Raw genomic sequence first — 143,757 nt, 5'->3', positions numbered from 1 at the left:
ATTTTCCTTCCTGCCTTAGCAGTCCGCCTGCTGCGATCGAAACGTCATGATTTATTTTTTCTATCTACCGGACTTTACCGAAAGACCCAAAGAGTATCTATTCTTAGTAATCACGATGCTTCTGTGATTTCGTGCGGGCAATGGATCCCTTCATGGGCAGAGTTTTCGGGGGGGAGCGCACGGGGTGGCAACGCCCCCTTCCAAACTGGACACCTCTTAATTTATTTTAAGTAGTTTAGAGTTAAGATTAAAAAATAAATAAATTATATCTATCCGCGATTCTGAATGTAAGAGACAAAGCAAACCCCACCCCTCCCCCAGACATAGAAGTCGAACTCCGCCTGCGCTCCCGTGCGCGCTCACCGTGGATCGCGGGCAGCTCCAGGAGAGTCACGCGGATCTTGGTGAGCTGCTGCCCCTCAGAGGTCCCCTCCGCGTCTCCACCAATCACAGGGACGGCGCATCGCCCTGGGGGCTCGGGCTGCCCTCTCACCCGCTCGTCGTGACGGGCGAACCTTCGTGAACCTCCTCGCACACCACCACCATCATCATCATCTCTGCGTCCCTACCCAATGGCCGTGGAGGGTCGTTTCAATCCAAACCCCCATCCCGAGCACTTCCGTTGGACTGAGCTGAGAGCGTCAGTGAGTTGAAGTCCCTCCAGGATCATGGGGTTCCCACTTTGACGCGGTCTCGCCGCGCCCGTTGTATTGAGATAAAGGTTTGGTTTTATTCAAGATGATTTCTAATGGCGTTTTAACGTGGCCATCGGTGTAACATCACTGGAGTCGTTCACAAATTTGTAACGCGCCGCAACAGGTTCCGTTCACACTCATAGAGAGAGAGAGATAATGATGCAGAGAGAGAGAGGGAGAAAGATAATGATTCACAAGCACGGAAACCCACGGATAAAGAGACAGGTAGCCAGAACCGGTGCCACCACCAACAATTCCCCAAGCTCTGTAGTCCTATATTGGATGCTTAGTGTTGGGGCCGCTGGTCCCCGGAGTCCCTCCCTGCTCCGTGCCTATGGCAGGGGCTCCGCCGTGCGCCGACCTCTCGCTGCTCTGCGAGCAGCTGCTGCCGTCGCTGGGCTCATCGCCCGACGGCTCCCCTCCCTGGTCCGTCCCTCCGCGAGCTCGTGTGAGAGGCATAGCTCGCCGCACGCCCTCGTTCACCTGCAGACGCTGCGTTGTCTCTCCACGGATCACGCGCTATTAAACGGGGGTCGGGGGCGAACGACGCTGCCCTCACACTGCGCGAGTCCCGGCGGCGACAGACGGATCGGGGACCTGCGGACGCACCGACCCCTTCACCCACACTACGAGCGCACACACCTGCACACACGCGACACCCACTCGTGCGCCGCTCTACGCAGCGCTCACTCACGTGGTGAACCACAGTGTACACACGCGCACCCACACGCTCACACTGCACGACAATATCACGCGAGACCACGCTTCGCTATTAATGATTTATTATCTGATACCTGGTAATTTAATGTTAAATCAGTGAGTCGACGAGGCTGGCCTACGCTGATACCTTTATACCTATTCCCGATTTATCTGCTATGATTCTAATTCACCTACTTACTTCCTGCTGGATGCCCACGGCGGTTCGTTGATCCCGTGCTCGCAGCGCACCTCGATGCGTCTCACGGACGATCGGGTCGCTGGACTGGAGAGCGTCCTGTCGCCTGGCGCTGGAGAGAAGAGCGCTATTTTCCCTCTGCGCCCCTCTATTTATCCTCCCTACCTCAAAGGGGATGCTGCGCTAAACAATGGGCTCGCGATCCTCTGGCACGCGCACGGCGGTTCTGGGCGCTGTTGATATGCTAATCAGTGTGCTGCGTGCAAGGCGTAAATCCTACTTAATCCCTTACCCTCCCTAACAATGGGGCCTGCGCGCTCAAGCGCAATTATCCCAACCCTCCATGACTATGCGCAACAGCCCCTGTGACCCCGCTATTCATGCTGTCCCGTGCCTCCCCTGCTCGCCCCGTCGACCCGTGGGAGTGTGTGTGGGGGGAAATGCGCCTCAACCGCGGTGGCCGAATGCCCCACGCCGCGACCACACCATATTAAGGCCGGCCGCAGCGCCGCGGTGCCACGTAGCACGGGGGAGGTCATCCAATCCCCTGATCGCCGGAAACCGTGAGAATTAATCCCGATAAGGGTCTCTCGGATAAAAACCGGTCGGCCAGGAGACCTCCCCTCGGAGCTCTATGGGGGGGGGGGGGGGAAATGAGTGCGGGTGTGTTCATGTGAGGTGAAGTGAGGGGGACGCGGGGTCGGCTCCGTTGCTTGGTGGTGGCGAGGTCGGGGATTTGGTGCCTGCCGAACGGCTTCGTGGCGGCGGCATCACATAGCCCCCCGAGGTGCCAGTCCCCGTCCCGGGTTGACTGGAGCACCTCGCTTGGGCCGCGCCCACGAGGAAACGTTGCGGGGTCCGGGGGATCCGTCCGGACCTGGTGGCTGGCCTCGGGGCGGGTGGTTCCGTCCTCTGTAGCTCCTGCAGCGGTCTCCTCCTCCACTCCAGCGGCTCTCCCCGTCCCCCGGCACCTGTGGGCTGGGGCACAAACTCAGCAGCGGAAGGGTTTAGTGGCCGTCGTCCGCGCCGTCTCCGGACTGGATCGGGGCGTCTCGGGGACCAGGCGGGGCCCATGTAGTGTGCGAGGCCCCCCAACACGAGGGGTGCGGGTACTCCGGGATTTCGGGGCTTTCGGGTGACGGAGTCCTCTCTCGCCGGGGCCGCTTTCCATGGTTTTAAGCGGCGGACATTGACCACCGTCTCTCGACCCCTCTCCCCACCGTAAATTAGTACCGTCCAGGGGGATATCTGCCGCACCACGGTCCAGGGTCCCCGCCAGTAGGTCGTCAGTTTCCCCACCTGCCCGGCCCCGACGCGAGGGGTGTGTAGCCACACCTTAGCGCCTGTCAGGAATAAGGGGGGTTCCATGCGGGGTCGGGTGCCCTGTTCCTGCCGCCGATGCGCGGCTTCCCCTTGCGGGTATGCTCGGCCTCGGGCTTCTCGCAGGGTCTCCAACAGGTGTTCCACGGGGCGGCTTCTCTCCTCCGGCTGGGGGGAAGGGACGCCGAATAGCAGATCTGCGGGTAAACGAGACTCACAGCCGAACATCATTAAAAACGGGGTTTGTCCCGTCGACGTGTGTACGGTGGTGGCGTAGGCGAAAAGGGCGTAGGGGAGGTGTTCGTCCCAATCCCGTTGATTTGCGGCCGCCATACGTTTGAGTTTCCCCGCTAGGGTCTGATTCATGCGCTCTACCATACCGTTCGCTTGGGGGTGATACGCTGTGGTTCGGTCCTTCTGGATTCCGAATTCTCGGCACAGTGCCTGGAACAGCTCGGCCTCGAACTCGCTACCCTGGTCGGTGAGGACTCGTTCCTGGATCCCGTGCTTGAGTACGTAATGTTCTACGAATGCCCGGGCCACCACCAAGGCCGTTTTATCAGAGATGGCCACTGCCACGGGGTAGCGGGTGAAATACTCTACTGCGACTAGAATATACCGGTTGCCTCGATGGGATCGTGGGAATGGCCCCTGTAGATCGATCCCGACCAGCTGATTCGTGCGGCTGACGCGGAACGGCCTTAGGGGTACCTGGTATCGTGCCGGTTTCGGCCCGCACTGCTGACAGGCGCGGCAGCCCTGTACCCAGGCCGCCACGTCTTGTGCCAATTTGGGCCAGAGATACTGGCGACGCAGGGTCTCTCGAGTGCGTCGTTCCCCATCGTGGCCCCCGAGTGGGTGGTCATGCACCAGCCGTAGCAGCTGGGGTCGCACCTGGGCAGGAACACAGATGCACCCCGGCTGGCCGGCCTCGGTTAACTCCCGTACCACTCCGTTCTGCACACACAACCGGGCATACAAACTGCTCCAGGGTCCTGGTAGGGCGCTCTTTTCCTCCCGCAGTGCCGCCTCCACGGCCGCCAGATCCGGATCTCGCTGCTGGGTCTGTCTCAGCTGCTCGTCGTTCAGGCCCGGGAAGGCGCAGCCGACGTCCTCCTGGATCCGTCCGATCGGGTCCCGAGCCGCGGGTCCCGCGCTTGCCGGGCGGTCGACGGGATCCTCGGTGCCACCTGTGAGGGTCTCTGTGGCGCACACTGCACTCTCTCTCGCTGGGGGTGGGTCAGTGGCCGCGGCCTCTCGGGGGTCCGTTGCCTGCCGGCAGCGTCCCCCCGTGAAACAGGGGCAGGCCTCCTCCGCCCTTGTCTCGGCGTACACCGTGGGCCGCCTCGACAAGGCGTCCGCGTTTGCATGCGTCCGGCCAGCCCGATACTCGATTTGCAGGTTGTACTCCTGCAACTGCGCCAACCAACGGGCCATCTGCCCCCGCGGCTCCTTGAATGTAAGAAGGAACTGAAGAGCATAATGGTCAGTGCGTACGCGACATCTCCTGCCGTACAAATACGGCCGGAACTGCTTACATGCGAAAATCACGGCGTACAACTCTTGGCGGGTCACGCAATAGTTCAGCTCGGCCCCACTCAAGGTCCGGCTGGCGTACGCGATGACTCGTTCCGTCCCATCCTGTACCTGTGACAACACCGCGCCCAGCCCGCTGCTGCAGGCGTCGGTGTCCAAAATAAAATCGGTGGTAAAATCGGGGAAAGCGAGGGTGGGGGCGTGGGTGAGGTGGTCTTTGAGAGTGGTGAAGGCCGTCTGGCAGGCCCCCGTCCACTGATAGGGGTGCTTAGGGGAAGTGAGTTGGGTGAGGGGGCGTGTGATCTCGCTGAATCCCTTTACAAATCGACGATAATAGGTGGCGAGCCCCAAAAATGATCTGATCTCCGTCAGATTCCTTGGCCGTGGCCACTCCACTACGGCGCGTACCTTCTCCGGATCGGTACGCACGCCTGCCTCGCTGACGCGATGCCCGAGGTACCCCACCTCACGTTGTGCGATGTAACACTTACGTGGCTTGAGCTTGAGATGAGCCGCTCGCAGTCGCTGGAACACCTCTCGTAGCATGGACCAATGCTCAGACAAAGATCTACTGAACACGATCACATCGTCCAAGTAAATCAGGCACTGTTCCCATTGCAAACCCCGCATCACCAACTCCATCAGCCGCTGGAACGTCGCGGGTGCATTGGTGAGTCCGAACGGGAGTACTCGAAACTCGAATAGTCCCATCGGGGTGGTGAATGCGGTTTTCGGCCGATCCTCCTCCGCCATCTCCACCTGCCAGTACCCGGACGCGAGATCGAGGGTGGAAAAATATCGCGCTCCGGCGAGGCTGTCAAAAGTGTCGTCGATGCGGGGTATGGGGAAGGCGTCGCCGAGCGTGACTGCGTTCAGTTTACGATAATCGACGCAGAACCGGGTTGACCCATCCTTTTTCGTTACTAGTACCACCGGGGCTGACCAGGGGCTCGCCGAGGGCTGAATTATGTTATCGCGAAGCATGTCCCCAACCGCCTCTTTGATCTGGGTGCGTTCGGGTGCGCCCACTCGGTATGCAGGGAGTTTGATGGGTCGGGCTGCACCGGTGTCAATTTGGTGCTTAACAAGGTCGGTCCGACCCACGTCCGAGTCGTGTTCGCTGAACACGTCAGCATACTCCCGCAGTAACTCGCGCAGCCGATCGGCCTCTCCCTTAGGTAAATCCGCCCATGGTACATGTAACGCGTCGAGCAGGGGAACGACTTCGGCTCGGGGAGTCAGGCCGACTCGCCAGGCCAGGTCCTGGTCACCCTCAGGACGACCGGTGTCCTCAGCCCAGAGTGCGAACACCGAGTCGTTAGAGTGGCGTGCGTGCAGGGGGTGTACGGTGGCTATCGGGGTGCGCCGTCGCAGTATCGCTGGGGAACTGTGGGGGTTAAACATCCGCATAAACAATCGGTCCCCATCTGCGTTTACCAACGTGGCGGATCCCACTATCCCATACCGTTTTGCCAACTCCGGGTGAGGAGTTAGCATTACCTCCCCTGATGGTCGGAGCGCGGGGTCGGTGGGGGATGTTGCCACCGGCACCAGCATCTCGGTGAGCGGCCCGATGGTGACTGCCGTCGCCAGGATAGCGGCCACAGGTGTGAAGCGGGGGCGCGTCGGTTCTCGTCCCAGGAACGGTATCCGCTCGCCGTTGCTCTCCACGGTGGCGCATCGCTGGCGGGGTTGCACGTTGAGTCCCAGCCGTTCTAAGAGGTCGGTACCTGCGATACACTCGTGACACAACGCACTCGACACGTAGAACTCCTGGGTGCACCCCTGGCTGCCTATGCGGACCTCTAAGGTGGCTCTCCCCAGCAGCCCCATTCCCGCTCCGCTTGCTGTGTGCAGCGCGCGGTCCGGTGCCTGCAGGTGACGCACGTCGACCCCGATCGTGCTGCAGTGCGCTGCGCTCACGAGCAACGCCACCGCCCCCGTGTCCAGCAAGATTCGGGTACGCACTCCGTTTACCTCCCCTTCCACCAGCGACGTGGCCCCCGTGATCCCCGCCACCAGCTCCCGCAGCCAGTCGCCAGGAGTCACCGTTTCTGTGGGCGTTGTTGCTGGAACCTGTGTGGAGATCACTCGCTCGCCATTATTCTCATTATCGTCTATTTGTATCGGGACCGCGTCGATTGCACCCCTAGTTGGTCCGCTTTCTAGGGGGCGTTGGAGTTTTAACCCCCGCGTCTGCCTAGCTCGGGTGATTTCAGGACAGTCTCTCACTAGATGCCCTCGGCGGTCGCACATATAACATGCCCGGGGAGGGGGGGCGGCTCCGTAGCGGGTCCCCTGTCCGCTCCCTCTCCCTCCCCCAGTACGCAGTTGTCCCACATCGGACTCTAATTGGGCTACTCTCCCGGCCAGCCCCCCTACGGTCGAGCGTAGTTCCCCCATCTCAGACTGGAGGGTCTTCATATTTTTATTCGCTTCCTCGCGTACCTGGGTTACCCTCTCCCCTACTTGGGTTACCTTACCAGTCCATTCGGTCTACTCGGCCAGCAATATCTCCCATGCCGGTCTGTAACCCAGCTACCCAACCCGGGGTTGTCTCGCGGGGTTTCTGGGCCTCTCTTGCCCGTCTCCCCATGGGGCTGGCGGGCTCATCCTCATCCTCCTCCTCGTCAGGGATCAGGCTCGCCACGGTGTACTCCTGTCCCGACCCTCGGAGCTGCGCGCGTTCGCTGGAGAGCTCCTCACACTCCAGCGCTTGCTCGACTAGGGTATCGAAAGGGAGGCCTGCGCTACTCTTTTTGGGCTGCCACCACGCGGTGCGAGCTAGGTACCTGAGTAGCTTGTCTGCAGCTAGCGCGTCAATGACCTCCTTCGAGAACTCTGGACGGGCGATCCGGGTTAGTGATCGCACGTCCTCAGCGTAGTCTCGGAAGTCCTCGCCAGTTTGGCGTCGGCGCGCCTCTAAGGCGGTCTTCGCCCGTATCGCGTTGCGCGTGCCGAAACGCAGGTCTAATCTACGCATTAGTTCTTCTAGTTGGGTTTGCGCGCTTTCGGGTAGTGCCTCTACAAAGTCGGCTGCCCGCCCGTCTAAGTTTAACGTAAGATGTCGCAACGCCTGCGCGTCCGACCAGCCATTAAGCTCTTTAGCCCCTATGATATTACGGGAAAACGCTTTCCATGTAGGGGTCCCCTGGCCGGTGAACACATGCCTTACCTTTGCGTGGAGTAGCGCGCCACCTTCCCGTGAAGATGTGAGGGTTCGTCCCACTTCTGACACCAAGTTGTTGGGGCCGCTGGTCCCCGGAGTCCCTCCCTGCTCCGTACCTATGGCAGGGGCTCCGCCGTGCGCCGACCTCTCGCTGCTCTGCGAGCAGCTGCTGCCGTCGCTGGGCTCATCGCCCGACGGCTCCCCTCCCTGGTCCGTCCCTCCGCGAGCTCGTGTGAGAGGCATAGCTCGCCGCACGCCCTCGTTCACCTGCAGACGCTGCGTTGTCTCTCCACGGATCACGCGCTATTAAACGGGGGTCGGGGGCGAACGACGCTGCCCTCACACTGCGCGAGTCCCGGCGGCGACAGACGGATCGGGGACCTGCGGACGCACCGACCCCTTCACCCACACTACGAGCGCACACACCTGCACACACGCGACACCCACTCGTGCGCCGCTCTACGCAGCGCTCACTCACGTGGTGAACCACAGTGTACACACGCGCACCCACACGCTCACACTGCACGACAATATCACGCGAGACCACGCTTCGCTATTAATGATTTATTATCTGATACCTGGTAATTTAATGTTAAATCAGTGAGTCGACGAGGCTGGCCTACGCTGATACCTTTATACCTATTCCCGATTTATCTGCTATGATTCTAATTCACCTACTTACTTCCTGCTGGATGCCCACGGCGGTTCGTTGATCCCGTGCTCGCAGCGCACCTCGATGCGTCTCACGGACGATCGGGTCGCTGGACTGGAGAGCGTCCTGTCGCCTGGCGCTGGAGAGAAGAGCGCTATTTTCCCTCTGCGCCCCTCTATTTATCCTCCCTACCTCAAAGGGGATGCTGCGCTAAACAATGGGCTCGCGATCCTCTGGCACGCGCACGGCGGTTCTGGGCGCTGTTGATATGCTAATCAGTGTGCTGCGTGCAAGGCGTAAATCCTACTTAATCCCTTACCCTCCCTAACAATGGGGCCTGCGCGCTCAAGCGCAATTATCCCAACCCTCCATGACTATGCGCAACAGCCCCTGTGACCCCGCTATTCATGCTGTCCCGTGCCTCCCCTGCTCGCCCCGTCGACCCGTGGGAGTGTGTGTGGGGGGAAATGCGCCTCAACCGCGGTGGCCGAATGCCCCACGCCGCGACCACACCATATTAAGGCCGGCCGCAGCGCCGCGGTGCCACGTAGCACGGGGGAGGTCATCCAATCCCCTGATCGCCGGAAACCGTGAGAATTAATCCCGATAAGGGTCTCTCGGATAAAAACCGGTCGGCCAGGCGACCTCCCCTCGGAGCTCTATGGGGGGGGGGGGGGGAAATGAGTGCGGGTGTGTTCATGTGAGGTGAGGTGAGGGGGACGCGGGGTCGGCTCCGTTGCTTGGTGGTGGCGAGGTCGGGGATTTGGTGCCTGCCGAACGGCTTCGTGGCGGCGGCATCACATAGCCCCCCGAGGTGCCAGTCCCCGTCCCGGGTTGACTGGAGCACCTCGCTTGGGCCGCGCCCACGAGGAAACGTTGCGGGGTCCGGGGGATCCGTCCGGACCTGGTGGCTGGCCTCGGGGCGGGTGGTTCCGTCCTCTGTAGCTCCTGCAGCGGTCTCCTCCTCCACTCCAGCGGCTCTCCCCGTCCCCCGGCACCTGTGGGCTGGGGCACAAACTCAGCAGCGGAAGGGTTTAGTGGCCGTCGTCCGCGCCGTCTCCGGACTGGATCGGGGCGTCTCGGGGACCAGGCGGGGCCCATGTAGTGTGCGAGGCCCCCCAACACGAGGGGTGCGGGTACTCCGGGATTTCGGGGCTTTCGGGTGACGGAGTCCTCTCTCGCCGGGGCCGCTTTCCATGGTTTTAAGCGGCGGACATTGACCACCGTCTCTCGACCCCTCTCCCCACCGTAAATTAGTACCGTCCAGGGGGATATCTGCCGCACCACGGTCCAGGGTCCCCGCCAGTAGGTCGTCAGTTTCCCCACCTGCCCGGCCCCGACGCGAGGGGTGTGTAGCCACACCTTAGCGCCTGTCAGGAATAAGGGGGGTTCCATGCGGGGTCGGGTGCCCTGTTCCTGCCGCCGATGCGCGGCTTCCCCTTGCGGGTATGCTCGGCCTCGGGCTTCTCGCAGGGTCTCCAACAGGTGTTCCACGGGGCGGCTTCTCTCCTCCGGCTGGGGGGAAGGGACGCCGAATAGCAGATCTGCGGGTAAACGAGACTCACAGCCGAACATCATTAAAAACGGGGTTTGTCCCGTCGACGTGTGTACGGTGGTGGCGTAGGCGAAAAGGGCGTAGGGGAGGTGTTCGTCCCAATCCCGTTGATTTGCGGCCGCCATACGTTTGAGTTTCCCTGCTAGGGTCTGATTCATGCGCTCTACCATACCGTTCGCTTGGGGGTGATACGCTGTGGTTCGGTCCTTCTGGATTCCGAATTCTCGGCACAGTGCCTGGAACAGCTCGGCCTCGAACTCGCTACCCTGGTCGGTGAGGACTCGTTCCTGGATCCCGTGCTTGAGTACGTAATGTTCTACGAATGCCCGGGCCACCACCAAGGCCGTTTTATCAGAGATGGCCACTGCCACGGGGTAGCGGGTGAAATACTCTACTGCGACTAGAATATACCGGTTGCCTCGATGGGATCGTGGGAATGGCCCCTGTAGATCGATCCCGACCAGCTGATTCGTGCGGCTGACGCGGAACGGCCTTAGGGGTACCTGGTATCGTGCCGGTTTCGGCCCGCACTGCTGACAGGCGCGGCAGCCCTGTACCCAGGCCGCCACGTCTTGTGCCAATTTGGGCCAGAGATACTGGCGACGCAGGGTCTCTCGAGTGCGTCGTTCCCCATCGTGGCCCCCGAGTGGGTGCGTCTCACGGACGATCGGGTCGCTGGACTGGAGAGCGTCCTGTCGCCTGGCGCTGGAGAGAAGAGCGCTATTTTCCCTCTGCGCCCCTCTATTTATCCTCCCTACCTCAAAGGGGATGCTGCGCTAAACAATGGGCTCGCGATCCTCTGGCACGCGCACGGCGGTTCTGGGCGCTGTTGATATGCTAATCAGTGTGCTGCGTGCAAGGCGTAAATCCTACTTAATCCCTTACCCTCCCTAACAATGGGGCCTGCGCGCTCAAGCGCAATTATCCCAACCCTCCATGACTATGCGCAACAGCCCCTGTGACCCCGCTATTCATGCTGTCCCGTGCCTCCCCTGCTCGCCCCGTCGACCCGTGGGAGTGTGTGTGGGGGGAAATGCGCCTCAACCGCGGTGGCCGAATGCCCCACGCCGCGACCACACCATATTAAGGCCGGCCGCAGCGCCGCGGTGCCACGTAGCACGGGGGAGGTCATCCAATCCCCTGATCGCCGGAAACCGTGAGAATTAATCCCGATAAGGGTCTCTCGGATAAAAACCGGTCGGCCAGGCGACCTCCCCTCGGAGCTCTATGGGGGGGGGGGGGAAATGAGTGCGGGTGTGTTCATGTGAGGTGAGGTGAGGGGGACGCGGGGTCGGCTCCGTTGCTTGGTGGTGGCGAGGTCGGGGATTTGGTGCCTGCCGAACGGCTTCGTGGCGGCGGCATCACATTAGCCATCCCAATATACAATTGCCCACGAATATGGAGAGAGTTTCACATCTGTGCGTGCGTGGTCCACCAACCCCTCGCTGCTGCCTCTGCAGCGCTGAGATGCAAGTCATGAGTTTGGGACGGCTCGCTTCAATGTCCACTGAGCCCGTGTCGTGTGGGCGACACGGGTGAGTATGTACTGTGTATGTTGAACTTCTTTTGCACCGTAAGTCGCCAAACGTTGCTAATCGGAGATGCGGGGGAAGGATAACAAACTAAACACAAAAAGCAGCTCTCACGAAATGAGTTTTCAATCTAGATGATTTAAAAGTGCATAGCTCCAGTGGCTTCCTAATATCGGAAAGAAGAGCGTTCCAGACGGTCATAGAAGCGCATCTGAAAGCGCCGCACGATGCAGTGATCATCGTCTTTGTTCGACGGTTAGCCAAAAACCGCTGCTGCTGCGAGGATGAGCGGGGTCCGCGTGATGATGATGGTTTATGCTCCTTGACGAGATGAGCAGCGAGGTATTGTGTGGTGTATTTGTGGCAAGCGCTGTGTGTGCGTCCTGAGTGCCGAGTGATGCCCCTCCTCGGTTTAAGCTGACGTCCCGTGGGGGGCGATGGGTGGGTGGTGGTTGCACCGCATGAGGGGACCGCGAAGAACGCAGTGGGAAAGAAGTCTGTAGGAGTGGTGCTCAAGATGAATAACGAGCAGAGTTGGAGTCGCCCCCACGGCGGACTCGCTCCAAGCAAGTGGCGACGTCTGTCGGAGGCGACACGGCTGGAGAAGGCGGCGGAGTGCGAGAGAGCGAGCGAGCGAGCCTGGTACGACCACTGAAGGCGGACGGGCATCACGAAGATGAAAGAAAGAGGCGGGCGGGCGCAGGGGCTGGAACGGCACAAACAAAAGTGAAGCGAGTTGGCGTAAAGCGATGACAAGAGCCGTGAGCCTCGAGGAGCAGCAGGAGGAGGAGTTGAGTCGGAGCGCCACTGGGGGACAGCCTGCGCCGCGTGCATCGCAACCACGGACACGGAGTGTAAACCATGATCATCACGCCGACTGTGCTCGTCATCCTCACAGCAAAAGCGGTTTCTGGCTGGCCATCGAAAAAAAGACGATCACCGCAATCGCGCGCTTTAGGATGCCCTTCTGCGGCCGTCTGGAACGCTCTTCCTTCAAATAATAGAAAGCCACTGGAGCTACGCACTTTTAAATGAAACAAGATTTAAAAAAAACTCTTTTCTTTATAACTGTTACGTGTGTGTTAGTCTATTGTCCTTCCCCCGCACTTCCGATTAGCAACGTACGGTGCGAGGGAAGTTCAAGACTACATACGTACATACAACATCCTCCATACGGACATAGCGGCTGGAGCAGCGACCAAAGAGTGTGCACAGAAGAGGGCCGCGTGCACGAGTCGACAGACGCAAGTTGTACGCGTCACGAAGACCGTGAGCAGAATCAGCGAAGTGCATATGGGCTGAGAGCTGCTGCTGCTGCTGCTGCCGCGTTGCCGTCGTGCGAGTGACTCGGGAGCTGAATGAAGCCAATTATCTCGAGCGCCCGTGGCTGCTCCGCGCTGCTGTCGGGGCTGCCGCTGCGGCGCCGCCGCCACCGCTAAATCGGCGCGAAGCCAGCGGCGCACCGGCTGGCTGCCTCGCTACCGCCGGCGACGGGGTTATTGATCGAGAAAGGCTGACAGCAGAAATATTGAGGTCTCTTTTCAGTCAGGAACAAAAAAACATTCTCCCTTTTGTACATCCATTGCGTCGGTATTTTTAAACGTGTAATTCAATTACCCGTGGCTCATTTGATGCACACAAAATACGTCTCTCGTCAATTCCCTTCGCGACTGGCAGCCGCTGTCATTCGCCGTCGAACGTTCCCTTCGCAGTCGTCACGCACAACGCGAAGGAGCTACCCAGGCCGCCGCAGGACGCTTCCTCCTCCCACGCTTTGCGCCTCCAGTTGACTCCGAGTCTTTGGAATCACTCTCCGAGGCCGACGCATCACAGGCGTGGGTCCACTTTCTAGTTTTTCACTCGCCGAGTCTCTCCGGCGCATCGAATTAAAGGTAAAGGGTGTGAAACGTTGAACCCTGGTGCTGCTATGCGCCCCGGCGGTGGCGTGTTCGTCGCTTGTTGCAGAGAGGCTCGCGGTTAGAATCAGACAGGCCGCCCTGGTCGATACTGCGGTGCGTCTCATCCATAACAGTACGGTACAGTAACTCCGCGCCGTCTGCTTCACAGCGGACGTTAAAATTCCCAAGGCATCATTCGAAACGAGAAGGGCCACTGTGTGCCGCCGCCGTCAGGGTCGAAATGATCCAAGGTTGAAACAAATTCTCATCGCGGATATTCACTGGGGATGACTCGCACAGCAGCGACTGTCGTGGCGAACTCCGCTCATCCGTGGCGCGGATTACCGAGTGGGCGCCTTTGGTGCCGGGCACGCATCGGTGTGGCGGCTCTGGGAGGACGGACGAAATTGGAGAAGCCAAACAGATAATTTCGTCTCAGGAAATGAGGCTGACTCTGCCGATGAGACTCCGAATGATCGAACCCGGTGCCAGTGTTTGCTAAAGTCGATTAAGAAAGTCGTGCGCCTGATGGGATTTAAAAAAAAAATCATTTTATTTCGTTACATGGAGGGGCCGTTATAGGAGGCGTCTTGTCTGCATCATTATTTGGTCACGTATATTCCCCACAAAGACGCGAATGATAGATTATGTTTTTAAAACTATTTTTATTTTACCAGGTTAGGTTCCACTGAGCCACGTTGCTCTTTTTCAGAAGCGAACAGGTCACAAATGATAGCTTAACGAAGTGGCTTGTCACGTGGAAATTTATATCAGCCAAATACTCGAGTCGCATGTTTAGAGTATTTGGACCCGCAGAAAAATCCACGCGACCACAGGGAGAAACATTCAAACTCCAAATGTACAGGCATCAGGGTCGGGATCGAACCCACGGCCTCCTGTATACCAGGCGAGGTAGTTAACATCTCGCCACCGTGGCGCCCATGATACATATATATATACAGTATATACAGACTCCACTCTCCACGAACATCTATAGATCGCACGATGCAAACGGCACATGGACGGCATTGCACGCGCGCTGCTTCACGACGCACCTAACGCGGCGCTTCATAAACACGCGGCTACCCACGGCTACCGAGGCTACCCACGGGTACGCACGGTGCGCTTTGCTTTTTGCTCCGATCTATATTAGTTATTTTTGCTCTCAATTCGATTTCCTTCGTTGTTGGACTTTTTTCTCTCTCTGTTATTGCTTTTTGCCTTTTTGTGGCCCAAGTCAATCTTGCAAAGTGAGACTCATCTTGGTCTCTTTGAGTTCTCGCCTGGGCTGAACAAATTACACTTGACCTGTCTCGTGCTCTACCCCTTAAGACAGAACGAGGCCGGCTCACGAACAACGAGAGGAGCCAATAAGACGCCTGCAGCCATGAGAAATCGTACAATCAATGAGCGCGCAACAAAATATCTACAGCAGGCTACGGCGATGCTTCGGCGTTCCTACATTCGACAGCTTCGCTTGGTGGACACTCCCCGCGTCGTCTCAGCCACACGAAAGGCAGCTGCCGCGGCGCGATGGTTAGCAGCAGCACCACTGGACTCGCAATCCACAGAGGTCGCCAGTTCGACTCCCATCTCAAACAACAGCGAAGGTTTCTCACCAGCCTCTCTTCTATAGGGGCCGTCACTATTTGTGCACAAAGGTGGAGAGCGTGCGGCTGACGTTCTGGGTAAGTCCCAACAACAACAACGCACGTGAGCGAATCGCGCTCAGCGAACACCTAAACTCGAGGAAAACCCTAACCTTGAATGCCACCACCGGCAAACATCGTCATCGTCATGGTCGTCGTGAGAGTGATGATCTGGTAATGAGCCTGCTGCCAATCCTCGTCATGCGCTCTCATCCGTCGCGTTGGCTCGCGGGTTGAAGCGTCGCCCACCGCGCGCTGCGCTCCGTGCGTCTGCGCTGCGCCCCCCGCTCCTCGCACTGTAGCCGACTGAAGGCCAACTCACGGTGTAAATTAACCAAAGTTGAATATTTCCATCGCGGATTATTCACACGGGATGACTCGAACAGCAACAACTGTCGAGGCGGACATGGCGCGGATAACCGAGTCGCTGCCGTTGGTGCTGGGCACGCATCGGCGTGGCGGCTCTGGGAGGACGAACGAACTCCGAGAAGCCAAACTATTGAATAAGAAAGTCGTGCGGCTTGTGGGGGTTGCGTGTATCTACGCTTTATCACCACCACACATCACCAGCTAAATCTTCCGACTTGCGGTAAAGCCTTTAAACGCTGCTTTGTTGGAGTGGCGAGGGCCATTTCAGAGCCGCGCCCAGTGTGCTTCAACCCGCCGTGCCCTGCAGCTGGAGTCGAACCGGCGACACCTCCGCGTTGCAAAACACCGCAGCGCTCTGCTCGCCACCAGCAAAGCCGCTCTGCGCGCGTGCGATGGTAATTGGGCGAGGCGGGCTGCTCATTACCATTTTGACGGAGGGTTGTGGACGTCGGTAAACGCGGCGCGACAGAGAGGACGGGGGTCGTGTTCTCGGAATTCGCACCTGCCAATTGGAACGGGGAGAGGGGGGAGGGGGGCTTCGTCTCAAGGTCAGCGACGGACGCGCGGTGTCGCTGAATAAGAGCGCTTTGCTTTTGGTAGCGGCAGCAGCGGCAGAATCTCGCGCCGCTGCCCCCCAGATTGTCACGCGCCCTGCAACTCACGTCACGGCTGCACGCTCAGCGGTAGAAGCGAGCGGCTCGCAATGAAAAGTTCAAATACTGGTCGGTTCGGGGTTGGTTAAGCCCATCATCCCTCCAGGGGTCGATACAAATAAGTGCCAATTTGTAGGGAGGGAAGTCAACAGTCGTTTGTACTGTGGATAAATTCGCCCTCGTCATAGAAATGAGGAATTTCCACCACTGGCTCTGCGCGGGGGTTGTAAACGGGAGATGAGCACGGATGATTCACTGTGGCTCTTTTGCCATGACATCTGAAAAAAAATCCAGCGGGTGGTCAAAGTGAGAGCCCCCGGGTGATGTGTCCGCACTGCTGGGGAGCGCGAGCGCCGGCCGCCCAGAGAGAGATGGGCAATCGGAGTTGACGCAGCGAGGCTGAGAATGGGCACTCTGAGAGCTCGGCACTCCGGGTGTCCGGCACTCTGGGTACTCAGCACAAGGCACCACGACGGCGCAACGGCCAAACAACCATTTGCGCTGCCGAAGTTGTTGGCGATAAGAGCCGCCGCGTTTTCTTGAATTGAGCAGGCCTATTGTTGTAAGAGCCTGGTGGAGATGACACATTGATGATGATAACGGGAGAGGGAATTCAAAAGTGGAGTAATGCAAGCGAAGAAGCAGAAAGAGAAATTAGGTGGCCTGCAGTGTGGTGAGTCGGTGAGTGTGTTGATGTGACCGGAGTGTGGTCGGTGAGTGAGTGGGTGGGTGAGTGTGTTGTTGTTGCAGTGTGGTGCGTGAATGAGTCGGTGTGTCTGACCACGTTTTTCGAGAAGCTTTCCATGGCTGTAACAGAGGTATTTCCATCTGGTATGCATACAATGGGAGGCTGATTGATTCCCGAGTGCGGTCAGGGGATGGCTTCCTATTAATCAACCATGTTATGTATGTTGATGATCTGGTAATTGCTACTCACTCTGAGGAGTTGAAGACCCTGAGCTGAGCATGGCCTTGCCATCAGCCCCGCCACAACTATAGCACCTGCCTGGATGTTTGTGCCATCAAACACCCCACCCCTTCAACTTCCCACGAGCGATGTGGCAGTGGTGAAAAGAGTGGAGGAGTTCCCATACCTGGGCAGTGTGGTTAAAATAAAAAAACTCAGCAGTCATTGGAAAGATGTCATCAACCACTTATTCCACCATGGGAACCTCATTTGCCAAAAGGCGCCTTTTGGCGTCATCTGGTCCAACCCATGTGAGACTAGGCTCTAAGGAAAGCTGTCTCGGGTGTGGACCAATCAACTTCAAGGACAGTGCACATTATCAGAGTTATGTCTTTTGTTTGTATTATGACTGCAGGTATTGCGATCTATGCAAACATGACTCCTTGTAAAAAGGTGTCAGTTTTGTTGCCAGATAGAAGGGTAAAAAAACAATTATCAACCACTTATTATTAACTTTATTTTCTTTTTATTATTATTTTATTATTGTTATTGTTTTTTTCTATCTACGTGACTTTACCGAAAGAACCATAGAATATGAATATGGGCAGTGTGCTGATGACTAGTTCTAATTTGGCAGCAGAAGTCTCAACGCTGTGTGGAAGCTACCTGGCCAGTCGCTCCAAAATAAGCTCCAGGTCTTCTCGGCCACTGTTATACCCTTCTCCTGTGCTTGCAATACTGGGACCCTTTGAAGGAACATCTGCTCCTGTTGGAAACATTTAGTCTGGCCTGCCTAGGATTCATCCTGGGCTCAGCCAAGCTAGATTGTGCAAGCTCACATATCTTTAAAAGATCTGGACAACCCAATAGTGAGCTCCTCTGCCATGCCCAGCGACTGCATGCCCAAACAGCTTATGTTTGACCGGATAGAGGGGGCTAAAAGTGCACGGCACGAGCTAGTGAAGAGATGGATCGATATGGTACATGAGGATGTGGAGCTGAGGATACTTGCTGATAACTGATACCACGGGTGTCAAGATCGGAAAATGTGGAGGAGGCCCGTGCAGGATGCTACTGGGCAGTAGCATCCTGCAACGGAGGACAGAAGAATGACGCTCACAACAACGAGCACAGCGCCGGACGGTTAAAAGCAGCGATTTGGAACAGTTGGGTGCACCGGTGGTGCATCTATCAGTCAGTCAACCCATGGCACTCCCATCACCTTCCATCAGCGGGACTTCGATACTTCACGCAGCCTCAAAGTGCACCTAGCCTGGCACAGGCGCTGTGATGACAAGCGGTGGCTGTTGTTGTTGTGATCTGCAGGGTGGTGATCAAGCACTGCATGGAGGAGACGAGGCTGTCAGTGCCTGGCAGACCGAGTCCTCAACACGGGCGGAGGAATCAACGGTTGGCTACGTACGGTGCGAAATAAGTTCAACATCCATACGTACACACGGTTGTTCCGACATGCGAGTGATCGGGAGGCGACCGTCATCAATCGCCCTGCCTCCTCGACGTTGCACTTCTGTCCAGCGCCGTGCAGCGAGGCAGCGACCGGGGGTGCTGCGTCCCAGCAGGCACGACCACGGACGGCCTCCGGCCCTCTCCGCCCTGGTCACGCATTCGCTGGCAGCGCGGCTGGCTGCGGGCCGTGCGGCTCGAGCAGGGCGATGTCGGGGACGCCCAGCTGGAAGGCCACCCCCCTGCGCTCGCTGCCCCCCGCGAGGCTGCTCGTGCTGCGCACGGACGTGGCGCGCGTCAGCACGGACGCGAGCCTCGTGCTGCGCCGCCGCCGCCTGCGTCGCATCGCGGCTCCCGCGTCTCCCCCACCGCTGCCGCCGCCTCCGGCACCGCGGAAGAGGCGGCGGCACGGAGACAGCTCGGCGCGCAGGTGCGCGCGGAAGCCGTCGCTGAGCAGGTAGAGCGCCAGGGGGTTGACGCAGGAGCCGCAGAAGGAGAGGGCGCGCGCCGCCACGGTGAGCAGGAGGTGGGCGCGCGACGCGGCCGCCTGCCCCGGGGTGAAGGCGCGGTAGAGGTAGAGGAGGTGTGCGGGCAGCCAGCAGGCGGCGAAGAGCGCCGCCAGCACCAGCACGGTGCGCGCCAGCTTCCTGCGCGCCTGCACCTGCGGCAACACAAAGACCCCCCCACCCGTGGATAGTAACCTCGGCAGACGCGGTCAGAGCACGTGCTGTGCGCGAGCACCTATTAAGGGGTGGCACGGCACCTAGGGGGGGAGGGGCCGGCCAACTCCACGCCCAGCTGCTCCCTGTGCCCATGCTGACACACCGTGCCAGGTGTTAATGTAAGGCCGAGTCGATGAGGGAAGGCCGAGGACCGGTTGACATATTCGCCACTGTGTTTATGTAAGGGGTGTGTTCATTTAAGCGGTGGAGAGATGCTATCTGCCTCGCCTGGTTTACAGGAGGTCGTGGGTTCGATCTTGAGCCTGGCGCCTGCTGCCGTGTATTTAGAGTTTGCGTGTCTCTCTCTCCTCTCCCCGTGGATTTTTCTCCGGGTCCTCCGGTTTTCCCCCTCCACGTTTAGAATGGACATCACGCACTTAGAGTGTTTGGCTGCTGCTACACATTTTAAACACGATGACGATGAGCTATCATGTGTGACAGCCAGGTCGCACACTGGCAGGGGTCTCCCCGACGCCTTCAAACTAAACCGGCGGTATGACATCTGGCACCGCGACGTCGATGCCCCCCCCCCCTGCCAAAGCGAGGGGCCCGGGGCGGTCACGACCGATTGGCCGCACCCTTGGGACGGCTCTGGCCGAGGGAGAATGAAGAACGCCGAGCGTCAGCCACCCACCCGTGCACCCTCCCCACGTGTGCTGGACCACCTCCTGGCGCGCATTGGAAAAGATGGGGGGACAATCCTTTAAACCCTCCTCCAACACAACCACCACCACCTTCCTCTGCCCCCCTCAGCAGTGTAATGGATACGCCGCAGTTACTCGAGTCTAGTGGGGTAAAGTGTGGGTACTCCTACCCAGGGGGGGGGGAAGTATGTGGCAGCGTTCTGCGACGCGTCGGGGGCTCAGTCGCCCACGGGGGGGGAGCGAATCGACTGAAAAACAAATAATACAAGTGTTGAGAAAAAATATTAAAAAGAAAATATCCCACAATTAACCGTATATTCCAAACAATTTTTTTTGTTACAAATGAAAAAAAAATGTTTCCGAAAAATACACACAGCGTGAAATCTCGTCGTAGCGCTACTGATGGTGGTTGTTACTGAACAGCAGCAGGATCGTTTTATGACTGACATGCGCATGAAAGCAAGATGCACCATAACTGAATTGTAAGTATTGTTACCTTTACATCTTTTTTTATCACTATCACCCTGAGACTATCTTCCTCTAAACCCAACACGCGGTGCAACTGAAATAATAATATATAGCGTAATAGCCTAACATATTGTATACGGGGTGAAACACATTCGTTCGCTATTTCAGTAAAAAGTGAGTCGGGAGAAAGAAGGGGGCCACAGTCGGATCTCGGATAGCCCCCCCCCCCACCCCGTTGAAGGGAGCTGCGCCCTTGCTCCCACCTCTTCCCGCGCACCTCCGATTAGCACGCTTAGCTGCTGCATGTTCCTGTACGTGTGTTGAACTTCTTTCGCACCGTACGTGGCCAATTGTGTTAATCGGAGGCGCAGGACGAAAGAAGTTCAACACTAGCTCCACTACCCGGCTTCGCCCGGGACTTAGATTCACCATGCCCGGCCGCTTTTGTCTCCCCAGTGGCGATGTTCACACACCACACCAGTTACTCGTTTGAGGCTGAGTCGACCTACGGGAGGCCCAGGACCGGTTCAAATAATCGTCACTGGTGGTGGCCGTGAGCGGGAATCGACCTCGGGTCGCCAGGTTCGTAGCGCAGCGCGCTAACCACTGCGCATGCGCGGGTCACATGACAGAGATGTGACGTCACAGTTCACTTGCCGTGCATTATTGCGCCCCCCCCCCCCCCCCAAAAAAAAAACAAAAGTGTATTTTTATAATTTTTGCATGGTGCACAGTTTGGAAAGTACCCACATGGCAAATTTCAAGTTTGTTGCATGTCGGGAAGTACGCTAAACATTTTGAACAGACACACGTAATCACAAATTTCCCTTTTATATATATAGAAGAAGATGTAGTGACATGACACTACGGAGCATAGCGCTGGTTGCTGGCAGAGAAGGGGATCTGCGGTTGCAGCAGCAACCCTGTCTGACAGCAGGTCACGTGATAAGCCAGAGAGAGGGATGTAGGGGAAAGGTGATTGAAGGGGCACGTGAGGTAAGCCCGGGAAACCGCGAGTAGGTTCTGGAAGGGGGGCGTGGCCGGGCGGAGCGAGGCCACGCTGGGAGGATAAAAGGGGACCCCGAGCGAAGACTCGGGGCTGTTGCCTGGAGTGGGATCCCGTCGCGCTGCTGGAGTCTTCGTCTGCGTCGTCACCATCTCGGCGTCGTCAGTCAGGCAGTCTGCCAGCTGCCCTGACTGGGAGCTGTAGTTACCTTTGTAACCTGTTAAGGCTGTTAATAAATAGAGTGCCTCCTCCTCCTAGTGTCTGTGAGTGCATCACTACACACACACCATATATATAGACAATATATACATCTGGCGAACGTGGAATATGAGGTCCAAAACACCCCCTACAACAGTGGTTCTCAACTTGTTTGGCTACTGCTGTTACCCCCTTTGTTGAATTTTGTTTCAACCGCGTACCCCCTTCAACTGATCCAACATGGTTCTGAGGCAATAAATGCATGAATAATGAACGTAGATATTTTAACCAATTGTCGATTTTGTGAGATATCCTAACTAGTGAGTAACTGCAAGCGAATGAAACAAATCAACAGACGCTCTGCATGCATCACGCAATTTGTTCGCTGGCTACTCTTGGAAGCAACTTTGTTTACGATTAATGAGTTTAGAAAGGTATTTATATAGTTCTAGGTTACATATGGATTTACATTTTATCGTAGTTATTTTATATTGGCAGATTCATTCAACATTATTATTCAACATTAACTCACGCACCCCCAGGGATCCGCGTACCCCCGGTTGAGAACCTCTGCTCTCATAGCGCGGTCTCTGGAGCTCGAGTTTGAGTCCATTGGACTCCCTTCCACCACCAGAGGCGTGAGCAAGAATAATCATTCAAATGTCTCATGCGAATTCTATCCGAGGATCCCAAATGCGCAATGCATAAAAATCAGGAAACTAAAATAGAACCAGTGGCAACCGACCAAACTAAAGAGGGAAGGCCACTTTCAAGAGATGGGGCTTCAAAACAGACAAGTGTATCTACCAACTTCGATTGCCTGATTTAAAGTGCCAAGGCGTTCCATAGCGTTGGTGCCACGCTCACCGATCACCAAAAGAGCGCAACCTGACCTGGGAGTGCTGAGCAGATGGAGATCAGAAGATATTAAGGACCTTGATGGAATAGATAAAAGTGTTATGTAAGAAGTTGCAGGGCCGCGCATTGAGCTCATCCATACAGGACCACCACCCCAGACGCACGCTCAGGAGGGTCCTGCCACGTTTCCCGGGTTGGGGCAATGTTGCTTCGTGTAATCCGACTTTAGGCATTAGCAGGCAACTGATGTTTGGCCAATACCAAATACTTTAGATGTTTTAGCTATTGAAACTGAAGAACCATGGAGGAAACCCACGCGGAACAGAGGGAGAACATACAAACTCCACACAGTAAAGCACCCGAGTAGGGAATCGAACCCAGGGCCTATCTTGCGAGAGGAGGCGCCAGTGTCACCACTTCGCCATCACCACCACCACCGCCACTACACCCTGCCGCCCTGTGGCGGTGCAACAACCCTAACGGAGGAGTGAGAGCGCTGAGAGCGGGCACCTGTCTCCACGCGTGCTCTCCACCGCCGCCTCCGCGTTCCCCCGGCAGCTCGCGCGCGCTGGCTAGGAGCGCGCGCGCGATGTGGTAGTAGTAGCCGCAGATAGCGCACAGCGGCAGCGCGTAGTAGGCGAGGAAGAGGAGCGACGCATGGATGCGCAGCGGCTGCGCATCGCCGTCCAGCGGGAAAGGGCACGCAGACGAGCAGCGTGTGACCGTGGGGGGCCGTCGCCGCCCCCGCCGCGTCGCCGCCGTCGCCCGAGGCGAAGTCGCCCGTCCGCGGCTCCTCCTCAATGTCCACGACGGCGGTGTCGTCGTCGTCCAGGTGGAAGACGTGGACGTGCGAGAGGACGGCGTCGGGCAGCGCCAGGGCGAGCGCCAGTGCCCATATGAGGGCGGCGCGCGCCAGGGCGCGGCGCAGAGCGTGGCGCGGCGCGGCTCGCTGCAGCTTCATGGGCTTCACGATCGCCCTGTACCTGCGGGGGTGTGTACATTCCACATTTCCATGACTGGAGTTTATCCACAGGACAACCACCGTTGACTTCCCCCCACCAAGTGGTATTTATTTGGGTCGACCCTGGAGGGATGATGGGCTTAGCCAACCCGGCACCACGCACGGAGCAAAGTTGCGTCTGCCATCTGTGCGATGGCGTGGCGAACGGGATGGTGTTGGCGAGCGGGTGGCAGGATGGGTATCGAGATCTGGTAGCGGTATTGAGTTGAGCTTCAATGTGACAGTAAGACCGCGCAGTGTTGGTAGATGCTGCCTGAGAAATACGTCCCGGTTTTGGTTGATGGAAAAGGTGGCCACCCTCACCCACTCACTCGCTCCCTCACCCCCTCACCACGCACTTATTCATTCGTTCTCATTATAATTCGCCAAGTCACTCACTAACTCGGCGCCTTCGTGATGGCCTTGCGCTATCCGAGTGGTGTGAATAGCAATTGTACTCGTATTATTATTATTGACTTGACACTCAGCGGTACTTACTTTATCCACCTGGAGAGAGTGTTAGTTGTGCACGCTGAGCCACAATGCAAACACAATGCCCCCTCCCCCCAGACCATTCCGGCTCAGAGCAGGAGCCACGCTAGAGTCGACAATATGTGCTCATTTCCGCCGCCGTCTCTCGTGGGTTTGTTTTCGTGGTCTGGATTTTGTGTTTTACTGCGGCGTGCATTCGTCTTCCTTGACGTCGTAGATCTGGATAAAGAGCCACATCTCTCCATCGGCATTCTCGAGCTCCTGGGGAGGAATTCCACATTCCACCCTTTCCACACGACCCCTCCGAGACCCCCCCCCCACCCCCCTCTCTCTGCCGGGTCTCTGCAGAAGCGTGCGGATCGCTACTTATCTCACTTTCCTTCTCGATGCAATATTCAGAAATTGTATGTATTATTGAACACGTAGTAGGCTTTCGCGACCAACATTATCCATAATAGAGGTCTCTTGGGTGGTTGTACTGAGATTGAAAATGTTTGTGGGTTTATTCTCCAACACAAACGGTGTGCTGAACTAGTAACAAATTGGCACGTTTTGTTTACGTGACAAACCTTACTAAGTGGGCTGTGTCGGGTGGTGGTGGTTTAACGACACATTTATATATTTACGCGATCTAATCTAAATAGAAAATAATCTCTATTCGGGAAAATCTATTATAATAATATTATTGTTGTTGGTGGTGAGGCAATAGGCGGGCCCGTTACATGGCGTTGTGTCGCGTGCTCGAACTATCGGCGTGCAGCTAAACTGGGGCTGGGGGTAAAGAGAGCGGGGGGTATTCTGCAATTAAACTTCTTTTCCAGTTCCGCCACTTTTATTTGCCTCCATTTATACCCTCCCCACGTGTCCGTCGGTAACCGATCAGCTTTGATCGATCCCTCCCAGGGCATTGTGTGCAGTGTCGAGAAATCGCAAATTCCGGCCCGGTGGCTGCTACGAGCGGGAACGGCTAGCAAGCAAATCCTGGCACGGAGGGTTCACTCGCCTGTCATCATCATCCTCCTCCTCAGGGGGTCGGTAAAACAAATGAATGAGTACCACATTTGTGGGAATATAAACGGCGGTTGTCCTACGCTGAAACTATCACCAGGGTTCAGCAATGTCCACCAGCGGCTCTACAGGGCTGGTCAACAACAACAACCACAATAACTACAACAACAACCACAACAACAACCGCTGTTCACTACTAAGTGGAGGTGACGTCACCACAGCGCTTGTCCCATGCTGGGTGCGCTTTGAGGCCACGTAAAGTGTTGAAAGTTCGTTGACAGGAGGTCACAGAAGAGAACCCGGTGCCGTGGGTTGACTGACTGAGGAATGGCAGATGCACTAGCTGTGCCAACTCTCTGCGTTTTATCTGCCCGGCGATCTGCTCGTTGTTGTGAGTGTCGCTCCTCTGCCCCTCCGTTGTTGCCGGAGGGCGACTGCCCCCAACTGCCCGAGCAAGGGGGTCCTTCACGAGCTGTGGACAGTGGATGAGCACCAACGCCTCGGAGCCGACTCGCGCAGCAGGAACTCACTGTAGCTGTGAGGAATCGCTGTACGGACTCTCTTAGCCTTTCGCCCCTCACACTCCTCGCCCCTCGTGCCGCGTCTTCACCGCATTGGACGCAGCTGTGGATCGTTCGCCTCCAGAGGCCAACTCTGGAAGCATCACCAGCCACGTTGGCGAGATGTTAACTATCTCGCCTGGTAGAAAGGAGGTCGTATAAGTCTCTCTCACCCCGTGGTAGCGTGGATTTTTCTCGGGGCCCTTCGGTTTGTCCCTCCGCATTTAGAATCAGCATCACGCGTTTCGAGTATTCGGCTGCTATACATTTCCACATGATGATAAGCCACTTCGTTGAGCTATCATTTGTGGCCAGATCGCTACAATAGCTCAGTGGACCTTACCTGGTAAACTACAATACACATGTTGAGTTTAGCAACGCATTCACCAAAGGCAACTCTGGTAACTCGGTGGACAATAGGATATTGCTACGAAGCGCTTGCTAAACAATGATAGGTCGATATACTATACATTCAACATGCTGAAATGGTCCAGAGGCCCATCACACCATCTGTTCAAACCATTACTCCGTCACATCACTCCACACCATCACTCCGCAACATCACTCCACACCATCACTCCGCAACATCACTCCACACCATCACTCCGCCACATCACTCCACACCATCACTCCGCAACATCACTCCACACCATCACTCCGCAACATCACTCCACACCATCACTCCGCCACATCACTCTACACCATCACTCCGCAACATCACTCCACACCATCACTCTGCAACATCGCATTGCACTATCACTCCACCCCATCACTCGACAACATCGCATCATAAGCATTGAGGCATTCCTGCTCGTCTCCCGTTCACAGCCTTGCAGAGCCAGTGGTGCAAATTCCACATTCCTATGACAGGATGGAGGTAGCCCATCAATAAAACCGCTGTTGATCTTCCCCACACCAACTGGTACTCATTTATCGACCCCGGAGAAAGGAATGATGATAATGGGCTGAGTGGACCCCCACCCCAACGTACACACCACGCATCGTCGCACCTCGAGATAATCACAGAAACAGTGCAAGTTGGTGGGGTGGATTAACAGGCCGGACATTCTTAGTGCTCGCATTATTCTGCTCCGTGGGACTGCAAGGTTATAGCTTCAAGGGCCAATTAACCTCGTGGTGCGAGGGCATCTCCCAAACGCGCTGGGGATGAGGGGGGGGCATCATTGACCTTGAGGGGCCGTCATTAACACACATTGTGAGGTTTTTTGGTATTCCTCTCTTCCTGCTCGACAATGACCGTCCCCGTGTTGGCGGGACGGGAGGGTCGCAGCAGCTGCCCGATGGGGCTGAGGGCGGCTGTGCGCCCTGATGCGCGCCACCACCATCATCATCATCAGGAGCGATGCTCCCTCCCTCCCTCCGTACCTCCTCGCTGAGCGCAGCAGAATCTCCACCGCTCACGCGTGCACACCCAGAAACTGGCGACATCCTGATCGCCGATCGTGACCTCAAGGAACGCCACGCGCAATGTACTCTTCTATGGCTGCTACGACTGCTGCTGTTGCTGCCACGGTGACACCGACCGGTGTCACCGCGTGGAGGGTAGCCGCAAGGAGCGCGCTCGGCCACACGAGGCCGCGTCGCGCCCGACGAGTGGCGAGATGTTAACTACCTCGCCTGGTGCACAGAAGAACGAGGGTTCGATCCTGACCCTGGCGCCTGCTGCTGTATATTTGGAGTTTGCGGTGTCTCTGTCTCTCTCCCACGTGGTTGCGTAGATTTTTCTCCGGGTCCTCCGGGTTTTTCCTCCACATTTATCATCAACGTCACGCATTTACAGTATTTGGCTGCTAGACATTTCCACACGATAATCTACTTCGTTGAGCTATCATTTGTGGCCCGATCGCTTCATAAAATGAGCTGCATAGCTCAGTGGGCCTGACCTAGTAAAATACAAATAGAAGTCGACTCGGCTCTTCACAGAAACAGGTACCACGACCATCCTCAGAAAATTAGAAACGTAATGCACAATTGTATTCGAAGGTGTAACTGGTCAGGCGCCTCCTGGTCACTCCTCTATCGCTGCTACTGCCGCGGTCACTTTCCCGTGAACTTCGCTCGTGAATTCCTACGCCCATGTTGAGGACTCAGACGAACATCCACGCTTTGTTCAACCACCACCGCACTGCCGGTCACTACAACGCACTCATTCTCTTATCCACTCACAAAGACAAAAATCCCTGTATCGCATTGGCAGACTGCAGAAGCATGTGCCGTTGGCGAGAACCTATAAAGGCCGGTACGGCACACGAGGGGGTGGGTGGCCAGCAACACGCACGGTCGCCTTTGTTTCCCGAGTGGTGATGTTTACACACCGCACGAGGCACTCAATTGACCTAGGGGAGGCCCATGATCGGTTCAGATAATTGTCACTGGCGTTGGCCGTAAGCGGGAATCGAACGTGTAATCCCCCCCCCCACACACACACACATTGTGCAAGAGCGCAGAAGCGTGGTCACCACATCTACGCCTCTATATAAGGGACGAAACAGGTGGACTTCTCCACAAGACTGGCTGTCGCCTGATGAAGCTAGTTGTAATTACTGACGAAACGTCGTACTCAGATTGTAAATGTTGTGGCTTGGCTCCCCAACACACCGGTGTACTGTACTAGTACACTACGCTATACACTACACTATACACTACACTATATACTACACTATACACTACACTTAAACACTGCACTATACACTACACTATACACTAGTGCTGTACTAGTGACAAATTGGCACGTTCTGTTTACGTAACAACCCTTACTCGTTGGCTGTGTCGGGTGGTGGCGGGTTTTAACGACACATTTATATATTTACGCGATCTAACCCAACAACCCTCTATTACGTTTGATCAGCGCATCGAGTAGAGCTCGTCGAGAGGAACAGATCGTCGTGTCGTTCGCCTTCAACAGACACAGAATGACGTCGCAACGCAGTTTATGCGAGAGCCAGGCGCTTATGGGACCCCGGGGTCCCGCCATAAGGTTACATTCAAGCAACGCGTGAGCAACACTTGTAGTTGTTACATCTACGACACTGCTGTTTGTAGCTGGCCGTTTGACATTTTCCGCCTTTGCGTCTGTGCTCGTCAACTGTGTTGAAATCCCGTCAATATAAATACGTCGTTAACTCACCACCACCTGTCACAGCCAATCAGTGAGGTTTGTCACGTAAACAAAACTTGACAATTAGCCGCAAGTTCAGCAGAGCGGTGTGTTTGTGGGTTGACTCTCCAACACGCCGGTGATGCTGAAGTAGTCACGAATTGGCACGTTTTGTTTACGTGGCAGACCTTACTAATTGACTGTCGGGTGGTGGTGGTGGTGGTTGGTGGGTTAACGACATGTTTATATCTACGTAATCTAACAAACCATACTTTTATTATGGACATTATTGGTCGCGAGAGCCCTCCTACTGCTGCTGCTCTGTGTTAAACCAAATAACACTGCTGATAAGTGGCGGGGTCAGAGGTTAAGGCCGCGAGCCGCCACCGCGGAGTCCGCGACTCCAGCGGCCACTCTGCGCGGTAGCCAGAAGCTGCACGTCACGGGCAGCAAGCCACAGGTGGTGCGGTTTCACGTCGTCCGTCATCATCGTCATCATCCACCGTGCTCTATCCGCTGCTGGACGACAGCTTCCCCAAGTCGTCCCTATTGAGGAGTGAGTTCGAGCCGTCCCCTCGCCCGTCGCGGGGTGTGCGGGCGAGCAGCACGCAGGCGGAGGGTGAGGTGGCCGGGTGAGGTGGCCGTGCCCCCTCCTGCTCACCTGTCGGCGGAGAGCGCGGTGAGCGTGAACACGGACACCCCGACGCTCGTGAGCTGGATGTAGGGGATCAGCTTGCAGCCGAACTCTCCGAAGAGCCACTGCGGCGCGAAGTACTTGGCGGCGTCCACGGGCACGCAGGCGAGCAGCAGCACGGCGTCGCCCAGCGCCAGGCTGCACAGCTGCACGTTGGGGCCACTACGCAGCGAGCGCGCGCGGCACACGGCGCTCATCAGCGCCACGTTCCCCACCACTCCCACGGCCATGATCGCCGCGTACAGCGCCGCGATGGAGGCGCGCAGCGCAGGACCCGGCATCGCCGAGTCGCCCTCCGCGTCCTCGTCCCACACGGCGTCGTCCTCCTCCATCCATCCGGGCTGCACCCCCGAGGCGCCCGACCACAGCAGGGCGGGCGCCCGCGTCGCGTTGCGCGGGGCGCTCATTGACGAGCTGAGCGACGTTCGCGCTCCTCCTGCGCTCGCCCGTTCTCTCTCGGAACCCTGAGAGAGACGAGGCGAGAAGGACTCGGAGTTTGAGACTTCAGGTCGGATCGTGTCAGCACGCGTGGGGGAGGCTTGCGAGGGAGAGCAGCGTGCAAGTGAGTGCAGAGAGTGCGGAGAGTGAGAGAGTGAGGAGAGTGAGAGAGTGCGGAGAGTGAGAGAGTGCGGAGAGTGCAGAGAGTTAGAGAGTGAGAGAGTGAGAGAGTGAGTGAGTGCGGAGAGTGAGAGAGTGCAGAGAGTGAGTGAGTGCGGAGAGTGAGAGAGTGCAAAGAGTGAGAGAGTGCAGAGGAAAGAGTGGAGAGGGGAGATGGGACTGGAGGAGAGTGGCGATGAGTGGAGAGGAGAGAGTGGAGAATGGAAATTGTATTGGAGAGTGGATGAGTGTGGACAGGGCGGTAGAGGTTAGAGGAGATTCGAGAGATGAGGGGAGAGTATGTGGGAGAGTGTAGGGGAGAGTGTGGGGGAGAGTGTGGGGGAGAGTGTGTAGGAGAGTGTGGGGGAGAGTGTGGGGGGAGAGTGTGTGGGAGAGTGTGGGGGAGAGTGTGGGGGAGAGTGTGTGGGAGAGTGTGGGGGGAGAGTGTAGGGGAGAGTGTGGGGGAGAGTGTGTGGGAGAGTGTGGGGGAGAGTGTGGGGGAGAGTGTGGGGGGAGAGTGTAGGGGAGAGTGTGTGGGAGAGTGTGGGGGGAGAGTGTAGGGGAGAGTGTGTGGGAGAGTGTGGGGGAGAGTGTGGGGGAGAGTGTGGGGGGAGAGTGTAGGGGAGAGTGTGTGGGAGAGTGTGGGGGAGAGTGTGTGGGAGAGTGTGGGGGAGAGTGTAGGGGAGAGTGTGTGGGAGAGTGTGTGGGGAGAGTGTGGGGGGAGAGTGTGGGGGGAGAGTGTGGGGGAGAGTGTGGGGGAGAGTGTGGGGGAGAGTGTGTGGGAGAGTGTGGGGGAGAGTGTGGGAGAGAGTGTGGGGGGAGAGTGTAGGGGAGAGTGTGGGGGAGAGTGTAGGGGAGAGTGTGGGGGAGAGTGTGTGGGAGAGTGTGGAGGAGAGTGTGGGGGAGAGTGTAGGGGGGAGTGTGGGGGAGAGTGTGGGGGAGAGTGTGTGGTAGAGTGTGGGGGAGAGTGTGGGGGAGAGTGTAGGGGAGAGGGTGGGGAAGAGTGTTGGGGAGAGTGTGGGGGGAGAGTGTAGGGGAGAGTGTAGGGGAGAGTGTGTGGTAGAGTGTGGGGGAGAGTGTGGGGGAGAGTGTGTGGTAGAGTGTGGGGGAGAGTGTGGGGGAGAGTGTGGGAGAGAGTGTGGGGGGAGAGTGTAGGGGAGAGTGTAGGGGATAGTGTTGGGGAGAGTGTGGGGGGAGAGTGTGGGGGGAGAGTGTAGGGGAGAGTGTAGGGGAGAGTGTGTGGTAGAGTGTAGGGGAGAGTGTGGGGGAGAGTGTAGGGGAGAGTGTGGGGGAGAGTGTGGGGGAGAGTGTGGGGGAGAGTGTGGGGGGAGAGTGTAGGGGAGAGTGTGTGGTAGAGTGTAGAGGGAGAGTGCAGAATCCTCTGCTCGCCCTCAGCTCTGGCAGCACGTACTCTCTACCTCTTTCTCTCTCTGTGTCTCTCCTCTGCAGGAGTGGAGAGTGGCACAGGGAGAGACGCGCGCCTGGAGCTCTGAGCGCACGAGAGAGGTGGGGGGCGAGGCGGAGCCTGCGAGCCGGGAGGAGGAGGAGCGGGAGGACGCGAGGGGACACGAGGGGAGTCCTCCACAAGGGCCACGTGGCTCCACCTGGCGGCCGCGGCCCCAGGTCCACTCAGCGGCGTTCGGGGGGGGCGACCCCTCTCCGGTGCCCCCACCTCAGGGGACATGAACCACGACCTCACTCGCCTCGCTCGTATTTCGTCAAGGAGCGTAAAACCGCCATCGCGCGAACTCCGGGCATCCTCGCAGCGGCGACTTCTGGCGTAGCCATCGAACGAAGACAACGGCCTCCGCATCGACCGCGGCTCATCCAGCTCAGATGCCGTCACAACCAACGTGTGACCACGCAATGCCCCCCTCCCCGCCCCGTCCACCTGAATGTGACGTAATTGTCGCTCTGCGTCTACATCAGCAGCAGCGAGCAAGAACCATGGCTCACGCGGCACTTTCGGATGCGCTTCTGCGGCCGTCCGGAACGCTTTCCCTTCCGATACGAGGAAGCCACTGGAGCTATGCACTTTCAAATCACCAAAAAATATCATTCTTATCTGCTTAGTTTGTTGTCCTTCCCTCCACACCGTTCTCATGATCATCGCAACTCCACGAGGTGAGATCTTGCATGGAGCCCCAGGCCGAGGGAGATTGATAGTTTTTTTGTGTTTCTTCCATTTGCGAATAATCGCACCAACTGTTGTCACCTTCTCACCAAGCTGCTTGGCGATGGTCTTGTAGCCCATTCCAGCCTTGTGTAGGTCTACAATCTTGTCCCTGACATCCTTGGAGAGCTCTTTGGTCTTGGCCATGGTGGAGAGTTTGGAATCTGATTGATTGATTGCTTCTGTGAACAGGTGTCTTTTATACAGGTAACATGCTGGGATTAGGAGCACTCCCTTTAAGAGTGTGCTCCTAATCTCAGCTCGTTACCTGTATAAAAGAAACCTGGGAGCCAGAAATCTTTCTGATTGAGAGGGGGTCAAATACTTATTTCCCTCATTAAAATGCAAATCAATTTATAACATTTTGACATGCGTTTTTCTGGATTTTGTTGTTGTTATTCTGTCTCTCACTGTTCAAATAAACCTACAATTTTTTTGTCAGTGGGCAAACGTACAAAATCAGCAGGGGATCAAATACTTTTTTCCCTCACTGTACATACAGGGTGGAAGGGTGATGTTGGCATTGACAGGAGATGAAGACGGAACTTTCTAGTTTTCAATGTTGCGTAATTCATTCAACACCGACACAATAGACAATTCATGAACTGTCTAAATATTTGGCCCAACCTGATTGTACGTGACAGCAAAATTGAGCGCTGTCTAAACTACGTACGATGCATTGATATTCTTGAGATATTTTGATCTGGGTCATGAACTCGCGCACTGTGACGAACTCGCTGCCTCTTGCAGTAGCAGCAGCGGCAGCGTTCCCGATTCCAGCCCTCGATGGAAGCCGTCACGTGTGGCTTATTGCGGCGGTGCTCATGGGAATGTCGAATTTTCAGCACTGGCTCAGGACGGAGAGTGGAGACTGAGCGCACCACTCCGATTGCGCGTAGAGTGCAGCAGGGTGGCAGCCGCAGTGGTGACGGTCGGGCATCACGGAAGGAAGTTCCTGAGTTCGATTCCGGACTCGGGCGCTTTACTCTGAGGAGTTCGAGTTGTTTTTTCGGGATGGTTCTGTCGAGTTTCCGCAACACGATTGAGGGTTGGGGAGGAGCAATATAGCTGCTTTATGAGATCCCAATTGGTGAACTTTGCATGAATTGTTCAGGATTTGGGATGTTTTACCCAATACCAGTTTCTGTTGTACGTTATGTGAGTGGGCATAACTATGGGAGGGAACCGGAGAACCTGGAGGAAACCCATGTAGAACAGGGGGAGATCACACAAACTCCGCTCACTCACTCTGCAGAACAGGGGGAGATCACACAAACTCCACACTCACTCTCAGTCTGCAGAAGAGAGGGAGAACACACAGACTCCACACTCACACTCAGTCTGCAGAACAGGGGGAGAACACACAGACTCCACACTCACTCTCAGTCTGCAGAACAGGGGGAGAACACACAGACTCCACACTCACTCTCAGTCTGTAGAAGAGGGGGAGAACACACAGACTCCACACTCACTCTCAGTCTGCAGAACAGGTGGTCGCCACCCGTGATCCGTGGATCAAACAAATCACTCGAGACATCGATGAATGGCAGCGAGAGCGGTTGAAGCGAACGCTGTCGCAAGAGGTCCCACGTCTGGCGCAATGCTCCTTCGCTGACCGTTGATACATAGCTGTCAACCTATACGGTTTATTCCGTATTCTTGTACAGGGAAATTGAGTTTTCAGGTCCATACGGCGTACAGCCGTTTCAAAACGGGGAAAATATGTTTTTGTAGGCACTGATAAGGAATTGACAGGTATGCTAATATATTTGTTGTCTATTTGTTTGTGTTTCTCCCTTGTGACGTGACTTTGTAGGATGAACACTGAGATTTATAAGTAGTCCTTGTGCTAGGCCAGACATCGGTACCACCCAAGGTGGCAACACTTCAATGGTGCAATTTTATTTGTTATACCAACACGAGTAAAATAATACGTGATAACCTTTCCAAATGAGCAGCTGTTACATTTTTCTCGCAGTAAACCTGTTTTTGCACCGATCGCAATCACGACTATTAGCCCGGACGTTACAAATAAAACATTCCAACACCTCTGCTGTTAATTAAGACAATAAATAATTTACAACATGGATGTTTGTCCCCAAGGCATGTATTTCATACATATTCTTGCATTTATTCACGCTTGTTCTTCAATTTCAGCGACTTAGTTAAGTCTTGAATAGATTGGCGCTATCTGTTTTCATTCTGTTTCTCGCTGCTTGTTTGCTCATGATCATTTACTGGCAGGTGAGGCAAGTACTGGTGGTTCTGTATTGTCTGTTCAGTAGAGATATCTTAAGTGCTAAATTTGCCCAAAATGTACTCTTAATGTACCTGTTAAGATTATTAGTTAAGGCCAGGTACTGCAGGCAAAAATAATGATTTTGTTAAGTTTAATCTTAATTTTGGAGCTTTCGTGACTGCAGGAATTATTCTTTGTTTTTTTCGGTAAAGTCACGTATAAAAATAAAATAATAAATTAAATAATAGCATACGACGTTTCGATTGCAACACAAGCAATCATCATCAGGTATAATGAAATAGCGACATAGAATATAACCAGAAAACTATAGACAGACATATAAGCAGACAGATATCACCAAGATACATAGAGAGAGCAACCCAGGTACAGAGAGAGGTGATCGTCTCTGTGGGGTGGCCTTAAATAGACAGAGGGGGGCGGAGGCAGAGAGAAGGAGGGGGTAGGGAAAACATTTACATGTCAATGAGTACGAAGGGAGGGGAGTAAGGTAAGCAGGCTTAGAGGGAGACAGAACACACTAAATTAAATAACCTAGCAAAGTATCGAAATGTTATGTAAAACGACACAGAGAGTCGAGTTTGTTAAGTTTGTCAATTTTAATATATTTTTTATATTGCTTCTATAAATTGTAAACTTTCATAACATGCACACAATTAATACCAATAACCTTGTTATTGGTAATAATTGAAAATCATAAAAACTAACTATTTCTATTTTAAAATAGTTATTTTTTACGATTTTATACAAACTTCGCCAAGTAAACAAAGCGTTAAATTAGCGCTTTTTTGCATCTTTCATCGCAATTTGTCTCCGCATTTTAAGAAATAATCTAGTTGAATTGCATATCATTGAAAAGCTAATTCTCTGGAGCAGATGTCTCGCTTAGTCACTTATGGATATTTTCTTTGCTGTCATGGCAATAAGAGGGGGGACACAAGTAGAACTCTCAAAGATCATTGCTACTAAAATCACAATGCCAGAATTGGCATTGCGATTTTTTCAAAATGACATTTTGCATGCTGAGTTTGACAACTCATGTTTCAGAATAATGTAATGAGAGAGCGCCACCTGAGGGATTACAGGGGACATCTGCATGGCCACTGCTGGGTAACCGGTATCCAATCTGGAGTAGGGATTCGATCTAGGCCAAAGGTAACGGGCGGAGCTACGGGGATTATACAGGAACCATCCAGAGGGTGCCACAAAGGGCGTGGCTGTAGGCGGAGCTTAGCTCCGCCGGGAGGTATATAAGCGGAGGCAGGAGAGGACTCGGGGTTGGTGTGGGAAGCCACGGGTCCGGACTGCATCGCCGCTCTACCTCTCCTCGCCAAAGACCACGTGGCAAACCTCCAGCGAAGCAGCATCTCCTCCGGGCACGCCGCCAGTCAGCGATGTGAACGGAGAGAGGCGTGCCACAGCAGCGGACGGAGATGGATCATCGAGGCAGTGGGGGAAGCGAGAGAACTACCCAGAGAGTTAGAGAGAGCGCGGAACTGTGCAGACATTCTGTTGAATGAAAGACACCAGTCCAGAGTCGTCGTGGAAGTCGTTTATTACATTGGAGTCACAAGTGGTTCTTCTGGAAACGGAAACATACAACGGAAAGAGAAATGTCCAAGCATCTCAAGAAGAAGAACCCACCTGTTGTGTCTTCCGACGACGACGAGCCAGTGAGCCAGGACCTGCCGACCCCGGGATCCGTGGTCCTGATTACAGGAACCGCGGTTGAAGTCGCCGCGCCAGATGCGGGCGGCGCAGCTGCAGCTTCTTCGTCGTGGCAGGTGGAAGACTGCTGGAGGAGGATGGAGGAGCAGCTGGAGTCACTGCGGACGGTGCTTCTCCAGCTGGTATCACTCGTCGCCTCGTCCACATCGTCGGGGCGCCCGCAGGAGGTACTGCTGAGGGGTGACGTGCAGTGGCTCGAGACTGGAGCCTCAGAGGGTCCCCCTGAGAAAACGGCGGCCGCCGTCGCGGGCGCTCAGGAGGCATCTGACATTACGCGCTACGGAGACCACACGTCAGGACGCTGCCATCTTGGGCGGCGTGACTGAGACGCGGTCGAAGCCCGCCATTTCCAGTGAGCCACATGGTGCGCTGGCTGTAGGGGCCGCTGCTCCTGCTGGGCGACACAGGGCTGAGCGCACCCGACAGCTTCTGCATGTCAAGGAATTCGTCGCTGCCGGCGGCGATTGGAGTGCCTTCACATGGAGGTTTGAGGCAGCGTTCCGGTCAGTGCAATGGTCGGAGGAGGAGGCACTGGTCGCTTTGCCGACCATCCTGGACAATGACGCTTTTGCAGTCTTTAGATCGATCACCCCTGAAAAAAATAAGACGCTTCAAAGTGTTTATGCCGAGATGGCGGAGGTCTACAAAACCACCTTCGGACACCCGATGAAAGTTTATGCAATGGAGAAGGGGGAGCTCGGAGTCTCCACTTGCCTACCAAAATGCCCTGATGGTGTTGGCTGTGGCCGCCTACCCCGATGTTAAGCAGGAAGTCCTTGACTCGTTGGTCATGGACCGCATGTTGGCTTTGGCAAGAGACATGGGGGTGGTCTTGCCCACTTGCGGGAACGATGTGCAGACATCCCGGTGGGCTGCTAGGTGTCTTCACGCACACGAGAACCTGCAGAGATGGTCCCAGATGGCTGCGTGGATGGGCGACGCTGCTCGGGACGGTGAGCCCAAGGGGTGGTCGCCGACTAAAGTGGTGGACATCCCGCCAGAGCACGCGACTGCTGAGGGCGATCTGGCCACTGCGGTGCCTCGTTGGGGTCGGGGTCGGGATGACCCTTCGCGATGCCAGAAGTTTGGCAGTCCACGTCAGTGTGAGGACCTGGGTGCCCGATGGCCGGCTGTGACCTGCTTCTGGTGTGCGTGACTGACCCTGCCTGCTGCTTCAGCTCCTGCTGCTTCTTTGACGGATCACCATCATCCCTCACAGGTGAGTCGGTACACGGACACCCGGCCAAATTCGCCACCTCAGGCATCTCATACCACAGGGCACGGTTGATTGAATCGTGATTCGAGGGTTGACGGGTTGCGTTCGTGGCCGCGTTGGCCTGTTTCGGTGACCCAATGGAAAAAATTGGCACGTCGCGTGGTCGCAGCGGCTGCGTGATCCTCGGCGGTACCTGGTTCCATTCAGGGTGTGGATGTCCGCGTCTTAGTTGACACGGGGGCTTCTGCTACGATCATTTTGGACGTGATCTTTCAATTGTTATTGATTCCCGTCTCGCGTGTTCGTCCGGCCTCTTCTGCTTGTGTTGCTGCTAACGGGGGTAGCATGGGCGTCATCGGTCAGGTGGACGCTCATATCGCAATCGAGGAGATTGCTGCATCGGGGTTGGCTCTGATCTCCAGCTCCTTGGGCCGTGCCGTGCTTGTTGGGTACTGATTTCCTTGGGGAAATGCCTTTAAAGATCTTGGTAGACAAGGGCTGCTTGGAAATGCCCTCGGGTCGTGTAATGTGTTCTTTCTGCCCTCATCGCTGGGTTGCTAACCTTGCGGTGCCGACGTGCAGGCGCTGGTCGATGTCACGGTTGAGATCCTGCCGGGTTCCCAAATGTTGGTGCCGCTGCGCTATCGAAAAGGGGGTGGCTGTGATAATTCGGCGGCTGGGGTGCTCCTGACCCCATCTAATGCCGCGACTTGAGGTCTGACACTGGTTGGCACTTAGACGATCGTTCGCTCCGAACAGGCACCGTTTCTGCAGATTCTCAACGGGGATCCAGATGAGGTTGTCGTTCCTGCCTGCACTGTTTTGGCCCATGCCACCACTGCCTTTACGGAACGCGCCGAGGTGGAGCCGCTCCGATTGGTGGGGCCGACTCATGCTTCTCCTGTTTCGGACAATAGATAGATTTCGATTTAAAGCTTTCGTGACTAATTTAAAGTTGGGTTTGTCTATCGCAGTATATAGTACAGGGTAGATCCTTGTGATGTAAGGAAAAAGTTTAGCTGGAGGCATATTATATTTTTTGCAACATAGAATTGTAATGTATGACTTACTGTTAGTAGCTCAGCTTATTGGAGAGTATATTTAGTATATTGATGATATTGATGTAGTTTATATTTTAGTTTTTTACGTGGTGGTTTGGCTGCTGCTGCTCCTTACTAATACAATTCCTTCCCTTTATTACTTCTAACCCTACCTCCTCCCTTTGTTGCTGCTAATCCTACACAATGCACGGGCATAATATGACTTTGAGACCCCCCCCCCCCCCCACCTCCTACGCATTCCACAAATAGTGACTAATCCCATATCTGCATTTACCATAAATATGCTAATTCCTCTGTTGATATGCAAATTCATTTTTTCAAGGCGCCCTTCCTCCCCTAACCCAGCTTAAATGCACCTTGCCAAGCTTGGTGGTGTTCATTCAGACGCTGTCTTTCCGACAGACCTGTTCTTCACCTGAGGACGGCTGCTTGCGTTGTGGCCGAAACGTCGTGAGAATTGTATTTTATAATGTTTTATTTTTATTATTTTATTATTTCCCTTCTACATGACTTTACCAAAAGAACCAAGAAGATGAATAGATAGATTGCGGAGTTGTGTTGTGAGAATTCGACATAGTTGCCCGAACAACAGAATGGGTTGCGCAGCGCTTCTGCATTATTTTTATAACGTCTTTAGCAAGGCCGATTTCGACTTGTCTCACCACATTGACACGAGCGGGGCCAGCCCTATTTGCCAAAACTCGCACCGGTTGAGCCCAGGGGAGAAGGAGCGCGTACAAAGCGCTGTCAATGACATGCTGGCCGCAGATATCATTTCACCATCTAATAGTCCTTTGGGCACGCCAGTTGTGTTGGTATAGAAGGACGGGAGCCTCAGGTTTTGTGTGGATTATCGTTAATTAAATAAGGTTTCAGTGGCCGATGCGTATCCACTGCCGTGTATGGATGACTACCTTGATGCGCTGTCCGGGGCGCGGTACTTTTCCACTCTCGATTTGTCGTCCAGGTTTTGCCAATTGCCACTGAATGACTCGTTGAAGCCGAAAACCGCTTTCCGCCTCAGGGAATCTTTCAGTTGAACTGCCTTCCTATGGGCTTAAATTCGGCTCCGGCTACCTTCCAACGTTTGATGGAGCTCGTGTTGGCTGGCTTGCAGTGGGATACGTGCCTTATTTATTTAGACAATGTGATTGTGTTTAGTCGTACGTTCGATGAACACCTCTTACGCCTGCGCTCCGTTTTTGAGAGAATGCGCTGTGCCAACCTCAAGTTTAAACCTAAAAAATGTCATCTGCTACAGAATTCGGTGCATTATTTGGGTCACGTGGTGAGTTCGACGGTGTCGCCACCGATCTGACAAAAACTGCTTGTGCCCGTGACTGGCCTACCCCCACGTGTGTGGGTGATGTTCACAGTTTCGTCGGATTCGCGTCGTATTACCGTCGATTCGTGCCGAATTTCGCTACGGTCGCTAAGCCCTTGTGCCCGTGACTGGCCTACCTAAAAATCTGAGATTCAAATGGGGCTCTGAGGAGGAAGCGGCGTTCGTGGCACTTCGTGCTCGCTTGTCCGATGCACCGATGCTACAATATCCCGATTTTTCGTTGCCGTTTATCCTCGACGCCATTTTATCTCAGTCGAAAAATGGTGTGGAGAAGGTGGCCGCATACGGCAGCCATTGTTCTTTCCCCCATGGAAAGTCGCTATTGTGTCACCAGGAGGTAACTGTTGGCCATTGTCTATTTTGTGCGGCTGTATAGGCTTTACCTTTACGGCAGAAAGTTTATTGTACGCACTGATCATGCGGCTCTCCAATACTCGTTGGCTCGAGATATTACAGGAGTTCTCGTTCGATGTCATTTATCGTAAGGGTTCCCGGCATTGTAATGCCGATGCACTGTCTTGACTGCCGCCGGTGACTCGTTGCGCGTGTTCTTCCGGGACAAGTCATTGCTCGCCTGTCGCTTCGCTGCCGCGAACTGTCATGTCCGCGGTGAGCGAATCTCCCTTGCATGGGGCGGATGTGCCAGCCGATGATGTATTGCAGTTGCCGCGCTCCGTATGGATGTGCGAGCAGCTGTTGGATGACTCCTTAGGAGCTGTGCGGCGTCAGGCGGAACAGACGCATGAGGGTTCTGTGTCAGTGGAAGGTGGTCGATTGGCTTTTCAGGAGGGCCTTTTGATGTGGAGGGATGATATAGTGGACCGTTGGCACATTGTAGTTCCCGATGCTCTCCGTGACGGGTTGGTTCACATGTTGCACGCTGAAAAGTTGTTGTACCTTGGTGTTCAAAAATCCGAGATTATTATTGGCCTGGTATGACAGCCGACGTCTCTAAACTTATTCGCTCCTGTCATGAGTGCGCTTGGTGGAAGCCGCCACGCCTGAAGTACCATCCGCCGCTGCAATCTATTTATGTTACGCGCATCAATGAATTGGTGGTTCTTGATGTCCTGGGGCCCTTCGCGATCACTCCCAGGGGTAACAAATACCTTTTGGTGGGTGTGGAATATTTTTCCCGGTGGCCGATGGCTTGGCCCTTACCTGACCAATCCGCATCCTCCATCATTGATGCATATTTGAATGGCTATATCATGGACAAAGGCACCCTGGACCAGGCCGGAATTTCTATTCTAAGTTGCTACACGACATTTGCGATGGTTTGGACACCAAAAAGATGAGGACGTCGCCATATCACCCTCAGACTGATGGGATGGTCGAGCATCGAAATCTGACTTTGACAGTCATGCTCTGCCAGACTGTGGATGCCAAACAGGCCGGTTGGGATTTACACATGCCTAGCGTGCTCGCCGCTTATAGGATGGCTCCGCACACTTGCACGGGGTTTTCTCCATTTTTCCTCATGTACGGAAGGGAAAATATGCCGCCTATTGATGCTCAACTGAGATCGCCTATTGGGGGCACTAAACTGACCCTGTCTGACCATGTGCGGGACTCCCTGTGCCGGACTTCTGAGGCGCGGGAGGCGGCTCGGATTAACACCGCAAAAACGCAGGCGCGCAATGAGCACTGTGCGCGCAGGTACGGCCACGATTTGTCATGGTCCGTCGGTGACCGGGCCTGGCTGCGTTGCCCTCAGGTGCCTATTGGCACCTCTCCCAAACTTCACAAGCCGTGGCATGGGCCGGTTGAAGTGGTTCAGGTTAAGCGCCCACAGTGTGTACGTATTCGGGTGGGTCGGCGTCGTTCGTTCATTCGTCCATCCGTCGCGGTTGAAACCCTTCGTTCCTCCACGTGTTGCTTTGTCATCTCCACATATTGGGTTGCCGGGGTCCGATGAGCTGGAGGGGCTGCAGTTGCACGTAGTTTTGCCGTCCACAGCATCCGAACCCCTGACTGCCGTCGCGGACGATGGCCTTGCCCAGTCCGGCCCTGTTACATCGCTCTTTTGCCGACCGCTCGACTTCCTGCCGCGCCGCTCTACCCCGGCCACACCTTCATTCTCGAACCTTTGAGAAGGATCCGGGGATGATGTCATCCCCCAGCCTCCCCCCCTTCCTGGGGTCTGGGGTCCGCCCCTTTTACATACTGTTACATAGGGTAACCGTTGGGCCCTATGGCCCATAGACTCTCAGCATTGGGGCTCAGCCACTCTGTTGTTCCCTATTGGCCTGTGGCCGGTATTACCGGCAACTGCATGGGAATGGCGCATCTTGGCCTGATAACACCGTTACACATGTATATTGCGAATAGCAGCACTGATTAGGTGAACGAACGACGCTACCAGCTCTTCTGCACCAAAAGGGGGGAAGTCGAGTCCAGCCAGCTGCAACCATGTAGAGACTGTCTCTTCATGCATGTTCAACGAGCCAACTATCAGGCAGCAATCTGGAAGTGCTGTCTGCAGGCTAACCCTGTGGTGCCAAGCCCTACTGAGTATGGATGGACAGACGATGATGGCAAGTTGGCCATTTACTGGATGCGCTCCCCACCTGCACCAGATGTGGTCTTGGAACTGCTAGCATGCAAGTGTGTGCGTTCATGCAAAATGCCAAGCTGCACGTGCCTGTCAAATGGACTACCATGCACAGACATGTACAGGTTACAGATCTGCAGTAACCAAAAACTGCAGGATAATCCAGAACCTGACTTTGAACTCAGGTAGTCAGATGACGAAATAGACGAGCAGTTTGATGAGTGACACAGGGTGGTGAGTCTGATGGTATTACTGTGGTAGTAGTAGTATCCACTGATGCACAGTGTGGTGAATCTGGACCTGGTTACCCTTGTTAACACCATCTAGGTACACACAGAGCTTGATAACAATAATGTAACCTTATTCACATATGTAGTGACGTAACGCGCGCATGGTTTGCAAACAACAGTTGCATTCATGTACGGGGTTGCAATCAGGTCAGGTCAGAACGAGCAGGTGCAAGCGTGTGGCTTGGGAGACAGCAGACAGAGAGACGCCAGCAATTAGAGAAAGAGGCAGTGATTGGCTGGCTGCAAACACGGAGAAGGAGCCAAGAAGGCGAGAGATAGAGGCGATAAGGATGGGAGCACGTGAAAGAGACGCCGGAAGGATGCCGGCTTTACGAGGGCCACCTTAGGACACTTAATGAGGAGGAGGATATAAGGGGAATGTGTGAAGCAACGGGTTGGGTTGGTTGGAGATGAAGAAGTCAATACAAGAGAAGTCCGGGACCTCACCCTCCACACCTCAGAGGTGTTGGCTGAACCCCCGCTGGGGGCACGGGTGAGGTTGGAAGTGTGGTGTAGTAATAAGCTAGCGGAGGAGAGGCTAGCAAAATCCTTAAAGTGTGATAGGCTAGCGGAGAATAGGCGAGCAGGAGATTCAGTGAGAGGTTAGCGGGATGAGAAGCTAGCGGAGTATAGAGTAAGAGGCTAGTGGAGAACAGGCTAGCGGAACCAGAGAGAGAGAGGGGGAGCATTCGTGGAAGGCTAGCAGAACGTGGAGTAACAGGCTAGCGGAGCATGAGGGAGAGTTCGCGAGAGTACGTGGTGTGGAACGTGCGGAGCATCCGTGTGGGATGCTTCGAATAAAGTGACAAAGAAAAAGAAGTCCGCGTGAATAAACACTACACATATTTCCATCACTAACGATATATATGGGATAACATGTATCGACGAAGTATATGCGACTGTCAAGGTTTATAATATTCAAGTAGTTCCTTACCTCACTGCGGTATTTCCTTGTTATCCTGTGTTTTCATTGTGTATTTAAACCAATAAAGACCAGTTTGATGACCTAACTGGCTTTGATATAGGTAGTTTTTCAGTAATAATGCCCATTTAATCGTTCCGGACGCCTGTCATAGGGTATGGGTATAAAAAGCATTGTAACTACAACGAAGCTGCCACTCCACAAAGGGGCCGTCCATAAATAACCTCACGATCTTGACCTCCCCTCCCCCCCTCGTCACAAAAAGTCAGACCCCCCTCAAATATGACGTTACAAAGCTCTGCCACCCCCACAGAACCATATTGCTTCAAATAACTTGAAACTATTGTCATTGTAGTGCGTATTAAATGTGGCGCTGCACGCAGATGGAGAAAAACACGTATTAAAAAAAGGAGGCATTGGAAAGCTGAAATTTAGCATAAACTTCACTTGTTCATCGTCTAACTAAAACGAAGGAAAATTAGTCCAATTATAACAATCACATATTCATGCTAGAATTAAAAGTCCTAGTAGAATCTTCAAAAAAATTACTCATTGTATGCTTCTCCATTCTCCCATGGAGAAGCAAAATACTCCTTCATGGAATAAAAAAGTATTTTTTGCGCGTCAAATGCTAAATCATGCACACGATATACTGAATCGTGAGCGGTTAAAAAAGACAGGTTCCTTCGGAGTGGGCAGGTAGGAACTTGGTTGGATAGCGCATTCGTGCAGACAATCCGTTGTGGGAAGTGTAGAACCTGTTGTTTCTAGCTGTAAAACATACCATGCCACTAACCCACTGTTTCAATAATGGCCATGCAATGCAGAATAGAGGATATGAGGCTCGATACTCTTTAGTTCTTTCGGTAAAGTCACGGTGAAAAGAACCAAAGAGTGGATCCTTGCAGTCACGAAAACAAATTTAGAATATGACGCTCAATGTAACTACATAATAATCCCTGCCAACAGCAAAAGGGTGAAATATCCATGTCTATAAACACTAGAACCTCATAAAAATGTAAATTCCTTAAAAATGCAACCACAAACATGCAACGAGAAAATTGAAGTGCAATGCATAAGGCTTTTATTCGTAGTCAGCCACAATTATTCTTTCAGAACATTTGATAAAAAAACGGTAGAAAAATGCTGCTTATTTCTCAGTAGCACGGGCGGTCATTTTGGTGTAAGCTGAGCCCCTTGTAGACGCCACTCAGGGGAACGTCAAAGAGTGCGCCATTCATGCAGGTGATGCGCAGCAGGGCCGTGTACTGGAGGTCGATGTTTGCACGCCCGATTTTGGCGACAACGGTGACAGTCTTGTGCGGAGGAACCGAGACGGGGAACGTGAGAGTTTCCGTCCGCTCCTCCGAGTTCTCCAGCGCGTGCGTGGTCTCAGCTCACGGTGAAGCTGAACCCAGCCTCCCCCTCCACGACCTCAGGTATGCCTGCCGAGACGGTCAGGCTGAAGGTGAACTCGATCTTGTTGGTCGTAGACCACGACGACTTTTTGGTTATCATCTTGGAGCTCTCGAAGGTGTGAGACTGCATGACGCTGGTGTCGTTTATGTACTCCATTTCTTTAATCTCCTCCATCTGCACGTTAGGCAGAACCTGGTGCAAAGTTGGGTACTTCATGTTCTGGATCACCGACGACTTCACAGCATTGATGAAAAGGAAGCCCATGGAGTCGATGTCAGCCCCCGCTCGGCCCTGAACGCCCAAGCAGATGCCAGAGCCCACGTCGATCTTGTACTCGGTCTTGAGCCCCTAGTCCGTCATCTTGGCAAAGAACTCGCGGTTGCGGCTCGTTCTGAACTTGATGGCACCCAGACGCGTGCCGGCCCCATTGCCCCACAGGGAGAGCTGCGACATGAACTCGCCCGACTGGAATTCAAACTGCTGAGCAGAGGAGTCCACGGTGCCGAATTGCTGCCTTCGCCCGTCAGTCAGCCACACCTCCACACCCCTCACTTGCCAGCCTCCAACGCTCACGGAGTATTTCTGCAGCGTGGCCGCATTGCTGATCCCATCAAACGAGAACGCATTTCCACCTTGACCTCCAATGATGTGCAGCGTAAGTGGGTACGACATTATGTCAACCTGGATGGAGACGGAAGGGAAAGCATGTTTCAAGCCAAATATTCCTGCCAAACTATCATTTACAAAAAACAGAATCAGGACTACAGTTCACTAGCAACTGTAGTTCAGTGTACCATTCGTGTCTTAAAATTTGGACATTAAAATACTAAGGAAGGACTGAAAAATAGTGGACACCAAAGTGCACAATAGCCGTTTTACATGCTGCCAAATCATGTTTTAAATCTTTGGCAAGTATCCAAACATAATCCGAGTCAAAATTACTACCGTTTCTAGATTTAAAATTTGTGGAATCAATATTAAAGCAAAAAGTGCGCAACAATGAACTCTGCTGATAAAATTAACAATTAGTCCTTCAAGCACAAGCGTCCGTGCTCATGGAATTGCGGGCATTGTTGGTGGCAGAGTATCAAAACTAAATTCCCATACATTTTTCTCCCAACAACAAACAGCAGGATAGAGTACGGCCCATTCCACAACCCTCGAGCCACTCAGCCACAGTAGACCATCATGCAGTGGGGCAATGCAAGAGGGATGCACGTGTCAAGTTGCAGTAGCACAAATACCTTTTCTTTCCACGAACAATAAAAAGTTCGGATAGACGATCCAGGGACTTGGCTGAAGGCGACCTAAACGGGTCATATGAACAGAAGCAGTTGGGTTAAGGTAGTGTGGGGAAACCAGATTAAACCTATAATCAAAGGCAACCATGTTTGCATATGCAGATCGCCCAGGCAAGAACAATCCTGGCCGAAAAATAAACAGCAGAGGTTTTTTAGAACGCAGGCATAATGCAGTGGTCATTAGGCGTTGCATCACATCAAGGTAGAGACATTTATGACAGCACCGTTTGAAAAGGGGTCAAATTAGACCCTTCTTTAGATTTAAAAAAATTAGGTGGCAGACAAATAAAATTAATTTGAGAATTCCCATTAACTGCGTTTCAAACTTAAAAGGGTTTTCAGCTTCTGCCATACAACCCTCAGATTTCAGGTCAATAAAACAGTAGTGCGGCCCTATGCTACAAATCCATTTTTACAGGATTCAGCCAGAATTTTGGCAGGTGAGACTTTGAAAAAGGTACAGAACAGACATGGTTTAAAAAATATTACGGGGAGATCAACCCGGCTAATACATTGTTCAAACAACAAGCCCATTGTTGATGTTAAGGGAAATTTTAGGTAAATAAGCTAATGCATGCTTTTATTTGCAGTATAAAACTTGACCAAAATTATTCAAAATTTGGTGTCTTTAACGAGTGGTTGGCTTGCATCAAAATGTCGAAATGGCAGGTTACGTGGATTGTTAAAACGCAATAAGGAGCAAAATGTACGGGACCTGGACAGGCTTTCTTAAGGAAATATTGGATTGTCATGCGCGGTGAGTGCGTGTAGAAAGCGTCAGCTCGTTCGGCTTAGTACCTCCGAAGACATTAATCCTCAAAGTTAAAAAAGAAAACTGACCACGCAGAAAGTTAAATACAAGTATGGAAAAAAAGACAACCAACATGCACCCAACATGGTCTGGAAAGGGGCACAACAGCAAGCCCGGCAATGTAGCCCACCCCTCTCACCACTTACAGAAGCAGTCAACCCCGTGAAGAGCAGATGCGGTGTGCCGTCTGCTCCCTCCTTTATATCGAGGGAGCGCACGTCACGTGGAACAATCACGCGGGTTTGCCTTCCCATCCCTGGCCAATCATGGGGGTCGGAGAGAGAAGGCAATCATCGCGAATCAATCAGTATGATGAGTCACTAATTGGATAGGTGGCGCTTCCTGCACTCGTTCCTATTTTGCGTGAGACTCCGTTAACGAGCCCAGCCACGCGCGCTCGGGCTTCATAGACGCAATCACGACCCCCAAAGTGAGTATGTTGAGAGTCCATTGAGGGAGCTCACATCACGTGACAGAATTACGCGCGCGTGCCTCCGCCCATCTTCCCCTGCAGGCCAATCATCGGGAGCCAATCACGGCGAAGATTCGCTCATTGCACGCGCGCCCATTGTGCGAGGCGCCGTTCATGAGCCAAGCTACTGGCACGCGCCTCGTTAATGCAATCACGGTCCCGATACCCGGCCGTGAGTCGATTAAGTTGTGCACTCAAGTGATTAAAACGGTTTTTTTTTCTCTTTGACATGGTCCACACGAAAACGTTCAAATTAGCCTCGCTACCATCACCATCTGTAATTCATGTTGTTAAACAGGACCCTGCGGGGTGGGCTGGTAGGAACGAATAACCAAAGAATATAAACATAATGTATTATTACACTTGTTTAGCCAGGAAAGCCCCACTGAGTCTAACGGTTTTTGTAGGGTCCTGCCAAGTGTTTGCAGTAGGGGGCGATGTTGCTACACCGAATCGGACGATACGAAGAGAGAGTTTGAGGCCTAGTTCTAGGCTTTAGGCCTAGCTGTAGGCTTTAGGCCGCCGTGAGTTAATTTCAAATTTAAATGTTTTTATTATTTATGTAAAAGCTTTAAATTTAAATGTTTCTATTTAAAAGCATCAGGGAATGTAACATTGTTAAACATTAACTCCTTTGCACACACGCGGGGGTACGATACGAAGGGAGAGTTTGAGTCGTAGTTTGAGGGTTTAGGCCTAGCTGTAGGCTTTAGGGCGCTGTGAGTTAAATTTGAATTTAAAAGTTTTAATTAAAAGCTATCTCAGGGAATTATAAGAGAATGTTACACTTGTTTAGCCAGGAAAGCCTCATTAATTTAAATGTTTTAATTAAAATCTATCTGAGGGAATTATAAGGGAATGTTACACTTGTTTAGCCAGAAAAGCGTCACTGAGTCTAAAGGTTTTTGTAGGGTCATGCCAAGTGTTTGCAGTAGGGGGCGATGTTGCTACACGGACGGACGGACGGACAATATAATCTATTGTAGGCTGGTCCACTTCGTTCCTACCAGTATAAGTGCCTTATCGATTGAACTGAACGTGCCTCTGGATATTTAGTTTTTACTCATTTGTTCAATTGTGGAATACAGTACTTTGAATTGTCTGTTGGCCGGGTCTCCCTTGAACACGTTCCTTCGGAGTGGGCAGGTCAGAACTTGGTTAGACAGCGCATTCGTGCGATCCATGTCACGCGACAAACGCTGCGTGGGGCGGTGCGTCACGTGGTGCTGAGCCCGCCCGAAGCGCTCTATGAAATACAAATCGAGGGCGTGGCTATGCACAACAGACAGACAACTAATCCCTGGTGGGCAGTGTGGGACTGTTGTTCCTACCTGTAAAAATGCATTTCTATAAGGGAACTCCGTAGTTAAATTAAAGATCCTAAATTGTAAAATTTAGTCACTCATGGTTCATAGTCGGACAATGGCGAAAAGAAGCATGACGTCATTTTCTGGGTACGAAGAACTAAAATTTCATGGAGGAATAATTAATCATGGAGGACGTGTTGGCTATTGTACGCTTGCCGAATGACGTATATTTAGTAGGTACTCCATGATTCATTATCCCTCCATGCTCAAAAAATGACTGATATCGTTGTATCCAAAAACTTATCTCTCTATATTATCATAAATGTTATAGTAACATAATAATAGTATAAAAATAAAATTCTGATATTTAAAATATTATTTAATAAACAATTGCGTGCTTTAAAATTCTGTCGATTTTTATGACAGGAATAATAGTACTTATCAAGCGTTTTAATATAACGACTGCATTCACATTTTATTTGCACTTCCTCTTCCTGACGAAGTATTTTTCTCTATAAAGGTGTGACGTAGTTTTACTTCCGGTTCTTAAGCTTAACATAATATAATCTATACTAAAAATAAAAGGTGACCTTAATATATTTAGATAATAATAAAAATTATAATGAATATTAATCAAAATTAGTGTTGTTATAACAATTCTACTTAATTAGCGTTCACGCAGCCCCCCCCTTCCCCTGCCACACCCCCACCCCCTCTCTCCCCCTTTGCCTCCCCCCTTTCTTACCTATATAACCTCTTGCCACGGCAGCTCTCTCGCCTACTTCAGCATTTTTCTTGCTGTGGTTGTTCCACCTGATGAAGATTGCTTGTGCGCATTTTCATGTGACGTCACATTTCTCAAACCTCCCCCCCCCCCTCGTCACATATCGTCACAAATGTCTGACCCCCCTCCCCCCCCTAGGTGCGTGATGTCATTTATGGACGGCCCCAAAGGATATCATATTAGAATATGTCCCACACACATGGAGGATTACAAAAATCATGACTCGTCTTTGACACCTCAGGTGGTACCAATAAGTGACGGGGTCTCGGCGTGGGCGGGGTCTCGGTGTGGGCGGGGTCTCGGCGTGGGCGGGGTCTCGGTGTGGGCGGGGTCTTGGTGTGGGCGGGGTCTCGGTGTGGGCGGGGTCTCAACGTGGGCGGGGTCTCCGTGTGGGCGGGGTCTCGGTGTGGGCGGGGTCTCGGTGTGGGCGGGGTCTCCGCCGGTCTCCGCGTGGGCACGTGACGAGGGGGGGGGCGCGAGATGCGAAGCGGCATTTTGGCGCGAAAACTGCGAGGGGGAACGCAGCGCGCCATAGGCTCCTGTTGAGAGAAAGGCCGGGAGAGGAGAGATTGTGGGTGAAGTTGTTGTTGTTCAGGAGCCATGGCCACGACTCCCATCCACGCCGCGTCTCCATTCAAAGTGAAGGGGCAGATCCAGGTGACATACACATCCACACCTCTCACTCACTGACACTCTCACGCTGACTCTCACGCAGTCACTGACTCGTGATTCTCACACTCTCACACTGTTATTGATTATCACGAGTGATTCTCACACTCTCACTGATGCTCACACTCTCACTGTGACTCTAAATCTCACACTGATTCTCAATCTCACGCTCTTAACTCTCACACTCTCACGCTCTGACTCTCCCCGTGAGGCTGTGTGAGCACCGCGAGTGGAGTCGTCTCAAGCCCAAACCCGTAATTGACACACACTCATATGTTCACTCTCACAGTCAACACGGCTAACATCAGTGGTGAGTGACATCTGAACTCATCTATCACCGCCCCATCCCTCCATCCAACCTGGACTGACCAGCGTGAAGTATGGTCAAAGACCTCCCGTGACCCATGTAGGTCTGGGGAGGCCTTCATCCAGCAGTGGATTAACAGGACCCAACACATTCTTATTGACTTTGCAACGAGATAAGTGGAGATCTGTCCACCTCGTGTCCTGCATCGCACCACTTCCCATGTTTGTTTGTTGTAGTACAGAGTTAGACTGATGGCCTTAATCTAAGCTGTCTTGTGGTTGTTGTTGTTTGACTTGCATCCCACTGAGATTTTTGCACACAGCGTTGGTGTACGGTGTTTTTTCTGCAATATTTTTGCTGTCTTTTCTTGAATTTTCTGTTTGCACTTAGTCACATATTCACTTTAAGATGTTTTTTGTTCATGTTTTTGTTTGTTGCGGTTGCACCCGATTCAAGAGCTGAATGGCTCACAGGGCTATACCTAATAAATGAACTTGAACTTGATCCAGAACACTTTGTATCCCTGGTCATGAGTGAACTTAACCACAGGCAATCTATCCACCTAGCCTAGGACTTCATGAAGAGAATGATAATCTTTAATTAGACTGGAATAATCCAATGAGCTATTAAGCTTTTTTCACAGATGTCCAGTAGTGTCGGGTCAGAAAGTAAAAAAAAACGCATCGTCACTCGATCATACATAATAGTAACAGTAGTTTGCCATCATCATCAGCCAAAATCCATCATTAGTCATAGTCTCATATAGTTCATCATCAGCCAGAATCCATCATCCGTCAATCTCATAAAGTTCATCATCGGCCAGAATCCATCATCAATGCATATATTATCAGAGTATGTTTTTTGTTTGCATTTTGACCACAAGTATTGTGGTTAATGCAGACATGATTTCTTGTAAAATGTTTCAGTTTGGTGTTTTAACAATTTAACACCTGATTTGTTGCCAGATAAAAGGGGAAAACATATTCTCATCAGTCATAGTCTCATATAGTTTACCATCAGCCACAATCCATCATCAGTCATAGTTCTAGATTTGAAGTTTTTGTGACTGCAAGGATTCATACTCTTTTGTTTTTTCGGTAAAGTCACGTAAGTAAAAAATAAAATAAATTAAAACAAATAAAATAAATCACGACGTTTCGGAAACAACACAAGCAACCATGATCAGGTGTGACTACGCTTCAGTAATTTTGCTGGAACAGTCACACCTGATGATGGTTGCTTGTGTTGCTTCCGAAACGTCGTGAATTAATTTCTTTGTTTTCATTTTATTTTTTACCTACGTGACTTTACCGAAAAAAACAAAGAGTATCAGTCATAGTCTCATGTAATTCACCATCATCAGCCACAATCCATCATCAGTCATAGCATTCATCATCAGGTGAGTCTTCACGATTCGGCGATGCGATTTGGCCCGCAACGCGATTGAATCATCCTGCATGACGCTGTCTTCGGCTGCAAAAGCCACCGGGTTAGGAAGTTAGAACCCTGATCAGTAACACCGAGACTCAACAGCTAATTCAGTTTACATGACGGCCGGTCACTCACTCACATTACTGGTAACCTATTGTGTATTATGCTGGCCGATGAACGGGACTGCATCAGTGTGCTAACACGCAGCGTGCTGTGCCCTGCAGGTCATCTTCGGGCCCATGTTCTCTGGCAAAAGGTAACCCCAGCACATTCTCGACACAAACTGCGCTAGCAGATCTTAAACCCAGTTAGGCCAATACTCATCAACACGGCCCTGGCCTCGGTGCTGTTAGGATGATCTCTTTCACATGGCATTAGGGATGCAGGCTAGCTATAGATATTTCATCTGGTGGCTTTTGACTCTGAAACTTTAGCGCCCATATTGGATTTTATTTCGTACTTTTGTATTTAAGTGGATTACGTTTTAATCACATTGGGTGGCCGGGTGGTGACGGAGTGGTTGATATATATTCGCGCCTCAGCAAAAATCTGACTAATACAAACTCCACACAGAAGGTAAGTTGCCTTCTGTGTGGAGTTTGTACGTTCTCCCCCTGTTATGCATGGGTTTCCTCTGGCTTTTCTCTAGTTTCTCATGTAGCTAAACACACACACAGAATGTCATTGATATTGGCCAGTTATCACAGTGTAGCAGGATTCTCCTGAAAAAAATTTCTTCAGGCTGAGTGTGGCTTCCTGGGAAATAAACTTTCATTGTTTATGCTCTGTAATAATGTTAATCGGTGAATTTTATATATTATAACGTTCCAACAGTAAAACAAACACTCGAATTGAAGATGTTTTATGTGTTCAACTAAATACTGTTTGCTTTTGTAACTGGACTGGATTTGTCTTTTATTAATCTACACATGGGGACACAACCCTCATGGGCAACAACCACCACACCAACAGCCACAGCCGCCATTCACCACTACGTGGTGGCCATGGAACTAGTGCCAGGCTAAGTGCACGTTGTGGTATCATGTCAAATGTGGAAGGCTCGCTGCCTGCAGGAGGTCACGGGACAGACCTAGGTGTTATGCGATTCCACTGAACTCCACATCCTTTTACCGCATTAAACCCACCTCTCCTCCAGCCTGTCCCATGCCCGTTTATAGCGCCCTCTAGCCAGCCAAATAGAAGCTGCTTTAGCATGTGGTGGCTGGGCATGCGTGCTACATGACCCAGCCAACGCATCCTTGCCTGCTGCAGAAGCTCACTGATGGATGGAGCTCTATCCATATCTTTCAAGGATCTCACACAATCCAGTCTGGTTATAAACCCAGGATGACTTGCAGGCAGGCCAGCCTACATATTTCAAACTGGCGAAGATGTTCCTTCAAAGTGGCACACATTTTGCAAGTATACAGAAGGAAGGGCATCACTGGCTGAGAAGACCCGGTACAATTTAGTAAGAATGTGTATGAATATCATGTATTAGTGTCAGAAATGCATTCAAAGTCAGAGTGATTTCATGCTCAAATGAACATTGATGTTGCCGTGGTCTGTGATGCTGTAATGCTGCTATACTGCTTTGATGTTGCTGCTAATGTTGCTACTGTGGTGCTGCTGCTGTGATGATTTCCCGCAGCACGGAGTTGTTGAGACGTGTGCGCCGTTTCCGTGTCACACGGCACGAGTGCCTCCTCATCAAATACGCACGTGACACGCGCTACTCGGAGAGTGGGCTTGCCACACACGACCAGTACGTACATACACACGCACCACACACGCTATAACAGCAGGCTCGCCACGCACGACCAATACGTGCACACACATTATATACACTCTACACACTCACTACACACACACCAAACCACACATGCTACTTATAAGTGGTTTGTAGAGCCAAGAACTCACTGCTCTAGTCTGTGCCCTGTGTCTTTGTGTATGTCTTTGTCTCTCACTCTGTGTGTCTGCCTCTGTATATCTTTCTTTATTTGTCTGTGTGTGCGTTTGTCTCTCTCTGTGTTTCTGTATCTGATGTTCTCTGTGTGTCTATGTGTGTCTCTGTGTCTGATTCTGTGTATTTGTCTGTCTCATTCTGTGTTTGTGTAGGTATGAGATGGCAGCCGTCCCAGCGTCATGTCTGTACGACATTCATTCCCTCGCACTACCCTGCTCCGTCATTGGCATTGATGAGGGCCAGTTCGTGAGTAACACACACTGCGACACAGAGACCAAGATCCCCCGTGTAGTCTACGCTGGCTTTTGGGACAAGTTCTGTTAGTGGGAACCTATTAAGGCTGGCATGGCATAAAAGGGGGAGAGTGGCTAGCACTACACCTGACCGCCTTTATCTCCCTGGTGACGATGTCTACACACCGCACCAGGTTCTCTTATAAGGCTTAATCTGCCTAGGGGAGGCCCAGTACCATTTCAAATATTTGCTGCTGATGTTTGCCGTGAGCAGGAATTGAACTCGGGTTGCTGGGTTAATTGCACAATGCGCTGTCCCATGCGCCACCCCTTCACTCCCGTGGGCCTGTGTGGTACAAAAGACAAAGATGCCTCGTAGCCTTCACAGGTGTTGGGGCAAGTGCTGTTAGTGAGCACCTATGAAGGACGGCACAGTACATGGGGAGGTCGGTGGCCAGCACCACGTCCGGCCGCCTTTGTCTCCCCAGTGGCGATGTTTTCCCACACCGCACCAAGTACTCATTTGGGGCTGAGTCGACCTAGGGGATGCCCAGGACCGATTCAGATATTCGTCCCCGATGTTGGCTGCGAGTGGGAATCGAATTCAGGTCACCGTGTTCGCAGCACAACGTGCTAACCACTGCTGCATTGCTCCCCACTCCGTGTGGTATACACATACATATATACACATATAAAAGACAAAGAACCACCATATAGCTTGAACAGACTGTTGGGGCAAGTGCCGTTGCGGCGCACCTATGAAGGCCGGCACGGCACGCGAGGGGGTGGGTGGCCAACACCATGCCCAGCTGCCTTTAATTTTCCAGTGGTGATGTTTACACACCACACAAGGTACTCATTTGAGGCTGATTCGACCTTGGGGAGGCCCATGACCAGTTCAGATAATATCGTCACTGGTTTTGGCAATGAGCAGGAATCGAATTTGGGTCGCCGGCTTCGTAGCGCAGCGTGCTAACCCTACACTACTGCTCCCCACATATACACACGTGCACACACACAATTACTGTATTTTCCCGCATATAACCCAGGGGGTATACCACTTTTTACAAACAAAACAAACCTTGCGGGGTATATGGAGGTGCGGGCTATCCCAAACATATTTTACACGTGTGACATGTCATAACTCGTTAAACGTTTTCATGGTAGGACTATCTACTATGCAACACTAAAGCACTGCTGAATAAACCACTCACACTAAAATTGCACATGTTATCACGGTTTAAATTATTCTAATTGTTTGTACAATAAAACGACAATGTATGAAGTGGGCGCACTTTGTTTACCATAATACTTTCAGTGGCTGTAGGGGGGTGCGAAAGTTGCAGCTGAGGCTATGGATTGCACAATGGGAAGGGCCTTAACAAGCATCTACCAGACACGGAATCCTTATTGCTGAGTCCCTTAGGCCGCTGCTATTGGCTGAGCACTATACAGTCGCGACCATGAGCTTTGTTTCAAACTTCCAATAGCTTTGTTGCCAGGAGACAATGACGTTACCGTAGTGCCGCTATTGTCTGCGCAGTGCGCAATCTACCAGTGCTAAAACTACAGGGGTATTTACCGGTCCAGTAGCTATAATATGATGAGGTCGAATGCTGGTAAGCCTAACAGTACGCTTACTTACGGTACTTATCTACCAGTTATGTGTTACTTATTTATTGGATATTTACTTTTTTTACTTATTTACTGTTTTAAGTTCACTCGTTTCCGGTTAGTTTGTTTTCTTTGTGCACATGATTTTAATGTTAACAATTTATAGTGGCATCTATTACAAATGTAAACTTTGTATTAATATGATGGAATTAAGCTGCGGTAACAACGTTAAAGATATGAATGCATGCGGGGTATATGGAGGTGCGGGCTATCTGAAATTTGTTTTACACAAAAACTATTTTTGTGGGGTGTATGCGGGAAAATACGGTACACACAAGGCTCCATGAGTCTGCCACACTATGGACATTATGGTAACGGGACAGCACGGTAACAAGACACAGGCCGACACAGTTAACACGCAGCACATGCTACTGCCATGCCGTGATGGTAAGTAGTGCACTGCGATCTAGAGGTCACCGTGTTCGATCTCCCAGCATGGGAGTCGACTTTGCTGCCCTGATCGATTGGCGAGCCCTGGTTTGTACGCCTCACAAGCGAGAGAGAGTTCTGACACGTGCCGTGCCATTCCACAGTTCCCAGACTGCGTGCAGTTCTGCGAGGAGATGGCGAACTTGGGAAAGACTGTCATCGTTGCGGCCCTCGATGGAACATTTCAGCGCAAGGTTTGTGCCCCCGCTCCCCGGTTTTAAAAATTCTCAAACATCCAGAATTCAACTTTTAAGTTTTTACTGATTAGCAAACACCGAGCAGCAAACACCGAGCAGCAAACACCGCAATTAACTCGGCCTGTGTAGGCTCCACGGGGCGGTGTGCGTGTGTGTGCGCGGTGCCTTGCTGGCCTTCATAGGTGGTCGCTAACAGCACTTGCCCCAATAGTTTCTTAAAGGCTATACGGGGGAACTTTTTTTGTCTTTGTGTCTGTGTGAGGCAGGCGTTTGGAGATGTTCTGGCGCTGGTACCACTTGCAGAGAGTGTGGTGAAGCTCAGCGCTGTTTGCATGCGCTGCTACAAGGAGGCGGCCTACACCAAGCGCCTGGGCTCTGAGACACAGGCAACGCTCTCAGATCCTTCACTGTGCTCTTCCTTCACTCCCCTTTACCGTGCAACGGATGTGCTTGTGATTGGGTATCCTGTGTGCATGTGCGTTGAGAGGGAGTGTGTGAGTGTGGGGAGCAGTAGTGTAATGGTTCATGCACTGCACTACGAACCCGGCAAGCAAACACCATTGGCAATTATCTGTACTGGTTCTGAGCATCCCTGAGGTTGACTCAACATCAAGATGAGTACCTGGTGTGATGGGTAAATATTGCCAATAGGGAGATAAAGACGGCCGGTCGTGGTGTTGGCCATCCACCCCCTTCATGTGCCGTGCCAGCTTTCATAGGTGCTCACGAAGAGCACTTTTCTCAGCAGTCGGTTAAAAAGGATGCATGGGGGATCTTTGTGTGAGGTGTGATACAGGGAGAGTGTGCGTGAGCGTAGTGATTAGCACACGGTGCTATGTAAACCGGTGACCCGAGTTCGATTTCTGCTCACAGCCAACGTCGGTAACATATACAGTAAAACCTTGGATTGCGAGCATAATTTGTTCTGGAAACGTGTTTTTAATCCAAAGCACTCGTATATCAGTTGTGATCACGTGACACTCAGCAGACAAAGCGTATACATACTACTCGTATTGCAAGACCTTGCTCGTTTATCAAATTCATATTTCTTTAAAAAATTTGCTCGTCTTGCAAAACACTCGCAGACCAAGTTACTCGCAATCCAAGGTTTTACTATATCTGAACCGGTCCTGGGCCTCCCCTAGGTCGACTCGGCCTCATATGAGTACCTGGTGCAGTGTGTACAACATCAGCAGTGGGGAGGCAAAGCTGGCTGGGCGTGGTTACGGCCACGCCACCTTCTTCTGTGCTGCACCGACCTTAATAGGTGATAACTAACAACACCGGTGGACTCTTTTTGCGCAGGTGGAGGTGATAGGAGGAGCGGACAAGTACATGTCCCTGTGCAGACTCTGCTACTTCCACTCGGAGCAGGAGGCGCTCCTGTCAGAGCTCCCGGCTGAGAACGAGACTCCGCTCGGCGCCACCGCGCAGGCGGCACTGTCATCACGCATCCCGGCTCGGCAGCTCTTCCCCCTGCAGCCTCACAACTCGTAGCGGTGCCACGCCAGTCTCCAGAGGGGAGCGCCTGCCGTCTTTGTCGCGCAGTACGAACGGCACTCCTCAGAAGGAGGCAGACATTGACCATTTTATATCTGCCACTCGTACCTGATTTTTTACTTGAGGCCATGTAATGATCTGGCCACATTTGTGTGTCATTAAGAAATCGGTAATTGTCATGTGGTGCACGAGCATTTAACGACGTGCCAGTTATTATTGTTTTGGCTCAACTCGCCGGTAAGCCGATAAACCAATAAACAATTCTCTCAACCAAGCATCTTTACGACGAGATCCAGAAAATCAGTCAGAATCACTTCCTGGATCTTTATTCTGAATTCCTGGCACTTGTCCTGAATACTTAATGCAGTTTCAAGTGAAACGTAATTTCTTATCTAATCGCTGTTAAATCTGGCTGTGAGAATAGTTTTCTAACTCACCGGTAAGTGAGCTGAAACAAAAGGTGTGTCGTTAAACGCTTGCATGCTGTGAAATGAATTTGTTTGGCTGTGTCGGGTGGTGAAGGGTTTCACTGCATGGCCTAATCCAAAAATCAATGATGATTTCTAACAGTCTGCAATAAATAGAAATTGTTGAGGCTGTATATCAATTGTGGGAATGCCAGCACACCGCGCTGGCACTTACAACACCAAAGACGTGCACCGGCACTATTCCTATTTCTGTGCTTTGATGTTAGTGCAGATGGGAAAAGGGCAGTGAGAGTCTGAGTGTGTGCGACGTTACTTTTGTGAGTGCGAGTTTATTAGATGTGCGAGCGTTGCGTGAGTGTGCGAGTCTGAGTATCGGTGTGGGATGCGGTACATTCGGGTGGAATATTAGCACTCGTATATTGACGCAACGTGCTATATTGTATTACTAAATATGGACAATGACGAACATTGTCGTTTTAAAAAGAATAAACAAACTACTTTGACCTGCATCTAGAAGCCGTCTCTCTGGATTGCTATTGGATTGAGTGTGTGAGGTTTTTTGGTGTTCCAGTGCCACTCCACGTTCGGTGTGTAGCTCCACACTCGACATCACTGGTTTGTCTTCGATTGCCATTCATGATGGAGATGTGCACATCAGCCTCTTGATGTTCTGATCACTCCAGTGTCTGAGGAGGAATGTCAAAACCAGGAGCTGTGATGCTTGTCTCGAATGAGGAGGTGTTTATATTTCGATTTAAAGCTTTCGTGACTGCAGGGATTCATCTTCTTGGTTCTTTCGGTAAAGTCACATAGAAGGGAAGTAATAAAATAATAAAAATAAAACATAATAAAATAATTCTCACGACGTTTCGGCCACAACGCAAGCAGCCGTCAGGTGAAGAATGAAACACCACCAAGCTTGGAGCGTATATTTAAGCTGGGTTGGGGGGGGGAGGTGGGAAGAAGAGCGCCTAGACAAAATAATTTGCATATCAAGAGGAATTTAGCATATGGAAAATGCGTAGGGGGTGGGCGGGGGGGTTTCAAATTAATATGCCCGTGAATTATGCAGGATTAGCAGCATCAAAGGGAGGGGGAAGGGGGGTAGCATTAACAAAGGAAAGGAATGTTAATAGTATGTAGCTGCAGTTGCTAAACAACCACGTAAAAAACTAAAGTATAAACTACAAACAACTAAAGTATAAACTACATAGCATCATCAGTATACTTACTATACTCTACAATAAGCTGAGTTACTAACAGTAAGTAATACATTACAATTCTACGTCGTAAAAATTATATAATATGCTTCCATCTAAACTTTGTTCTCTTACATCACACGAGTCTACACCGTACTATATACTGCCATAGACAAAACCCAACATTAAATTATATACTGTATTGCTATGTTGGGTTTGTCTACATAGCAATACAGTATATAATTTAATGTTGGGTTTGTCTATGGCAGTATATAGTACGGTGTAGACTCGTGTGATGTAAGAGAACAAAGTTTAGATGGAAGCATATATCATTTTTACGACGTAGAATTGTAATGTATTACTGTTAGTAACTCAGCTTATTGTAGAGTATAGTAAGTATACTGATGATGCTATGTAGTTTATACTTTAGTTGTTTATGTAGTTTATACTTTAGTTTTTTACGTGGTTGTTTAGCAACTGCAGCTACATACTATTAACATTCCTTTACTTTGTTAATGCTACCCCCCTTCCCCCTCCCTTTGATGCTGCTAATCCTGCATAATGCACGGGCATAATATTAATTTGAAACCCCCCCGCCCACCTCCTACGCATTTTCCATATGCTAAATTCCTCTTGATATGCAAATTATTTTGTCTAGGCGCTCTTCTTCCCCCCCCCAACCCAGCTTAAATATACGCTCCAAGCTTGGTGGTGTTTCATTCTTCACCTGAGGACGGCTGCTTGCGTTGTGGCCGAAACGTCGTGAGAATTATTTTATTATGTTTTATTTTTATTATTTTATTACTTCCCTTGTACGTGACTTTACCGAAAGAACCAAGAAGAGGTGTTTATACTGCATGTCCGTGTTGTTCCACTGTTTTCAACCATTCTGGATCTGAGTGAGATCCTCGGATGGTGACAGCAGCATGATCCCAGAACGGGGATCTGGGCTTGAGTTGACGGCGGGGTACATGACTGAGGTCTTGTTTGATGAGTAGGTTATTGCAAAAAAGTGTGTAAACTCTACAGTTTGCAAGTCTTCCGATATTTAATGGCAGGATGTTTGCCAGAACAGGGTGCCCAGGGTATTGATTGGTGCCTGGTTGAGAGTTATGGTGCGCATCGCGTTATTCAACTGTGCATCTAGGAGTTTTGTGTGCGAGCTCCTGGACCAGGCTGAGGCACAGTTACTCTGTCACTGAGTAGATCAGTGAGAGGGTGGCAGTTCTCAGAACATCACCTGAGGCTCCCCAGGTCGTTTCTGGCAGACTAATACACGTGGACAGCTGCCACTGCGGGTGCCAGAGGCTCGACCACACAGCAGCCATCGTTTTTTGTATGGCTGATGTCAACGCAGAGCAATAACTACAATTTGACATTCAGGTGGTCAAACCAGATGACTACGTCAGGAGCAGCGGAGTGTATTGTCACTGTGATGTATTTGTGGATTGGACATTTCGTCGTTATGTTGTACAATCTGTTCTGGATGACCACAGTCGGATACTGGAGAGTTTTAATTTCCATTTGTGTATCAGGTATCCGCATCTGCCATGGTTTGTGCATATGCAGTTTAGGGTAGACCGTGATTTTTGTGGAATATAAAACCCAGGGATCTTCTGCGTTGGGTCTTTCACGAGGTGTTTGTGAGTTATTTTGAACTCCATTCAGCTCTCCAAGCTTCATTGGGGTTGAACTCGCATTGTTGAAGGTGACGTGCATGGGTCCAAAAGGGCTTACGGCTTGACTTCAAGCGATAACCGAGGGACGTTATTGAGGTTCTGATGAATGGGAAAGCGACTGCTTTCCTCGATTCGCAGGGCTTCACAGAGGGTTGCAGCGTTTCAGCGGATGAATGGGGGAGAGATTTGTGACGGCACAGGCAGCCAGGGTGTTGGGGTCGATTTGAGGGTTCCAGTGATACACCGCATTGCTTTGTTCAGTTCGACATCAACAAGTCGAGTGTGACTACTTCTGATTTATACTGGTGCACAGTACTCGGCTACAGAGCACACAAGGGCCTCGTTAATGTCCGTTGCACTGTTGCTGATGCTCCCCAGCTTGTGCTTGCCAGTTAACAGACAGCAGCAATCATCGCCCCCTACAGACAAATGCCAACTCGCAGAGGCCTGGTGCCGAGTCACCTTGTGATACATCGGGAAAGCTGCCACTGGGGATGCCATAGGCTAGACCACATCGCCCCCTACTGGCAGATGAGGGCACAGGGACAGGTCGACTGAGGGTGCCCTTTCAGCGTGAAGCGCCCAGCCGTTCTGCCATTCACCATGTCGGCCCTTGTGTCTCCACCGTGGTTGCCATCATAGTCGGGGGGGCTGGCGTCTGTATGTGGGTGGTAGGGGTTGATTTGCACGGAGGGATGGGGGGGGCTGATATAGCAGCAGCTGATTCTCGGGTCTCGCGGTGGAGTCGGGACTCAAAAGAGGAGCCCGGGACCACTGTGCATAGGAGTAGGTGGCAACTCATGTTCTACTGGACATCTGTGGGAAATAAGTATAACCCGTAAAAACAAAGTTTATCACTATAAATCCTTTATATGCGTGGCGGCTAGAGTCCTCTCGTCCTCTGGCTTGAGATGGCTGCCACCTATGGGTCAGATGATTGTCTGCCAGTATTAAGCAATTGGTAATTAAATATTTAATTTGTTTTCCCTAAACAGTGTAAAATTTTGGAAAAAAAAATTTCACGAACATTAATTGTCTCGCACAACGAGTCTGTGTGCAAAATGTCAGCTCGATTGGATCACGGGAAGTGGGTTAAAAAACGAGCGAAAGATTTGCACGGTCGTAAGCAAGCAAGCACGCAAGCACGCAAGTGAACTTAATATAAAGGATTTAAAAAGAGCTTCATAGCTCATCGGATTCTTCCAGTATTTCTAATTATGATCTCGATCTTGCCCGAGCCGTGCGCATGCGCAGTCCCGGCAAGCACCAGGCCGGACCCCCGGCACGTGAATGGGAGCCAAGCCTGGTCACTCGCGGCCGCCGCGTTCTCTCTGCGATGTTTCTGCCCGCTGAATGTTCACTCGGCTCATTTTCAAATTGATTTGCCAGAAGCCGAGAACTCTACTTGTTGCTGAAGTGAGTGACTCTCCATTTTTTTTCATTCCTGTAACGCGGTTTGCTTTTTAGCGCTGATTTGTGTTTTGCTTTTGACGTGGCGAGGACCCCCCCCCCCCCCCCGTAGTCTGGCAAGGAGAGTCCTTGCTCGACTACCAAGCGAGCCTGACTGCTGCTGCTGCTGCAGAGACTGAGTGTTGAGACCGGTCCAGACTTTTTCTGCTGAACCAACGCTGCTTAAAGTTCAGTCCGCAACCCCTAGAAGTGCCGTGTGACTGATGGGGATGTTTCGATTTAAAGCTTTCGTGACTGCAGGTATTCATCTTCTTGGTTCTTTCGGTAAAGTCACGTCTGTCGGACCTGTTCTTCACCTGAGGACGGCTGCTTGTGTTGTGGCCGAAACGTCGTGAGAATTGTATTTTATGTTTTATTTTTATTATTTTATTATTTACCTTCTACGTGACTTTACCGAAAGAACCAAGAAGATGATGGGGATGTGTAAACAAAACGTTCGTTTGTCCATAATATAGGTTCTCTGGGTTACATCTCGTAAATATATAAATGCGTCGTTACACCACATTATCCATGCACATTATTCATGCACATTATGTGAAAGCCTTCGTGGTAAACTGAGTGCGAGGCGGACGGAAACGAAGAGGAGGAGGGGGGGGCGCAAGTCGCCGCGTCTTGAGCCGCATCGCGCCGCCCCCTCCCTGCGCCGCGTTGCGTGGGGCCCCCGGGGTCATTGAGCACGTGGAGACGGACGGCTCCGGAGGTGAGGCGAGACGCGGTCTCAGCTACTGCGGCATCACACCAGACGACAGCCGCAGAGACATAGCGACACAGCCACAGCGACATAGCTACTTCTACACACCAGCTACACAACCACACCAGCTACACAACCACACCTACACAGCAGCTACACCTACACACCAGCTACACAACCACACCTACACAGCAGCTACACACCAGCTACACAGCTGTGCATACAATGTGTGCCTCTCTCTGTGTCTCTGTGAAACGTGGACCACCCTGTGCTGGTTAGAACACATTGAAGCTGGCCTACCTACGATCCATCCTGGGTTTAACCAGCAGGCTGGATTCTGTGAGGAGCTCACAAATCCTTGAAAGATCTGGACACGGTCCCATCAGTGAGCTCCTCCGACAGGCAAGGCCGCGTTCGCTGCCCAGCCACCTAATGCCCCGCTGTGCATACAATATGTTTGAACGGATCGAGGGGGCTAAACGGGCACGACACGGGCTGGAAAAGAGATGGACTGATATGGTACAGGAGGTTGTGGAGCTAAGTGGACTTGCTAATGACTGGTACCAGTGTTTTCAAGATCGGCCTCTGTGGAGGAGGCTCGTGAAGGGCGCTGCTACTGGGCAGTTTGGAGGCAGTCGCCCTCCAGCAGTAACGGAGGGCAGAGGAGCGACGCTCACAACAACGAGCGGAGCGCCTGCGGATAAAACACAGCTAGTTGGCACAGTAGGGGGTACAGCTGCTTGCATCATCTGCCACTCATGTCAGTCAACCCATGGTACCTGGGTCTGTCCCGCGACCTGTCAGCGAGCCTTCGACACTCAAAGTGCACCTGGCCTGACACTAGCGCCGTGGTGGCGTCACCGCCACTAAGTGGTGAATGGCGTTTGTTGTCTCTAACCCATTGAGGAGCGGTGGCGCAGTGTTTGGGCACTGTGATTCGAACCCGCCGACCAGATTGTTATTCCTGCTCACGGCCAACACAAGTGATGAATATCTGAACCGGTCCTGGACCTCCCCTGGTCGACTCAGCCTGAAATGAGTACATGGTGCGGTGTGTAAGGATTAGCATTGGAGGGGTATACAAACATGTGCTGGCCACCCCACCCCCTCGTGTGCTGTACTGTATGTATATATATATGTTTAACTTCTTTCGCACCGTACGTAGCCAAACGTGCTAACCAGAGGTGCTGTGCCGGCCTTCATAGGTGCTCATTAACAGCCCTTGCACCAAACAGCCTGTGAGCTCTGCAAGCGAGGCTGCAATAGACTGGGTTATGTAGCCCGCATGCCCAAGTAGCTTATGTTTGGCTGCATAAATGGGGCTAAGTTGGCACAGCATGGGCTACATAAGAGATGGACCGGTGCGATACAGAAGGACGTGAAGCTGATTTGGATTGTTGAAGACCCAGTGGTGTCGAGATCGGCCTCTGTGGAGGAGGCTCGTGAAGGACACTACTGCGCAGTTGGAGGCAGTCGCCCTCCAACAACCAGAAGACGGTGAAGGAACGACGCTCGCAGAGGAACGACGCTCGCAAAAGCACGCGGAGCGCTGGGCTGATAAAACGTAGCAAGTTGGTACAGTAGGGGGCACAGGTGGTGCATCAGCCGGCCATCTCAGTCAACCTATTGTCACCTGGGTCCCATTAACTGCTAATGAGCCTTCGACACTTCACCTGGCCTCAAAGTGTACCGAGCCTAACACAAATGTCTTGGCGAAATGGCGGATTTTCCATACATATTTTTCCGTGTGCACGTCTGTGTGTACGTCTGTGCGTACACATTTATGGCTCTCTGCGTGTACGTACAGCCGTGTGTATGTGTGTGTACATCATGCGTGTACCGTACAATCTGCGTCTCCCCCCCCCCCCCCTCTCGTGCGGTGTCGGTGAGCCAGGATTTCCTCTCGCAATGGGGCTGCTGTCGCGCGTGGCACTCGGCCTGGTGCGTGGCGCCGACCGCACCTCGCCGTTTACGAGCAAGCGCGGCCCACGAGACTTCTACAAGGGCCGCGGGGCACGCATCGCCGGGCGTCACACGCCCTCGGGGAAGTTCGTGCCGGTGCGGGAGATGATCCCGGAGCTGGTGGTGCCGGACTTGACCGGCTTCACGCTGCGACCTTATGTCTCGTACCGGGCGCCCCCCGGCTCGACGGCACCGCCCACCGCGCAGAGCCTCTTCGATGCCGTGGTGGCTCCTGACATGGAGCGCGACATCAAGGCCGGAGCCTTCGACCCGGACGCGCTCGAAAAGTATGGGTTTGAGCCGTCGCAGAGCGGGAAACTATTCCAGCTCTACCCCAAGAACTTCCCGCGGTGATCTCCCTCCCTGCCTGCCCTGCCCGCGGCTCTCCTTCGTTCCTGCAAAATGAATAAACAAAACGTTTGCCTCCAGTTTAAATTGTCGGTCTTTTATTTTCCATTAACATTGCTGTGTGGATCAGAGAACTGGATCCTAACCAAGCATTACAGAGAGGTTGCTTTACCTGAGCACCGGTGTCGTGAGACGGAACGCTGGGAATTTGGGAATGTTGTAGCGAGGCAGGAGAAGCGATACAGAGGTCCAGAAGAAACGCGAAACAGGAGGTCAACGTTACAGATGTGATCGAGCAGAAGCAGGTACACTGGGTGTGGGCACGTGCAAGGTGGGGCTAATAAATTTGGTTTGTTTGCTGTCGTATCTCAAGTTTTGCTGAGATTTGCTCATGCCAGAAGGATATTTAGAAGGTATTTGCTCTGCTACATGCTGACCAGGCGTGTGTGTGAACAGTCCAATCGACTGTGGTGATGAACCCATTTACTCTGCTGGTTGGATAGAAGCCGTGAAGGGCGATTTGATAAACGTGCAGCTCCACTTGAGCTGCCCTGCCAGGAGATAGAATTGAACCAAATCGGAGGGTGCTGCCCAGTACACCACCAATGTGACAGCTGCCTTTTCTCAAGGTTTAAAATTAGAAGTTTATTTTGTATAAAGAAGTGCGAACTCAAGAGGGGTGCCGTGGTGGAGATATGTTAACTACCTCTCCTGGTATACAGGAGGTCGTGGATTCAATCCAAACCGTGATACCTGTTGTATATTTGGAGTTTGCATGTCCCTCGTGTGGATTTTTCTCCAGGTCCCCGAGTTTTTCTTTCACATTTATAATCGACATCACGCGTTGAAAAATATCTACATAGCTCATTGTGTCTTCTCTGGTAAAAAAAAAAACGGATTACACCACTGAATCCAAATATAAATTGGAACAAAAAAAACAGTCGCCCTCCAACAACAGCGGAGGGCAGAGGAGCAACGCTCACAACAACGAGTTGGAGCACTGGGTGGCTAAAACGCGGCAAGTTGGCACAGAGGGAACAGCTGGTGCATCTGCCAGTCATCTCAGTCTTACCATGGCACCTGGGTCTACCCCCATGACATGTCAGCGAGCCTTCGACGCTTCACGTTGGCCTCGAGGAGTACCTAGCCTGGCACAAGCGTCGCGGTGACGTCCCGCTACTTGGTGGCGACTGCCGGCTTGCTGCTGGTCCCAGGCTGCGTTGTGGCGCTGCTTGCAGGTGGCCGCGGCGGCAGCCAGGAGGCGGTCGGGAGTCACCAGGCTGGGGGCTGTGCCAGGCTGGCTGGGGGCTGCCCATGCGGATCGGACTGCTTGTGCATTCTGAGAGTCCATGGTGAACGGGATACCCACCCTGCCTGGTAGGATGGAGATGGTTGAGTTTTACTGGTAGGAACGAAGTGGACCAGACCACCAATAGATGAATGTATCCGTCCGTCCGTCCGACTGTCCGTCCGTCCATCCGTGTATCAACATCGCCCCCTACTGCAAACACTTGGCATGACCCTACAAAAACCTTTAGACTCAGTGACGCTATCCTGGTAGCAACATCGCCCCCTACTGCAAACACTTGGCATGACACGTGTAACATTCCCTTATTCCCTGAGATAGATTTTAATTAAAACTTTGAAATTAAATAAAAAAAACTCACAGCGCCCTAAAGCCTACAGCTAGGCCTAAAGCCTAGAACTAGGCCTGAAACTCTCCCTTCGTATCGTACCCCCGCGTGTGTGAAAGGGAGTTATGTTTAACAATGTTACATTCCCTCATGTTTTTAAATAGAAACATCTAAATTTAAAGCTTTTACATAAATCATTAAAACATTTAAATTAAAAATTAACTCACAGCGCCCTAAAGCCTACAGCTAGGCCTAAAGCCTAGAACTAGGCCTCAATCTCTCCCTTCGTATCGTCCGATTTGGTGTAGCAACATCGCCCCCTACTGCAAACACTTGGCAGGACCCTACAAAAACCTTTTGACTCGGTGGGGCTTTCCTGGCTTAACAAGTGTAATAATAAACTTCGCTTCAAATTTACTTTACTGAAACGCAGCACGTTTTTTTAACACAGAGACAAAAAAACATTTATTAACACAGAGACGAGATACATTTAATCGCCTTATTTGTGCACGAAAAGCACGGCGCGAGGCCTAGTGCGGCAGGCTTCGCGAGGCCTAGTGCGGCAGGCTTTGTGAGGCCTACTGCAGGGAAGGCTTCACGAGGCCTAGTACAGAGAAGGCTTCACGAGGCCTACTGCAGGGAAGGCATCGCGAGGCCTAGTGCGGCAGGCTTCGCGAGGCCTACTGCAGGGAAGGCATCGCGAGGCCTAGTGCGGCAGGCTTCGCGAGGCCTAGTGCAGAAGGTGGTGGTGGGGTTGGGTGGTGTTGAGGGTGGTGTTGCGAGTCTTTAAATCTCACAGCGTTTCTTGTCAAAACAAACACTTTTAATTAACGTTACACTAGAATACAGTAATTTTTTCTTTAACTCCTCTATACCCGGTCGATATCCCTGTACCGGTACTAAATATTATTCCTACCAGCCCACCCCGCAGGGTCCTGTTATATTTGTGTTGTTTTTGTACTTGACACTTCTGCCGTGTGTTTGCGTTGATTGTTGTAACGTGCCCCTACTGGACATCTGTGGGGAAAAGCTTCATAGCGCATCGGATGCCTCCAGTATGAATACATATTCTGCATTTGATTCACTTGTTCTCCAGACCGGTGAATGGGTGCTGTATACAGCACACCGAGCGTTAACTTTGACCCGTGTGTGGAGAGTTCAATTTAAATGTGGCAGCTGTCCTGAGGGACGGACTGCGCCTTGTCTTGGTGTGGTCATCAACTCTGTTATTTTTCTGCCTTCCCCAAGCTGTTCTCTCTTTTGCACTCCTATCGTGTGTGTTTGTGTTGTTGTTGTTGTGACTCGCTTGACTCCGTACCCCCCCACGACTCATGGTATTCCCTCCCCGAAGTCTCGGCACGCATTCTCATTCTGAATTGCAAATTTCTAAGATTGAGCGCATGACGTCATGTTAATATGACGTCACGCGACCGATGTCTCGCTTTTACCCGAGGTTGACGTCATCGCCAGATGTTCCCGTCCATCCAAGAAAACAGCCGCGGCCCGTGACGTCAAAAACTCGCTATTACGTCATTTCGCGCTGACCTGCTTTGCCGAATTCAAGTTGCAGGAAGGAGAGGGCGCGACGTCATGTCCGCGGAGAGGTCACTCGTGACGTAGCGCCGGGGAGAGTGCGGGGAGAGAGAGAGAGGAGAGAGAGAGAGCGGGGGGAGAGCAGCAGGCAGAGCGAGTGAGACGCGGGGCTGGGTGTGTGCGGCCCAGGGGCTCTGCTCTGCGCGACTGGACGACGGCGGAGAGAGACAAAGACGGAGGCGAGGAGAGGGACGCAGTGAGGGAGAGACGGGGAGACGAGGCCGCGGTGCTGGGTTGCAAGTCGCCTGGGAGACGCTTCCACAACAGCGGGCAACCCTCGCTCGAAGCCACCAGCGCCTGGTGACTGTACCATGACTGTACCATGAGTGTACCATGAGTCTCTCTGTACCATGCCTGTACCATGACTGTACCATGAGTCTCTCTGTACCATGCCTGTACCATGACTGTACCATGAGTCTCTCTGTACCATGACTGTACCATGACTGTACCATGAGTCTCTCTGTACCATGACTGTACCATGAGTCTCTCTGTACCATGACTGTACCATGAGTCTCTCTGTACCATGCCTGTACCATGAGTCTCTGTACCATGACTGTACCATGAGTCTCTCTGTACCATGACTGTACCATGAGTCTCTCTGTACCATGCCTGTACCATGCCTGTACCATGACTGTACCATGACTGTACCATGAGTCTCTCTGTACCATGACTGTACCATGACTGTACCATGAGTCTCTCTGTACCATGACTGTACCATGAGTCTCTCTGTACCATGACTGTACCATGAGTCTCTCTGTACCATGCCTGTACCATGACTGTACCATGACTGTACCATGAGTCTCTCTGTACCATGACTGTACCATGAGTCTCTCTGTACCATGACTGTACCATGAGTCTCTCTGTACCTTGACTGTACCATGAGTCTCTCTGTACCATGACTGTACCATGAGTCTCTCTGTACCATGAGTTTCTTTCTAATACCATGTCTCTCTATAATACCATGCCTCTCTCTGCACCGTGACAATGTTCCATGTCTCTGTACCAAGACTCCACTTTTAACGTCACTGCCAGGTCTCGGTGTCTCTCTGGACTGCGACCGTGTGTGTGTGTGCCTCGTCTCCATGCATCGTGACTGTGCCCCTCCGTGTGGGTTTGCTCTTGGCCTAGGGGAGAAGTGAGGAGTCGGGTGGCCCCCCGCCATGAACCTGTCCAAGATCGTGGAGAACGTGAAGATGGGCCGCGAGTTTGCGCTCTTGGGTCTGTACGACGCTGCGCTCGTGTACTACCAAGGCGTCCTGCAGGAGATCCAGCACTACATCGGCTCGCTCAAGGAGCCGCTACGGCGACAGCGCTGGCAGGAGGTGACCTCGGCGAAATTAATCCCCCCACCGTCGTTTAAAATTCGTAGGAATCGCGAGCCAGTGACACCGACGGCATTAAAAAACCCGTGTTACGATTGCCGATGACGGACGCACGTACGTGCACGTCATCGGGGTTTTATTACGATTCCGTTCCAACGACGTAGACGTACGTCACGTCATCGGAAGGGAATCGGAAGAAAAAGGACATTCGAGAGGGCGTATGGCACAGTTTGGCGCCAGCTATCGTAAGAGTGTGGTCGTGTCGCTACAGTTCTCTGCGGTGAGTGTGATGTCTTTAAAACAGCGGCCCTATGACTCTCTGAATACAATTTAAATTGAACCGCGGTGCACGGGACATTGACCCTGCCTGGTAGGATAGGGATGGTTTAGTTTTATATTTCTATGTTTTTGGGTGATTTGTTTACCTTTCTTGTACTTTGCACTCCTATCGTGTTTTTGTGTTGTTTGTTGTTGTAACGCTCTTACCCGCCCCTACTGGACATCTGTGAAAAGGAGCTTTATAACTCATCGGATTCCTCCTGCAATCTAAATAAATATTCTGATTCTGAACTTGCGGTCATCTCGGAACAGGAAGAGGGTTATGCAGGTGGAGCATTTGAACTGCAGTATTTAGGTAGCATGGTAACTGGAGATGGAAGGTGCATCGCAGACATAAACAGAAGAATAGCATTGGCAAAGTTACGTTGCAGAATATGGGACCTATATTGAAGAATAAGGAATTGTTAATGACAACGAGAATTATAATGCTGCAGCGTTGCATATGCTGGTCTGTATGGATGTGAAAGCTGGACCATTACAACAGGCCCTGCAGAGCCAACTGTAAGCGACAGAGATTTGGTTTTCAAAGAGGATGTTAAACATTTAACAGACAGACAAAACGAGTGACGTAAATGTAGTTTGGATAGCGTCAGGTTACATAACAAGAAAATGTTTAAGAACAATCATAGAAATGGCATAGTTAGATTTCTTGGACTTGTAATGAGAAAACAGGGTACTGAATATAAACGTGGTTTTAACTGGGAAAATTATAGAGTAGCTAGCGCGAACTTCTCGAGTGAATATTGTGGACAGAGCTGCTAAGTGGAAGGAGGCCACGACCACCAGACATTTTCGAGAAAGGACGTGGCGCGTAGAGCGAGGAGCGAGATGCAACATTCGAGCTCGTTGAAAAAACGAGACAGGACGGACGAGAAACAGCGCGAGCGTGCTGTGAACCCATTCGGTCGAATCGCAACACTGAATTCACGAGGATTGACGTAATCGCCGGTGTTGACGGGCGCGACGGGTCACCGCTGCGTGCCTCAACGAGAGAGAGCGCCGGTGGTCGGGCTGCTGTTTAGCAAGCGGCTAACGTCGTTTGTCATGCGTGCCGCAGGTGAGGGCAGAAATGGTGCAGGAGTACGAGCAGGTGAAGGATATCGTCAAGACTCTCGCCAGCTTCAAGATCGACAGCTTCCCGCTGCAGGTTTATGAGGAGCCCACCCGAGACCCTGACGTGTGGCCGGCCCCAACACCCGCCGAGAACAGGTGACCGCAGGGGCAAGGTCATTCATAATTTTTTATTATTATTATGGTTATCACGCTTCTTTACCCAGGAAAGCCTGTATATTTGTCGTTTGTATGTTATCCCCGTGGTCGCGTGGGGAGAACATCCAAAGTTCAAATATACAGCAGGCGTCGGGGTCGGGATCGAACCCACGGCCTCCTGCATACCAGGCGAGGTAGTTAACATCTCACCACCGTGGCACCCATGCAAAGCACAAGCGCGTCAAACTCTGTCTGGACTTGAAACTGTTAACATGAACAGTAGTTCAAAATGTAGTACATTTGGTATTGGGTTTCACAGACACGGGCTGCAGTAGTTTCACAGTAGGTGGGGGGCGATGTTGCTGTCGTGTGCAACCCCAATTGAGTCATTTGCGATGGCTTTTTTTGATCAAATTTGAACTGTGGCGCCAGCCACACAATGACCTACCCATTTGCAATCACGTCAGGAGATCTCTAAAGTACCCTGAGAGTGAAGCAAGATGGCGCATAGTATTAGTATGGTTAAGAACACAGGGCAGCCTGCAGGTATCGAACCAAGAACCTCTTAACAACCTGCGAACGCACTAAATCTCTGGGCTGCGGTACCTCCTCAAAAATCCCTACTTCGTTTGTCTTTTCACAGGCATTCTCCTGCCATCTTCAGGCCAGTAGATGCAGGGAAAGGCAAGAGGGAAGTGAAGCTGGGTCGGAGGGAGCAGCAGGCAGCCGCCGCCGCCGCTGGCAGGGTGAAGCCCTCCCAGCCGTCGGCTCGGAGCGAGAAGCCGCGGATTTCTGTTCCCTCTGCCAAGGACAGGGAGGGGCGGGCACGTGGCCGTGACGCTGACAAGGTGAGGGAACTCGGGCACTCACCGCGTCCTCACGCCTCGGCCTTTTTGTAATGTGATGAAGAATGTGCAACGCGCACGGTTATCATTCACTCTCAAGAGATAGAGAGACGGACTGTTCAACCCCCACACTGCAGTTCACCTCACTTCCCTTTCTGCTTCTTCCCTTAACACCGCTCCACCTTTAAGATCCTTCCCATCGTCTCTTATCCCGAGCTGTCATGACGACAACCTTTCTCAATTCAAGAAGCGCGTTCATAACTCTTTGCTACTGTACCTGTGATACTCGTGCCGTTTGTTGCTAGGGCCTTAAAATTGTGGGGGCCTTTTGCACCTGTGCTCGTAAAATCGTTCGGGAAGCTATTTAACCCTCGCGCGTTTCGCTGGCGGGGAATGTGCAGGGCAAGCGAGGAGTTCAAGAGCCGCTGTCGGAAGAAGGGAAGAAGTTTGACGGAACAGGCTACGACAAGGATCTTGTGGACGCTCTGGAAAGGGACATCGTCTCCCGCAACCCCAACGTCCGCTGGTGAGCATGGTGCCGCGTTACCACTGGCGTCTACTCGCTCCAGTCGCAGATCCCCCGTTTGGCTAGGGCCGTGTACCTGGTGGAGGCCACTCCACGCTGTGCCTGGGGACGTATTTGCACCCCCCCGCGTCGTCCCCACAATTGTCTTCCCACCGCTTGTGTTCAATTTTATTGTTTTGTGCTTGATTGCACATTTTTTACGAAGGAGTAATCTTAATTTTAAATCTTCGTTGTAATGGTGCATTTGAATACGTACGGTTGTGTTGTTGTTTTTCTGTAAACAGTAATTGTTGTCGTTCTGTTGTCTTGTTTAAGCCAGGTCTAACCAAGGTCAGTCACTTATTGCAATTCAGAGTCATCCTTGTCGCTTCAATTCTCGCCTCTCGTTAACAAAAGAAACTGGGAACTCGCGTGACTGAGGCCGGTCTCAGTGGGCTGTCGCATCGCATGGTTTTTAAATATGAGAGATTCACTTTCATTGACTCAGTTGTTAATGCCCTGCGGCGGTGTCATTCCCAGGGACGACATTGCAGACCTTGACGTGGCCAAGAAGCTGCTGGAGGAAGCCGTGGTGCTGCCGATGCTCATTCCGGATTTCTTCAAAGGCATCCGCCGACCATGGAAGGTGAGACAGAGGGGTGGCGAACATTGACGCCCCTGGTGCCCAAGTTAGTGGGGAGTGTAGACACGGACACACGCCAGTAACTGTTACGGACTTCCCCAGTGGTGCGTGGTTACTTTGGACGGCAGGGCAGAAGCAGTGCAGTGGTGATGCCCGCGCTTCACAGCAAGGAGCGCCTGGGTTGGATCACCGACCCGGGTGCATTTCTGCCTGGAGTTTGTGTGTTCTCTCCCCGTGTTCTGCGTGGGTTTCCTCCCATGGTTCTCTGGTTTTCTCTCACGGCTAAAACAAACTGTACAATTAACCGATATTGGCCGAAACATCCCATTGCTGAAAAATTGCGTGAAAATTACTGATGGGATTACACATGGCAGCAATATCACTCCCTTCTGCAAAAATTTGGCAGGACCTTCGTGACAGACGAGTCTTGACACTCACGCTTTCCTGGGTATAAAAGTGTAATAATATGAATGTTGTGCACTGACGAGTCTCCCATTGGCAGGGTGTGCTCATGGTCGGCCCTCCAGGCACAGGCAAGACCATGTTGGCCAAGGCTGTGGCCACGGAGTGTGGAACAACCTTCTTCAACATCTCCTCGTCCACGCTCACGTCCAAGTACCGCGGCGAATCCGAGAAGCTCGTCCGTCTGCTCTTCGAAATGGTAGGACGGCAGGTTTGCTTCCAGCCGCCCTTCCTGCCAGATTTAGAATCTTGTGCCGCCAAGATCCTCGATCGCCAAGGGGTCTCGCGGCGCAACCACGGCACGACCGCAGCATGACCGCGGCACCAGTGCGCCCCGGTTGACTCACGTTCCGCGCTGTGTGTTTTGCTCTTTGCCCCAGGCGAGGTTTTACGCCCCGACCACCATATTCATTGACGAGATCGACTCGATCTGCAGCCGCCGCGGCACCTCGGACGAGCACGAGGCGAGCCGCAGGGTCAAGTCCGAGCTTCTCATCCAGATGGACGGTGAGAGTCTCCCCCATCCCCACTCCCTCCATGCATCGCGCACACTCTCTCCATTTACTTTCATTTAACGGAAACCTTATTCTTGGTTCTTTTGGTAAGTCACATAAAAAAATATATACATTAATTAAAAATAAAAATAAAAGCAAAAAACCATGACGTTTCGATCGCAACACAAGCGTGACTTTACCGAAAGAACCAAGAATATGAATTCCTGCAGCCACGAAAGTTTTAAGTCAAAACGGAAACCTTGCTGAATTACAGACTGTTGGGGCAAGTGCCATTTGCGAGCACCTATTAAGGCCGGCGGTGGTTTTTGGTGGTCAGCACCACGGCTGGCCACCTTTTCCGAAATTTCACGCCGCACCAGGTACTCATTTAAGGCTGCTTAGTCGACCTAGAGGAGGCCCAGGACCGGTTTAGATAATTGTCGCCGATGTTGAACAGGAATCGAATCTCAGGTCGCCGGGTTTGTGGCAGTGGCAGTGTGCTCACCGCTGCATCACCGCTGGCGAATTTGTGGGCGCAACAGCACGCATGGTCGCACGCACCCACATAGGTTTCCTAGGCGCCGGTTCATGCTCCGCCAAACGTTGCTGCGCAGGTGTCGGGGGTGCCTTGGAAAACGATGACCCAACCAAGATGGTGATGGTCCTGGCCGCAACCAACTTCCCCTGGGACATCGACGAGGCCTTGAGACGCCGCCTGGAGAAGCGCATCTACATCCCGCTCCCATCGGGTAGCTCACGGCGACACGCGGGCACCAACACGCACTTGTGCGCCAACAATTTAACGTCGAATTTAGTACATGTGGTACTGGCGCTGATTTGTAGTGGAGTTAGCACATTTGGAAAATTTGGGCCGTGACCACCAGCCACGCAACGGCCCACTCACTTGGAATAACGTCACGGGATCGTTAATGTCGACTGTGAAGCAGACACACAGAATTATTTAAGACAAATTATTGGTTATTTACCAGATAAGGCCCACTGAGTTTTTTTCTTCACCTGAAGACGGCTGCTTGCGTTGTAGCCGAAACGTCGTGAGAATTATTTTATTATGTTTTATTTTTATTATTTTATTACTTCCCTTCTACGTGACTTTACCGAAAGAACCAAGAAGAATGCCCACTGAGCTTTGTAGCTCTTTTTCAGGAGCGACCTCGCCAAAAATGACAGCTGAATAAAGTGGTTTATTGCGTGGGAATATATAGCAGCCAAATACTCTTAATCGCATGATTCTAAATATGGATGGAAAAATCGGACCCGGAGAAAAATCCACACAACCACAGGGAGAGAGACATGCAAACTCCAAATATGCAGTCTTCGGGGTCGGAATCAGACGAGGTAGTTAACAAGCGGCTAACACGCCACCGCTTGGCGCTTCCCCGTGATGGCAGACTCGGGTCGCGAGGAGCTGCTCAAGATCAACCTACGTGAAGTGGAGGTGTCAGCCGACGTGGACATGAAGAAGATCGCGGAGCAGCTCAATGGCTACTCGGGCGCCGACATCACCAACGTGTGCCGGTGAGTCCAGATGGTGCCCCGCCATCACCGCCACGGGGCTCCGTAAAGGGACCCGTCGGTTTTATATTTAATGTTATTTTTTTTAATAGTTAAAGCCACACGCATGACTGTTGATTTAATATTCATTTGGATGCCGATAAGTCTATGGCGCCATATTCTTGGTCACGACTTGGCTCAATTGAGCCAGATTGAAGGCATGCACGTAATTTGAGCCGACTCTTATGGGCCTGGTCCAAGCCGCACTAACTCAGGATTCCCATGAGCGGAGCCCGATTCGAGCCCGTGGCCAAGCCCACTCGCGCGTCGTTGGAAGCAGCTGAGCAGCTCAATCCAGAGCTGAGCCGCGTCCGTGGCCGAGCCAGAGCCGAGCCGCGACTGAGAATACGGCCCCAGGAGATTTGACTGACGTGACTTTCATCATTTTTTAAATTATTTTTATATTATAATTATATGGCCTCCCCAAATCCCTTACCTCTAAACTGCAATCGATTAAAAATGCCACTGCCTCTTCTTGCGAAACAAATGATGATGTCCGCTGTGGGGAATGCTGTGTTTGACGATGGTGTGAGATGGTTAGTGGTGTCTGTTTGCTCTTGATGCATCCTGTAGGGACGCGTCAATGATGGCCATGAGACGCAGGATTCAGGGTCTCAGCCCAGAGGAGATTCGCAATCTCTCCAGGGAGGAGCTGCAGATGCCCACCACGATGGAGGACTTTGAGTCTGCCATCCATAAGGTCTCCAAGTCGGTCTCCGCTGCCGACCTGGAGAAGTACATCCAGTGGATGGCAGAGTTCGGTTCCACTTAGCCACGCTGCAAACTCTTCAGCTGGAGAGGAAGTTTACAGGAGACCAAATCAGGGCAAACTGAAACCCTCTTCTCTCCTCCCACAGTCCAACAACTAGTGTAACGAGAAGTGTGTGTGTGTCTCCGTCTGATGTGAAATCCCGTGGCGAAAGATTTAACCGCACATCTTCACCCGGTGGGCGATAATATTTTAACAACAATAGGTTGAGTTTGAATCCAATCTTTTTGCCGCACTTACGACTAAAGTAGGGTCAAGCATAACTCCGTCTTCTTGTGCATCTGAGCGAATCAAATAGTGTGTTATTTACCTCTTTCAAGTTAAGTGTGGTGGAGAAATCAAACGCCGTATTGCTGCTGTACGGTGGCACAGAGTGGTGGCAGTGCGGTGGTGACCCGGGCGCCTTTTCTCTGTGTGGAGTTTGTACGTTCTTCCCCTGTTCCGCGTGGCTGGTATTGGACCAACATCCCACGTACCTGCAAATTACTCAATTAGGATTAGACAAAGCAACATTACCCCTGACTGTGAACACTTGGCACGACCCGCCTGATAATAGCCTTGAGACTCAGCGAGGCTTCCCCGTAAAAACGAGTGTAGCAGTAGTAATCGTAATGAGTGGAGTGCGGAGCTCCTCTCTGCGTATCGCGTGTTTGCGCTCTCCGTGCTTTATTTAAAATCCAGCTGTTGGCACGAGGGTTTAACCATTGACGTGGCTCAGGGTTCAATGGTAAGTTGTGATGTAATTTTTCCATTCGGAACACCCACCCGCACGCATCCGTGAGGTCGTGTGACGCTGTTGTATCGCTGTGTGCGCCGTCATGCGCACGGTGTGCCGCGCCGTTACGGATCTGTACATTTGAGCCCGGCGAGGTTTGCTTGTGAAATGAACGATGCAATTAAAATAAAGATGCTAATGATGACTAAGAGGGAGATTTTGAGAGCTTCACTGTTAATGATTACATGGCCCATGGGCAGCTCAATGTTTGTGGAGGTTCGCCAGTTCGAATCTGGTAGGCCGCCACGTGGTTATTACTGCGGTATGTGTTGACCGTAAATACTTCACAGTTGACGTTCAACAACCCGAATCGAGTGGGCCATTGTGTGCTGACGTCCCGCTTAATTATTTGCCAAATTTAGAAAGTTACACCGCTAATGACTCGGTTGGGATTACACGCGACGACACACAGCAGGCGGCTCTGTTAGACACAGCTCGGCATTACGAACGGTCCCCGGTATGGGGATGAGAGTCCAGCCCAAGGTGCAAGCACAGACCAATGAAACGAAGTCTCATTGTAGTCCCCTCATGACCTTGGCACACGACTACTGGCCGGGTTGGACCTCTGGAATATTAATCACATTCCTCTGTTTATGGCCACTACAAAAGCCACCACATCTTGTCACACCACCCAATGAGAGGCCATGATTAACATAAATTTTTTATGACTTAATATTACGATTCTTTACCCAGGGCAACTTTACTCTAATGAATTAGTAGGGTCCTGCCAAGTTTTCACAGTAGGGGGGTGCTGTGTGTGATCCAAATTGAGTAACTGGCAGGTAATGTTTCAGCGCTGGGATATTGTGGCCAATACCGGTTGTTACTGTGTGATTTTGCCTTTTAGCTATGGGAGGACACTGGAGAAGCCGGTGGAAAACCCATTCCAGACCACCAGGGGGGCGAGTAATCTCCACACAAGCAGAATCGGAATATTTAGACTGGAGGAATCCGATGAGCTATAAAGCTCTTTCACATATGTTCAGTAGGTACAGGGTAAGAACGTACAAAGAACAAATCAAAAGGGGTGGCGAGATGTTAACTACCTCGCCTGGTATACAAGAGGGTGTAGGTTCGATCCCAAACCTGACGCCTCTATATTTGGAGTTTGCGTGTCTCTCCCCATGGTTTTGTGGATTTTTCTTCTGAGTCCTCCGGGTTTTCCCTCCACATTTAGAATCAACATCACGTGTTTAGAGTATTTGGCTGCTATTCATTTCCACGTGATAAGCCACTTCATTGAGCTATCATTTGTGGCCAGGTCGCTTCTGAAAGAGCTACATAACTCATTGGGCCTTACCTAGTAAAATAAAATAAAAATAGTTTTTGGTTTAGTCAAACCTGGCCTCTTCTTGCTGCGAGGTGCGAGTGTTGCCACTGCACTGCTGCCACCCCTGCCTGCCCTGTTGGTTTGTTTGAAGAGAATAAGTAATATTTAAAAAAATAAAATAAACACGCTTTAATTAAATGTACCATACGAGTAATGGCAGAACTCCACGACTCCAGGACGTGGCCCCGAGGCTTGCCATAACGTAAGGGGGCCGTGGTGATTTACAGCCAACGTCAGTTGAGCGTGGACAATTAGACCCAAGCCAAAACATAACATATAAAAAAGATTGTTTAAAAAATATATATTTTAAACGATAGAATATAGTATTGTCACCAGGATGACATACGTATACCAAGTTTGCAGTCGATACGACATTGGAAAGTGGGTTAAAATTGAGTTACAATATTTGAAGATACGACAACAGTAAGTTAGATAAAAGCGTGTAAAATAATAATAAACAAGCACCCGGATTGAGAATTTGAGGGATGTCGATTGCAATCTTTCTCATGTTCAGGATTGTAAACTAGAGCGGAGAGTGTGTTTGAGTGATGTTTCTCTCTTATGTAAGTGTTCAGTATCCCAATTGTTTTCGATGAATCTGTTGTTGAACGTGTTGAAGTCTCAAGACGGAGGAATCTTGCTACACACACACACACACAAGGTTAGTCAATTCATAATCAACCATTTTGGGTTTAGATCGCGTTATTTATAAATGTGTCGTAACCCTCCACCACCCGACACGGCCAATCAGTAAAAATGTGTCACGTTGACAAATAGTTCACTGCTTTAGCCCACCGGTGTGTTGAAGCCACAACATTTACAATTTGAGTACGACGTTTCGCTGGTAATTGCAACCAGCCTACGTGTTAAACTGAAGGTTAGTCAAGTCGGAAATGTGCTGTGCTAGATGGAGCGAGTCTCAATGTCAACAGCTGAGCGTGCGTGACGAGCAACGAGCAGTTCCAGTAATTGGTGTGCGGGGTAGATACGTGGGAGAGTAACAATCGATAAATAGTGCTAATTATATGCAAACTGATATGTTAGTGTTAGACTCACGAAGCAAACAAGACAAACGAAGAACACTACAAATGAGCTGGGAAAAAACTAGAATCCATGCTTGAATGTGAATGTAGCGATGTAGGATTTGTAATGCATGCCGCCCGATTTTAATTCGCTTTCAGAAAGGGAATGATTCGGGGGGTGAGTGATTCAGACCCGTGGGAAACCCGCGGGCAAGCGGTCGGTCGGGCAGTCAGAACCGACACCGCCAACAATTTCCAGAGCTCTGTGGTCCTACATTGGGATGGTCGACTTCACCGTTCACGAGGGTTAGTTTATAACTGCAGGAGAAAAGCGGAGCGCCCGGAGAAAACTCACACTTTCACTTGCGTGTGTGGCTGGGTAACACGCGGATGGCATACAGATGTAATTTAAACCAGCTTGCTGTACTGCCATCGTACCCCTGGCAAGCCAGGAGTTGGCAACACCGAAACTCACGGGCAGGAAGGGAGTTCCACGAATGTTGAGTGAGACCGGTCTTAAGCTATAAACATTTCCCAGGATGTATTTTATTTAAAACTGGGAACTCTGTACATGTGAGTAACGTGTGTTATTTAAACTAGGAAGTTGCTCGAGCATAGACACAATACGACAAATGGCCAGCCGAGGGCGCTGTCCAAGTTGTAAGAGATTTCCAAAGCACAGCAGTGCGGGGGGAATGAGTAGAACCAGAAGTGAGGTCACCTGCACATGTACAGACTTTACCGAAAACACCTAAGAATATGAATCCTTGCAGTCACGAAAGCTTCAAATCTAGAATGAGCAGGGGCGGTTTCTTCATTAGTGCACCACCAATGTCATTGAACCACAGAGTCACGCTAGCCATCACTGTGCCTTTGGATATAGTCCAATCAGCGTCATGTCACGTTCTGTGGAGTACCGCCTCTTTTTGGGCGATTTCACTCCGGCTGAGAATCGCCCCGAGTGGCCCCATAGACTTACATTCAAAGATGTTTTTTTTCGAACGGCGGGCGCTCCAATGCATTCTCTATGGCTTCCGGGAGGGCTCGCACTAACGTGCTAACGTCATCATACGTAAGCACGTTTCATCCAACAATATAATTTATCGCCACCTAGTGGAATCTTTAATAAAATAAACTTGAGTGGTTTGTTTTAATAGTGAGTATAGAAACAAACAAGATGTATTGTAAGAGTCACTTTATTTTTAATTAATATTAAAGAAGTGAAGTTTGCCTTTACATGCTTAAGCTGTTAATTTATCCATTGCATGGGTGGACCTTATCCTTATCAATCATCCAGACATTTGCCCCCCCTGAGAGATTTTGCAGGAGCCGCCACTGCGCCTGACATTTGTGATGGTGAAACGATCGATTGATGTTTCGGTCGAATCAAATTGTGGAGTACATTTCTAATCGTCGGAGGAGGTTCGTGGTCGCTGCTTCTGTGAAGATCCGCGTCTACTCCTAATGACTTTCTGTGTTACCGGCTAATGGCCCACTGAGCTGTGCAGCTGTTTTTCAGAAGCGACCTGGCCACAAACGATAGCTCAACGAAGTGGATCATCGCGTATAAATGTAGAGCAGCCAAATACTCTAAACGCGTGACGTTGATTCTAAACGTGGAGGAGAAAGTTCAAGTTCATTTATTAGGTATAGCCCTGTGAGCCATTCAGCTCTTGAATCGGGTGCAACCGCAACAAACAAAAAACAAAACATGAACAAAAAACATCTTAAAGTGAATATGTGACTAAGTGCAAACAGAAAATCCAAGAAAAGACAGCAAAAATATTGCAGAAAAACACCGTACACAAACGCTGTGCAAAAATCTCAGTGGGATGCAAGTCAGACAACAACAACCACAAGACAGCTTAGATTAAGGCCATCAGTCTAACTCTGTACTACAACAACACAAACATGGCTAAACCAATACACTTTTCGAAATCACCAAAATAAACCCATGAAAGTCAAACAACAACAACAACAACCACAAGACAACTTAGATTAAGGCCACAGAGAGAGAGAAAGACACGCAAACTCCAAATATCCAGCAGCAGCAGCAGGCGTCAGGGTCGGGATGGACCCCACGACCCTCCCCCCCCGAAGTCGTCGACGTCTTGCCGCTCGTCAGGCGCCACGCGTGTCACTTCGCATCCGCCGTCTTCTAATAAATGTTTATTTGCCCTCTTCGTTCACTCCGTGTCGTTGTTGTTGTATCGATCGTGTCGGCTCGTTAGCGCCGTCGCAATGACGCCGCTCGCTCCCGGGGGCGCCGGGAAGAAGAACCACAGACGGCAACAGTTCAGCAGCGAGGAGCCGGCGATAAATTACTCCCCTCCAAGCTCTGCAGTCCTCTCTACACGTGAAAGTGCAATTGGCCATTTAATGAATAAGTTACACGGAGGGTGACTGCTCCTGGACGCCCACACACGGGCAGGGAGCTTCACGGCGTCTGTGGTCAGCAGCTGCGGCGTCTTCACCGTCGGCGGCGCCCCCCCCCGGGGGCTCGCGGCCCCCCCGGGGGCTCGCGGCCCCCCCGGGGGCTCGCGGCCCCCCCGGGGGCTCGCGGCCCCCCCGGGGGCTCGCGGCCCCCCCGGGGGCTCGCGGCCTCCCCGGGGGCTCGCGGCGCGGGCAGCGACATCCGCGGCACTGCCGCAGCAGCGAGCAAGACGCGCAATGAAACGACGTAGCACGCGACATATCGCGACATCGCACGGTACAGAACGATATAATATTGAGCGATATAGCACAAGATATCACCATTTCGCACGAAACATTGACGCATATCACAAAATACCCCACAGTATAAAGCGACGTATCGCGATATAACACGATGTACTGTATATAACACGATGTACTGTATATAACACGATGCACTGTATATTACACGATGTACTGTATATAACACGATGTACTGTATATATCACGATGTACTGTATATATCACGATGTACTGTATATAACACGATGCACTGTATATATCACGATGTACTGTATATAACACGATGCACTGTATATTACACGATGTACTGTATATAACACGATGTACTGTATATAACACGATGCACTGTATATAACACGATGTACTGTATACAACACGATGTACTGTATATCGCGATATATCGCGGCGACCCCGTGGAGACGGGGTTAGCCGCGCGGGCCGTGACGTCACGCGACCTCTGACCCCACGGCGCCACACGTGGTTGTTACTGTACGCGCCGCCACGTGCCTCTCCGTCTCCCCTGGCTCCCCGCGTCTCCCCGCGCCTCTCTCATTCGCCCTGCGTCTCGCTCGTCTCCATGGAGTCTCGCCTCCGATACTCGGGCTCCGCGTGGCTCAGGCCGCGCCTCGTCCTCTCCGTGCTGAGCGGCCGCAGCGTGACCATCAGCGCCGTGAGGGCGCGGGGCTCCGAGCCGGGGCTGGCGGGTGAGGAGGTGGAGGAGGGAGTGAGATCCCGAGCGTGAGACTCCGCGGAGACACTGGGATACGTGGGCCCCACTGTGGCCAGACGTTATCTCCCGCGTCTGGTATTCAGGAGATCGTTGGTTCGACCGTGACGCCTGTTGTATATTTGTAGTTTGCGTGTCTCTCTGCCCGTGATCGCGTGTAATTTTCTCCGAGTCCTCCGGTTGTTTACTCCACATTTAGAATCAACATCACGCATTTAGAGTATTTGGCTGTTATAAATGTCCACGTCGTGAGCCACTTTGTTGAGCTGTCATTTGTGGCCAGGTCGCCTCTGAAAGAGCTACAGAGCTCGGTGGGCCTTACCTGGTAAAATAAAAACAGGACCCTGCGGGGTGGGCTGGTAGGAACGAATAACCAAATAATATAAACATAATGTATTATTACACTTGTTTAGCCAGGAAAGCCCCACTGAGTCTAAAGGTTTTTGTAGGGTCCTGCCAAGTGTTTGCAGTAGGGGGCGATGTTGCTACACGGACGGACGGACGGACGAAATAATCTATTGTAGGCTGGTCCACTTCGTTCCTACCAGTATAATGCTTTTGAGAAGTTGTAACTCAGCAGGGTTGCCACTGCCACGAGCGAATTAACTTCCCCGTGTTTTTCTCCAGATTTTGAAGTCAGTCTCATTCGATTGCTGGACAAGATCACAAACGGCTCCCGCATCGACATCAACGAGACAGGTGGGCTGGAGTCGCCTTCGTGATAATCATCGCCATCGTTGTCAGCCATGGTCTATCCACTTCTGAATGAAGGCCTCCCCAAGCTGTCGGCATCTGCATGTTCTCTATGTTGAACTTATTTTGCACCGTACGTAGCCAGCAGTGCTTACCGCTCCACCTCCTCGGTGGACGCCCCTTCTCGAGCGCGTTGTACCATCCTCGGCCGCCATTCCGTTGTTAGTCTTCACCATCGTCCCGTGCAGCCGTGGTGCGTCCCGCACAAGCCCCGCAATTCGCGTCTCTCGAGTTTGGGTGACGTCATTAACCCCACTATGGGGACCTCATTTGCCAGTAAAAATATGATAATTGGTTCTTTACCCTTCTATCCTTGCAAAAAGGTGTCAGTTTTGTTGCCAGATAGAAGGGTAAAGAACCAATTGTCATTAACCCCGTGCACTGTCAATCATCCACCAGTTCCTCGCGTCTTTATATAATTCTAAGCGCGTTGTTTATCCGTGCTTTGCGCACGCTTTAGGTTTTTGTTCTCTGTTTTCATTCGTGACCCACGTTCCTAAACTGCATGCGCTTGTGTGTGGAGAGCGGTAGTGTAGTGGTTAGTGCTGGAATATGCTACGAACTCAGTGACCAGAGTTTTATTCCCGCTCACGGCCAACACCAGTGACGATTATCTGAGCCGGTTCTAGGCCTCCCCTAGGTCGACTCAGCCGCAAATGAGTACCCGGTGCGATGTGTAAACATTGCCACTGGGGAGACAAAGGCAGTCGGGCGTGGTGCTGGCCACCCACCCCCTCATGTGCCGTACCGGCCTTCATAGGTACTCGCTAACAACACTTGCCCCAACAGTATTTTAAGGCTATACGGGGGATCTTTGTCTTTGTGTAGGCACGATGTTGCGCTTCCATCCCGGGTTGCTGTGGGGTGGCCCCGTGGAGCACGAGTGTCCGGCCTCACGCAGCGTCGGCTACTTCCTGGAGGCGCTGCTCTGCCTGGCGCCGTTTTGCAAGACGCCACTGAGAGCCTCGCTAGCGGGCGCGACCAGTGGCACGCACGACCCCTCCGTGCGTCACACGCACAGAAGCACACACACGCACGCGCAAAACAACAACAGCCGCCAATCGTAACAAGGCTAGGTGCACTTTCAGTCAATGTGAAGCGTCGAAGGCTTCAAATTTGACTGGAAGATGCACACCTGCGCTCCCCCACTGTGCTGTGTTTTACCACCTGGCGCTCTGCTCGTGAGCATTTGCTCCTCTGCGGTTGTTGGAGGGCGACTTCCTCCCAATTGTTGAGTAGCATTTGTCTCGAGCCTCCTCCACAGAGGCTGATCTTGACATCGCTGGTACTAGCCATCGCCAATTCCACTCAGTGCCACATTCTCCTGTACCACATCAGCCCATCTCTTCTCGTTGGTTGACGTCACCACTTCGGTGCACGTGTTGTCGTGATGTCGCCGTGTGGTGTGACGTCGATGTGTGTGGTGTCATGACGTCGCCACCTCTCCCATGTAGGTGGATGTGATCAAGGCCACGGCGCTGCCTCTGCTCCGCCGGTTCGGGATTGGGGAGGTCGGACTGGATCTGCAGGTAAACGAGGCCACGTTGTGGTGCACAGCGCGAACACAACACCTGGGTTCGATTCCCATATCAGGCACCGTTCTGTGTGCAGTTTATATGTTCTCACCTTGTACTGTGTGAGTGAGTGTGTCGCTCCGTGCTCATGGCTCCCCACGTGTGTCACTCCGTGTGTGTCGCTCCCCGTGTGTAGGTGCTGCGGAGGGGCATGGCCCCGGGAGGTGGGGGGTTGGTGCTGTTCTGCTGCCCTGTGCGGCGCCACCTCAAGCCCCTGCAGCTCACGCAGCCGGGGAAGATTAAGCGCATCCGCGGAGTGGCGTATCCTGCTCACCCACCAGCACTCACCACCAGCACTCACCAGTCAGCACTCACCAGCCAACACTCACCAGTATCAATCACCAGCGAGTCCTCACCACCACTCACCAGCCAGCACTAGCCACCACCACTCACCATCCAGCACTAACCACCATCACCGCTCACCACCACTGCCCACCACCACCACTCACCAGCTAGCACTCACCAGCACCACTCACCAGCCAGCACTAACCACCACCACTGCTCACGACCATCGCTCACCACCACCACTCACCAGCCAGCACTCACCAGCCAACACTCACCAGTACCACTCACCAACCAGTGTTTACCAGCACTACTCACCAGCCAGCACTAACAACCACCACCACCACTCCAAACCAGCACTATCCACCACCGCTAACCACCACCACTCATTGTCTGTTGTTAGCGAGGTTAATTTCCTTAGCGTGCGCCACAGCTTCGGCACGCGGGTGTCTCCCCAAGTGTCCAACCGCCTGGTGGAAGCGGCACGCGGAGTCCTCAACCGCTTCCTACCCGACATCTACATCCACACGGACCACCGCAAGGGGGCACAGGCGGGGAGGCAAGACCCTCAGTCACACACACGGGCGCCAGCGCCACCCCGACCGCCTCCCAGTCACACACACGGGCGCCAGCACCACCCCGACCGCCTCCCAGTCACACACACGGGCGCCAGCACTACCCCGACCGCCTCCCAGTCACACACACGGGCGCCAGCGCCACCCCGACAGCCTCCCAGTCACACACACGGGCGCCAGCACCACCCCGACCGCCTCCCAGTCACACACACGGGCGCCAGCACTACCCCGACCGCCTCCCAGTCACACACACGGGCGCCAGCACCACCCCGACCGCCTCCCAGTCACACACACGGGTGCCAACACCACCCCGACCGCCTCCCAGTCACACACACGGGTGCTAGCACCACCCCGACAGCCTTCCAGTCACACACACGGGTGCCAGCACCACCCCGACCGCCTCCCAGTCACACACACGGGCGCCAGCACCACCCCAACTGCCTCCCAGTCACACACACGGGCGCCAGCACCACCCCGACCGCCTCCCAGTCACACACACGGGCGCCAGCACTACCCCGACCACCTCCCAGTCACACACACGGGTGCCAGCGCCACCCCGACCGCCTCCCAGTCACACACACGGGCGCCAGCACCACCCCGACCGCCTCCCAGTCACACACACGGGCGCCAGCACCATCCCGACCGCCTCCCAGTCACACACACGGGTGCCAGCGCCACCCCGACCGCCTCCCAGTCACACACATGAGCACCAGCGCCACCCCGACAGCCTCCCAGTCACACACACGGGCGCCAGCGCCACCCCGACCGCCTCCCAGTCATACACGGGCGCCAGCACCACCCCGACAGCTTCCCAGTCACACACACGGGCGCCAGCACCACCCCGACAGCCTCCCAGTCACACACACGGGCGCCAGCGCCACCCCGACAGCCTCCCAGTCACACACACGGGCGCCAGCACCACCCCGACCGCCTCCCAGTCACACACACGGGCGCCAGCGCCACCCCGACCGCCTCCCAGTCACACACACGGCCGCCAGCACCACCCCAACCGCCTCCCAGTCACACACACGGCCGCCAGCACCACCCCGACAGCCTCCCAGTCACACACATGGGCACCAGCGCCACCCCGACAGCCTCCCAGTCAGACACACGGGTGCCAGCACCACTCCGACCGCCTCCCAGTCACACACACGGGTGCCAGCACCACTCCGACCGCCTCCCAGTCACACACATGGGCACCAGCGCCACCCCGACAGCCTCCCAGTCACACACATGGGCACCAGCGCCACCCCGACAGCCTCCCAGTCACACACACGAGCGCCAGCGCCACCCCGACCGCCTCCCAGTCACACACACGGGCGCCAGCACCACCCCGACAGCCTCCCAGTCACACACACGGGCGCCAGCGCCACCCCGACAGCCTCCCAGTCACACACACGGGCGCCAGCGCCACCCCGACAGCCTCCCAGTCACACACACGGGCGCCAGCGCCACCCCGACCGCCTCCCAGTCACACACACGGGTGCCAACACCACCCCGACCGCCTCCCAGTCACACACACGGGTGCTAGCACCACCCCGACAGCCTCCCAGTCACACACACGGGTGCCAGCACCACCCCGACCGCCTCCCAGTCACACACACGGGCGCCAGCACCACCCCGACTGCCTCCCAGTCACACACACGGCCGCCAGCACCACCCCAACCGCCTCCCAGTCACACACACGGCCGCCAGCACCACCCCGACAGCCTCCCAGTCACACACATGGGCACCAGCGCCACCCCGACAGCCTCCCAGTCAGACACACGGGTGCCAGCACCACTCCGACCGCCTCCCAGTCACACACACGGGTGCCAGCACCACTCCGACCGCCTCCCAGTCACACACATGGGCACCAGCGCCACCCCGACAGCCTCCCAGTCACACACATGGGCACCAGCGCCACCCCCACAGCCTCCCAGTCACACACACGAGCGCCAGCGCCACCCCGACCGCCTCCCAGTCACACACACGGGCGCCAGCACCACCCCGACAGCCTCCCAGTCACACACACGGGCGCCAGCGCCACCCCGACAGCCTCCCAGTCACACACACGGGCGCCAGCGCCACCCCGACAGCCTCCCAGTCACACACACGGGCGCCAGCGCCACCCCGACAGCCTCCCAGTCACACACACGGGCGCCAGCACCACCCCGACAGCCTCTCAGTCACACACACGGGTGCCAGCACCACTCCGACAGCCTCCCAGTCACACACACGGGCGCCAGCACCACTCCGACAGCCTCCCAGTCACACACACGGGCGCCAGCGCCACCCCGACAGCCTCCCAGTCACACACACGGGCGCCAGCGCCACCCCGACAGCCTCCCAGTCACACACACGGGCGCCAGCGCCACTCCGACAGCCTCCCAGTCACACACACGGGCGCCAGCACCACCCCGACAGCCTCCCAGTCACACACACGGGCGCCAGCGCCACCCCGACCGCCTCCCAGTCACACACACGGGCGCCAGCTCCACCCCGACAGCCTCCCAGTCACACACACGGGCGCCAGCACCACCCCGACAGCCTCCCAGTCACACACACGGGCGCCAGCACCACCCCGACAGCCTCCCAGTCACACACACGGGCGCCAGCACTACCCCGACCGCCTCCCAGTCACACACACCGCCGCCAGCACCACCCCGACCGCCTCCCAGTCACACACACCGCCGCCAGCACCACCCCCGACCGCCTCCACAGGTGCCAGGCAGTGATGCGTCCCAGCGGTAGCGTGTTCGCCGCTCCTTGTAGAGGTTCGTGGTTCAACTCCGGCAGGCCATCTCGGTTATTACTGCAGATGGATTAACCGTAAAATACCGTTTGCTGTCTTAATTCGCATTGGACGTGAAAGAGGCCGTGGCATCATTCATGTCCTCCTGGACATCTGTGAGAAAAGAGCTTTGTAGCTCATCGGATTCCTCCAGTATACATAAATATTTGAGGAGGCCATTGTGTTCCGGTGTCATGAAAAATAACACCAGAAATTAATCAATTGGGATGACGAAACATCGCCCCTTCCCCCTTACTACTGTGAAAACTTGGAAAAGCCCTTCCGGCAAAGGCTTTCTTGGGCATGGCGGTGACGACACGGCTCCGCTCCCTCAGGTCGCCGGGGTTCGGGATCTCGCTCGTCGCCGAAACCACAGAGGGGTGTTTCCTGAGTGCGGAGTCAACCTCCACTCCGGGGGGAGAAGGCCCCCCCAGCATCCCGGAGGACCTGGGCGGGGACTGCGCCCGGCTGCTGCTGGAGGAGATCTACAGGGTGAGTGGCGGCGTTGCTCCTCCTGCGCATCACCCGGGGCTCCACAAACAGTGTGAGGTATCGCCGCGACAGTGACCTCGGTGAATGCCCCTGGCGCGGGTTCTCAGTCGTGGCTCGGCCTCGGGGTGGAGCTACTTGGCCGCTTCCAGAGGGGCGTGGGTGGCTCAGCCATGGCTCGGGCTCCGGCTCCTGCTCAGATACAGTCATACCTCGGTATATGACCGCTTTGGAATACGTCGAATTTGGTATACGTCGTGTTTTGACGAGAAAAAAATGTCTTGGGATACGATGTCTTGCTTGGGATACGACGTGCTTGCTAGAACTTGTATGGATCGGGATGAGTCACCGCGTACCCGCGTATACTCCGTTCCTCACCACCATCCTCGTAGGCTATCAACTCCTCTCAGCAAGGTAAAGTGATGTTAATTTTATTTATTTATGCATTTATTTTAATTTATGCATTTTAGTAATAAGTAGTGTCTAAATTATTTTATACACACCTCATTAATGTATAATATGCCATATAAAATATCGTTTCTTATACTCTGGAACGGATTATTTCCTTTGCCTTTATTTCTTATGGGAAAAATTCTTTGGTATACGTCATTTTCGGTATAAGTCCTACCTTCTGGAACAAATTAACGACATATACCGAGGTACCACTGTATTAGGAAACCACTGGAGCTACGCACTTTTGAATCTGATTAGTTTGTCGTCGTTCCCCCGCACCTCTGGTGAGCATGGTTGGCTACGTACGGTTCGAAATAAGTTCAGCATACTTAAGTACAGACAGCTCATGAGAAGCCTGAGTGTGCCTGGGACCAGGCTCAGAGCTGGCTCAGAGCTGGCTCAAGTGCATAGCTTTCAGCCAGCTCGCTTGAGCCAGAGCTGAGCCTGAGGTGAGCCTTGATGAAGAATGTGGATCTCAAGAACTGGTGTGACCCACCACCTCCACGGAGCCGTCGCTGAAGCCTTCGTCTCTGACTGAACAATCGCTGCTGCTGCCACACAGAGCAGACACGTGGCCTGAGATGCAATCCTGCTTCTGTTGCTGCACTCACGCAGGGTGCAGCACCGAGCTCCTGCCTCACTGCACTCCACAGAATTCACCGATTCACTCCAGTCACTCACTCACCGGTGGCCGCTCGCCCCATCGCGACTACCATGGTTGCCGTTCCCTTATCCTTCACCCATTGATTCCTCCACCTGTCTTGAGAACTCGGTCTATCAGATACTGTTTTATCTCATCCACACACGACAGCTCACAACAACAACACTCACCCATCTTCTTGGTTCTTTCGGTAAAGTCACGTAGAAGGGAAGTAATAAAATAATAAAAATAAAACATAATCTTATCGACAGACATGTTCTTCACCTGAGGACGGCTGCTTGCATTGTGGCCGAAACGTCGTGAGAATTATTTTATTATGTTTTATTTTTATTATTTTATTACTTCCCTTCTACGTGACTTTACCGAAAGAACCAAGAAGATGAATCCCTGCAGTCACGAAAGCTTTAAATTGAAATTTAACACTCACCCACTTGCCCTCTCACCACACTGCAGGTTACAACAACAAAGACAAAAATCCCCCGTATAGCCTTGACATACTGTTGGGGCAAGGGCGGTATAAGCGAGCACCTATGAAGGGGGTGGGTGGCCAGCTCCACGCCCGGCTGCCTTTGTCTCGCGAGTGGCGATGTTTACACACACTGAACCAGGTACTCATTTGATGCCGTGTCGACCTAGAAGAGGCCCAGGACTGGTTCAGATAATCGCCACTGTTGGCCGTAAGTGCGCTAACTGCGACATCACCCACTCACTCGCCACACTAAAGTTCAGCTGATTTCTCTTTCTCCTGCTTCCCTCTCACTGCTCCACTCGGAAATTCCCTCTGCCATAATCACAATCATCGTCTCTTTCCCCCCCTCCTTCCCCCATGATAACCTTGCTCAGTAGAAGAAACGCGTTAACTCTTCGTAATTATAACTTTGAAAAGTTCTCAACGCATTTCTCAATAACACCGTGGGGGGGCCTTGAAAGAAAAAATTATAATCGGCGACGTTTTGAGCAATGGCTCTTCTTCATAGCACACAGAGAGGCGGGGGGGGGGTAGAGAGGTGATGGCGCATGGGTGATAAGAGTCGGAGACTGCACGAGTTTATGCCCGGGGGGGCCCTGTTGAAAAATGTATTTTTAAAATGTTATGGGATCCCAGTTATATAAGGCGCCACTGGCAATGCCACATCAACAAATTCACGTATTGGTGGTGAACTGGCGGTGCACTGGCGGTGCTCGGTATAAAAAAATTAAATACAAATTTTCGGAAAAAAATATTTTCTTTCCCGTGATTCGTAACCCCGGTCAGATAATCCTGCGGGGTGGTGCATCAAAATCAGTTCCCACAATGTCGAGTCAGTCGGAAGACAAACGTTACGTGAGCGGCTGAACACAAAGCTTCACAGTCTGTTGCCATATAGCAGCATCCAGCCTGATAACGATTGGCTGCTCCGTGCTCCATAGGCAGATTTGACTCCTCGTGCCCTGACTTGGTCGGACGGTTCCTCGATTTTAACAGACCCAAATCACTGGTAAATTGATAACAGATTTGCTGATTAAAATTTAGATTTCAGACTGTTTTATGAGGACTGGTGTGTTATGCTGCAACGGTGTACTGCCAATACCTCCCAATACACTTTGTGATCAACGTTGGTATTGCTGGGTGGCGCTTACCGTTTTACATTTTGTGGCTTTTGGGTCCTGGCTTGGCATCTGTGTTTTGAAAAAAAGAATGCCCCTTGGTGTGAGGAGACCACGATGAATGTTGTTGCCTGGGAGAGGGAGCATAAAGCATCATCGCACAAACTCCGGACATCCTCCCGGCAACAGCGGCTTTAGGCTGGCCTTCGATCAAAGACGGTCGCCGCCATCGCTCGCATTTGGATGCACTTCAGCGGCCGTCTGGAACACTCTTCCGATATTAGGAAGTCGCAGGAGCTATGCACTTTTCTTTTATTGAGGCAATGCGCGGGCCCATTAGATTGCATTGTGATGAACATACACACGGTCAACAAACTAAACCGGTTATAAAAAGCAGGGGAAAGAAAGATGGGAAACGAACCCACTGCCTCAAGGAGCTATGCACTTTTAATCATCTAGATTGCAAACTTATTTTGAACTGCTTTTTGTGTTTAGTTTGTTGTCCTTCCCCCATGCACCTCCGATGACCACGGTTGGCTACGTACGACGAGAAAGAAGTTCAACATATACATGCGCACTTACAACTTGACGACGATCTTTAACGTGACGATGTGGCTGTGTCGTGTTTAGGGCGGGTGTGTGGACTCGACCAATCAGAGTCTGGCGCTCCTATTCATGGCCCTGGGCCAGCAGGATGTGTCAAAGCTCCTTCTGGGCCCTCTTTCTCCACACACGTGAGTGTGCACACACAAATCAGAATATTTCTACTGGAGGAATCCGGTGAGCTATAAATATATTTTTCACAGACATCTAGTATTCACAGATGTCCAACACGGAGATCCCCTCCACATGGCCTACACCAGGCTGGTGGAGGCCAGTCCTGGTTAAGCGAAGCGTGTGTTGCGCAGCCATGTCACAAAGGCGCCATTTTTCACAGACGGCTGTAAGTCTTCCAGTTGTGGGGCCATGTTGCTAAGTGCAATCCACGTTGAGTGCTTTGCTAAGCCGTTAGAATTCAAGTAGACCATTGCGTGTAGGCGTCGCGGTCAAAAGTTTGCCAAATTCGAAAAATGCCACCGAAATTGACTCAATCGAGATCACAAACACAGCAGCAGAAACATTGCCCCCGCCCCCAGGACCCTTCTGAAAAACAGCCTTGGGACTCCATGTGGCTTTCCTGGGTCAACAAGCTGGGTACACGATGGCCCATTCGTTTCGAATGACATCGCGGGATCTTTTTAACGTCCACCGCGAGCGAAGAGGATGGCTTGACGGAATAATTTTTATGGTCAATCTGTGAGACTATGACCGCAGTATTAACCAGGGCGGCCCAGCAGGTTTAGATCGCTAACCTCTGCAACGAGCGCGGAGAACACCCTCCCCCCCCCCTCCGAAACGGGTTGGTGCCGGCCGTTTAAAACCGCGCGCGTGCTGCGCCCCCATCTCTCCGTTCCCTTCCGGCAGAGTCGGGTTCCTCCGCCACCTGCGGGACTACTTCTCTGTCACGTTCAAGCTGGAGCCGCGCGCGGTCGAGGAGGGAGACAAGAAGGGAGGCGACAAGGTCCTGCTCACGTGCGTCGGCATAGGCTTCTCCAACCTCAGCAAGACGGTCTCTTAAAGAGCCTGAGCTGGCCTGAGCCAGCTTGCGCCAGAACTCTGTTGACTGTCAGATTAAATTCTCCAGGGCGGCTGGTTGGCAGCGCAGTGGTGACGTCCCTCACGGCAAGAAAGCGCGCCTGGGTTTTAGAATCAGAATATTTATTTATAGGAATCCAATGAGCTATGAAGCTCTTTTTCGCAATGTCCAGTAAGGGCAAGTCAGAACGTTACATTAACAAACAAAACAGAAACACGATAGGAGTGCAAAGTATTAGAAAGGTAAGCAAAATCACAAAAAAATCTACAAAATTGAACCATTTTTATTTTATCAGGTAAGTCCTACTGAGTTTTTAGCGTTTCAAAAGTGATAGCTCAACGAAGTGACTTATGTGAGAACTTATAGCAGCCAAATCATCTAAATCTAAACGCGTGTTTCTAAATGTGGACGGAAAAACCAGAGGACCCGGAGAAAAAATCCACGTGACCACGGGGAGAAAGAGGCACGCAAACTCCAAATATATAGCAGCAGGCATCAGGGTGGGGATCGAACCCCCAACCTGCATACCAGACAAGGAAGATAACATCATGCCACCGTGCTGCCCATTAAATAAAAAATTAAGTATATAAGTACAAATGTCATGTACATCAGTTTCCAAGCTTGGGAAAGGCTGCAAAATTACAAAATGAGTCCCAGACCACACCAAGACAGCACGCAGCCCCTCAATACAATTTAACATTCAAATGTAACTATCAATACGTGGCTAAGGATCAAAGTTATAAATCACATTGGCAAATATGGCTGTATCCAGCACTAATCTTTTGCTTCAGAATATTTGTTTAAGATTTCTGATGTGAAGGGAGCAAACAAGGTTGTTCCAAAACGTTGTGCTGCAACTTCAAAGGCTTTGTCACGTATTCCAATTCTTATTCTTGGGATAGATAAAAGGAATTAGATGGACGTCTTGGATTTGACAATGGAGTTAATGAATTAGCTCAGCAGAGCACAGATTTGTCAATTAGGATTTATTGGATTAACAGGGTCCAACGTAGGTTTATTTTTGCATCAAGTGATGTTGAGATTGGATTTTAAGTACAGATCACAATGGTGGGTTCTGTATGGTACATCCAGTGCAAATCGAAAGAACGATGAAGTGGGTTTAGTCTGTTTCGTCATTCATTAGCTGATCTGTACGCAATGTCAGCAGTCAAAACTCCACGCCTTTTTGTATGGAGCTTGTGTATTCTCCCCGTTCTGTGTGGGTTTCCTCCCAAAGCAATTTTTTACTGGCATTGGCCAAACATCCCAATGCTAAAAAATACTTGAAAATTACTCTTTTGGGATCACACACAACAGCAGCATTACCAATTTATTGCCAACACTTGGCAGCACCTTCCTGAAAAATGATCTTGAGACTCGGTGAATCAAAATGTACCTCGGGCTCCCAGCATGCGCGTCCAGCCCCGTGTGTGTGAATGTGTGAGGGGTGCTGTCAGAATTGTCAAGGTTGCGCATGATGTGTTTACGCATGATGTGTTTACGCATTTTTCTTACACCCAAAAGCCACACTGGTAGCGTCGAACTTCAGCATCGTTGATTGAACACGAGCAACACTGGGCTAGTTTTGACATTTGGTGTTTCATTAGTAGCCAGGTTTGCTTGAGCCATTGTTTTAATAAAAGCAAATACCTGGACTGGTTTAGACATTTAGTGTCTCGTCAACAGGTCAGGCTCGTGTAAAACAATTAGGGTGAACTGCCAGAAGTTTATAGGCAAAGACCGTCTCTGTGGGGTATGGGTGCTAGTCTGACACAAAGTGCAACTGCATAATTATGTAATGCATAACAAGATAATATCGGCGTCGCTGTGGAGAAGATGAATAACGCCACGGGCAGAGGGGAGACGCCACCCCCTCATCTGCGCGGTCTTCCTTCGCGAGGGTCCAACAGCAGCAGTTGGGGCGCCGTGCTGCCCCTTCGACTCGCGGAGCGAGCGTTGTAATAAAGCTGTTTGCTTTCTTACACTTGCTTGGTGTTTGTTGGTACCGGCTGTAAATGTGGTTGGTGGTGGTTGTATGGGAAGCGGTAGTGTAGTGGTTCGCGCTGCGCTACGAACCTGGCGACCAGAGTTCGATTCCAGCTATTTATTGTAGATCTCAACCGGTCCTGGGCCGAGTACCGAGTGTGATGTGTTACCATTGGTTATGGTGGTGATGGTTGTGGTGATGATGATGATGATGGAGTCTGTGCATGTTAGGCCAGACGAGGATGCCCGCACCCTTCCCTGTCTTGTTCAACTGCCGCGCTGGGAGGGGGGATCGAACGTCCACTCTCAAGTCCATTGCGCTGTCAGCATTCCACCACTGGCAGCTCCCTTCATATAATATTTATTTTATTTTTTCTATATATAAGGGAAATTTGTGAATGTGTCTGTTCGAAATGTTTAGCATACTTCTCGACATGCAACAAACTTGAAATTTGGCATGTGTGGAGTATCCAGACTGTACACAATGCAAAAAGTATAAAAAATGACTTTTGCATTTTGGGGGGGGGGGCGCAATAATGGATATATTTTGCACGGCAAGTGAGCGGTGACGTCCCATCTGTGATGTCACCCGCATGCAGCAGCGTTACGCAATGTGCCTGCTGACGTCATCCCCCCCCCACCCTCCGCGTCGGCCGTGTATTAATCCAAGACAAGAATCCAAGTCTCGGGCGAAGCCGGGTAGTAAAGCTAGTTTATGAATAAATAAATAAATAAATACATTTCCTTCGTTATGTCTTGCTATATATGTGTATGCAGCAACTATATATCTATGAAGAAAAATATCTCTAAATATATTTGCAATATAAAGTTCGTGAGAAAAACCGATAACCGGTTTTTTAATCGGTTACCGGAAATGGAAGAGGCGACCCCAGGGGAGGAGCCAGGCTCGTCACCACGTGCCACGACCGCGCATCACGTGACGGCGAGCAATGGCGGCGCCCATAAGCTACCACGCTGAGCAGAACGAAGGGTGAGAGGCAGAGACACTCGCAGAGGCACACTCAGACTCTCACACTCGCAGACACTCGCATTCATAGAGACAACTCGGACTCGTAGAGACACACTGAGACACAAAAAAACAAAGACCCCCGTATAGCCTTAACAGACTGTAGGGGCAAGTTCTGTTAGCGAGTACCTATGAAGGCCGGAAAAGTACACGAGGGGGTGGGTGGCCAGCACCACGCCCGACCGCCTTTGTCTCCCCAGTGGCGATGTTTACACACCACACCAGGTACTCATTTGAGGCTGAGTCGACCTAGGGGAGGCCCAGGACCGGTTCAGATAATCGTCACTGGTGTTGACCATGAGCGGGAATCAAACCCGGGTCGCCAGGCTCATAGCGCAGCGCGCTAACCGCTACACTACCACTCCCACACACTGAGAACCATTCGTAGAGACACGCACATCGATCCACTCACACTCATAGATCCACCGTCTCTCGTAAAGACAAAAAATCCGCGTATAGCATAATCTGACTGTTGGGGCAAGTGCTGTTAGCGAGCACTTTTGAAGACCGGCACGGTCCACGAGGTGGGTGGGAATCGAACCCGGATCGACAGTTTCGTATCGCAGCGCGTTAACCGCTGCACTACCGCTCCCCATAGACTCACACCCATTGAGACACCGTCTCTCGTGGAGAAACTCATAAAGACACGCTGACTCGTAGAGACATTGTGGTGGAGAAACACACTCATAGACACTCAGAGAGAGAGTACTCAGAGACAGTAAGATCCCCCGCATAAACTTAACAGACTGTTGGGGCGAGTGCTGTTAGCGAGCACCTATAAAGGCCAACACGGTACACGAGGCGTTGGCTGCCCAGCACCACGCCCGACCGCCTTTGTCTCCCCAGTGGCGATTAGTTTACACGCCGCACCAGATACTCGTTTTGAGTCTGAGTCGACCTAGGGGCGGCCCAGAACCGGCTCTGGACCGACTCAGATACTCGTCACTGGTGTTGGCCGTGAGCTGGAATCGAACTCGGGTCGCTGCACCCCACATTAACACGCACCCATCGAGACGCACTGGTTCTTATGCCCTTGCGCTTGTAATTTTTTGTTGACCCAGGTCTGTTTTGCCAGATGAGAGTTCTCACCTGGTAAACTCGGTGTGTGTCTGTGGTGTGTGTCTGTGGTGTGTGTCTGCGGTGTGTGTCTGCGGTGTGTGTCTGTGGTGTGTGCTCTTGGGCAGCTGTGAGGTTTGCGCAGAGGCCCTCGCCAAGTACCGCTGCCCGTGCTGCTTGCTGCGCTCCTGCAGGTGAGAGTGGCGCCGCGACGCCGGTGCCCTCGTAGGAGGAGCCCGATGGAGGGGCCAGCTGCCCTCGTGAACCCATTCGCGGCCACGTGTGTGGCAGAGGAGGTTGGGAGCGGTAACTTCGCGGTTAGCGAGCAACGCTACGAACCCGGCGACCTGAGTTCGATTCCCGCTCATGGCCAACACCAGTGACGATTATCTGTATATGTATTGGTCCTGGGCCTCCCGGGCCTCCCTTCGGTCGACTCAGCCTCAAATTAGTCCTTGGCGCGGTGTGTAAAAACATCACCACTGGGGAGACAAAGGCAGCCGGGCATGGTGCTGGCCACCCACCCCCTTGTGTGCCGTTCCGGCATTCATGCTCGCTAACAGCACTTACAATCTACACCATCTGAAACCTCATTCGCCAGTAAAAAATATGATAATTGTTATTTTACCCTTTTATCTGGCAACAAAACTGACACCTTTTTTTACAAGGAATCATGTTTGCATAGACCACAATACCTGCAGTCATAATGCAAACAAAAAACATAACTCTGATAATGTATGCACTGTCCTTAAAGTTGATTGGTCCACACCCGAGACAGCTTTCCTTGGAGCCTCGTCTCACATGGTGTTGGACCACATGACGCCAAACGGCGCACAACTCAAAGACAATGCACCATCAGAGTATGAGAGCTCGGGGTAAGCATTTACACCATTGGAACCTCATTTGCCATTAAAAAATATGATAATTGTTTTTTTACCCTTTTATCTGGCAACAAAAAATGGTAAAAAAACAATTATCACTTTCAATCTGTTAAAGTTTATACGGAGGATCTTTGTCTTTGTATGTCTTTCCCTCCTATTCCGCCACATCCATTCACACGGTGTCTTTCTGGCGCTCGCCCTTCATAAAATGCAGAGACCACAAGCTTGGCTAACAAATGCCTCTTTATTCACACCAACGCTCCTTTCCCTTTATTCACACCACCAACAACACCACAACTTCAGTTTCATTTATTAGGTACTAGCTTTACTACCCGGCTTCGCCCGGGACTTGGATTCACCACGCCTGGCCGCCTTTGTCTCCCCAGTGGCGATGTGCACACACCACACCAGTTGCTCGTTTGAGGCTGAGTCGACCTAGGGGAGGCCCAGGACCAGTTCGAATAATCGTCACCAGTGGTGGCCATGAGCGGGAATCGAACTCGGGTCGTCGGGTTCGTAGCGCAGCGCGCTAACCACTACACTACCACTCCCCCCACACACACACACGCGTCCATAGGTATACATACACACGCTTGCTGCAGACACACGCAACTTTCAGGGTGCGTACGGCAGTAAACGCAAAAAAAAACTAATGCTGGGCGCAGAACGCCTTAGACCTGCAACACATTTGTATGGCACTTTACTCGCGGAGGGTTGGGGGGGGAATGCGTGACATCAGCAAGCACACTGCGTAACGCTTCCGCATGTGAGCGGCATGACAGAGATGTGACGTCACAGCTCACTTGCCGTGCAAAATATATCCATTATTGCCGCCGCCCCTTCCCCCCCCCCCCCCCCAAAAAAAAAGAAAAGTATATTTCTATAATTTTTGCATGGTGTACAGTCTGGAAAGTACCCACATGCCAAATTTCAAGTTTGTTCCATGTCGGGAAGTATGCTAAACATTTTGAACAGACACATTCACAAATTTCCTTTTTATATATATAGATAACCCTGTGAGCCACGCGGCTCTTGACCCGGGTGCAACCGCAACAAACAATAACATGAACAAGAAACATCTTAAAGTGACTACACGCAACAGAAAAATCCAGGAAAAAACAGCAAAAGTCTTCCAGAAAAAACACCGTATTTCAACGCTGTGTGCAAAAATCCCAGTGGGATGCAAGTCAAACAATAACCATAAGACAATTTAGATTAAAGTTATCAGGCTAACTCTTTACTACAACAAACAAACATGGTTAAACCAAAACGTTTTCAAAATCAGCAAAATAAAGCTATAAAAACAATGTAACAGTGATCATAGGAACTGATTCAAATTTATCAAATAAACGATATACATAACATGTACGACCAAACTTTGAAGCCATAGCTGGCTGCATGAGTCACTCCATAACAGCAGGAGTATCAGTAGCAGTATCAAAAAATGTCAACACACCTTTACAGATCAGTACACTATAATCAAAACTCAAAATCATACTTTGCAGCGGTCATCTGGAACGATACATTTGATTTCAGGCCATTCTGAATAGCAGTGGCAGCTAGGGTGTACAACTCCTCTAGAGCAGTTTTGAGTGAAGATCTCACAGGTAGTGATCCAAGTTGCAGTTTATTGGCGATAGCATTCCAGACCCCGTGGACATCAATATAAAGGGCCCTTCAGTATTTGTACAGCAATAAGGAATGTGCAGCTGGTAAATGAGCGAAGACCTTAGGTCACATTTGTTCTTCGAAACAGTGAGGAGATCCAGCAGGTAGTCTGCTGATTTTTTTGTAAGTACATCATGACTAAATAAGATCTGATGCGCAAGCCGTTGATCATTAAGAGAAGTTAATCCAATGTAGAGATCGCAGTGGTGGGTCCTATATGGGCAGTTCAATGCAAATCTTAAGGCCAAGTGATAAATTGAGCCAAGCTTCTTCAGTATAGTACTTGGGGCTGATTTATATACGACTAGCGGTTAGTACCCGGCGTTGCCCGGGCGAAAAAGGCAGACACATGTAGTTACACGCACAAATGGACTCACACATACATAGACTGAACAACAACAACCGCCATTCGCCACTAAGTGGCGGTGATGTCACAACAACGCTTGTGCCAGGCTATGTGCACCTTGAGGCCACGTGAAGTGTCGAACGCCCGCTGGAAAGAGGTCACTGGGCAAACCCAGATGGCACAGGTCGACTGACTGAGACGACTGGCTGATGCACCACCTGTGGCCCCTACTGTGGCAACTTTCTGTGCTTTAGCCACCCGGCGCTCCGCTCATTGTTGTGAGCGTCGCTCCTCCGCCCTCCGTTGTTGTTGGAGGGTGACTGCCTCCAACTGGCCAGTAGCGTCCTTCAGGAGCCTGCTCCACAGTGGCCGATCTTGACACGGCTGGTACCAGTCATCCGCAAGTGGTCTCAGCTCCAAGTCCTCCTGTAGCACATCACTCCATGTCTTCTCCAGCCCGTACCGCGCCCGTTTAGCCCCCTCGATCCGGCGGAACAAAAGCTGTTTAGGCATGCGGTGGCTGGCCATGCAGGCTACATGACTCAGGCAATGCAGCCTTGCCTGCCGGAGGTCACCGATGGGACTTTGTCCACATCTTTCAAGGATTTGTGAGCTCCTCACACAATGCAGCCTGGTTAAACCCAGGATGGACCGTAGGCAGGCCAGCCTAAATGTTTCTAACCGGCGAAGGGGGGTCCAAGTTTTGCAAGCGTAGAGAAGGGAGGGAATGACCGTGGCCGAGAAGACTTGAAGCTTCGTGCGGAGTAAAAGAGCAGGTAGCTTCCACACAGCGTTACGCAGCCAATGAAAAGATACTGCAGCTCGACTGATTCGGAGTGAGTCCTCTGCTGTTAAACCGGAGCCGGTCATTAGCACAATGCCCAGGGAAACTCTCCACTGTCTCCACAACTGCCCCATCACCAATTGGGAGTTGTGGGGGTGGAGTGTCCGATGGTTCAAAATAGCCAGGCAGGTGCTTAGCTTTGGTTGGGCTGATGGTAAGGCCCCACCTGCTGGTGGCAAGCTCCAGGTTCAGCAGCAGCACCTCGAACTCCTCCTCCGAGTGAGCAACCATTAGCATATCATCGGCATACGTAACGTGGTTGAACAACAGGGAGCCATCCCTTGACCGCACCCGGGCATCGATCAGCCTCCCATTGTATCTGTAGCAGATGGGAATTCTTCCGGTACAGGCATTGAAGGTTCGACGAACTACGTGGTCCAATGTGGGAGCCAGAGGACATCCCTGTTGCACCCCAAGGTGTACAGGGAATGGCTCTGACTAACGGCCACGTAGTTAAGACGCGGGGCCGCTCACCATCATGAAGGTCCTTAAGGATGGTGATGAGTGGGTTCGGGACTCGGAAAGCACGAAGAGCAACCCAGAGGCCAGGCCTACTGATGGTATCATAGGCCTTGAGCAGGTCAATAAAGCACACACATGGACTAAGATGCACACATGGACCTACAGACACGCAAATAAATGGAGTTACACTGACTAACATGGAGGCATGCACACACAGCGACTAACACACACGCACATGGACTGAGACACACAAACACACATGCACTGACACACACAAACACATCGACTTACAGACACACACACTTATGGACTCACACACACATAGACATGCACTTGAGAAACGCACACATGGAGTTACACACACATATTGACGTACACACATACAGCGACACACACACATACATAGAGTGACACACACATTGCCGTACACACACATACACATGTGGACTGTCACACAGACATCCACTTGAGATATACACACATGGAGTTGCACACACATATATGGACGTACACACATACAGCGACTCACACACACACACACCGACTCGCACACAGCGATACGTGGACTAAAACACACATTGATGTAAACACACATATGTACTTACACACACACATATGGACTAAGACACACACATGAACTTACACATACATAGACAGACACACACATAGCCCTACACACACATACACATATGGACTGTGACACACAGATATCTACTTTAGATACACAGACATGGATTAACACACATATGGACTCACACACAGACGCATTGACTTACACACACATTGAGTGACACACACATGTACACACATGTGGACTAACACACACACATATGGACTGACATACACATGGACATACACACACAGATCGACTGACACACACACATGGACTCACACACACACACACATCGACGGGCACAGCAATCCCCGATGATGGCACAGCTATCAGTATCGCAGTACTACGTATGAGTAAGTAGCGCGACGTGAGCGATGGAAACAATAGAAATGCATTTAAGAAATATACAGAAATCACAGACTGACAGTAGACCGTGGCAGCGTTATAAAAGCGCAGCAAAAAAAGGGGAAATTGAGCAACCCTAAAATCCAAAAAGAGTTTTGTGTACACAAACATAATTATTGTAACATGTCAACTCGTTTCATAATGGTAAACAATGAACCTGAGTTGTTATCTTCACACAAACATAATTATTGTAACATCTGTGAACTTAAATTTCGATTTAAAGTTTTCGTGACTGCAGGGATTCATCTTCTTGGTTCTTTTGGTAAAGTCACGTAGAATGGAAATAATAAAATAATAAAAATACAATTATTCTCACGACGTTTCGGCCACAACGCAAGCAGCCGTCCTCAGGTGTAGAACAGGTCTGTCGAGAAGACAGAGTCTGAATGACACGCCCCAGGCTTGGAGCGACGATTTAGGCTGGGATGGAGGGGCGAAAAACGTCTTGACAAAATAATTTGCATATCAAGAGGAATTTAGCATATTTATGGGAATGTAGATATGCGATTAGTACTACTTGTGAAATGCGTAGGTTTGGCGAGGGGTTTAAAGTCATTATGCCCGTGCAATATGCAGGATTAGCAGCATCAAAGGGAGGGGATAGGGGTATGTATCTGCAGTAACTAGACCACCACGTAAACAACTAAAGTATAAACTACATAGTATCATCAGTATACTAAATATACTCTTCAATAAGCTGAGCTACTAACAGTAAGTAATACATTACAATTCTATGTCGCAAAAAATATAATATGCTTCCAGCTAAACTTTATTCTCTTACATCACACGAGTTTACACCGTACTATATACTGCCATAGACAAACCCAACATTAAATTATATACTGTATTGCTATACACCACCTTATACATTGTAATATTACACTATGTATTATTCTACCTACCCTACTGTATATCACACTGCTGTATATTCACTATACAATTACGATACTATATATTACTTTTTACATTGTATAAAACATTACAATTGTATTATAGTATAATAATTTGTGTGAGTGGTTTATTCAGCAGTGCTTTAGTCAAAGGTAAGTGTTGCATAGTGGATAGTCCTACCATGAAAAAATGTAACGAGTTAGGACATGTCACACGTGTAAAATATTTTTGGGATAGCCCGCACCTCCATATACCGCGCAGGGTCTTGTTTTGTTTGTAAAAAGTGGTATACCCCGTGGGTTATATGCGTGAAAATACAGTAATTTAAGAGCAACTAGCTGATATTGTAGTTTGTTGAAATCGCCCTGGAGCTTAGCAATCGCGTCATCCGGAGAGCGGCCAGCAGTATCATGTCATCTGCAAACAGATTTACCCTGGAATGATCCAGGTCAGTGGCCAAGTCATTGACATAAAGAGAGAACAAGAGGAGGCCGAGGATGGAATCCTGTGTGACCCCTTTTGTTATCTTAACACTGTTTGACCTCCAACCATCTATGAATACAGTTTGGGTGCGAGAAGAGAGGTAAAATTTTTAACCATTCTACTGCGTGTTTGGAGAAACGGAGGCAAATTAGTTTACTAAGCAGGGTGTTGTGGTCGACTGTATCAAAGGCTTTGGGCAAGTCAAGAAAAAAGACTGGTGCAGTACTGCTTATTAAATCTGTCAGTAAGGGAATTCCTAATCCTGAATGGCAAGGTGCATCTTGGATGAAAGAAAAACCTAAAGGAACAATGTCACCCAACGCCACCACGTAGTTGTATGCACCTGCCATGCCATTCCACAGAGTTCCAGTCCCAGGTCCTTCCAGCATGGAAACGTTGGACCTCAAGAAACGTTGAGATAAGGCGATTGCAGCAGAATATTCTGCCAAGGTCTCTAATCGGTTTTGGGGCTCTCGCTACTCTTGATGATCCAGAGCAGATGTGGGAAGCCTTGAAGCTAAGGACCCTTGCGGCCAGCAATTGGATGCTTTGGGAATCAGGCCGAGGTCAAGGTGTCTCATCTCATCAGAGACACTGGAGACCATTGCGCAGAGTCGCTTCGCAGCAGTTGGAGGGTAACTCCAGCCTGCGCGGGCACCTGTCGCATCAGGTGAGAGCCTCATTGAGGAGGGATAGGGAGTGTTTGGTTGGGAAGCTGATGGGTGTTGTTTGAGAGTCATCTGTGTGTACGGGCGACTCCTGGCCGGTCTGTCCGGCCCTCAAACGCCTCCGCTGAAAATTCCGAACCTCGAGAGGCCTCACTCAAGGTGGCCGATGGATCTCTTGTATCAGATCCTGGAGACTGTAGTTGGGCTGTGTGGGTCGGGTACTTTTAGCAGCTTCTCGCTGCCTCCCCCTCCGGCTGTGAGGCTGGACGTGCCTAACGCTGCTCCCAAGGCTGCCGGTCCCCTGATATCTGAGCCCCCCCCATCAATGCATGAGATTCTGACAGCAGTGAGGAGGCCGAAGGGGGTAAGGCAGCTGGGATCTGTGGCATCACGGCCAAATTTCTGAAAGCCGGTGGGTACGATACGCTAAGGGGGCTCCACGTGGTGGTGATTGTTGCAGCATGGAGATCGGCCACTCTCCTTCCCAGCTGGAGACAAACCTGGAAGGGGAATGGAGACATGAGCGAACTTCAACATATCTCTGGGACCGTTTTTGCCAGTATGAAAAAGATTAAATAATACTATTAGGTCTTCTTGTTTCTTTCGGTAAAGTCACGTAGAAGGGAAGTAATAAAATAATAAAAATAAAACATAATAAAACAATTCTCACGACGTTTCGGCTACAACGCAAGCAGCCGTCTTCAGGTGAAGAATGAGACACTACCAAACTAGGAGCTTATATATAAGCTGCATTGGGGGTTGAAGAGCGCCTTAACAAAAAGAATGTGCATGTGAAGAGGAATTTAGCATATTCATGGAAAATGCGTAGGCGTTGGGCGGGGGGGTGTCAAAGTCATATTATGCCCATGCATTATGCAGGATCAGCAGCAACCAAGGGGGGTGCAGGGATTAGCAGTAACAAAGGAAAGGAATGTTAATGATATGTAGCTGCAGTTACTCAACAACCACGTAGAAAACTAAAGTATAAACTACATAAAAAACTAAAGTATAAACTGCATCGCACCATCAGTATACTTACTATACTCTATAATAAGCTGAGTTACTAACAGCAAGTAATACATTACAATTCTACCTCGTAAAAATTCTATAATATGCTTCCATCTAAACCTTATTCTCTTATATCACACGAGCATATACCGTACTATATACTGCCATAGATAAACCCAACATTAAATTATATACTGTATTGCTGTAAACCAACCTATATCTTATACATTTAATATAACACTATGTATTATTCTACACACCCTAATGTGTATCGAAATGGTTTATTACGTCCTTCCAATGATTGCTGAGCCAGAATCCATCTTCTCGGTTAAAATTGTCTCTGTGTTTGTATATGTGGATCGCCTCATGAACGAATCTCTCATGATAGCCAGATGGCTTGCAGAGAACCTCTGTTTTGGAGAAGTCGATATCATGTGAGCCCACTGAGTTGTAACAGTGATCTGCCACGGCTGAGGTGTTTGTCCTACCGTGTTTCAGGTCAGCTTTATGTTCACGGATGCGGTCCGAGACATGTCGTTTGGTTTCCCCAATGTAACTGCTACCACAGAGGCAACTTAGTTTGTAGACGCCAGGGTACTGTATGTCTGGAACCACATCTTTTACAGACGGTACCAGATCACGGATTTTATGTACTGTGTTGAATCGGACCTGGATTTTGTGTTTAATCAGGATTTTGGAGATCTTTTTTGTGACCCCAGCAATGTAGGGTAAGGTGATGGTCTTGAAAGGCTCCTCAACAGGATCCTTCTTGATGGTTGGAGTGATGGCTTTGCGGATTGTATAGTCGGAGTAACCATTTGCCTTAAGAGCTTGGCGTACGTGTTTGAGTTCACTGGAAATGTGTTCATGGTCGGAGATGCATTGGGCTCTATGATATAGAGTCTTGATGAGGGAATTCTTCTGGGATGGATGGTGGTGGGAATCCGGTTTTAGATAAGCATCCGTGTGGGTGGCTTTCCTGTAGACAGAGTGGCTCATTGAACCATCAGGTCTCCTTTTGATTAGGACATCCAAAAAGGGTAGCTTGCCATCATTTTCGACTTCCATGGTGAATCTGATGGCTGGGTGTATGGAATTGATGTGGTCGAGAAATTGGTCTAGAGCAGGCCGGCCATGTGGCCAGATGACAAAAGTGTCGTCTACGTACCTCTTCCATAAGGTCGGGCGTAGAGTGGCAGTCTGGATAGCGTCCGTCTCAAATTTCTCCATGAAGATGTTGGCTACAACCGGAGATAGGGGGGAGCCCATTGGGGTGCCCTCAATTTGCTTGTAGAAGGTTCCATTCCAGGTGAAGTATGTATTGGTTAAGCAGTGTTTCACCAGGGGGGGTACCCCAGCATTCAGTCCTTGATGAACCAAGTCTTCAATGATTGCGATGGTGTCAGGCACAGGTACCTTGGTGAACAAGGAAACCACATCAAAACTGACAAGCAGGTCGTCTGGGGACAGGGCAATCCCCTTGATTGTCGATACCAGGTCAGTAGAGTTTAGTACTGCAGAGGTGGTTTTTCCAGTGAAAGGCCGTAGGATTTCGGACAAAAAACGAGCCAGTTTGTAAGTGGGGGAGTTGATAGTAGAGACAATGGGACGAAGAGGTGTATCTTCTTTATGTATCTTTGGCAAGCCGTACAATCTTGGTGGTCTGGCTGCAGAAGGTTTCAACGAGAACTGTTTGGTCTGATCAATTAATGCGGTTGAAGCAGAAATGATGTTGTTGGTTTTGGAGACGAGGCTGTTGGTGGGGTCTCTTTTTATTTTTGTATAGCTGCCATCGTTTAATAGTTCTTGAATTTTGTTGTTGTATTCTATTTTGTCCATGATGACAGTGGCATTGCCTTTGTCGGCTGAGAGGATGACAATGTCATCCCTCTTTTTTAATTGAGCTAATTCAAAACGCTCCTCTTTGCTGATGTTGCTAGCTGGCATCTTAGCGTTTTTGAGGGTTACAGAGATTTCAGATCTTGCTACGTCTGCAGCGATGTGACTCAAGCCCTTGAGAGCTACATCTACTCGAGCAATTATATCATTAACTGGTATGTGTCTAGGTGTGACTGCAAAGTTTAGTCCTTTAGCTAAAACGGATTTCAAACCTTCAGAAATAGGACTGTTACTGCGATTAATTACGACTTTGTTAATATCTAGCTTTTCAATGTGTGGGTCCGGTTTCTTGTTTGAGAGGCGATTGAATTTGGAAATCAAGTTGTCCTTACATTTAGTCGACATAGCGGCAGCTGAAGAGGCAGTCATTTTTTCCACATGTTCCCAATCCGATGTGGACATTGTTACACTCAAAGATAAGTGTGATTTGTAGAGTGTCTTGTCTAACTGATCTAGTTCGGTGCGCGTAAGTCTGATTTTCTCTGAGATAAGAGCTAAGCTAGTTCTAGACAGAATTCGTTTCGCATTAGAAGAAGTTACAGCAGCAGATGTTAGTGTAAATGCGTTTGGTATTACCTTAGAGTCGCGGCATCTCTTCAGAAAGGTGAGAGACTCGATTAGCTGAGCCTTCTTATCCCGGAGCTTGTTGAAGGATCTCAAAGTTATGTGGAAACCCTCCCCGTAGAGGCGGTTAAATTTCGATTTAAAGCTTTCGTGACTGCAGGGATTCATCTTCTTGTTTCTTTCGGTAAAGTCACGTAGACCTGATGGTTCAATGAGCCACTCTGTCTACAGGAAAGCCACCCACACGGATGCTTATCTAAAACCGGATTCCCACCACCATCCATCCCAGAAGAATTCCCTCATCAAGACTCTATATCATAGAGCCCAATGCATCTCCGACCATGAACACATTTCCAGTGAACTCAAACACGTACGCCAAGCTCTTAAGGCAAATGGTTACTCCGACTATACAATCCGCAAAGCCATCACTCCAACCATCAAGAAGGATCCTGTTGAGGAGCCTTTCAAGACCATCACCTTACCCTACATTGCTGGGGTCACAAAAAAGATCTCCAAAATCCTGATTAAACACAAGATCCAGGTCCGATTCAACACAGTACATAAAATCCGTGATCTGGTACCGTCTGTAAAAGATGTGGTTCCAGACATACAGTACCCTGGCGTCTACAAACTAAGTTGCCTCTGTGGTAGCAGTTACATTGGGGAAACCAAACGACATGTCTCGGACCGCATCCGTGAACATAAAGCTGACCTGAAACACGGTAGGACAAACACCTCAGCCGTGGCAGATCACTGTTACAACTCAGTGGGCTCACATGATATCGACTTCTCCAAGACAGAGGTTCTCTGCAAGCCATCTGGCTATCATGAGAGATTCGTTCATGAGGCGATCCACATATACAAACACAGAGACAATTTTAACCGAGAAGATGGATTCTGGCTCAGCAATCATTGGAAGGACGTAATAAACCATTTCGATACACATTAGGGTGTGTAGAATAATACATAGTGTTATATTAAATGTATAAGATATAGGTTGGTTTACAGCAATACAGTATATAATTTAATGTTGGGTTTATCTATGGCAGTATATAGTACGGTATATGCTCGTGTGATATAAGAGAATAAGGTTTAGATGGAAGCATATTATAGAATTTTTACGAGGTAGAATTGTAATGTATTACTTGCTGTTAGTAACTCAGCTTATTATAGAGTATAGTAAGTATACTGATGGTGCGATGCAGTTTATACTTTAGTTTTTTATGTAGTTTATACTTTAGTTTTCTACGTGGTTGTTGAGTAACTGCAGCTACATATCATTAACATTCCTTTCCTTTGTTACTGCTAATCCCTGCACCCCCCTTGGTTGCTGCTGATCCTGCATAATGCATGGGCATAATATGACTTTGACACCCCCCCGCCCAACGCCTACGCATTTTCCATGAATATGCTAAATTCCTCTTCACATGCACATTCTTTTTGTTAAGGCGCTCTTCAACCCCCAATGCAGCTTATATATAAGCTCCTAGTTTGGTAGTGTCTCATTCTTCACCTGAAGACGGCTGCTTGCGTTGTAGCCGAAACGTCGTGAGAATTGTTTTATTATGTTTTATTTTTTTTATTATTTTATTACTTCCCTTCTACGTGACTTTACCGAAAGAAACAAGAAGATGAATCCCTGCAGTCACGAAAGCTTTAAATCGAAATTTAACCGCCTCTACGGGGAGGGTTTCCACATAACTTTGAGATCCTTCAACAAGCTCCGGGATAAGAAGGCTCAGCTAATCGAGTCTCTCACCTTTCTGAAGAGATGCCGCGACTCTAAGGTAATACCAAACGCATTTACACTAACATCTGCTGCTGTAACTTCTTCTAATGCGAAACGAATTCTGTCTAGAACTAGCTTAGCTCTTATCTCAGAGAAAATCAGACTTACGCGCACCGAACTAGATCAGTTAGACAAGACACTCTACAAATCACACTTATCTTTGAGTGTAACAATGTCCACATCGGATTGGGAACATGTGGAAAAAATGACTGCCTCTTCAGCTGCCGCTATGTCGACTAAATGTAAGGACAACTTGATTTCCAAATTCAATCGCCTCTCAAACAAGAAACCGGACCCACACATTGAAAAGCTAGATATTAACAAAGTCGTAATTAATCGCAGTAACAGTCCTATTTCTGAAGGTTTGAAATCCGTTTTAGCTAAAGGACTAAACTTTGCAGTCACACCTAGACACATACCAGTTAATGATATAATTGCTCGAGTAGATGTAGCTCTCAAGGGCTTGAGTCACATCGCTGCAGACGTAGCAAGATCTGAAATCTCTGTAACCCTCAAAAACGCTAAGATGCCAGCTAGCAACATCAGCAAAGAGGAGCGTTTTGAATTAGCTCAATTAAAAAAGAGGGATGACATTGTCATCCTCTCAGCCGACAAAGGCAATGCCACTGTCATCATGGACAAAATAGAATACAACAACAAAATTCAAGAACTATTAAACGATGGCAGCTATACAAAAATAAAAAGAGACCCCACCAACAGCCTCGTCTCCAAAACCAACAACATCATTTCTGCTTCAACCGCATTAATTGATCAGACCAAACAGTTCTCGTTGAAACCTTCTGCAGCCAGACCACCAAGATTGTACGGCTTGCCAAAGATACATAAAGAAGATACACCTCTTCGTCCCATTGTCTCTACTATCAACTCCCCCACTTACAAACTGGCTCGTTTTTTGTCCGAAATCCTACGGCCTTTCACTGGAAAAACCACCTCTGCAGTACTAAACTCTACTGACCTGGTATCGACAATCAAGGGGATTGCCCTGTCCCCAGACGACCTGCTTGTCAGTTTTGATGTGGTTTCCTTGTTCACCAAGGTACCTGTGCCTGACACCATCGCAATCATTGAAGACTTGGTTCATCAAGGACTGAATGCTGGGGTACCCCCCCTGGTGAAACACTGCTTAACCAATACATACTTCACCTGGAATGGAACCTTCTACAAGCAAATTGAGGGCACCCCAATGGGCTCCCCCCTATCTCCGGTTGTAGCCAACATCTTCATGGAGAAATTTGAGACGGACGCTATCCAGACTGCCACTCTACGCCCGACCTTATGGAAGAGGTACGTAGACGACACTTTTGTCATCTGGCCACATGGCCGGCCTGCTCTAGACCAATTTCTCGACCACATCAATTCCATACACCCAGCCATCAGATTCACCATGGAAGTCGAAAATGATGGCAAGCTACCCTTTTTGGATGTCCTAATCAAAAGGAGACCTGATGGTTCAATGAGCCACTCTGTCTACAGGAAAGCCACCCACACGGATGCTTATCTAAAACCGGATTCCCACCACCATCCATCCCAGAAGAATTCCCTCATCAAGACTCTATATCATAGAGCCCAATGCATCTCCGACCATGAACACATTTCCAGTGAACTCAAACACGTACGCCAAGCTCTTAAGGCAAATGGTTACTCCGACTATACAATCCGCAAAGCCATCACTCCAACCATCAAGAAGGATCCTGTTGAGGAGCCTTTCAAGACCATCACCTTACCCTACATTGCTGGGGTCACAAAAAAGATCTCCAAAATCCTGATTAAACACAAGATCCAGGTCCGATTCAACACAGTACATAAAATCCGTGATCTGGTACCGTCTGTAAAAGATGTGGTTCCAGACATACAGTACCCTGGCGTCTACAAACTAAGTTGCCTCTGTGGTAGCAGTTACATTGGGGAAACCAAACGACATGTCTCGGACCGCATCCGTGAACATAAAGCTGACCTGAAACACGGTAGGACAAACACCTCAGCCGTGGCAGATCACTGTTACAACTCAGTGGGCTCACATGATATCGACTTCTCCAAGACAGAGGTTCTCTGCAAGCCATCTGGCTATCATGAGAGATTCGTTCATGAGGCGATCCACATATACAAACACAGAGACAATTTTAACCGAGAAGATGGATTCTGGCTCAGCAATCATTGGAAGGACGTAATAAACCATTTCGATACACATTAGGGTGTGTAGAATAATACATAGTGTTATATTAAATGTATAAGATATAGGTTGGTTTACAGCAATACAGTATATAATTTAATGTTGGGTTTATCTATGGCAGTATATAGTACGGTATATGCTCGTGTGATATAAGAGAATAAGGTTTAGATGGAAGCATATTATAGAATTTTTACGAGGTAGAATTGTAATGTATTACTTGCTGTTAGTAACTCAGCTTATTATAGAGTATAGTAAGTATACTGATGGTGCGATGCAGTTTATACTTTAGTTTTTTATGTAGTTTATACTTTAGTTTTCTACGTGGTTGTTGAGTAACTGCAGCTACATATCATTAACATTCCTTTCCTTTGTTACTGCTAATCCCTGCACCCCCCTTGGTTGCTGCTGATCCTGCATAATGCATGGGCATAATATGACTTTGACACCCCCCCGCCCAACGCCTACGCATTTTCCATGAATATGCTAAATTCCTCTTCACATGCACATTCTTTTTGTTAAGGCGCTCTTCAACTCCCAATGCAGCTTATATATAAGCTCCTAGTTTGGTAGTGTCTCATTCTTCACCTGAAGACGGCTGCTTGCGTTGTAGCCGAAACGTCGTGAGAATTGTTTTATTATGTTTTATTTTTATTATTTTATTACTTCCCTTCTACGTGACTTTACCGAAAGAAACAAGAAGATGAATCCCTGCAGTCACGAAAGCTTTAAATCGAAATTTAATACTATTAGGCTTTATCCTGTCTGGCAATAAAAACGGTTGTTTGGACAGTCCAGGACTTGATGCCTTTGAAATAGGTATTTATTTGGTGTTTGAGCATCTTTCGTTTGGCTGCATATAGTGGGAAAGAGGTTCAATACACACACATACATACATCTTAATACCTGTTTTGTTGCCAGAAAGGCGAAAGCCTATGCTTGTTTTTTTCATCTGACTGCAACAATTACCACCGGGTGACACTGCTGTCGGTATCTGGTAAGATACTTGCCCAGCCAACCTTCTGATTCACCAGAAGCCAGAACAGGTCGGATTTACATTTGGAGCGAATCCTGGCTCCCCGCGCCTTGTTGGAGCACCGACCTGAAGAAGGACTTCGACTCGGTGCACTGGGGAACCTCCCTGTGGTTTGGCCTGTACTCTAGAATACCGGAGGGCATTGTTGATTTGATCTCCACCCTGTATTCCAGACCGCTGTTAAATCGTGAGTGGGGGAGGGCCACTGACTTCTTCCCAGTGAATGCCTGGGTGAGGCGAGAAGTGTGATTTTGGCCCCCACTCTATTCAACAGTTGCATGTACTGGGTGTTGGGGCTGGGTATCGCACCAGGGCCATCATGGTGCATTCTACGGACAGTCCAGGTTTTACTGAGCTGGACTTTACCGATGATGCGGTGATATTCGCGGAGTCATTGAATACCGTAAAGGAGGCGGCCCTAGGGGGGGTGTTTCATGTGGAGGTTGAGCCTTGGGGAATGCAGGTCTCCTGGATGACGACCGAGATCCAGGAGTTCTTCGACTCTTTGGGTGTTGCAATTCAGAAAGTTAACTCGCCGCGTGGGGAGGGGAGGTGGTCTGGCCCACCGTGCAATAGAGGCACTCGACCACAGTGTGCGGTGCTGCCAGGGCATCAAGTTGGATGATGATGTTTCTTTGTCAAACCACCGATTGCTTTGAGAGTCTGGTCTAATAAGCTCCTCTCGTGCCTCTGTGGGGTGGGGCGCGAGCTGCGGACGTCTGATGGCCGCGCGGCTCGTTTCCCTGGAGGCTGACCCCCTTCGGGGCAGCCCGCTTCGAATCGAGAGTTCCTGCCCGGATGCAGAAGGAAGCCGAAGGAGAGAAGGCCGAGTAGGAGGCTGAGGCCAAAGGGGAGGGACGAGGCGAAGGCCGAGGGCGAGGCTGGTGTCCTCATGGCTCCAGTAGCTTCAACGTCACCTCTTAGGGGCTGGGACTGGGAAGGGAGCTGGCCTTGCATCGCGCCGTGCGTGTTCCGGAGGGCTGTGGAGTAGGAGGGTTAACGCGACCGCACGACGTGTAGGCGTACATCCCCTGATCTGATCTGATATGCAAGCCATTCTGTTAATTTAAGGCTGTCACGAAGGAAGGGGCTATGCTTTATCAGCCATGGCCTGCAGTAGTTTGACAGTCGGGGGCGATACTGCTGTGTGCCATCTCAATTGAGTAATTTGCTGTTAACTTTGCAGCATTTGGATGTTTGGACAATACCAGTTACGTTGTGTCGATTTTGCTATGGAAGGAAACCCACACAGAACAAGAGAGAACGTACAAACTGCACGCATAAAGGCATTCGAGTTGGGAATCGAACCCAGGACCTTCTCATTTTCTTTGGGTCTTTCGGTAAAGTCATGTAGATAGGTTCATAGAAAATAACAAAAGACTACGACGCTTCGATCGCAACACAAGCGTTTGTCATCAGGAAGAGGGGGTTAGCATCTAAAGGGATAGTTGTGTGGAAACCCTCCCCGTAGAGGCGGTTAAATCTTGACTTAAAGCCTAAGTGACTGCAGAAATTAATATTATTTGGGTCTTTAGGTAAAGTCACGCACAATCCGCAGGATTATTCAATGCTCAGATACCTCGTTGCGACTCTACCGTGAGCGTTGTTTTGAGTGGCATGCGTTTGTTGTGCTGGGCAGCGTGGCGTGCGTGCAGGCCCACAAGACGCAACGCCATTGCAGCGGCGTGCGAAACAAAACCATCTACGTGCCTCTGGGCACCTTCAGCGAAGGGCATCTGCTGAGCGGTGAGGCTACCTACTGTCCCCACTCACCACCACCTACTCTCCCACCCATTACCACCTTCTGTCCTCAACCACCACTTACTGTCCCGCCCACCACCTCCGACTGTCCCACCCATCGCCACCTACTGTCCCCAACCACCACCACCTACTGTGCCGCCCACCACCTACTGTCCCGCCCACCACCTACTGTCCCACCCACCACCACCTACTGTCCCACCCACCACCACTTACTGTCCCACCCACCACCACCTACTGTCCCACCCACCACCACTTACTGTCCACACCCACCACCACTTACTGTCCCACCCACCACCACCTACTGTCCCACCCACCACCACCAACTGTCCCCACCCACCACCACTTACTGTCCCACCCACCACCACCAACTGTCCACACCCACCACCACCTACTGTCCACACCCACCACCACCTACTGTCCACACCCACCACCACCTACTGTCCACACCCACCACCACCTACTGTCCCACCCACCACCACCTACTGTCCACACCCACCACCACCTACTGTCCCACCCACCACCACCTACTGTCCACACCCACCACCACCTACTGTCCCACCCACCACCACCTACTGTCCACACCCACCACCACTTACTGTCCCACCCACCACCACCTACTGTCCACACCCACCACCACCTACTGTCCCACCCACCACCACCTACTGTCCACACCCACCACCACTTACTGTCCCACCCACCACCACCTACTGTCCCACCCACCACCACCTACTGTCCACACCCACCACCACTTACTGTCCCACCCACCACCACCTACTGTCCCCACCCACCACCACCTACTGTCCACACCCACAACCACCTACTGTCCCACCCACCACCACCTACTGTCCCCACCCACCACCACCAACTGTCCCCACCCACCACCACCTACTGTCCCACCCACCACCACCTACTGTCCCACCCACCACCACTTACTGTCCCACCCACCACCACTTACTGTCCCACCCACCACCACCTACTGTCCACGCCCACCACCACCTACTGTCCCACCCACCACCACCTACTGTCCCACCCACCACCACCTACTGTCCACACCCACCACCACCTACTGTCCCACCCACCACCACCTACTGTCCACACCCACCACCACTTACTGTCCCACCCACCACCACCTACTGTCCACACCCACCACCACCTACTGTCCCACCCACCACCACCAACTGTCCCCACCCACCACCACTTACTGTCCCACCCACCACCACCTACTGTCCACACCCACCACCACCTACTGTCCCACCCACCACCACCTACTGTCCCACCCACCACCACCAACTGTCCCCACCCACCACCACTTACTGTCCCACCCACCACCACCTACTGTCCCACCCACCACCACCAACTGTCCACACCCACCACCACTTACTGTCCCACCCACCACCACCTACTGTCCCACCCACCACCACCTACTGTCCCACCCACCACCACCAACTGTCCCCACCCACCACCACTTACTGTCCCACCCACCACCACCTACTGTCCCACCCACCACCACCTACTGTCCCACCCACCACCACCAACTGTCCACACCCACCACCACCAACTGTCCCACCCACCACCACTTACTGTCCCACCCACCACCACCAACTGTCCACACCCACCACCACCTACTGTCCCACCCACCACCACCTACTGTCCACACCCACCACCACCTACTGTCCCACCCACCACCACCTACTGTCCACACCCACCACCACCTACTGTCCCACCCACCACCACTTACTGTCCCACCCACCACCACCTACTGTCCCACCCACCACCACCTACTGTCCCACCCACCACCACCAACTGTCCACACCCACCACCACCAACTGTCCCACCCACCACCACTTACTGTCCCACCCACCACCACCTACTGTCCACACCCACCACCACCTACTGTCCACACCCACCACCACCTACTGTCCCACCCACCACCACCTACTGTCCCACCCACCACCACCTACTGTCCCACCCACCACCACCTACTGTCCCACCCACCACCACCTACTGTCCCACCCACCACCACCTACTGTCCCACCCACCACCACTTACTGTCCCACCCACCACCACTTACTGTCCCACCCACCACCACCAACTGTCCCCACCCACCACCACTTACTGTCCCACCCACCACCACCTACTGTCCCACCCACCACCACCTACTGTCCCACCCACCACCACCAACTGTCCCCACCCACCACCACTTACTGTCCCACCCACCACCACTTACTGTCCCACCCACCACCACCTACTGTCCCACCCACCACCACCTACTGTCCCACCCACCACCACTTACTGTCCCACCCACCACCACCTACTGTCCCACCCACCACCACTTACTGTCCACACCCACCACCACTTACTGTCCCACCCACCACCACCTACTGTCCCACCCACCACCACCAACTGTCCCCACCCACCACCACTCCACACCCACCACCACCTACTGTCCCACCCACCACCACCTACTGTCCACACCCACCACCACCTACTGTCCCACCCACCACCACCTACTGTCCACACCCACCACCACCTACTGTCCCACCCACCACCACCTACTGTCCACACCCACCACCACCTACTGTCCCACCCACCACCACCTACTGTCCCACCCACCACCACCTACTGTCTCACCCACCACCACTTACTGTCCCACCCACCACCACCTACTGTCCACACCCACCACCACCTACTGTCCCACCCACCACCACCTACTGTCCACACCCACCACCACCTACTGTCCCACCCACCACCACCTACTGTCCCACCCACCACCACCTACTGTCCACCCACCACCACCTACTGTCTCACCCACCACCACTTACTGTCCCACCCACCACCACCTACTGTCCCACCCACCACCACCTACTGTCCCACCCACCACCACCTACTGTCTCACCCACCACCACCTACTGTCCACGCCCACCACCACCTACTGTCCCACCCACCACCACCTACTGTCCCACCCACCACCACCTACTGTCCACACCCACCACCACCTACTGTCCACCCCACCACCACCTACTGTCCCACCCACCACCACCTACTGTCCCACCCACCACCACCTACTGTCCACACCCACCACCACCTACTGTCCCACCCACCACCACCTACTGTCCACACCCACCACCACTTACTGTCCCACCCACCACCACCTACTGTCCACACCCACCACCACCTACTGTCCCACCCACCACCACCAACTGTCCCCACCCACCACCACTTACTGTCCCACCCACCACCACCTACTGTCCACACCCACCACCACCTACTGTCCCACCCACCACCACCTACTGTCCACACCCACCACCACTTACTGTCCCACCCACCACCACCTACTGTCCCACCCACCACCACTTACTGTCCCACCCACCACCACCTACTGTCCCACCCACCACCACCTACTGTCCCACCCACCACCACCTACTGTCCCACCCCCCACCCACTACCGTCCACACCCACCCCCACCTACTGTCCCACCCACCACCACCTACTGTCCACACCCACCACCACTTACTGTCCCACCCACCACCACCTACTGGCCCCCCCCACCCCCACCTACTGTCCCACCCACCACCACCTACTGTCCCACCCACCACTACCTACTGTCCCACCCACCACCACCTACTGTCCCACCCACCACCACCTACTGTCCACACCCACCACCACTTACTGTCCCACCCACCACCACCTACTGTCCACACCCACCACCACCTACTGTCCCACCCACCACCACCTACTGTCCACACCCACCACCACCTACTGTCCACACCCACCACCACCTACTGTCCCACCCACCACCACCTACTGTCCACACCCACCACCACTTACTGTCCCACCCACCACCACCTACTGTCCACACCCACCACCACCTACTGTCCACACCCACAACCACCTACTGTCCCACCCACCACCACCTACTGTCCCCACCCACCACCACCAACTGTCCCCACCCACCACCACCTACTGTCCCACCCACCACCACCTACTGTCCCACCCACCACCACTTACTGTCCCACCCACCACCACTTACTGTCCCACCCACCACCACCTACTGTCCACGCCCACCACCACCTACTGTCCCACCCACCACCACCTACTGTCCCACCCACCACCACCTACTGTCCACACCCACCACCACCTACTGTCCCACCCACCACCACCTACTGTCCACACCCACCACCACTTACTGTCCACACCCACCACCACTTACTGTCCCACCCACCACCACCTACTGTCCACACCCACCACCACCTACTGTCCCACCCACCACCACCAACTGTCCCCACCCACCACCACTTACTGTCCCACCCACCACCACCTACTGTCCCCACCCACCACCACCTACTGTCCCACCCACCACCACCTACTGTCCCACCCACCACCACCCACTGTCCCCACCCACCCCCACTTACTGTCCCACCCACCACCACCTACTGTCCCACCCACCACCACCAACTGTCCACACCCACCACCACTTACTGTCCCACCCACCACCACCTACTGTCCCACCCACCACCACCTACTGTCCCACCCACCACCACCAACTGTCCCCACCCACCACCACTTACTGTCCCACCCACCACCACCTACTGTCCCACCCACCACCACCTACTGTCCCACCCACCACCACCAACTGTCCACACCCACCACCACCAACTGTCCCACCCACCACCACTTACTGTCCCACCCACCACCACCAACTGTCCCCACCCACCACCACTTACTGTCCTACCCACCACCACTTACTGTCCCACCCACCACCACGAACTGTCCACACCCACCACCACCTACTGTCCCACCCACCACCACCTACTGTCCCACCCACCACCACTTACTGTCCCACCCACCACCACCTACTGTCCCACCCACCACCACCTACTGTCCCACCCACCACCACCAACTGTCCACACCCACCACCACCAACTGTCCCACCCACCACCACTTACTGTCCCACCCACCACCACCTACTGTCCACACCCACCACCACCTACTGTCCACACCCACCACCACCTACTGTCCCACCACCACCACCTACGCCCACCCTACTGTCCCACCCACCACCACCTACTGTCCCACCCACCACCACCTACTGTCCCACCCACCACCACTTACTGTCCCACCCACCACCACCTACTGTCCCACCCACCACCACTTACTGTCCACACCCACCACCACTTACTGTCCCACCCACCACCACCTACTGTCCCACCCACCACCACCACTGTCCCACCCACCACCACCAACTGTCCCCACCCACCACCACTTACTGTCCCACCCACCACCACCAACTGTCCACACCCACCACCACCTACTGTCCACACCCACCACCACCTACTGTCCCACCCACCACCACCTACTGTCCACACCCACCACCACCTACTGTCCCACCCACCACCACCTACTGTCCACACCCACCACCACCTACTGTCCCACCCACCACCACCTACTGTCCACACCCACCACCACCTACTGTCCCACCCACCACCACCTACTGTCCCACCCACCACCACCTACTGTCTCACCCACCACCACTTACTGTCCCACCCACCACCACCTACTGTCCACACCCACCACCACCTACTGTCCCACCCACCACCACCTACTGTCCACACCCACCACCACCTACTGTCCCACCCACCACCACCTACTGTCCCACCCACCACCACCTACTGTCCCACCCACCACCACCTACTGTCTCACCCACCACCACTTACTGTCCCACCCACCACCACCTACTGTCCCACCCACCACCACCTACTGTCCCACCCACCACCACTTACTGTCCCACCCACCACCACTTACTGTCCCACCCACCACCACCTACTGTCCACGCCCACCACCACCTACTGTCCCACCCACCACCACCTACTGTCCCACCCACCACCACCTACTGTCCACACCCACCACCACCTACTGTCCCACCCACCACCACCTACTGTCCACACCCACCACCACTTACTGTCCCACCCACCACCACCTACTGTCCACACCCACCACCACCTACTGTCCCACCCACCACCACCAACTGTCCCCACCCACCACCACTTACTGTCCCACCCACCACCACCTACTGTCCACACCCACCACCACCTACTGTCCCACCCACCACCACCTACTGTCCCACCCACCACCACCAACTGTCCCCACCCACCACCACTTACTGTCCCACCCACCACCACCTACTGTCCCACCCACCACCACCAACTGTCCACACCCACCACCACTTACTGTCCCACCCACCACCACCTACTGTCCCACCCACCACCACCTACTGTCCCACCCACCACCACCAACTGTCCCCACCCACCACCACTTACTGTCCCACCCACCACCACCTACTGTCCCACCCACCACCACCTACTGTCCCACCCACCACCACCAACTGTCCACACCCACCACCACCAACTGTCCCACCCACCACCACTTACTGTCCCACCCACCACCACCAACTGTCCCCACCCACCACCACTTACTGTCCTACCCACCACCACTTACTGTCCCACCCACCACCACGAACTGTCCACACCCACCACCACCTACTGTCCCACCCACCACCACCTACTGTCCCACCCACCACCACTTACTGTCCCACCCACCACCACCTACTGTCCCACCCACCACCACCTACTGTCCCACCCACCACCACCAACTGTCCACACCCACCACCACCAACTGTCCCACCCACCACCACTTACTGTCCCACCCACCACCCCCTACTGTCCACACCCACCACCACCTACTGTCCACACCCACCACCACCTACTGTCCCACCCACCACCACCTACTGTCCCACCCACCACCACCTACTGTCCCACCCACCACCACCTACTGTCCCACCCACCACCACCTACTGTCCCACCCACCACCACCTACTGTCCCACCCACCACCACTTACTGTCCCACCCACCACCACTTACTGTCCCACCCACCACCACCAACTGTCCCCACCCACCACCACTTACTGTCCCACCCACCACCACCTACTGTCCCACCCACCACCACCTACTGTCCCACCCACCACCACCAACTGTCCCCACCCACCACCACTTACTGTCCCACCCACCACCACTTACTGTCCCACCCACCACCACCTACTGTCCCACCCACCACCACCTACTGTCCCACCCACCACCACCTACTGTCCCACCCACCACCACTTACTGTCCCACCCACCACCACCTACTGTCCCACCCACCACCACTTACTGTCCACACCCACCACCACTTACTGTCCCACCCACCACCACCTACTGTCCCACCCACCACCACCAACTGTCCCCACCCACCACCACTTACTGTCCCACCCACCACCACCAACTGTCCACACCCACCACCACCTACTGTCCACACCCACCACCACCTACTGTCCCACCCACCACCACCTACTGTCCACACCCACCACCACCTACTGTCCCACCCACCACCACCTACTGTCCACACCCACCACCACCTACTGTCCCACCCACCACCACCTACTGTCCACACCCACCACCACCTACTGTCCCACCCACCACCACCTACTGTCCCACCCACCACCACCTACTGTCTCACCCACCACCACTTACTGTCCCACCCACCACCACCTACTGTCCACACCCACCACCACCTACTGTCCCACCCACCACCACCTACTGTCCACACCCACCACCACCTACTGTCCCACCCACCACCACCTACTGTCCCACCCACCACCACCTACTGTCCCACCCACCACCACCTACTGTCTCACCCACCACCACTTACTGTCCCACCCACCACCCCCTACTGTCCCACCCACCACCACCTACTGTCCCACCCACCACCACCTACTGTCCACGCCCACCACCACCTACTGTCCCACCCACCACCACCTACTGTCCCACCCACCACCACCTACTGTCCACACCCACCACCACCTACTGTCCACGCCCACCACCACCTACTGTCCCACCCACCACCACCTACTGTCCCACCCACCACCACCTACTGTCCACACCCACCACCACCTACTGTCCCACCCACCACCACCTACTGTCCACACCCACCACCACTTACTGTCCCACCCACCACCACCTACTGTCCACACCCACCACCACCTACTGTCCCACCCACCACCACCAACTGTCCCCACCCACCACCACTTACTGTCCCACCCACCACCACCTACTGTCCACACCCACCACCACCTACTGTCCCACCCACCACCACCTACTGTCCACACCCACCACCACTTACTGTCCCACCCACCACCACCTACTGTCCCACCCACCACCACTTACTGTCCCACCCACCACCACCTACTGTCCCACCCACCACCACCTACTGTCCCACCCACCACCACCTACTGTCCCACCCACCACCAACTACTGTCCACACCCACCACCACCTACTGTCCCACCCACCACCACCTACTGTCCACACCCACCACCACTTACTGTCCCACCCACCACCACCTACTGTCCACACCCACCACCACCTACTGTCCCACCCACCACCACCTACTGTCCCACCCACCACTACCTACTGTCCCACCCACCACCACCTACTGTCCCACCCACCACCACCTACTGTCCCACCCACCACCACCAACTGTCCCCACCCACCACCACCTACTGTCCCACCCACCACCACCTACTGTCCCACCCACCACCACCTACTGTCCACACCCACCACCACTTATTGTCCCACCCACCACCACCTACTGTCCCACCCACCACCACCTACTGTCCCACCCACCACCACTTACTGTCCCACCCACCACCACCTACTGTCCACACCCACCACCACCTACTGTCCCACCCACCACCACCTACTGTCCCACCCACCACCACCTACTGTCCCACCCACCACCACCTACTGTCCCACCCACCACCACCTACTGTCCCACCCACCACCACCAACTGTCCCCACCCACCACCACCTACTGTCCCACCCACCACCACCTACTGTCCCACCCACCACCACCTACTGTCCACACCCACCACCACCTACTGTCCACACCCACCACCACCTACTGTCCCACCCACCACCACCTACTGTCTCACCCACCACCACCTACTGTCCCACCCACCACCACCTACTGTCCCACCCACCACCACCTACTGTCCCACCCACCACCACCTACTGTCCCACCCACCACCAACTACTGTCCACACCCACCACCACCTACTGTCCCCATCCACCACCACCTACTGTCCCAGCCACCACCACCTACTGTCCCACCCACCACCACCTACTGTCCCACCCACCACCACCTACTGTTCCACCCACCACCACCTACTGTCCCACCCACCACCACTTACTGTCCCACCCACCACCACCTACTGTCCCACCCACCACCACCTACTGTCCACACCCACCACCACCTACTGTCCACACCCACCACCACCTACTGTCCCACCCACCACCACCTACTGTCTCACCCACCACCACCTACTGTCCCACCCACCACCACTTACTGTCCCACCCACCACCACCTACTGTCCCACCCACCACCACCTACTGTCCCACCCACCACCACCTACTGTCCACACCCACCACCACCTACTGTCCCCATCCACCACCACCTACTGTCCCCATCCACCACCACCTACTGTCCCACCCACCACCACCTACTGTCCCACCCACCACCACCTACTGTCCCACCCACCACCACCTACTGTTCCACCCACCACCACCTACTGTCCCACCCACCACCACTTACTGTCCCACCCACCACCACCTACTGTCCCCACCCACCACCACCTACTCTCCCACCCACCACCACGAACTGTCCCCACCCACCACCACCTACTCTCCCACCCACCACCACGAACTGTCCCCACCCACCACCACTTACTGTCTCGCCCACCACTACCTACTGTCCACACCCACCACCACTTACTGTCCCCACCCACCACCACCTACTGTCCCACCCACCACCACCTACTCTCCCACCCACCACCACCAACTGTCCCCACCCACCACCATCTACTGTCCCCACCCACCACCACCAACTGTCCCCACCCACCACCATCTACTGTCCCCACCCACCACCACCTACTGTCCCCACCCACCACCACCTACTTTCCCCGCTCACCACCACCGACTGGTGTGTTAGGCCACACCGGCGTACTGCCAATACATCCATTTAGCTGCTGAACACACTGTCCTGTGCAAGCACGGAACAGAATGGTTTTACTGTAGATAAGACGAGCAATGTGATGCCAGTGGCTTTGTTGTTGTGTGGCAGTGGCGCTTTGCGGGTTCACAGATTATCGCTTCCTGGAGGATGTCGGCCGGGCGGTGGAGAACTCGACGCGGGACGCAGTGATGCACGGATACGGCCACAGGAAGACCGTACGTGACTCCTGCCACCTGTCTTTGTTAAGCTTGGTTACCCGAAAAAGTCTCACTGTGTCTCAAGACTTTTTCGGGAGGGTCCTTTAAAAGTTTTTGTATAGCGTGCGATCCCAATTGAGTAATTTGCAGGTATTTTTTTTTGCATTGGTTGTTTTAAGCTATGGGAGGAAACTGTAAAATCCGGAGAAAGCCCACTGCAGCACAGGGGCAGAGAACATACAAACTCGACACCACGCAGAAAGCCACCCGAGTTAGGAGTCATTCCCAGGACCTTCTTGCTGTGCCCACGTTTGTTTCCGGCAGGTGAGCGTCTTGAGGAATTATGCGCGGAGAGATGGCGTCGATCTGCGCATGCTGCCCGCCGGCCTGCAGAGGCACCGCGACAACTTCTCCTTCTTCCACAAGCGGTGAGACGGGACGACCCCTCTTGTCCTCATGTTAAACACTCCCCCCCCCCCCCCACTAAAACGTTGCTGGCTTCCGTAGACACGTCTCGTGGAATTTTGGTAGGAAGAGGTTTAACATTTTTTGTTTTGTTTTGGTGATGCCTCAAGAGACAAGGATGAGTCTCATTTGCTGGAGTGATCTGGCGCTTTAGTCTACCGGTAGGGGTCGATGATTGCTGATGTCCCGATTAAGTAATTTGCGGTGTAATTTCCAAACTTGGAAAATTTGGACTCCGATGCTATCACACAACGGCCCCCTCCTGCGAATCATGCCATGGGATCTTTAACGTCCACTGAGAAGCAGACGGTGCGTCATGTTATCGCGGTCGTTACACTGGGTAATAATTGGGGCGGCCACTGTATTTGAGCCCGCGTCACCGCCACCTGAAGTCGCCTCTACCCACACCGCACGCAACCTGAACACCAACGGGGTTTGTGGTGAACCCATCGTACTGATGTTGGGCGGACATGTGCGGGGAGGGATTTAAGAAACCTACACCGTTGCCGGGACATGGAGTCCAACCGGTACCCTCTAGGTCGCGAGTCCGGCACGCTGACCATTACTTCACCGCTGTGGTAGCAGCTCCCTTTGTGTCTCAGTAACAAAAGTAAACATTGTTGCATTTATTGCTCACGCTGTGTCCGTGTTTGAAACCGGTCACCAGGTTTTTACCATGTGTGTTAATGATGTTACCAGTAAACGCAAAAAATACAAATGTTTATGGCGATGCTTGTTCACAAAGCAAGACTCATTTTCAGTGGGGTCCTGCCAAGATTCTGCAGTAGGGAGCAATGTTGCTGCTATGTATAATTCCAATTGACTAATTTGCAGGTACATGTTCAGTACTGGGACGTTTAGCGATTACCAGTTGCATCGAGTGCGTGAGTGTTTAGCGTTTATATTCTTTACGAAGAGCAGCGTCCCCCGTGTAGCACTGTGAGTGTGTCTGTGCTGATTGCTGCCCGTGCTGGGCTGGGTGGTGCGCAGGGAGAAGAGCTTCTTCTGGACCGTGAAGCTCATCTTCCCACAGAGTCGGGCAGAGTTCACGGAGCGCAGGTAAATGCACCACGGCACACGCATCACTGGCACGTCACACTGCGACAGGAGGCGTCACGCACGTCACACGTCACACTGACACACGTCATTACGTATGTCGTAACATGTTACACTGACACATGGCGTCACATCACACTGATATACAACGCCACACTGATGCATCATTAACAACTGCCATTCAGCACTAAGTGGCGGTGGCGTCACCGCAACACTTGTCCCAGGCTAGGTGCACTTTAAGGCCTGGAAGTCACAGAACAGACCCAGGTGCCATCGGTTGCATGACTGAGACGATTGGCAGATGCATCAGCTGTACCCTCTACTATTCCAACTTGCAATTTTTTAGCCACCCGGCTCTCTGCTCGTTGTTGTGACCATTGCTCCTCTGCCCTCCATTGTTGCTGAATGGCGACTGCCTCCAACTCACGAGCAGAGTCCTTCACGAGCCACCTCCACAGAGGCCAATCTTGACACCACTGGTACCAGTCATTGGCAAGTCCACTTAGATCCTTATCCTCATACCATATCATTTGATCTCTTTTCTCGCCCATGCTGTGCCCATTTAACCCCCTCTATCTGGCCGAAAAAAATTGTGTGGGCTACTTGACCCAGCCAATGCAGCCTTGCCTGCTGGAGGGGCTCACTGATGGGACATTGTCCAGATTTTTCAAGGATTTGTGAGTTCCTCACACAATTCAACCTGGTTAAACCCATGATGGATCATAGGCACACCAGCCTGAATGTTTCTAACCAGTGAAGATGTTCATTTCGGGGGGGGGGGGGGTTCATGTTTTGCAAGCATTGAGAAGGGAGGGCATGACTGTGGCCGAGAAGACTGAAGTTTCGTGTGGAGTGACAGACCAAGTCACTTCCACACAGCATTTTGCAGATAATGCCTCCCAACTGATTTGGAGTGAGACCTCAAACCGTAGCTGGTCATAAGCACACTGCCCAGGTATGGACATTTTTCTACTCTTATTCTCAGGTTTTTCGGTTAAGTCACGTAGGTAAAAAATCAAAACCAATAAAAGTAAAATAAAATAAAAATCACGACGTTTCGGAGGCAACACAAGCTTCCGTCTTCAGGTGAAACCGTCACAGCCCGACAGCTGTATCAAGTAAATGAGAGATTACAGGAGATACCACTCCGTATATATAATGGTTGAGGGGGGGGGAAAGGGGCAGGAATGGCCCACTTTTTATTATTATGGTAAGGTGCGGTTTGAGACTATGAATAGACTGCATAACAAAATACTGAGCCTTTATTATGGAGAGGTTCGGTTTGTGACTACGCCTAGCCTACATAATAAAAGTGTGAAAAAAGAAAGCTAAACCTGGTAGAAAGCTAAACCTGGTGAAAAAACTGGCTGTCCATCAGTAACCTGCAATAGTTTTCTGTCAAATAAGATGGTTCAAATAAGTGTAGTTAAATCTTTTTTGCATGGTTAATCACATCTTTCCAATGATTAAAGGTGCGGCTTGAGACTATGAATAGGCTGCATAACAAAAGACTGAGCCTTTATTATGGAGAGGTTCGGTTTGTGACTACGCCTGGCCTGCATAACAAAAGTGTGAAAAAATAAAGCTTAACCTGGTAGAAAGCTAAACATGGTAAAACAAAACTGGCTGTCTATCAGTAACCTGTAATAGTTTTCTGTCAAATAAGATGGTCCAAATAAGTGTAGTTAAATCTTTTTTGCATGGTTAATCACATCTTTCCAATGATTACTCAGTTTGTAACCATCATCACGGTTGAAATTATGTCTGTGTTTGTATATTTGTATGGATTCGTGTACAAACCTTTGATGGTAGCCAGGAGGTTTGCAGAGCAACCTTGGTCTCGGAAAAGACAATTTCATGAGAGCCCACAGAGTTGTAGCAATGATCTCTGCAAACCTCCTGGCTACCATCAAAGGTTTGTACACGAAGCCATACAAATATACAAACACAGACATAATTTCAACCGTGATGATGGTTACAAACTGAGTAATCATTGGAAAGATGTGATTAACCATGCAAAAAATATTTAACTACACTTATTTGGACCATCTTATTTGACAGAAAACTATTACAGGTTACTGATAGACAGCCAGTTTTGTTTTACTATGTTTAGCTTTCTACCAGGTTAAGCTTTCTTTTTTCACACTTTTGTTATGCAGACCAGGCGTAGTCACAAACCGAACCTCTCCATAATAAAGACTCAGTCTTTTGTTATGCAGTCTATTCATAGTCTCAAGCCGCACCTTTAATCATTGGAAAGATGTGATTAACCATGCAAAAAAGATTTAACTACACTTATTTGAACCATCTTATTTGACAGAAAACTATTGCAGGTTACTGATGGACAGCCAGTTGTTTCACCAGGTTTAGCTTTCTTTTTTCACACTTTTATTATGTAGGCTAGGCGTAGTCACAAACCGAACCTCTCCATAATAAAGGCTCAGTCTTTTGTTATACAGTCTATTAATAGTCTCAAGCCGCCCCTTACCATAATAATAAAAAGTGGGCCATTCCTGCCCCCCCCCTCAACCATTATATATACGGAGTGGTATCTCCTGTAATCTCTCATTTACTTGATACAGCTGTCGGGCTGTGCCGGTTCCACCTGAAGACGGAAGCTTGTGTTGCCTCCGAAACGTCGTGATTTTTATTTTATTTTACTTTTATTGGTTTTTATTTTTTACCTACGTGACTTTGCCGAAAAACCTGAGAATATGAATCCTTGCAGTCACGAAAGCTTCAAATCTAGAATTTTTCTACTCTCTCCACTGTGTTGTATATATTCGGTCTTGAAAAAAATAGAAAAATAATAACATTTAATGAAAATTTTACAATGTGTAATTCCAAATGTATGCAAATTTGTGTAATTATGCAAAATGGCGTTATGCTATTTAGGAAGGTGTAATTGTATTAAGTTATGCAAGTGTATGTGCTTATGCTAATGTATGCAATTAGATGATTAGGCTACGCTTCGTTGTCTAGGGTTGTATTATCAACCGGAATAATACAATGAAGGTGTAATTGTATGAAGTTATGCGAGTGTATGTAATTGTGATTATTAGGCTCTGCTTCGTTGTCTAGGGTTGTATTATCAGTCGTGATAATACAATGATTCTCGTTTAAACTTTTACTGATTATGTTTTAATGTGTTCATGTCGGGTCTTAAAATTCAGATCTCACAGCAGGAAACAGTTCTTATAATTAAGATTATTATGCATGAACTTAGAAAGGCACCACCCAGACTCTTGTGTGTTAAGCAACTTTGATATCTAAAAACATTTTAACATGCGAACACTTATGCTCAGAATTGTTAACACGGTTCTCCTCGATGTCCTACTCATTAATCCTTACATTTAACCCTCAATGGTTACGTTTGTTAAACTGGGTAACAGAACAATCGGCGAATTCCTCAGAGTTGAGCGAGCATACACGGTGATAGGAAAAAGTCCTTGATATTAATGTGACAATATTCATACAAACATGTGCCTAAAGCAAAAGTAGTTATCAATTCATTGGTAAGATTATGCAATTAACGAAAACAAATGACTAAAATACTTCTAAACAATCGTATTCATGTAACTCGAATGGCAGAAATGCTTTTAACAATCAGCTGATATTTAACGCACCACCTTGGAATGGCAACCCTTCTTGAAACACAATGATAACTTTTTGGAACAATCTTATTGGTCCCTATATGCGCGGTATGTGTGTGTCTTCTTTGCCACTTGGTGACTTGGCGGCTTACGCGGTACAGCGTTCCTTGTACTGAAAATACCTCGGGTTCCCGGCAGGGACGGCATGTGTTTGTATTGAACACACGGCGCTCTTGCATGCGCTAACACCCTTCCTCTTGGCATTACCAGCTCTCTCCTCTGCTGGTTGCTTGAGTTAGCGCGATGCTCGCATAGGCGGTGCGCGATGATTCCGTTGTCAGATAGCGCTCGCTAGTCGCCGTTCCTCACTCTTGTCTTGGTTCCCAGCTGCTGCTGGTCGGTGTGTGTGTGGGTCAAACCCACGGTGCCCTCGCCGGCGCTCTTCTCTTCCTCATGGGCAGCTGGTCAGGCTCTTTCCACTGCTCCATGCTCTCTCCTTGCAGGCAGCTGCCATCTTTGCTGGCACTCATTGGCGCCTCTCCCCTTTGGCGTGCAGCTACCAGCTTCATGCGGGCACCCGGTGGTGTCTCTCCTGCCCTCCTTCAGGGCCGCGCTGGCTCAGGCTCTTTCCACTGCTCTGTGCTCTCTCCATGCTCTCTCCCTTTGCATGCAGCTGCCAGCTTCACGCAGACACCCGGTGGTGCCTCTCCCGCCCTTATTTCAGGCTGCGCCAGCCAGCTGTCTCCATGCTCTCTCCGCTGCTCCATTCTCTCTCCGTGCTGTATTTCTCCATCTCTTCTCTCGCATTGCGAGTGGGTTTCTTTGTCAAATCTACTTTGATCGATAGCCATACTTTTTGTGTGATCTGTTGAGGGGTTTGAGTACCACCAGGGCATCTTTCCAATCCTGTGGAACCCATCCATTGGTCTAGACTGTTATAATTATGTCATATAGGGCAGTCTGCATACTATCGCCACCCCTCCCTCAGCAGTTAGCTTGGGAGATCATCTCTGCCCAGCGCTTTTTCTGGTCTCAGACTTCCAGCCACTCACAGAGGGTGATTACTTATTCCAATATTTGAGGCACCGCAGCCTGAGCAGGATCATCCCCACTTTGCCCCATGGTGTTTTCTGGGCTGAAGGGCCCTCCCCCAAGACCTCACAGAAATGCTCAGCAAACCTGCAAACTTCTTCTTCTGGGGTCAGAAATTTGATCACCTTTGATTCTTCTAAGGATGGTGAATAGGTGTTGCGCTGTCCCTTTTTCTCAACCAGCCGAACACCTCCGTTAGTCAGGGTCTCTGTGGAGGTTTGTACCGTGTACCAAAAGCAGCCATTGCAGCTGCATGAGCCACAGTCCTAAATCTCACCCGTTTCCTCTCGGCATCAGAAGGAGGGGGACAATGCTAACCCCAGCTGCAAGCGATGATGAAATTCTCGCTTGAAACATTCATCAGCTAGCTGAGACCATGCCACTGTGAGTTTGAATGGGGTACTAGATGTACACCAAACCACCTCAGTGGAATAATGTCAGGTGCATTTTACAGATGAAAAGCTGATGGTGAGTGGGCAGATCCGCTCCACGGTAGGTCCTGGTATCAAGGAGATGGGCCTGCATCTGATGTTTTGTCACTATATCGTCTAGCAGATGTTCTTGGTCTGACCTGACGTGCATTCATGATGTTGTTTGGATGCCTTGATTCCAGAACAGGGTGTTGGTAATTACAAGCCGATGGGCTGGACAAATGTCGAGCAGCCTCTTACGATTGTTATTGAGTAGATCTTCTAATCACTCCAGCCCAGGTTCCAATGTCATGACCCACTCGGACATTAAAGTCACTCAACAGGATGATCTCCTGAGGGGCCACTTTAGCTCGCACCTGTGACAGGAGGTCATTAAAGGCATGTGACCCATTGGCCTTGTCTGCATCCCTCCACTGATCTTCATCTTCGATAGGGGCATAAGCCACCACCACCACCATTCCTTGCCTGCCGTTGATGGGGAGGCGAGCCCACAGTAGCCTAGAACTTACAGCTTCCCACACCTCACCGCCATGGTTCGACGCCCCCTTTATTCTATTGTTCAGAATAAGAGCCACTCCCTAGTCTTCTTCCCTGAGTAGAGGACTATCCAGCCCCCATATAATATACTGGAGCCAGAGTCAGCTCACCGGACCTCCTGAATTCCACAGATCCAGGCGATACTGGTCCAGCTCCTTACAAAGGATTGGCAGCCTCCACAGTGAACATTAGAACATTCCATGTGGGCACTCGCAGTGGTTTTTTGCCATTTGTGGAAGAACCCAGAGGTTGCAGGTTGAGTCTCCTGGCTCCGCCAAATGGGGTTTGGCCAGGAGACGTCATACACGCCTCCGGAACATGCTTAGTTCGATTTTATCATGTGGTTTCATGGTAATTGAATTGAAGGTGGAGGGGTTACCAGTGCCTCGCACCCGTCCAGAACTCCTGTTGGCCGCTGTGGTGGCTAGGAGCACCATGAGGTGAACAGCTGATTGGAATCCCCCCCCCCGCCCCTTGGCTTTGCTCCCAACCAACACATCGTCACCATCCGGCACCACTAAGGAGGTAGGGAGTGGTTGTTTTTGCCGGACCACACACATCATACTGACACGCGGCATCGCACTGACTTGCAGCATCACAGACGTCATACTGTGATACAAGGCATCGCACGTCACATTAGCACACGGCGCTGCTGTGTTTCGCAGGTACAGGCTGTTGTAGGGGCGATGATGCCACGTGTAATATCCAACTGACTATTGTTGTTTTTCATTCCATCATCGTTTCCCAAGCAAACAAAGCAAGAGTGCATTGATCTGTAGGGAATGTGCAGAGCTTAGCATTGGTGTCCGGTGTTTGGTGTCCGTGTGTGTCTATGTATTCAGGGTGGCCGGGAGCCAGAGCCTCGCCGATTTGTTGACTCGCTACGTGGGGACTGACCATGTAGAGCCAGTCACACGACAAAGGTGAGGACAATAATGGGTGCATAGAATGTCACAGTGGAGAAGGAGAGCGTGCAGGCTGGAAAGTTATCCAGGGGTCCCACTCAGAATGGCATCGTACCGTGCGGGAGAGAAGCTGTTGGTTAATCATCCACATACCAAGACAGAGATCCAGACATCTAAATACAAAAGCCACTGGTACCACCGCATGTCACTCCCAATGCTCTTTACCCTCCGCCAGGCCCCACAGCTTCTGCAGCTGCTGCACAGCAGACACGCCGCAATGTCCCAGCATGTGTACTGAGACTCGTATAGAGGCCCCATAGATTATCACAAAGACCCATAGACTCGCACAGAGATCCATAAAACTGGCACCATCTAGTTAGTGCTTTTATTCCTTTTATTTTCTGGGCTTGTGGAGACCACTCATGCCTATAAAACTATAAAAAATAAATATTTTACGAGGTAAATTCCACTGAGCTATATAAATATTTTTAAGAGGCAGGCCACAAATGATAGCTCAACAAAGTGCGTATCATGTGGAAATTTATCGTGGCCAAATACTCTAAACACTTGTTTCTAAATGTGGAGAGAAAAACTCGAGGACCCAGAGAAATATCTACGTGACCACGGGGAGAGAGACATGCAAACTCAAAATATGCAGGTGCCAGGGTTGGGATCGTACCCACGACCTACTGCTTATCAGGCGAGGAAGTTAACATCTCGCCACCGTGGCTGCCCTCGTCGATCCTGCTGCACACGTGAATCACCCAGTGAAACTGGTTTTGTCTCGTGAAATGAAATGACCCAAAGGGATGTTAATTCACAGAAACATTCAATTGGATTTAGGCCCATCATTACACTCGTATGTAAGTATGAGTCTAATACAACTGCAAGTGAAATTATACAGAATCAACAGCTTAGCATCAAATTGTGGTTTAGACAAAATGGTAACTATAGACATTTTTGACATAAGAACTTACAATTGCCAAAAGGATGACGTGATAATATCTTGTATTTGTAATGAGAGAGCGCCATCTAAGGGACGACGAGGGGTAATTGCATAGTCACTGCTGGGTAACTAATATCCAATCAGAAGGAAGGGTTCCATCTGGGCCAAAGGTAACGGGCGGAGCTCGTGGGTACGTACGGGAGCCATCGGGGAAGGTTTTAGGAGGGGGTGTGGTGTGGCTAGAGGCGGAGCTTATCTCCGCCGAGAGCAATATAAGGAGAGGCAGTGAGAGGACTCTGGGTCGGTGTGGGGAGCCTGGAGTCCAGACTACATCATCGCCTACCTCTACTCGCCACCGGTCACGTGGCGGGCTCTGCCAGCGAAGCCTTCTCTCCTCCCAGCGCGCCGCCAGCCAGCGGCGAGCATGGAGAGAGAGACATGCCGCGACGGTGGAAGAGGGAGAGCGCGCGTTACGGCAACAGAGAGAGAGAGAGGGACGCCATCCGGAGAGAGAGTGGAGCTGTGCAGTCGTCATTAATAATAAAAGACGCCAGTCAACATTCGTCGTGAAAGTGCTTTATTACATATTCATCCAGGAGAGACTATTTGAGTCTTAGGACTCCTTTTGTCAAGAGGTTCATGCATTGAGATATTTGCCTACAATTCCAGTCAAGAGTGGAGTTCTTTGTGTCCTGTGAAGATGAATGTTCAACTTGATGAGTGGCCCTGATCCAGTTGTTGTCATACTACACTGCTATGGTGGAGCCCAGTCTTTGCAAAGCACAGATCGTATTATAATGAGGGAAAACAACACGTATCAATTGTGTTCTGTATTTCAGTGTTTTATAGGCTTATATGGAATGGTCCTGCCAGGACCATTTCCTGAGAAACAGTTCTTGACGCCCGGTGAGGCTTTCCTGGGTGAGCAAGCCCAGTCGCCATTATCCCCAGCGAGGGGTGATGACAACGTTAAACTAGTGTTGTGATGATCACAGCCCTCAGTCGCTTGGCCTGGGCCTCCACCCCCCGGTGCGTGTGTGTGTTTTGCGGTTTTGCTATGTGCAGGCTGAGGGAGTACAACCGCGAGCATGCACGCAGCGTGAGGCTCTTCATGAAGGAGGAGTGCCAGCCGGCCAATGCCGCGAGGTTCGACTGCGCGTTTGCACACACAAGTGCGCCTTCCCTCCTCGGTGCTCACGGTCCTGTAGCTGCCACACAGACGCACTGCGTAATCCACTTAGGCGGCCACTCAGCGGCAGAGGGAACGGCTCGCAATTGGAATGTTGTTAGTTTACATCAACCCATCATCCCTCCAGGACGATACAATTAGTTCCACTTTGTGGGAAAGACCAACAATGTACTGTGAATAGGGCTCATCCTTGCCATTTGAATGTGGAATTCCCACCACTGGCTCTGCATCGTTGTAAACGGGAGATGAGCAAGAACTCTAAACTTTGACTAAAAGATGAGGGAGTGTAAATTGGCAACCAAATGCGGACCACGCCCCCTTTAAGTGCAGCGAGCCCAGTTCAGCTGTGCACCGGGGTTGGACGCAAGCGAAGCAATGCAAACTATATTCTTTGGATCTTCCGGTAAGTCACGTAGATGTAAAAAATGAAAGTAAATCAAAAATACGTCGTTTCGATCACAACACAAGCGATCGTCATCAGGAAGAAAAAGGGAAACTAGTGCAAACTAGTGCACGTGCATGCGCGCGTCGGCAGAAGAGTGTGCGGCGACTCCCTCTCCTGGAATCGAGTATTATGCTCCCCCTAAGTCGAGTCATGTCCCGAGAGAATTGAGTGGAAGTTTCACGATTTCGCTTTTGTATTTGGGGGCTCACGCACTGACAAACTGGGTGTATACACCCCTCCTGCGCCGCCATCTCTTGCAGGTACCACGAGTTCTTGGCAGACCTCTCCCTGCAGGAGAACCTGCGAGGCAAGACCATCGTGGAATATCCAGTGCTGCACGTGGTGATCGCGAGTCACGTGCACGCCTATCCCACACTGTCAGGTTTGAATAAATCTGTAGGTCCCCTACAGTTTCATCATTGGGGTTACTATGCTTTTATTTACAAAGAAAATTGCTCACTAAGGCTCAAATTCCTTCTTCAGGAGGGTCCTGCGGAAGTGGGGCAATGATGTTAAGCGCAATACCAGTTGACTACTTTGCACATTGTACATGTTCTTATTTATCCGATCGCCAGTGACTTGAAGGCGTTTGTGTATTTGCTTTGCGGCAGATGCGTCTGGAGATATTAAGACCGAAGAGGCTGAGGTGGAAAGTGGAAAGATTCAAGTGGACACGGAATAACCTGGAGCGTTCACTTCCTCTTCCACTTTGTTTCACATAGACTGACTCGGCAAAAGCCTGATGGGGTCTGGTCAAAGGGTTCTTGGGCTGGGTCTTTGTGTGGAATGTCTCAGGCTGATGCCACCCGCCTATCTACTGCCTTGACGTGTAGCCGCAGTCGCATGGAATCTTGTGATTTGCTGCTCAAATGTGCCGAGAGGTATTGGTGCTCATCTCTTATTCACAGCCCTTAGCAAGTAGTTGAAATGCCTCATTGCTGTGGCAGGGGTGAGTCTATGTGTAGGACAACCACTGTTGATCGTCGCTACAAAGTGGTAATTGTTTTTTCGAACCCAGCCATGAGGGATGATGGGCTAAGCCAAATCTCAACAAGGAATTGAACTCGGAACCTTCCAATTGCGAGCCACTCGCTCTACAGCTGAGTTATCTTGTTTGTGATGAAGATCAAACATTCACCATCATTATAGGATGTGATCAGTCTACTGCTAGATGAAGATCTCCAAAGCCACGTCTCATGATCCCGCATTGCAACAAGCAATCCAGCAACTGCACACGAGTTGATTTCATCCTTCATTGGCTCTTTTCTCAGTGGATGATGTCCTCTCACACGTGTTCCATTCTTTGCCTGCCGCTCCCGTTATTGTTCCCGACTCGCGTTCATCCCAATTAGTGATGGGTCCTGCCCAAGCCCACTTTTCCTCCGTAGCATGTATAGCATTATTATTCAGAAAAGCGTCATTGAGTCTCAAGACTCTTTAATAAAGAGGATCCTGCCCAGTTTGCACATCAGGGGTGATCTGCCTCTGAATTTAATCCCAGTTGAGTTATTAGCAGGTCATTTTTCCAGTATAACGATGTTTGGCCAATACCATTTACACTGTATGGCGTTTCAGCTATGGGAGGAAACTAGAATAGCCAGAAGAAACCCGTGGCATACCAGGGAGAAGAAACGGACAAAAGCTCCACGCGCAAAGGCGCTCGGGTCGAGAACTGAACCCAGTTGGACATCTTGCTGTGAGGCACAAGTGTTTCCACTGCGCCACCATACCCACCCATTAACCTGCAAGTGGTCCCTAATACATTTGTTCCTTTGTCTCAGTTTTGTGGCCAGGCAGGGCCACATCTCAGTGTTTTGATGAATCTGCATAGAATCATAGCTGTGAAACACCACGAATGAAGCTCAAATCTCATCGGGTCTGTTTTAAATAATAAAATGTTATTTTATATTATCGGTGTTTTCTTCTTCGTTGCGATGAGGCAGAATATTGCGGGGGCGTGTATTGGCATCGGTTAATAAATCTTTGCTACATTCATCCTGAACGCTGCCTCGAAAGCGGGGACGTGCTCTGAAGAAGCGCCACTACCCAAGACATCGGCCCTGATACTCTCATTGCACACTTGATGTACTGGGAGCCAGCCACCCGCAGTGTTGGAAGTAGCATGTGCCGCAACCTTGTGTTGCGAGTAGCTCGTGGCCATCTTGGAGGAAACTTTTTGAGGCCATAAATACCACGGGAACATCACAGGAGCACGGTCTGGGAGTTGATCGGGGGGGTGGTTGGGGGTGAGTTCCAATGGGGGTCCCGAGGTCGGTGGGGAGGGCTTCTTGGGGTGTTGGGGGAGCGGTTCTGGGGGGGGGGGGCACCAAACAAAGATCCCCCGCATATCTTTTAACAAGATGTATGGGAATATATACACCTCCGATTAGCACGGTTGGCTACGTACGGGCAAGTGCTGTTAGCGAGCGCCTTTGAAGGCCGGCACGGCACACGAGGAGCTGGTTGACCCGGACCATACCCGACCGCCTTTGTCTCTCCAGTGGCAATGTTTACACACTACCAGCTACTCATGTTCAAGGCGGAGTCGACCGATGAGAGGCCCAGGAATGGTTCATATATTTGCTCCTGTTATTGATCATGAGCGGGAATTAACAAAAGTAATGCGAGTTCGTTGACATGTCACATTTTGGTCTTGATGACATGTAATTGCTGTTGCTACTACAGTCAGTAGATATCGATGTTTACACCGCACTCGCTACTCATTTGAAGCTGCCTTCAGACATATGGCTACACTTTGGTGATGCAGTTCAAATAAAACACGTCAGCACATTCGTCATATGTGTGCATGAGGGCCACTGCAAGACAAAAACTTCGCCGTTTATATTTTATATTTTCCTTTTAAGGTCGCAGAGTGATTGACGAACGCGTCAGTGTTTGGAGAATCCCAGCCCTGGATAGCGCGGCAAGGCGTATCGTGATGTAACAGACGCGCGCCTCCTCCGTGACGTCATGCGTGACATGTGACGTAGACGCAGGGGCGACCGTCACCACAGAAGCTGTTGATTCCGAAGAGGATATCAATCTGCTTCTACATCGCGACTTCTAAAGATTTATAGCTTTACTAGTGGGAAGTACCCGGCGTTGCCCGGGCGAAAAGGAGACACACATCGACTCACACATACATAGACTCACACACACACATTGGCCTACATACATATATGGAATCGCACATACAGACATGGACTTTAGATACACACACATCGAGTTACACACACATATGGCCTCACACACATTGACTTACGCACATATGGACTCGCACACATACACATCGATGTACACACACACATCGACTTCCACACACATATGGACTTACACATATGGACTAACACACATGAACTCACACACACAGACATGGACTTTAGATACACACACATGGAGTTACACACACATATGGACTCACATTGACTTACACACATATGGACTCACAAACATACACATCGACGTACACACACACATCGACTGACACACATAGACACACACACTGAATTACAAACTCACATGGAGCCATGCACACACATCGACTAACACACATCGACTACCACACACAGCGACTGACACACACACATGGACTGACACGCACACTTGGGCTTACAGACACCGCGTTGCTCGGGAAAAAAAGACACATACACACATCGACTTACACACACACATGGACCTAAACGCACACACATATGGACTCAAACACACACATCGACTCACACACACATCGACTTACACAGAAATCCCTGATGCCACAGCTAGAACAATTTCTCTTGCGAGCCTTAGCGAGGAGCAGTTTGAAAACAAAGGTCTTTCCAGTACAGGCAGGTGCATAAAGGATACAAATGACTCGATTTGTAGTCTCAATGTCTTCCAAGATTTTCGTGTCGGCTTCTATTTGTGCATCTGTAGGGGTGTTAAAGAGAGGGCCCGTTATGCATGGCAGCCTATGGAAAACAAACACAGTGGGCGGGGCTACGTAAGTGCACGAGCAAGTGCTCTCTACGACGTCCGAGCCAGACACCCGGGGGGGGCTGGTTCGAACGTTATGATCCCCCGGGGCCCCACCCCTCAGGGAGGGGTTGGGTATAAAAGGGGATGTTTCAAAGGGCTCGGCAGTTATGTTTAAGCTAAGGGAAGAAGATTGAAGACGTCTTAGATAGAGCCCTGGACTCCCCTGGTTCGATGTCCTTTTCAGGGCCGGACAGGATTGAGCCAGCGGCGTGGTCCCGAAAGCCAGAGCCGGTGCTCTTGTAAGAGCTGGTCTGGAACTCCGGGTACCGGGCCCGACTTACCAGTGTCGGGCCAGTTAGCCTCCCCTAGCCCATTAGTGGAGGATTCGGGGCTAGGACAGAGTTAGCTAGGGGTGTATCCCGAGTTATACGGGTGAGGGGGCCGATACCCCCTCGAGAGTGTATATGCCCACTGTCATACTGTGAAATAAATATACGTGTGCCTCAACCTCGGCGTCAAGCGTCTTCACCGGTACTTCAACTGGTGTCAGAAGTAATTCGAACATGGACACGCGGAAAACAGCGCGGGCCAAAGTACCGCAGGAGGAAGACACTGCCGAGATCGTCGAGCCCGAGACGGCTCCACAAGACAAGGTGCAGCCGGGGCCTGACGCCTCCTTACCGGGGCATCGAAATGAAGAGGGGCCGCAGCCAGACGCGTTACGGCTGGCTCACGGGAGGCTGGCGGAGCTGCTGTATGCCGCTGCCGCCACGCTGGAGACCATCACGCGACTAGGGGCCGGTGATCCAACACGGGGCGAGGCGAGCCAACGACCAGGGCGCCTTCCCGCCATTTCGGAGCAGTCCGAATTTGAAATTCCCGCCATCGACGCTACAGCTGTTCGGGGCGTGGCCAGCCTAGACATCCGCTCCGACATCGCCGTCGCTGAAGCTGCAACGTCATCACAAGCGCGACAGGCGATCCCATCGGCCGTTCGCACCGACGCACAGCCGAGTGGTGGTGACATCAGCCTGCGGGAGTCCACAACGACCGCTGCGCTTCATCAGAGACTGCCCCGCTGAAGGAGTTCATCGGCGCAGAGGGGGACTGGGCCGGTTTTCGCCGACGTTTCCTCGCCCATCAGGAGATGGCGAAATGGTCCGATGAGGAGGCTCTCTGCGTGCTGCCGGCGCTCCTCGACGGCGACGCGCTCGCCGCCCTCACATCGGCGCCGAGAGAGAAGCGGTCTACGTTACCGATGGCACTACAGCTGCTGGGCGGGTGAAGGGTGATTCGGATGCATGGGAAATGGTGCAAGGTCTGCTGATGCATTGGGACGGCAAATCCCAGCGACATCGGCTGGTGGTCCCTTCTGAGTTGCGAGGCAAGGTGGTGTGGGCCGCGCATGAGCGCCTATTACACCTGGGGACCCAAAAGACTCTTGCACTGCTACAACTTGATTTTTTTTGGCCTGGTATGACGAGGGATGTTGGGGATCTATTGGGATCATGCCCTCGGTGTGCGCAACGGAAACCGCCGGCGCGGGAGTCTAACCCGCCCTTGCAATCGATCAAAGTATCCAGAATAAATGAGCTTGTCGCGCTGGACATTTTGGGCCCATTTCCCGCCACCCCCAGGGGCAATAGGTATTTGTTGACATGTGTCGAGGATTTTACGCGCTGGCCTATGGCCTGGCCCCTTGCCAACCAGTCGGCAGCAGCCATCGTGGAGGCCTTTGTTCAGGGATACGTCCTGGACAAAGGTGCTCCGGAGCGGTTGCTGACCGACCAGGGCAGAAATTTTTCCGGTAAATTACTCAAACAAGTCTGTGACCTCTTAGGCACGAAGAAAATTCGTACCTCCCCGTATCACCCGCAAACTGACGGAATGGTCGAGCGCCTGCATCGCACCATTACGTCAATGATGTCACAGCAGGTCTCGGACTCGCAGACTGACTGGGACCTGCATATTCAAGGGGTCTTGGCGGCATACCGGATGGCACCCCATGCAGCTACGGGATTTTCCCCCTTTTACCTCATGTACGGTCGTGAACCCGACCCGCCTGTTCGCGCCCAGCTGCAGATCCCCGACCCGCAAGGGAAAACTAAATTGGCTGACCACGTCAAATTTAATCTGGCCAAATTAACAGAGGCGCGGGATGCTGCTATGCTAAACTCGGACCTCCGTCAAAAAGCGAATGAGCGCCTCAGGCTGGGTCGGGCGCACGTGATACAGTGGAAGCCGGGGGACAAGGCATGGTTGCACTGTCCCCAAGTGCCCCTGGCTACCTCCCCTAAGCTGGCGCGGCCGTGGCGGGGCCCTGTGGAGGTGGTCGAAGTTTTGCGACCACAGTGCGTGCGCATTAAATGGGGGAAGCGGCGATGGTTCGTGCACCCCTCTAGGTTAAAACCCCTCGTTGCGGTACACAAACCCACTTCACACATGCGTGGCCAAACGTGTGGGGGGTCGACCGACTCACTGGGTCCGTCTCCGTCGTTCTCACCTAATGCCTTGCCGGCCGTGCCACCTCCAGGTGCATCAGGACTGACGGGCTCACGCCCGACCACCCCTCCTGGGGATACCGACGGTCGCGCGGCATCGGATGAGGTCTCACTCCGGGACGGACAATTGCCACCTTACGGTCCGCCACCCGGGGTTACCCCGTGTGAGGGGCCCGCTGCAAGGACGCGCGCAAAAATGCGCAGACTGTTATGAGGCCGGAAGATGTGTACATAGGTTGTGTTCATCGTGTGTTGTGTGGGTGGTGTGTTCCCTGCCCATTGAAATGTACATACGTTGGGTTCACCTGGTGTTGTGTGTATGGTGGGTTCCCTGCAAATTGTATATAGGTTGTTTTTTTTACGGAATTCGTATTTATTCAAGGGGGGGTGCGTCGGGTTGTTTTCTCTTCTTGCTGTTGCATTTTGTTGTGTTCTTGTTGCTGTTCTTGTTATTGTTGAAAAATAGTGAGGCACACGCGCGGTCAAGGGGTAAATGCACTTTTATTGTCATTTTTGTATGTTGGCAGCCGGGACGGCTGCAAGCTATGC

General features: G+C 51.8%; 6 protein-coding genes and 1 pseudogene across 11 annotated transcripts; 5 read left to right on the top strand and 2 right to left on the bottom strand.

Annotated features, from left to right (window-relative positions):
* Window positions 1-18,448: 18,448 nt before the first annotated feature.
* Window positions 18,449-29,416, bottom strand: LOC133352787 (bombesin receptor subtype-3-like). The gene is made up of 3 exons (XM_061568677.1): window positions 29,030-29,416; window positions 22,666-23,173; window positions 18,449-18,955 (listed from the first exon to the last, which is right to left on the bottom strand). The coding sequence occupies exons 1-3, from the start codon at window positions 29,392-29,394 to the stop codon at window positions 18,449-18,451; spliced, it is 1,380 nt and encodes a 459-aa protein (XP_061424661.1). The 5' UTR covers window positions 29,395-29,416.
* Window positions 29,417-44,355: 14,939 nt separating this feature from the next.
* On the bottom strand, window positions 44,356-46,990 carry LOC133352976 (aerolysin-like protein; annotated as a pseudogene).
* Window positions 46,991-49,769: 2,779 nt separating this feature from the next.
* Window positions 49,770-58,642, top strand: TK1 (thymidine kinase 1). The gene is made up of 7 exons (XM_061565974.1): window positions 49,770-49,956; window positions 51,931-51,962; window positions 53,358-53,471; window positions 53,825-53,918; window positions 56,113-56,202; window positions 56,472-56,591; window positions 57,511-58,642. Exons 1-7 carry the CDS (start codon window positions 49,900-49,902, stop codon window positions 57,700-57,702), a joined length of 699 nt encoding a protein of 232 aa, XP_061421958.1. The 5' UTR covers window positions 49,770-49,899; the 3' UTR covers window positions 57,703-58,642.
* Window positions 58,643-62,219: 3,577 nt separating this feature from the next.
* MRPL41 (mitochondrial ribosomal protein L41) lies at window positions 62,220-65,562 on the top strand. 4 transcript variants are annotated; one of them, XM_061565932.1, is made up of 3 exons: window positions 62,230-62,427; window positions 63,023-63,181; window positions 65,067-65,562. In XM_061565932.1, exon 3 carries the CDS (start codon window positions 65,081-65,083, stop codon window positions 65,486-65,488), a length of 408 nt encoding a protein of 135 aa, XP_061421916.1. In that variant the 5' UTR covers window positions 62,230-62,427; window positions 63,023-63,181; window positions 65,067-65,080; the 3' UTR covers window positions 65,489-65,562. The 4 variants fall into 4 exon arrangements, with proteins under 4 accessions (XP_061421934.1, XP_061421916.1, XP_061421925.1 ...); XM_061565950.1 differs by lacking the exon at window positions 63,023-63,181 and having other exon boundaries at window positions 62,220-62,427; XM_061565941.1 differs by lacking the exon at window positions 62,230-62,427 and having other exon boundaries at window positions 62,500-63,181.
* A 3,163-nt stretch (window positions 65,563-68,725) lies between these two features.
* Window positions 68,726-77,793, top strand: LOC133351023 (katanin p60 ATPase-containing subunit A-like 1). The gene is made up of 11 exons (XM_061565904.1): window positions 68,726-69,009; window positions 69,838-70,031; window positions 71,428-71,579; window positions 72,223-72,427; window positions 72,826-72,950; window positions 73,470-73,575; window positions 74,075-74,233; window positions 74,415-74,541; window positions 75,143-75,277; window positions 75,938-76,064; window positions 76,674-77,793. The coding sequence occupies exons 2-11, from the start codon at window positions 69,870-69,872 to the stop codon at window positions 76,870-76,872; spliced, it is 1,497 nt and encodes a 498-aa protein (XP_061421888.1). The 5' UTR covers window positions 68,726-69,009; window positions 69,838-69,869; the 3' UTR covers window positions 76,873-77,793.
* Window positions 77,794-82,594: 4,801 nt separating this feature from the next.
* On the top strand, window positions 82,595-96,203 carry RCL1 (RNA terminal phosphate cyclase like 1). 2 transcript variants are annotated; one of them, XM_061565923.1, is made up of 9 exons: window positions 82,595-82,706; window positions 84,066-84,137; window positions 85,020-85,195; window positions 85,646-85,720; window positions 85,902-86,026; window positions 86,481-86,606; window positions 89,731-89,887; window positions 93,216-93,319; window positions 94,050-96,203. In XM_061565923.1, exons 1-9 carry the CDS (start codon window positions 82,667-82,669, stop codon window positions 94,201-94,203), a joined length of 1,029 nt encoding a protein of 342 aa, XP_061421907.1. In that variant the 5' UTR covers window positions 82,595-82,666; the 3' UTR covers window positions 94,204-96,203. The 2 variants fall into 2 exon arrangements, with proteins under 2 accessions (XP_061421907.1, XP_061421901.1); XM_061565917.1 differs by lacking the exon at window positions 82,595-82,706 and adding an exon at window positions 83,171-83,415.
* An 887-nt stretch (window positions 96,204-97,090) lies between these two features.
* Window positions 97,091-138,664, top strand: ZNHIT6 (zinc finger HIT-type containing 6). 2 transcript variants are annotated; one of them, XM_061565894.1, is made up of 10 exons: window positions 97,091-97,198; window positions 98,419-98,484; window positions 115,675-115,781; window positions 126,027-126,112; window positions 126,419-126,522; window positions 127,550-127,618; window positions 134,111-134,191; window positions 136,185-136,265; window positions 137,014-137,135; window positions 137,365-138,664. In XM_061565894.1, the coding sequence occupies exons 1-10, from the start codon at window positions 97,158-97,160 to the stop codon at window positions 137,433-137,435; spliced, it is 828 nt and encodes a 275-aa protein (XP_061421878.1). In that variant the 5' UTR covers window positions 97,091-97,157; the 3' UTR covers window positions 137,436-138,664. The 2 variants fall into 2 exon arrangements, with proteins under 2 accessions (XP_061421878.1, XP_061421877.1); XM_061565893.1 differs by having other exon boundaries at window positions 126,006-126,112.
* The last annotated feature ends 5,093 nt before the right edge of the window (window positions 138,665-143,757 follow it).

This window comes from Lethenteron reissneri, chromosome 5, assembly GCF_015708825.2.
Source record: "Lethenteron reissneri isolate LAM-NWPU_2019-01 chromosome 5, ASM1570882v1, whole genome shotgun sequence".
NCBI lineage: Eukaryota > Metazoa > Chordata > Hyperoartia > Petromyzontiformes > Petromyzontidae > Lethenteron > Lethenteron reissneri.
Note: the sequence above shows the minus strand (reverse complement) of the source record. Positions and strands in the feature narration are given on the sequence as shown.

What these genes read in the sequence shown, in the direction of transcription:
- LOC133352787 (XM_061568677.1), bottom strand. Translation starts at nt 29,394, where the DNA reads ATGGAGGAGGACGACGCCGTGTGGGACGAGGACGCGGAGGGCGACTCG. An exon ending in ACCGCGCTCTCCGCCGACAG is followed by an intron (nt 23,174 to 29,029) that starts GTGAGCAGGAGG and finishes ACACCCCCGCAG; the next exon opens with GTACAGGGCGATCGTGAAGC. An exon ending in GCTCTCACTCCTCCGTTAGG is followed by an intron (nt 18,956 to 22,665) that starts GTTGTTGCACCG and finishes GTGTTGCCGCAG; the next exon opens with GTGCAGGCGCGCAGGAAGCT.
- TK1 (XM_061565974.1), top strand. Translation starts at nt 49,900, where the DNA reads ATGGCCACGACTCCCATCCACGCCGCGTCTCCATTCAAAGTGAAGGGG. An exon ending in GCATTGATGAGGGCCAGTTC is followed by an intron (nt 53,919 to 56,112) that starts GTGAGTAACACA and finishes GCCATTCCACAG; the next exon opens with TTCCCAGACTGCGTGCAGTT. An exon ending in ATGGAACATTTCAGCGCAAG is followed by an intron (nt 56,203 to 56,471) that starts GTTTGTGCCCCC and finishes TGTGTGAGGCAG; the next exon opens with GCGTTTGGAGATGTTCTGGC.
- MRPL41 (XM_061565950.1), top strand. Translation starts at nt 65,081, where the DNA reads ATGGGGCTGCTGTCGCGCGTGGCACTCGGCCTGGTGCGTGGCGCCGAC.
- LOC133351023 (XM_061565904.1), top strand. Translation starts at nt 69,870, where the DNA reads ATGAACCTGTCCAAGATCGTGGAGAACGTGAAGATGGGCCGCGAGTTT. An exon ending in GGCGACAGCGCTGGCAGGAG is followed by an intron (nt 70,032 to 71,427) that starts GTGACCTCGGCG and finishes TGCGTGCCGCAG; the next exon opens with GTGAGGGCAGAAATGGTGCA. An exon ending in GCATCCGCCGACCATGGAAG is followed by an intron (nt 73,576 to 74,074) that starts GTGAGACAGAGG and finishes TCCCATTGGCAG; the next exon opens with GGTGTGCTCATGGTCGGCCC.
- RCL1 (XM_061565917.1), top strand. Translation starts at nt 83,289, where the DNA reads ATGGAGTCTCGCCTCCGATACTCGGGCTCCGCGTGGCTCAGGCCGCGC. An exon ending in GTGGCACGCACGACCCCTCC is followed by an intron (nt 85,196 to 85,645) that starts GTGCGTCACACG and finishes TCTCCCATGTAG; the next exon opens with GTGGATGTGATCAAGGCCAC. An exon ending in AAGGGGGCACAGGCGGGGAG is followed by an intron (nt 86,607 to 89,730) that starts GCAAGACCCTCA and finishes CCGCTCCCTCAG; the next exon opens with GTCGCCGGGGTTCGGGATCT.
- ZNHIT6 (XM_061565893.1), top strand. Translation starts at nt 97,158, where the DNA reads ATGGCGGCGCCCATAAGCTACCACGCTGAGCAGAACGAAGG. An exon ending in CGAAGGGCATCTGCTGAGCG is followed by an intron (nt 115,782 to 126,005) that starts GTGAGGCTACCT and finishes GTTGTGTGGCAG; the next exon opens with TGGCGCTTTGCGGGTTCACA. An exon ending in CGCCTATCCCACACTGTCAG is followed by an intron (nt 137,136 to 137,364) that starts GTTTGAATAAAT and finishes GCTTTGCGGCAG; the next exon opens with ATGCGTCTGGAGATATTAAG.